The sequence below is a fragment of the Megascapheus bottae genome, chromosome 4, assembly GCF_031878675.1.
Source record: "Megascapheus bottae isolate mThoBot1 chromosome 4, mThoBot2.hap1, whole genome shotgun sequence".
In the NCBI taxonomy this organism is placed as follows: Eukaryota; Metazoa; Chordata; class Mammalia; order Rodentia; family Geomyidae; genus Megascapheus; species Megascapheus bottae.
The window spans coordinates 44,010,487-44,153,867 of NC_143512.1; the positions used below are offsets into that span (position 1 = coordinate 44,010,487).

Consider the following 143,381-nt stretch of genomic DNA (forward strand, 5'->3'; position numbering starts at 1 on the left):
ATAGCATCAGGTGCCAGTGGACAATGCCTGTAATCCTAGCTACTCGGGAGGTTGAGGATCACAGTTCAAGGCTAGCCCAGGCACAAAAGTCCATGAGACTCTTCTCTCCAATTAATTACCAGAAAACAGAAGTAGCACTGTGGCTCAAGTGATAGAGAACTAGCCTTGAGCTGAAGAGTCCAGGGACAGGGTCCAGGCCCAGAGTTCAAGCTCCACAACTACCACAATAATAATAATAATAATAATAATAATAATAATAATAACAACAACAATAACAGCAATACTAGTGTATTGTTGAGGTGGGAAGGAAGAGGAGAGATTCTCTCCTTTCTGTTCTCTCTGTAATGAAGACTAAGTCCATGTTCCATCTCAAGGAACTCCCTCGGGGCCACCTGAGAAAGACAATGGGCTAGAAGAAAACCAGTCAACATAGCAGTTTTGCTAGCCTTCAGTCATATCAGAGACTGTACTCCTTGTCACTAATGACTTCATATCCAGAAATGACAATACATTTGCCCCCAGGGAAGTCCTTGTTTCCAAGTCCCCTCCCCCAGATTACCTGCATCAGGGAGGCTGTTGGTTTCTGAGGGCCAATCTGTTCAGCAAGTCTCTAAGTTGTCTAAGCCCAAATGCCCGGGCAAGGGCAGTGAGAAGGGCCCCTGAGATTCTGAAATAAATCATTCCCTGAAATGTGGTCCCTAGGTTCCCTCTGTGAACATGTTCATGCCATAATCATCAAAATACCTTGGCCCTGAGGTCGACAGTTAGAAACAGGCACTTAGCACAGGCCATCCAAGCCAGAGGCGAAGGGGGACTTAGCCAAAATGATTCCAGGAAGCCCAGAGCTGTCTCTGAGCTTCCCACACCAACAGTGACTCAGAAAACAGGTCTAAAATGCCAGCCTAGAAAGGAAATATGGACTCTGGGTAATTACATTCACAGCTCAAATACCTTGGGGGGTAATTAATAATCTATAAATGTCCTGAATGAGTGAACATATTGAGTTATTCTATCATTAAAACAGTGGCAGTGTTAATATGGCAGCTCTGTAGGGTTCATTAAATGGACAGAGGGTCAAGTCAGGGTTGGATTTATTTGTTCATTTCTTCCATTTTTTCTTTATTTTGCTCCCATTGTTTATAAATAGAAGTGGTAATTACTGGGTATTTATTCTAGGGAAAAGTAGAAATTACTTGCCTCCAATCATCCTGCCAAGTCTATAAGAGAGCTCTATGGAAGTAAACAATTAACTAGGTGATTTGTTGTGATGTTAAAGTCCTTTGTAAAGTATAAAATCCTGAATATTGGTAAGTTGTTATTTTTCATCTTGCACTATTTATAACTGACCTCAAACTGATTTCAGACCTAAAAATCACTGTAATAGACAGTTCAAAGTAAACACCTAGATTGAGTAAAGTTTTCTATACCTTAGCCTCACCTCTGAAACCTCACATGCTTCCTCATCAGTCAGAAACATCATGAAAATGAGACCACGTTCTGAAAAAAATGGGATGTGAGGTAGATGAATATATAGGTAAATAGAGAAATCTGTAATTGGATAGAAATACAGAAATTAGTGAGGGGGTGAGTAGGTAGGTAGGTACATGTAGGTAGTAGGTGGGTGAATAAATAGGTAGGTAGATAGGTAGGTAGTATGGTAGGTAGCTACATAAGTGAGCAGGTAGGTAGGTAGGGGAGCAGGGAGGGAGGGAGGGAGGGAGGTGGGTAGGTGCACAGGTAGGTAGTTAAGGAGGGACGGAAGGAGGGAGGGAGGGAGGGAAGGAAGGAGGGAGGGAGGGAGAGAGGGAGGTGGGTGGGTAGGTAGGTAGGTAGGTAAGTAGATAGGTGCGTAGGTAGGTAGGTAAGTAGGTAGGTAGGTAGGTGGGTGGGTAGGTAGGTAGGTGGGTAGGTGCACAGGTAGGGAGGGAGGGAGGGAGAGAGGGAGGGAGGAAGGGAGGGAGGAAGGGAGGGAGGGAGGTAGATAGGTAGGTAAGTAGGTAGGTGGGTGGGTAGGTAGGCAGGTGGGTAGGTGCACAGGTAGGGAGGGAGGGAGGGAGGGAGGGAGGGAGCGAGGGAGGGAGGGAGGGAGGGAGGGAGACATATAGGTAAGTAAGTAGGTAGGTAGGTAGGTAGGTAAGTAGGTAGGTAGGTAGGTGGGTGCGTAGGTAGGTAGGTAGGTAGGTAGGTAGGTAGGTAGGTAGGTAGGAAGGTTGATTGGTACACAGGTAGATAGGTAGATAGGTACGTAAGTAGGTAGGTAGGTAGGTAGGTAGGTAGGTAGGTAGGTAGGTAGGTAGGTGGGTTGGTGCACAGGTAGATAGGTAGGTAGGCAGGTAGGTAGTAGGTAGGTAGGTGGGTAGGTGCACAGGTAGGTAGTTAGGTTGGAGGGAGGGAGGGAGGGAGGGAAGGAGGGAGGGAGGGAGATGGGTAGGTGTACAGGTAGGTACACAGGTAGGTAGGTAGTAGGTAGGTGGGTAGGTAGATGGGTAGTTACACAGGTAGTAGGTAGTTGGATAGGTGCATAGGTAGGTAGGTAGGTAGGTAGGTGGGTGGGTAGGTAGGTAGGTAGGTAGTTGGATAGGTGCACAGGTAGGTAGGTAGGTAGGTGGGTGGGTAGGTAGGTAGGTAGTTGGATAGGTGCACAGGTAGTAGGTAGTTGGATAGGTGCACAGGTAGGTAGTTAGGTAGGTAGATAGGTGGGTAGTTAGGTAGGTAAGTGGGTAATGTCCTCCCACCTCCTCCATTCCTCTACATTCAAGCAGGGACCAAGGAATGTCTCTGACCCCAGAGAAAGAGAAATGCATGATTTTCCCCAGGACTGCTCTGTTCTTGTGCTTTTCATCCTCCCTGTTCCTCACTATTCCCCAAATCCTGCTCTATCCTCTCTGTATTAAATCTTTCATCTCTTGACTAACTGTACAGGATACAAATATCTTCTGTGCTCCAACACACTAATAAATGTAGGAATATACCCCCCACCAACTTTCCCTGGGACTCGATTCCATTCTGTTCCTTCTCAATCTTCTGGGTGAGTCCTCCACCTGTCATTATCTGCATTCAGTTACCTTCAGAAGTGGAACTGTAACTCAAGTGGTAGAGCTCTAGCCTTGAACAACAGAAGCTCCAGGACAGTACCTAGGCACTGAGTTCAAGCCCCAGGTTCAGCACCAAAAAGAAGAAAAAGACAAAGACACAGACAAATCAGACTGTGTCTGGATGCATCTGTTAGAGGAGCTATGAAGCCATGTCTCTTATTTCCAGATGGCCATAGTGAAAGCCATCAAAAGGTGCTTCCTCATTTGCAGCAAAGGATTAGAGCAGGGCCAGGCTGAGGACCAATTATCAGGAGACACAGGGCATGAACTCACGGGGAAGTATGAACGAGGCCAGTACAATTACCTCTGATGGAAGGATTTCTAAATAAATATTTCATAAATATTTGAAGCCGAATGTGAAATGAGGGACTGGACTTTATAGTAAGGCACTGTCCCTGTTGCTCTTGATTCACCATCTGAATTCTGGAGTCTGATCCCCCAACCCTGGTCATCAGGGTCTGCAGAACCTGGTCATCTGGGGGGGCCAGGAGTTTGGCCTAGTGGTAGAGTGCTTGCCTAACATGCACAATGACCCGAGTTCGATTCCTCAGTACCATATACATAGAAAAGCCAGAGTGGCGCTGTGACTCAAGTGGTAGAGCTCTAGCCTTGAGAAAGCCCAAGGACAGTGCTCAGGCCCTGAGTTCAAGCCCCAGGACTGGCAAAAAAAAAAAAAAGAATCTGGAGCAGTAGCCTAAGTGACTGCTCAGGATCACTCAGCGACTATAAATGTGTGATGAAAGTCAGAATCATGAACAGCCTTCATCACAGCTGTGCTGGCCCCCAGCTAGACCTGGTCTCTGACCCCACTGGGGTGGGGCTGTCTAGAGGAGGGGCTACAGGTGCAGCTATCACTAGGCCTTTACCTGGTCTGCCTGAATCACAAGATTCTGGCCATGCCTCCTATTTTTCTCACTGTTTCATTCTGGCCAATGGGACACAAGAATTGAGGCCACATCTACACTCCATGCAACACTGATATTCCCCTCGATTGGTTTACACCATGACCAGCAGTTGAGCAAGGTGGAGATGCTGTCTGGTAATAGAGAGGATTGAGGTTTCAAAGACCGGTCACAAGTAGTCATCGTAGGTAGTGATTGTGAGGATAGAGTAAGTTTCAGAAATCCCAGGAATGTGGCTCCCCCACCTTTCCAATCCCAGTGCTGGAATGCCTGAACAAAAAGATGAGAGGCGGGGGAGGGAAACGGGGACAAAATCATGAGAAGGGGTATCAATGTGCAAGAAATAACACACCTGACGAATGTAACTGTAATCCCTCTATACATTATCCTGACAACAAAAATTTTTTTAAGATGAAAAAAGTGATCTACAGGCAAGAAAATACTCCAACAATACCTACAATGGAATTGTCCTGGAGGACCCACAAAAACTGAAGAAAAAGAAGAAAACTAAAAAGGGTAGTATCCCCATAACAAACACTGCTGGGGACTGTAATTCAACTGATTGTGTGATCAAAGACGATGCAGACCCTGAGCCTCTCCCCACATGGGGACCCTGCTAGAGCTGTCCTACATGTCTTACTAACAACAAGGACCTGGAAAGGTGATGCCAACATCTGGTGCTTGCCCTGGACTCCAGCAGAATGCAAAACCATCAGCAGGAAAGTGCAATCAAACAACCGAAACAGGAAAAGAAGTATACGCAGCATTAACAGGGGAAAGAGAATGGGAAAGTGGCCTATGTGGCACAAAGCCATGAAAGCAGAGCTGGAGCTCCACTAGCTACAAAGTCAGATGTTGGTTTCAGGAAAATTTGATTTACAATCTGCCCTGTCCCACATGGAGCAGGTGGCCAATGAAAGAGAGCATGAAGACCTTGCCAGCTGCCTGCAGGCTACACAGCAGCACAGCACAAAGCTAGAGCTGATATTGTCTACAGTCTCCACTATGCAGAATGAGATGAACAAGAACAACCTAGAGCACATGAAAGCCTGAACGATGTGAAGCTGCAGCTCCAGGAAAAGGCCTGAAGCTCTGAAGCCCTGGAGGAAGAAAGCACCAAGCTGCAGAAGAAGCTGGAAGTGCTCCTTTCACAGAAAGCTGACAGAAAGATCAAAATTCATGAGTCACAACAAGCACTAGTAGAGCAGAGAAAGCTGAAGTGCCAGGCCTTTTCCTCAAGAGCCTGATGGGAAAGAGGAAGCAGGACACACAGGTTATCCAAGAAGAAGCTGAAAATCTGCCTCACTGATAACATGCTTGATCTGGTAGACTACCAGTGTGAAGTGGATTACCTCCAGTATCAATGCAGCTAGCTCTCGGAATGCATGATGGCCAGCCGGGCTCAGTAGCTCACACCTGTAAACCTAGCTACTCAGGAGGCTGAGATCTGAAGATTGTGGTTCAAAGCCAGCTCAGACACCCAGACTCCTGTTCGTGGTGACGCCTCAGATCTTTCTCGCCCTGCAAAGATGGAAGTTATGGCAAGTTAGCAGCAAGGTTTTGAAGATGTGCAACATGAAGATAACGTGAAGCCTTGACCATGAAGGGGCTGGAGTGTGGGGGCCCCTGGAGAATCCCACCACAAAGTGTAGTGTCTGCTGCTGCCTGCTATCCAGCCCCACCAAGAGTTTTCAGGCTTGGGCAAAGTAGCCTACCTCCATTTCCTCTACAAGACCGATGCAAATGTTGATAAATAGCTAAAGACCTAGGTTTCTATCCTCTCAAACTTACTTTAAGGCATGGTGTCTAGGAAGCATACTCTCAGACCTAATTGTTGGGTGGGAAGGGATAACTGTAGGCCAGACAGAGCAGAGGCTGCTGAGAAGTAACACAAACTTCAAGGACATCTAACAGCCCATTGGTTGCCAGGGAAGGGGACCAGGTTGGGGTTATCCTAAGGCATAAGTTCTTTACAAAGGATGGTAGGGAGCAATGGCAGAGTTTCACATACTATTTAATGGTAGCAACAATTGTTTTGTGGCATAATTTAGTAACACATTCACCAAATACAGAACAGAACTGTAATCCAAAAAGAAGAATGTGAAAGCAAAAATCTAGAGACTATCATATATCTCAGTGAAATGTACTACAATGATGTAGGCTGGATATTATGTCCTCAATAAAATATTTTAAAATGTTTACAAGGAATAGCAATCCAAACAGATCTCTTTTTGTCCATTATCATTGGCCAGTCTGATAAGTCTTGGCGTAGGAGAAAGTAAAGTACTTACCTTTTAAGAGATACATCAATTCTGTGATTCTACTAGCCTACACTTGCCAAAAGGATGACCTCCCAGTAACTAAAAGTAATCAGGAAGGTTCTAAAATTTGCCCTAAGTTTTATCCTTCATTCAGAAGCAGGAGAGAACAAATGATGCACAGAACAAACGTAAAGGGATTGTGAAAGGAAAAGAGTTATAAAAGGATTTACTTTAGGCTGGGGCCAGGAGTTTGGCGTAATGGTAAGAGTACTTGCCTAGCATACACGAAGACCCGGGTTCGATTCCTCGGTACCACATACATAGAAAAAAGCTGGAAATGGTGAAAAGGCTCAAGGAGCAGAGTGCTCAAGCCCTGAGTTCAAGCCCCACGACTAGCAAAAAAAAAAAAGATTTATTTTAGGAAAACTAAACACAGATGTTCCTTTGGAAGAAGCTGTGTAAAGAAGCAAGTTCAGCTGCCATCAGAAAGAACATCACCCCACTTGTAAGGAAATGGAAATGCTTAGAAAAAATCATATTAACTGAAGTAAGCCAGACTCAAAGGAATATTGGCTCAATGATTTCCCTCATTTGTCATAATCAGTATAAACATTGGACTCTCCTAGCAGAGCTTTACAATAGGGCAAATCCTAGATACATAAGGCCATATAGGATGAGGCTAAATGAAAGGACCTCCAGGATATAGAAACAAAAGCCATATAATGTGTGATTGCTGTTCTTAATGTACTATGTTATTTCTCATCTCTTTTCTGTCCCTTGGTTATCCCATATTGTTACAGTATTTTACCTTGTTATCTGATATATTGTATATATGCTTATTTGGTTATTTGAAATTGGACAGGGAAGGGGGGAAAACAAGATGAGGGGTGGGGGTGGGAGGAGGGAAATGGGGACCAAGATATGAGAAAGGGTATCAATGTTTGTGAAGTAATGCACCTTCTATCTGGTGAATGTAACCCTTCTATTAATTATAATAAAAAAATAAAAAATTAAAACTAAAAAAAGCAAGTTCATGAGCTATTGATGATATACACAGTCAGTCTCAAGCTGAACTTGCAAAAGCTCTTCTTTTAGGGTCTTAAATAAAAGATACAGTCTTCTGAAAAGCCTACCTGCCAGTTAAGGTGGTACACACCCAGAATCCTGGCACCTGGGCAGCAGAAGGATTACCTAAGTCAGTCTGAATTAAACAGCCACATCATGTCCAAAGAAAGTTCAAAAGGAAATAAAAAGGCTGTTAACAAACATATAACTTCCAAAAACTTCACAAGAAAACAATGCCATTTGTTACCTCGGCCTCTGTAGTTATTCTATAGAAACCCTTGGGGTTAAGAGACAGAATTCATGGACTAAATTTATAAATTAAGCAGATACTTCAAAAGTAAATGTGCAGGATGCTGGTGTCTCTCACCTGTAATCCTAGCAATTCAGGAGACTGAAATCTGAGGATCACAGTTTTAAGCCAACCCTGGCAGGAAAGTTTATAAGAGTCTTACCTCCAATAAACCACCACGAATCCAGAAGTGGAGCTGTGGTTCAAATGGTAGAGAGCCAGTCTTGAATGAAAAAGCAAAGGGACAACACCCAAATCTAAAGTTCAGGCCCTAGCACTGGCATACATGCACATGCGGACACACATGAAAAGTCAAGGTAATACTTCATTTGACATTTCTTTACTTTGTTGTCTTTTCCATATTGTTCACAATGAGCCTTGCTCTCTGATTTATCCTTGCCATACTGTATATTTGCTGTTTTGATTGTTATCTTCTACCTAAAGCTGAGTTGGGATTTTCTTCCTGTGGCCTCATTCCCAGCAGCTTATAAATTTAATGAACAAATTACGTTTTATTTATCAACCTCTTCTTTTGCCCAGTAGTGAATTTTTTTGGGTAGGTTGGTAGAGAATGCATAAATATTCCCTTCTTAAATGAGACATAGTAACAAAAAAATCTGTAAGCTTTGAGGGTAGAAATAAGCCAAGATGCTCTCTTCTAAATTACTTCAAAATAAAAACAAATAAATATATTATAGAAAAATAATATTAAGAAAATGTATGTGCTAGTCTCCTAAAAGTAGAATTGATTCCCTGGAGGAGTCCCTTTGGCAGAATCTCATTTATTCTGGTATATAGCTTCTATGCTGGAGAGTTTCCAAAATAGTTACAGTCCCCTTACTCCAACTTATGGAGGGAAAAGTTGATACGTTCATTACTATTTCAAGAGCAGCACTGCATTTACATAGGAGTTAAAGGCTGTCGTTTTAAGCTCTAGATTGACAGAACCCTCCATCCTCAACTCAGCAAAGTTTTCCTGAGGATACAAGAAGGACAGAGTTGGAGTATACAAAAAAATTCAACAGAGGAATAAACCCAATAGTTCCTGACTGTTTCTTGGGTAACTGGAAGGAAGTTCCCTTGTTTTTTGCAATTAATCTTTAAGGATTAAATATACTGTATGAGCATTACTGTGCCAGCTTCCAGAGCACCCAGAGAGGCTGCCTGTATTTGACCAAGTCCATACCATTCTGGACACTAGATTTAAGTGTCCAAATCTATCTCCCTAAGATGCAGCATTTTAATTTTGGATACTTCTGTTGAACTTCCTTTCATCTTCCCATCAAAATCTACTATCAGTTCTTCTACAAATAATTTTTTTCAAGGAGCTATTTAGAGAAACAATGATAAGTACTGAAAGGGCTGCAAGCCAAGAACTTAGAAGTGAGGAGATTTGCTATCTGGATGATTTTGAAGATGAAAAGAAAGCTCTGTCCTTTTGTTCTTTCTTGCCACTTCTTCCTTTTTCATCCTAGATACAGTAGCAGTAGCTATAGGAGAAAGCTCCTGGCATAGAATCTACATTTAAAACCCAGTCCCCAGGAGAAAACAGCCACAACCCATGCATCTTTAAGGAATTAATATCCAAAGCATAACAGGAACACAAATGACAGCAAGAAAATAAATATCCCAATTTCAAATGAGCAGAGGACCTGAACAGCCACTTGTCAAAACAAGACATACAAATGTATGTATATGAAAAAAAAATGTTCAACTCCACCAAGCATCAGGGAGATGTGGAGCAAAACTCTGAAATGAGCCATCATCTCACATTCATTCAAATGGCTAGTATCATAATGTTCAACAAGGAATGTACTCACTACCTTACGTATGTAACTGTCACCCCTCTCTACATCACTTTGACAATAAAATTAAATTTTTAAAAAAAGTGTGGGTAAGCCTGTGTCAAAAAGGAGAGCCTTTGTACACTGTTAGTGGGAATGTGAATTACTGCAACCACTTAAAAAGATAGGATAAAATTTTCTTCCAAAGTTAGATATAGTGGTACTATGTAAAGTAGCTACCATGCTTCTAAGTACAGATTCTAAGAAATGAAATGTGTATGTGAAAGAGATACCATCAATGCAGGTAAGACAGGGAAACAACCTAGGTGCCCATCAGTGAATGAGTGGATAAAATATGATACATATATAGACACAATGAAATTGCATTCCAGCTCTAAAAAGAAGGAAATCCTGTCATCTGTAACAGTGCTGATGAATCCGCAGGATATTTTGTTAAGTAAAAATAAGCCAAGCACAGAAAAATAAATACTCAAGATCTCAGAATCTAAAGACTGGTACAACCAGAGTTGGATGGTAGATGCACTGGGCTGAAGGAAATGGAGTTGGAGAACTGAATGTAGTTGGTAAAGGGAAGAAAGTTTCAGCTACACAGGATGGATTCATTCTGGTTATACAGCATACTGGCTTTAGTTGATAATGTAACACATTTGAAAATTTCTAGGAGAGTAGATTTTTAAATGTTCTTATCACCCCCCAAAAAATGTATGTGAGGTGATAAATTATGATTTAATTATTTTACAGTAGTTATACACATATCAAAACATCACATTGTACCCCATTAATAAATGCAATTTTGTCTGCCAATTACACTTGAACCAAATTTTTTTTACATAAGGAAGCATTTATTTGAGGTTTAACATGAAATTGTACAAATAAAAGTTTGTATAAACAAATCCACATTGAGTCATAACACATAGCAAAGGACAAAGTAAAACAAAGAAAACTAACTGGCAGCTATACACAGTTGGACACAATCGTGTCTTAAACACTAGAAAGTCTTTACAAAATAATCAGATCAACAGAAGACCAATCTTCAATATAGTCCTGTAAGATGGGTTTCGTTAGCATCTCCTGCTTTCTCGAATGTTCTCCTTTAAAATGGCTGGTAATTATTTTGGTGATTTCCCCCACCTCAAGATGCCTTACCATCAAATGTTCTGTTGATCACTGTACTCTGCATATTCCTGTCCATATCCATAATTCCCATAGTTATACCCAGTATAATCATATTCGCCATAGCTACTAGAGGTTTGATCACCACCATAAGGCACTATTGTAATTTCCATATCCTTGATCATAATAGTTATTAAATCCTTGGTTCCAGTTTTGGCCCTGACCTCGGCCACGACCCCTTTTACCACCTCTTCCTCCTTTTTGTTGTTGCTGTTGCTGCCTACTTACTTCCTTGGGTTGTGCAACTTTAATCTCGCACTTCCCAAAACCAATTTGATGATATCTGCTTTCTAATGATTTCTTTACTGGCTCCTCATCTGTATATGTGATAAAAACAGAACCCTCTTATTTGTTTTTGTATCCATGGGAAGTTCAACATTTTCAATCTCTCCAAAAGCTCCAAAATATTCTTTAACTTGTTCTTCAGAAGTATCTGGGCTCAAGCCACCCACAAAAACCTTTTTATGGGGTTCTTTGCCTTTTAAAGCTTTGGCCGTTTTAGGATCTATCAAGTTGCCATCCAGTTTGTATTCTTTCAGTTCCAAAACCTTATCAACACGAGTGGCATCGTTGAAAAGCACAAATTCAAATCCTCTTGATCTTCCAGTGACTGGATCTGTTTTAATTGTGCAGTCTACAACTTCCCCAAATAGAGACAAACACTCTGTCAGATCTTTCTTGCATGTATCCCAGCTCAAGCCTCCAATAAACATTGTATCGTCATCCTGCTGATTCTTGCTGGATCCCTCTGCGAATTCACCTATGTTGCTGTACTCGTTCATGTCCTCCATGGTGAAGGAATGGTTGGCTGGAGGGTGCTGGCACATAGTCCAGGCCGAGGCAGCGGCAGCGGCAGAGCATTGTATGTTAAAATGGCCTTGAACCAAAAATTTTTAAACTTTAAAAGAAATCTATTTCCTGGAATGTAGCTCCGTGGTAGAGTATTTGCCTTGCAGGTAGGAGGTGTTCAGTTTAATTACCAGCATTGCAAAAACAACAACACAGCTAGCTGGAAGTACCCAGTCTTCTGTGGCTAGAGCAGATACTTTCCCTGTAAGACTAGGCTTGTAGCCAGTGTGGGGACTTTTTTCTGAAGACTTAATCCCAAGATTGGCTGTCTTCAGCCCTCTCTATAACACCATGAGCACCACCTACTTTCTCCCACATTTTTATTAGCATCAATTAGTTGAACAGGTGCGGGAGGGCAGTCTGACATGTCCATATATGCTTACAGTGTTCCTTGATCACGCTCTGCCCTTCCATCACTCTCCTTCATCTTTTCTCTTCCTCTTCCCAAAGCACAAGATCCCTAGTTTCATTTTCCCACGGGTACCTAAACCATTTTAACCATACATCTCCTCCTTCACCCCCTATGGTTAATAAGCCAAAGTCTATTTCTGTTGCTTACAACCAAGAACTCTGACACAATGAAACCCAATCCTTTGATAAAGTAGCCCTCCATAGACACCAAATCTGCCAGTGACTTGGTTATAGTTTCCCAGCATTGGTACTGTTGTATTATACAAGCCAATTTTCTCAAACACATGATGTTCCACCATGCACATCTCCTGAGGTTTATTGATGCATGACCCAGTTTATACCACATATTCCACATTTTTAAAAAATGCTTACAAATGCCATAAACACATGTGTGGAGCAGGCATTTGTGGGTATGAATCTGTGTTTGGGGAAGGAGGGGAATGTGTAAGGAGTAGAAATAGGAAATGATTAGAAACTGCCACCAGTGATCTGAGTTCGTTTGGAAACTTTCCAATTTTTTCAAGTCCAGAACTCTGAAATGATACTCCCTAGGACTTACAATTACCAATAATGAATTTCAGGATCAAAGTGGCACAAGGTTTAGGGAAAGACTTTGGAACATCACATATTACATATGCAGTTTTTTCAAGATGGAAAATTGACCAGTAACTAGCTGAGCCATCAGCCTTAACTTGGTTATATTAAAACAACTGGCTTTTAAGGGTGACAGGGATTTAATGAGATTATATGGATATACTATACATGAGATGCATATATATTTTTATCATATTCAATTCTGTCAGACAGAAAACTAGAACCAAGAAATCCCTTGCTTCAATAGGAGTCTAAAAAATCTGAAAAAGAAATACCTCTGAAAGCAATAGGGGTCTAATGTTACCCAGTTGTTGTTCTAGTTGTTCTGCTAGTAAAGAAAAGTGCATAGTTCAAGGCAAAGCAAACTCTAAAATTGCTTTGAAGGAAATGCAAGAAGCAAAGGAAAACTTCTTGAAGGCAGAATGCAAGGAAGGTCAACATTGATGGCCGTTAAGACTGAATTCATTAATCAAATTGATCACACACAGTTCAAAGTCATCCAGACAAAAGAGATTTAATGTGTCTGATGAAACTGACCAGATACTTAATTAAATAGCTGGTGATGGCAGACAAAACAGTCGAAGGAGAAGTATGTGGATGCAGAATATTGTCACGAAGGGAAAGATCCTGAAAGTAGCACAAAGCCAGATGAATTCCAGTAGAAAAAATAACGCAGGCAGAAGGAAGATAGCGGAGAATGGAGCAATCCCTCCTCAAAGGCTGTGAATTGTATCAGGCAAGTGAAGCCTTCTGATTAGCTCCTGGCGGTGCTGCTAATAAGCTAGCATTCTTTGGATTACCTATGATTGCAGCAATTTTCAAAGCATTAGAACGTGCAAAAGACAAGTGAATGATAGCTTCGAGGGGGTGAATGAAGGAAAAGAGTTTATATGCTATTTTTAATGAGAAATGAAGGTGGAAACCAGCCATGGAATGTCACAAAATAAAAAAATTAGATGACAGAAGGAACACCCTGCAGCCCAAAAAAGAAAACATACCTAGGCAGAATAAATGGACTGGGATCCTGGGGAAAAGTCCTCCCCACTCCTTTCCAGTTCTGTTTCAGAACAAACACATTAAAACAGTTAACTCAATTTTTTAAAAATGAAACATGTCACACAGAGGTATTTTCTGATGGTGATGTCTAACTCTGTGAAATCAGGAGGGTTCAGTGGGGCTGGCATCACTTTTCCAGAATCCTTAACAGATTGACATTCTCCTGTGTAAACCTACCAGCTACTACTCAAGCTGCAGATACATACTAAGCACCTACTATGTGCTGGGCACTCAGTACCACAAACAAAAACAAATCCCTGGTTTTGTAGAATGTGTTTGCTTATTTAGAGAGGAGAGAGACAGGTAGATAAATTATCTATGCAAGAGGGCAAATGGCCATAACTGCAATAAAGAAAGAAAGGGCTAGGTCAAGACAATTAGAACTGTTGGGATGTAAGTTATATACATGAATGGGGATGAAGGATCGGAGGCTGAAAGATGACCTTGGATCTTGAGTTTCTTTTCATATTTTGCCCATATTACTGAGGACCGAAGTTCAAGCCCACAAACACAGACCTCAAGCTTTTAGTTTGTTGTGTTGTTGTTGTCGTTGCTATTGCTTTTGTTTTGTGAGAGGGACAAAGGGGTTCTAGAACTTGAACTGAGAACTCCACGCTCTTGCTTAGTCTTTTTTTTTTTTGGCCAGTCCTAAGGCTTGAATTCAGGGCCTGGGCACTGTCCTTAGACAATTTTTTCATATATTTTTATTGTAATTAATAGAAGGGTTACATTATATACATCAGATAGAAGGTACATTACTTCACAAATATTGATCCCTTTCTCAGGTCATGGTCCCCATTACTCCACACAACTTGATTTCCCCCCTACCCTCTCCTATTTCAAATAATCAATTGAGCATACATAAAATATATCAGATAACAAGGTGAAATATTGTAACAATATGAGATAAACAAGGGACAGTAAAAGAGATGAGAGATAACATAGTATGTTAAGGACAACAATCACTCATTATATGGCTTTTGTTTCTTTATCCTGGAGGTCCTTTCATTTAGTGTCATACTATTTGGCCTTATGTATCTAGATTTTGTTCTATTGTGAATCTCTGCTAGGAGAGCCCAAGGTTCATACTGATTATGACAAATGAGAGAGACTATTGGGCCTATGATCCTTTGAGTCTGGCTTACTTCACTTAATATGATTTTTTCTAAGTCTTTCCATTTGCTTACAAATGGGGCGATGTTGTTCTTTCTGACAATAACATAGAATTCCATTGTGTATAAATACCACATCTTGCTGATTCACTCATCAACTGAGGGGTATCTGGGTTGGTTTCATATCTTTGCTATGGTAAATAGTGCTGCAATAAACAACATTGTACTAGTGGATTTAGTATGTCCTTGGTTCTGGACAATTGGGTAAATGCCAAGTAGTAGAATTGCTGGGTCATAGGGGAGCTCTATGTTTAGTCTTTTGAGGCACTGCCATACTACTTTCCATAGTTGTTGAATAAGTTTGCACTCCCACCAACAGTGTAGTAGTGATCCCTCCTGACCACATCCCCTCCAGCATCTGTTGTTATTAGTTTTCCTGATCCTGGCCATTGTAACTGGAGTGAGGTGGAATCTTAGAGTTGTTTTGATTGCATTTCTTTTATGACCAGAGATGTCGTGCATTTCTTCATGTGTCTATAGGCCATTTTAATTTCTTCTTCAGAGAAGACTCTAAGTCTTTGGCCCATCTTTTAATGGGATGGCTGTTTCTTTGGAGATTAGTTTTGGAGTGATTCAATTTTTTTGAGCTGTTGATATGTTTTAGATATGAGGCCTTTGTCTGTTTTATGGTTAGTGAAGATCTTCTCCTACTCTATAGGCTTTCTGGTTAATTTGCTAGCTATGTCCTTTGCCATACAGAAGCTCTGAAGTTTAACGCAGTTCCACTTATCCAGCCTTTCTCTGATTTGTTGTGTTTCTTGGTCCTTATTAAGAAAGTTTCGACCTGTGCCAAGGAGACCTAGAGTATCTCCAATTCCTTCTTGTAAAGTTTTCAGTGTATTGGCTTTTACTTCGAGGTCTTTGACCCATTTGGAGTTAATTCTAGTGCAGGGTGACAAAGAAGGATCCAATTTTAGTTTTCTGCAGGTGCGTAACCAGTTCTGCCAGCACCACTTGTTGAAGAGACTGTCTTTCTTCCATTCTATTTTTTTGTCTTCCTTATCAAAGATTAGGTGGCCATAGGTCTATGGTGTAATATCTGGGTCTTCAGTTCTATTCCATTGGTCTTCAGGCCTGTTCCTGTGCCAGTACCAAGCTGTTTTGGTCACTATATCTCTATAATAGAGTCTAAAGTTTGGTACTGAAATTCCTCCTGTGCTGTTCTTTCTGTTAAGAAGTGTTTTTGCTATACGGGTCTTTTATTGTTGTCCTTGGACAATTTTTGCACAAGGCTAGTGCTCTGCCACTTGAGCCACAGCACCACTTTCGGCTTTTTCTGAGTATAATGGTACCGAAGAACCGAACCCGGGGCTTCATGCATTCTAGGCAAGCACTTTACCACTAGGCTACACTCCCAGTCCCTTGCTTAGCTTTTTTTCACTCAAGGCTGGTACTCTACAATGTAAGCCTCACCTGCACTTCTAGCTTTTGGTTTTTGTTTTTGTTTTGTTTCTTGATTTTTTTCATATATTTTTTATTGTAATTAATAGAAGGGTTATATGATATTTGCCAGATAGATGGTCCATTAATTCCCATACATTGATACCCTTTCACATGTCTTGGTCCCCATTTTGTTCCTTGATTTTTGTTCCTTGCTTGGGGGGGGGGTGCTAGTTAGTTGGAGAGTCTCTTGGCCTTTTCTGCCTGAGATGGCATCAAACCTGATGCTCAGATCTCAGCCTTCTAAGTAGCTAAAATTACATAAATGAGCCACTACTGCCCAGCTTTTAGTTTGTTTTTGAAGCAAAGGTCTCCTGCTTTTTTTTGTAACTTCGATACATATTTGTCTCATTAAGATAAGTCTGTCTCTTTTCAAAGTTATTTCTGTCTCTCTGCGATCTTGGAAAGATTCCTATACCCTTATCTTTTAGCTTATATTTATTCCTGTATACTTATATATAGAACACTGAAAATTCAGTAAGGCTGACATTAGCAAACCCCTTTTTCAGGTGAGGAAATTAACACACAGAAATTCACTTAATCACAGAGCTGGAACTGGAATTCAGGATTCCTGTACCTTCACTCTTTACTCACTCATTAATCCATTCATCGATCCTCTCATCCAGTAATGTTCAAGGATGCTATTTTAATGGCTGTTGCTGTTTAGGCTAGTAAGACACTTGGCTTTATTATTGTGGTTGTGTCTTTCCCATTGGGAATACGCATGCGTCAAACATTACACTACACTCCATAACTATTCACAGTTATTATGTTTCAATTAAAAACAAAGATTACATTCAGTACCTGTCCCCTGAATGGGACATCCTTCCTTCTCATGGCATTTGCCTCCCCTCCCTGAGTGGTCTGCATTTCAGAGTTCTTCACTAGGACCTGAAGCCTAACATGATCCGTCCATAATGCCATGGGGTGGGTGGGGGCAGACTCCCTCTCAATCTCCAACCCATGGAAATAGCCAGAGTATCACCTTCAGAGTAGCCTGGCTACCAGCAACAAAGAGCAACGCTGCTATCTTCAGTAAAGATGAAGTTGATTGAGAGGACATGGGGTAGCATTTGGGAAACCTAGGTTTCAGAATGAACTTGCAGCACGGTAAGTAAGTGCAGGAGGAGAAAAGGCACCTTTATCACCTTTTTTCAGTAGTGATCACAAAGAAAGCAGTGATCAATTGCCTGGACCTAATTTGTTTTATGGTATTTATTACTATCATTTTATTCATATCTGCTTCCTTATTTGCCCATAGCCCAACTTCTCCACTAAAATGCAAGCTCCTGACACCAGGGCCTCAGTTTCATTAACTGCTCTACCTCAGAGCTTGCAAAGGTGCACAGCAGATATTCAATATGTATTCATCAAGTGGAACAATGCACAAATGAAACGGTGCTATTTGTTTAGGGAGAAGAATTTAGAAGCATTTAGAAAATAATGTCATTCCAAACTGAGTGGTACCGACCCCAAGCATTCCCAATGACCAAAGCAGGTTGCTTTACTGATAATTTGGTGATAAGAGAGGGGAAGCTGGCTATCTTCAAAAAGATGATATTCCACAACATGATCCCGGAGCTGGACACTACAGGGCAAGTAGATGATAAGTAAGAAAGAGGAGGAAGAAAGTCCTCTGAGGCAGGGAAACATATAAAACAATGAGATATCCACTCCCAAAGTTCTTCTCTCTCTCTCTGCACTCTCCCTAGCAGTTTGAATTGGGGCCTGTTGGATTTGAAGTAGGTTCAAGACATGTCAACCTTGGACTTGCAACTTGGAACTCAGCCTTGAGATCTAGAATCAGAAGTAAACCACATCAAGGTAATAACCACCATGCCTGCCATCCAAGAAATCTTAGCTCTTCTTAAAACTTAGCTCAAAACCTTACACAGTTGGAGCTTTGGGGCAAAAGGTAGCCCTCAAATTGAAAGAATATATACCTTCAATCTCAAATCCAACTGAGCAGCCATACCAAAAGAGCAAACAGATCCCAGCTGTTCCTCAGATGTGTGCATGCCTAGTCATATTCACACACAGACTTAGAGGACTATCTGGCCCAGGAGTCAGGGGAATAGGTATCCTCCCATCTCCATTTGCCAGAATGTCATTTATACCCACTATAACCATTAAAAGCACCTCCTTGGCTCTCCATCCCAGTATAGATGAGAAAGTATATAATCAATCAACTAATTCCCTGAATTTCTTGAATGCTCCATCCCCTAATGGCCAATTTGCCTAATGCCACCATGTTCTTTAACTGTCTATTTTGGTTGATTGGGTATCGTTTGGCTTTCATAAAACCAACTTAAGAAATGTTCTGAAATTGTCTAACATTTGAGCTAGAAACTTAGGCCTCTTGGTCTTTCTTTCCACTTGTTCCTGTTTCCCCTTCTCTGCCTCTGATTCTATCCCTCATCTGGCAGCAATGGCAGGGAGCTTGGCAGAGGAAATTGAATGTGTTCTCTTATGAATATAGTCTCCTCATGAATACATTGTTTTATGAATTTGTTCAATGAAAATATTCTTTGTATGAATATATTCTTTATAAATAGTGATGTCTTACATATATTCTTAAATGTGAAGAGTTCATATGAATGCATTATCCTTATGAATAATAATAACATAATGAAAAATATATTTCTAACAATTCTCCTTATTCAAGTGCATACCTTCATGAATACATTTTTATTGTAGTCCTCAGGGCTCCTCTCTCTGCCTCTCAATTTCCTCTACTTTTTCTGTCCCATGGGCTCTTGAACCTTACTAGGAAAATAACTGTTTAAAAGTCCTCAAAACAGCATTAGCAAATTCGAATGAAACCCAAAACTACATAGTAGAGATGCTACAAATAAGATTGGTAAATTAGTCCTTCAATGAATTGGGCCATTCAATAAATTTACTTTCAGCAAATTGATTTTCAATTAATTGTCTTTCAGTGAAGTGACTTAACCTAAAGCAGGTCTGTTATTGCCCTACTCATGACCTCAACCCCAACAAAACTCTTTGACAAAAGAGTTTGTTTTCTTTTTTCTGTATATGGGGTACTGAGGAATCAAACCCAGGGTTTCATGCATGCTAGGTAAGCACTCTACCACTCCCCAGCCCTCTCCAACAGTTTTATTAAAACCCAAACTACTGCCTTTGCTTATTACCATCCACTACCCATTTATAGGGTTCATCACATGAGGACCAGGGCCTCATGTATGTGAAAATCACTGTTTTCACCAGTGTTCCTCAGCCCTTCCTTACCCTCTGACATCTAAGTAGATGCCAATAAACATTCAATAGGTCAACAGGGAAGGAAGGAAGGAAAGAAGGAAGGAAGGAAAGAAGGAAGGAAGGAAGGAAGGGAGGGAGGGAGGGAGGGAGGGAGGGAGGGAGGGAGGGAGGGAGTCCCCAGAGATTCTCTAGGTTCATGATCAAAAGAAATGAAGGATAAACCATGTATTTATTCCTACGTTAGTGCTGATACACATCAGCCTACTCAGCCTCCTTTTCCACTGGAAAATAAAGAGAAAATGTGAAGCGAGTTTTCAAGAGGACATGAAAGGAAGGGGAGACATGATTCAAAGGATGAGCAAGCTTTAAACCAATTTTTAATCAGAACAAAGCCGTTTGACCATGTCACATCAGAATGATGCACTGAAGAACATTTTTCCCCAGATGTTGCATCATTGCCTATTTAGCAGACCTCCATGTGAGAGCAGATGGCCTTGACTCGGGATCTCACAAAGACCTAATGGCTCTTCTGCCAGCCCTTGGGCCATCATTTGCATAGGAAGCAGATTCAGCTGGGCTGCCTCTGGTGATTGCCTCTTACCCATGACCTCATTTTCATGCCTCCATTTTCCAACCCTGCCATATGCAATCATAACCTTTTGGGAAATCCTATGTCACAAAACATACAATAAAAACAACTCTTGATTATTTGAAGCACTACTTGAATTATAATTTTTACAGACATGGCTTCTCATTAGAGATTCATTTTGTAATGGGTCTAACATATTGGAAAGAGTGTGATGTGGCTTCTCTTTCACCCATTTAATAACTGAAGTCAAAAGTTTATAGCATTGCATCAGGGCAATTATATAAGAGGAGGCCACTTTTATAGATACACATAATTTTATTGTGGATTCACGCTGTTTATAAATTAGGTTTATAGGCCTCACCTCATCATCTCTAGAGACATTTATAATCATCCAAAGAGAAAGGAGACATTTCACACTGAAAGAAAAACCCCTTTCCCACTTGGAAACAAATCATCCAATCCTGGCAAACTCAAAGGCATTTATGTACACTCAGATGATTCACCTGGGGGAGTAGTGGGCAGGAACAAGGTCTGCATTTTTCTGCTGTTGCCCATCACTGACGCCCAGCCAGCAATGACTTTCCTCCGGAAAGGGCAGGAGACAGTGGGGCTGACGAGTGATACTTCCGATTGTACTTTCTCAAAGGATGGCGTTCAAGGGACCCAGCAGGAGTCTTGGAAAGTCTCAATTTCTTCCTCTTCACTCTCTCAAAATTCCCCCAAACCAAAATCCAACTACCAAGTCTCATCTTTTGGTTGCATTCAAAGACCCAGTGTCCAAGTTACACTCTCCTCCTTTGATGCTAGAATCTTAGGCAGCTAATTTACCAAGGCAGGGGTAGGTGAAATGATCAACATGTGAACAAAATCCCCCTCTTCTAGTGTTGCTGCTCAGGGATGCTGATGCTATGCACAAGACTACAAGATGCTGTTTAGCTAGACTAATTCAAGACCCACAAGAGGATGGTAAATTATATAATATATAAAATTACATATGTATAATATATGTGCGTATATTTTACAGTCCTGGGGCTTGAACACAGGGTCAGGTCACTATCCCTCAGGGTTTTGCTCAAGGCTAGCATGCTACCACTTAAGACATAGTTCCACTTCTGGTTTTTGGTGACTAATTGGAGATGAGTCTTACAAACTTTCTTGTTCCGGCTGGCTTCAAACTATGATCCTCAGATCTCAGCCTTCTGATTAGCTAGTATTACAGACACGAGTCCCTGACACCTGGAAAACTATATATTTTAATGAAAGAATAAAGTAGAAAATATCACCATGTGTTACATATAATAAACTTTTGGCTTCAATTACATGTAGAAGTGTGTATGCACTGAATATTATTAGAAAACATTCAAGTAATACTTAACATTTGCCAGACTTTGACAAGCACACTCAGTCATAGTCTCTAATCTTCACTCTACCGAGGTCATAAAAGGGATAAATCACTTCTTTCCAGTCCTGGGGCTTGAACTCGGGACCTTGAGCTGTCCCTCAGCATTTTTTTTTTTTTGCTCAAGGTTAGCACTCTACCACTTGATCCACAGCACCACTTCAAACTTTTTGGTGGTTAATTGGAGGTAAGAGTCTCATAGTCTTTCCTTTCCTGGCTGGATTCAAACCATGATTCTCTGATAGCAGCTTCCTGAGTAGCTAGGACTGACAGGCATGAGCCTTCTGCACCTGCCTTAGCAAATCACCTGTTAACCACAGCTTACTATGTGAGAGTTTATACTTTTTTAGAGCAAACTTACATTCATGGATTTGGGGCCCTCACAACCTGATGATGATAAAAATGACTCTTGGAGAGGGGAGCATCTCTGTCCTGCATGCCTCTACCCTCTAAACATCCCTCTATTCCCCTCAGTCTCCACTCTGTGCACCATCCTCGAGCTTCTCTGTGCTGTTTTGCTCCTCATCGTTGACTCTTGTACCTTCTTCAGAGGCTTAGTCTAGACACTGACACTGAACTTGGATGTGCTTAGTGCCCTGTGGTGCCCTGGCTTGATGTCCCACCCACCACCCTTCCATCAGTCTGCGCTTAACCAGTGAGCCATTGCAGGAGTGTAAAAGCCCAGCACCCCCACCTCAGAAGAAACCAGGTCCTCCTCCTCCTCTGTACAACACCAAGCCTGTTGAGTGCACCTAGAACTAGACCTTCACTTGCTTCATCACTTTGCCTGTTCTCTTCTTCCACTACCTTGCAGGATTCCTCTGAAGGCTCTTCATTAATACATCCTATCCCCAGAGTCTACTTCTAGAAACCTTACCTAAATTACCTCCCGGTTGCAGGCCTAGGTCTGTGTGAGGACCCTGACCTCACCAAATTCCCTCTCTCTCGTCTCTTCAGCCTACTCTTCCCTTGCAACTAGGTGAGGACATGGTCAGTGCCACACACACATACACACACACATACACATACTGGTCATGATAATAAAAGAAAAGTGGGGGGTAGAAGATGAAGGCCTCAGGCCTGAGTGGTATTCTACAACTCAACTTCCCCTGAGGTCAGTGTCCATTAGTCAGTTATTAATATGGGGGTGGGTTGGGGGGGAATGCTATCTATTTCATTACTATTTCCTCAACAGCACCTTAAGCTAGAAAACAAAGGGAAAGAAAGCAAAAGGATGCAGTATTTCTGGTTCTCTTGACCTACAACCATCATGATAACAGCAGAAATCTCACTTCTAACTTCCTGTAACAGTGCTGCAGCATTACACCTAGGAAAGGACATCTCATATAGCTGAAGAACTAGAAGATACTTTTGAGAACCATCTCATGGTATGCGGACGAAGGCCCTTACGATATTCAGATTTCTGTGACTGTAACAATAGCTACGCTAGAGCAACTTATAAAGACAAATAGTTTTGGCCCACAAATTTGGAGGCCTCAGCCTATGATTGGTTGCCCTGTTGCCTGGGGACTTGTGAGAGTACAGAGGACACAGTGAGCATCAGAGCATCCATGAGGCAGAAAGAGAGGGGGAGGGGAAGGGCTGGAGTCCCACTACCTCCTTCAAGACACTCCACCTGGGACCAAAGTCCCTCTAGTTAAAGTGACCACTGCCTCCCAGTAGCACAATAGGCCTTCTGGGAACATTTCAGATCCACTCTAACAGAATGACAGCTAACACTATGCAATTTCCCAAGGTCACAGCACTGACAATAAAGCCTTTCACTGAATCTGAGGCTCTGGACTTCAATGAGCTGGGTGCTTGCCACTGAAACAGCTTGCAGGGGAAAGGGAGGTGTGGACAGCACAGTTTCTTTCATTGTTGTCCTCCAAAAGCTCACCCCTCAGCATCTCTGGGTATCTGCAAATGCATTTGTGGCAATTGATTAGTTTGAACTGCTTGATCTTTCACCCATTAAGATAAACAGAATGAAATGTAGATTAACTTTCACCATCTGCCCAAAGAAAACCTAATCGATGCAGTGAGTTCGTTAAGGAGCTTCTTAATCAAATGCATAAGTATAGCTAGACCTAGTACAATGTCTTCCAAACAGGAAGCAGGAAGACCATCCTTCTAGTCCACTCATGGGACTGCAAACTCAACTCTGACTATAATGATGCTCAAATTTACTCATAAGGGAGACATATAATGGTTTCAACAGTGAAATATCTTAAATACATGAATGACTATTCTGTGATATAATTGCTATTTCTAAAATATTTTTATTTTGGATTGGCATATATTAATAATACAAGGAAGCTTCATTGTGACAATTCTACAAACACCATGCACCTGAACAACTTCACCCCACAAACCCAGGAGATATTTCCTGTGGCTGCCTGGAGATCTGGCTATGACATGCCAGCCCCACTTACTCCATATTGTATAGAATAGTAGATTTTGACCTTTTTGCCTTTTGCCCTGACTTACTCCACTTTGTAAAAACAATTTGATTCGAATACAAGTGCTAAGGTTGTTTACTTTGTGTAAGTAAACAGCCACCATCTGTGCAGCACAAACTAAGAGACTGATAAATAACTTATTTATGAGAAGAAAAGATTACCAACTGCAAACTTATCAAATTAAATTAGGAATATATAGACACACTGGTATATCAAATCATATCAAAAAATAACCACGCTCATGGGCTTCTTGAGCACACAAGACCCAGAAATGACGCAGGTACCAGTAGCTCACATCTATAATCCTGGCTACTCAGGAGGCTGAGATCTGAGGATCACAGCTCAAACCCAGACCAGGCATGAAAGTCTGAAAGTCCATGAGACTCTTACCTCCAATTAACAGCCAGAAAACCAGAAGTGGCACTATGGTTCAAGTGGTAGGGCACTAGCTTTCAGCTGAAGAGCTCAAGGACAATGCCTAGGCCCAGAGTTCAAGCCTCACAACCAACTAAAAAAAAAAAAAAAGAGTGGGTGGGGGGGAGGGAAATGGGTACCAAGACATGTGAAAGGGTATCAATGTATGTGAATTAATGCACCTTCTATCTGGCAAATATCATGTAACCCTTTTATTAATTACAATAAAAATATAAAAAAGACCCAGAAATAATGCAACCCCCTCATCTGAGACATACTAAAGTAGGGTACCAAGCCACTGGAATACAGTGGTCTCCTCTAAACACATTATGGGACTATTCAGTGCATGTGTCATTGGAGCAACAGGTGAGGGAATCTCTCAATTCTCCCCTCAGGGCTTCAGCTCAGAATGGTCCCCTGTCCCCCTCTACCCCGGCAACCTTGCCTGATGTGACTCAATAAATTACCATCTGTCCAGATCCAGTAAATGTGGTATCAACTCTACATTCAACCTCACTCCACCTCAACAACTCTGTGATAGGGCTCCTTATATGACACCTTATCTGACTCTCAGCAATAACCACCACTTTCTTTGTATCTGTGTCTTCTCTCTGCTCTTGCCTTCAGCACTGCCTCTTTGAACCCCACAATTGCTCCAGCCCCAAGCAATTATAACCTACTTATTATTGTGAAGTGTAATGTATGATCTGAGAGTTGATATTAGTAATTAACACTGCAATAAAGAGCCTGTTTGGGGTAGAGGGAGGGAAAGGGGAACAAAAACATGAGAAGGGGTATCAATGTTTGAAAAGTAATGAACCCACTACCTGATGAATGTAACTGTAACCCCTCTAATACATTACCCCAACAATAAAAAACTAGTTAAATAAATAATAAAAATTTAAAATAAAAAAGAGCCTGTTGGCCAATAGCTCAGAGCTATCAAGTGAAATCAGTAGTACTTGACAAATTAATGCTAATGAAATTGACATTATTTGTAAACTTATTGTTATTCAATAAATTTTGAAATTGTGAAAAGACATAAGCATATCCATTTATATTTGTAACATATCTCACTAATGAAACTGCCTATATAATACTTTCATACTATTAGAGCTTCCAGAAATTTAGAACAATTACATCAATCTCTCTGCCTTAGTGCCAAAGCCTGGATATCAAAATAGGGCTGTTAGGGAAGAGGTTATGGCCAAGAGATAAGGCATTTGCCCAGCAAGTGAAAGATACTGAATTCAAACCCGAGAAATGGCACACATTAAAAAATGTGCAGGCCATGAGCCCCTAAACATGACTTAAGAACCTCTGGACTCAAAGATTTTGACATCTCCAAACACCATCTTCGTGGTGTTATTCCTTATTGTATGAGGAATGTACTTCCACCATGAGAAACCTCTAAGGAAACTTACATAATGACCTGATCTGAGTGGCTTGCAAGTTCTGAAGACCTATAAAAGAAGAGGCCCTGGTTTTGAATTAACCAGGATTTGTTAAGGTGTTTCATGGTTCCCAATCTTTTAGAGAGTCAATCTTTCAGTTCTGTCTTCCTGGGATGCATTCATAAGTCCATGAGGCTAAGTTAAAGAAAAGTTCAAAAGTGTTGCTTCCTGGGTAATATTTATTCTCTCACTATACCTAATCTTTGCAGGCCCTCTCATAAGCATGGAAGCTGGGGCAAAAATAAAGAAGGAAAGTTCTGATACAGTGGAGCTTCCTTTCTAGTTAACAATGAAGAAGGTGATCAATAAGGTAATGATGCAATGCATAAAATCATTTTAAATGCAATAAGCACCATGAAGACAAAATTTTAAAGATGTCAGGAAATAGATGAGGTAATAGGATATGGTCTATGGTTAAGAGACCCAGGAAGCTCTCTCTGATAAAGAAACCTCTGAATACAGATACAAATCACCACCCCCTTTTTTATTGAAGATTCATTCATTGGGCTAAATTTTATTGCTCCCCCAAAGAATCTTTAATTGCCAGAAGCAGAGTGCTTTGCAAACCTACCTTACTAATAGACAAGCAGAGACGGGTCCAGATTCTCCTTATCCCAAGGCTGGCCTCGCTGTGACAGCAGCAGCACAGCAATGTTAGTATCTGGTCCCCATTTATCTAGTAACTGCAGCTAAGAAAGGGGACATGAGAATAGTAGTCATGAGCTTCCAAGGTAAGAATAACCCAAAGGCAGCAACCAACTTATTTGCATTAAGATCAAGATCTATGCTATTAAGTGATCTGACTAAAGTAAATTGAGTGAGAAAAGTAGATCTACTAAAGTAGATGTGTGGAACATGTGGTTCAGTTGTTTGTTTTCAGTTAAAAAAAAACAGGATGAGTATGAGAAAAAAGATAAGCTGTCCTTTGAACTTGTCAGGACCACCTAGAAGCTGCTAAGAGTCCCCTGCCCCGCCTCCTGCAATAGCCAATCCTAGAAGAGACTAGCATGGACTCACTAACACAGGAGCTGGTAAAGGAAGAGAATGTGAGTCTTCTGAGGAGGATGAGCAAAGAGAGATGGTGACGTCTAACTAGAGGTAAGACCAAAGAAACCTTAAGCCACAGGGCATTCTCCTGGCAGAGCTGCCACCGTTTAGTGATTGTGACTGTAGAGAACTTAAATGCCCCTTCACTGCAGGCCTGCCAACTTTAAAAGGCAGGAGACATACCCATGGAAAGGCTGAGGCAAGGCCACCCAGCGGGCAGACCTGTGGAGCCTCTCACCTGTGGCTGGGCCCAGACAGGCTTCTCCAACTGTGCCTGCGTGCTGGAGTAGGACACCGAAGGAGACCCCCAAAGGGCTGAGGTGTGATTCCGTGACAGAGCACTTCCCTCACATGCTCAGGGCTCTGAGTTCCATTCCTAGTACCACAAAAATAAACACATTTTTTAAAATTACTCTCACCCCTACTCTGAGTTCTGATAGAGCAGCTGCTCCTTTGTGGGGAAGTTCTGACGGCTTAGACATGAATATGACCACTGTGGCTGATGCGCCCTGCGGAAAGCTGAGTCTGAAGGCTCTGAAGAACTCCCTGTCCCTGCAGCGTGCTCTGCCCTTCACCTCCACCCTCCTCCTCCACCTCCACTTCCTCCACGGGGAGAAAGCATGTAACTAAGGTCAGATCTTGGAGAAGATAGAATGATGCATAATTTGAAAGCCAATAGCCTGATTTTGAGGACTCCGGGAATCTGAGATGAATTCATCAAACTTTTTTGCTTCTTTTGATTTCCTCCCCATCCTCCCCAAACAAAACAACAGGGACCGATGTTGTCTGCTTGGCATAGGTTTTGGGGTGAGTTTCTCCTTCTCCACTGAGCATGGGCAAAACTCTTCACTTTGGGAGAGAAGAAAAACTGTTTGACCACACCAAAAATCTTTTCATTTGTAATACTTGAAATTTAAATTTATTATTTCGATAGCAGATGTGCTATTTATTTAATATGTATAAGGGAGCCTAAAAATTGGATTTCATTTGTTAATTGCTTTAAGGGGCCTTTTGTGTGTTGTTTTTTACTTCTGTGTATCTGCCTGAATTAATGACCTGAGATACAGCTATGCTACATTTTTAAACAAGGAATGCCTTTGAGAAATTTGTATATTTTTCAGTTGCCAGATCCATTAAACACTTGGATAAAATACACACACACATACATACACACACACACACACACACACAAAGAGAGGGGGGGAGAAAGAGACTTAATTATAAGCTTTAAGTGGAAAAATTGGATAATATGCAAATTATATTTCAATAAAGCTGAGTTTTTGCTTTTTGTGTGTGTCTATGGACCTGTACTCACTCTGCTTTTTTCTCACAGCTGGCGCTGTACCACTAGAGCCATAATTCCAGCTTTTCGCTGTTTAATTGAAGAAAAGTCTCGTGTTTGTTGTTGTTTTTTTTTCTGTCCTAGCTGATTTGAATCATAATCCTTAGATCTCAGCTCCCTGAGTATCTGAGATTGCAGGCATCAGCCACCGGTGCCCAGATGCCATGAAGCTGTTTTAAAAGAAAAAAAAGTACTTATTCTTTCTCCAAGACAGCAAGAGGTAAGGATAATGAACCTGGGTCCACCACCAGCTATCATATTAGAAAGAGAACAAAGCCAGAGACAAGGAAACAACAAGGGAGAATGAGTCATCTGCAATCATCTGAAATATGATATTCTATTTTGCATAAAGTCATTTGCTCTTGAATTTCTCAGTAGCATAAGACAAGTAAAAAAGAAACACTCCCCTCTCTGCTTCAATTCATTTATGCATAGTTTCTGTCATGAAGTCCAGTGACAGCTTTCCAGAAAAGCTGTTCAACTTTGTTTCTCCACTGGCTATGAAGGGGCGTGCCCACTCCCTTAGCCCTCAGTGTCGCTGAGAAGCCACTCGAATAGCCACTTTATTCACAAAAGGTCAAAATTCACAAATTTTAGATTCCTACAGAGATTGAATATGAACTCTTGCCTATTCTCATCTCTCAACTGACTATTTTCAAGTGAGCTATTTCTAGAAAAATGTTAATAACCTTTTGTCCATGAATAGCTTTCCTAGTTTATAGCTTTGCCTGTTTTGCTTTCATACTAGTTTTGAGCTAGATATGTATTTTTATGCATAAATCTTATCAAATGTTTCTTTGCAATGCTATTATCTTTATATTTAGAAATCTTCCACTATCCTGAAATGAGAAAAATATTCTCATGTCTTTTCCTACAGGTTTTTGTGGCTTCATTTGTTTTAATTAAACGTCTTGATCCATTTTTAGATTACAGAAGAGTTTAATATATATATATATATTTGCCCAAAATAGTTCATTAATGGTCCCAATATTCATTAAATAATTATTCTTATCCACAACTTATTTATGGTGGATATTTATATCATATTAAATTCATTAACAGAAAAGAATCTCTTTCCTATAGGAACCCCACTGCACTGCTGGTGGGAATTTAAACTAGTACAACCACTCTGGAAGGCAGTTTGGAGGTTCCTCAAAAACTGAAAATAACCTTCCCTACAACCCAGCCATCATAACCCAGGATATGATAAGGACACCTGCACAGCCATGTTCATGGCTGCACTATTCACAATAGTCAAGCAATGAAAACAACCCAGATGCCATAGTACAGATGAATTGATACAAAAAAATGTGGTACAGCTTATTGCAATCAATTCTCAAATTAAAAAATTTGAATTTATAACAATGGTTAAAAATTGTGGTATACTTTTTGATGAAAACTTTAAAACCCTAAAAAAAGGAATTAAAGCAGAACTGAGGAAATGGAAAAAACCTCCCATGCTCCTGGATTGGAAGAATCAACATTGTGAAAATGACAATCTTGCCAAGGGCTATCTACAAATTCAACGCAATACCCATCAATATCCTAATGGCATTCTTTAAAGAAATAGAAGAGGCAATTCAAAATTTCATATGGAATAATAAAAGACCCTGTATAGCAAAAACACTTCTTAGCAGAAAGAACAGCGCTGGAGGAATTTCAATTCCAAACTTTAGACTCTATTACAGGGCTATAATTCTCAAAACAGCTTGGTACTGGCACAAGAACAGGCCTGAAGACCAATGGAATAGAACTGAGGACCCAGATATTAAACCACAGTCCTATAGCCACCTAATCTTTGACAAGGGAGCCAAAAAAATCGAATGGAAGAAAAACAGCCTCTTCAACAAGTTGTGCTGGCAGAACTGGTTAAGCACCTGCAGAAAACTAAAGTTGGATCCTTCTTTGTCACCCTGCACTAGAATTTACTCCAAATGGATCAAAGACCTGGAGGTAAAAGCTGACACACTGAAAACTTTACAGGAAGGAATAGGAGACACACTAGGCCTCCTTGGCACAGATTGAAACTTTCTTAATAAGGACCAAGAATCACAACAAATCAGAGAAAGGCTGGATAAGTGGGACTGCATTAAACTGCAGAGCTTTTGTATGGCAAAGGACATAGCTAGCAAATTAATTAGGAAGCCTACAGAGTGGGAGAAGATCTTCACCAACCAAACAACAGACAAAGGCCTCATATCTAAAATATATTAACAACTCAAAAAATTGAATCACTCCAAAACTAATCTCCAAAGTAACAACCATCCCATTAAAAAATGGGCCAAAGACTTAAAGAGAGTCTTCTCTGAAGAAGAAATTAAAATGGCCTATCGACACATGAAGAAATGCTCAACATCTCTGGTCATAAAAGAAATGCAAATCAAAACAACTCTAAGAGTCCACCTCACTCCAGTTAGAATGGCCAGGATCAGGAAAACTAATAACAACAGATGCTGGAGGGGATGTGGCCAGGAGGGATCACTACTACACTGTTGGTGGGAGTGCAAACTTATTCAACCACTATGGAAAGCAGTATGGCAGTGCCTCAAAAGGCTAAACATAGAACTCCCCTATGACCCAGCAATTCCACTACTTGGCATTTACCCAACCATCCAGAATCTAGGGCATACTAAATACACTAGCACAACAATGTTCATTGCAGTATTATTCACCATAGCAAAGATATGGAACCAACCTAGATGTCCCTCAGTTGATGAGTGGATCAACAAGTTGTGGTATTTGTACACAATGGAATTCTATGCTGCTGTCAGAAAAAACGACATCGACCCATTTGTTAGGAAATGGAAAGACTTAGAAAAGATCATATTAAGTGAAGTAAGCCAGACTCAAAGGAACTTAGGCTCAATGGTTTCCCTCATTTGTCATAATCAGTAGAAACCTTGGGCTCTACTAGCAGAGATCTGCAATAGAGCAAAACCTTGATACATAAGGCCATATAGTATGAAGCTAATTGAAAGGACCTCCAGGATATTGAAACAAAAGCCATATAACGAATGATTGTTGTCCTTAATGTACTATGTTATCTCTCATCGCCTTTGCTGTCCCTTGGGTATCTCATATTGTTATAGTATCTCACTTTGTTATCTGATATATTGAATTTATTTGTATTTGGTTATTTGAAATTTGATAGGGAAGAGGGGAAAACAAAGTGGGGGGTGGGGAGGAGGGTAATGGGTACCAAGACATGTGAAAGGGTATCAATGTATGTGAATTAATGCACCTTCTATCTGGCAAATATCATGTAACCCTTTTATTAATTACAATAAAAAAACAAAATTGTGGTATATCCCATTATTACAAACTTAATCACAGTGAAATATATTTATCTGCATGATTCATGTCACAATACTTTCCTGATGGGCGTCCAAATTTGCTACTCTCTTCTTAGATGATTTTTATTTTCAGTTAAGATTACCCATTTTCAAGTAAATAAACAAATAAGTGTATATACAATATACCAATGGGCAAGGAAAGAGAAGAGAAATAACATAGTATATTAAGAACAGCAATCACACAAAATAAACCTCTTGTTTCCATAGGGAAGGGAAGGGGGGAAAACAAGATGATTGGAAAGGGGTAGGGGAGGAAATAGGGACAAAAATATGAGAAGGGGTATCAATGTGTGAGAAGTAATGCACCTACTTCCTGGTGAATATAACTGTAACCCCTCTATACATTTATCCCCACAATAAAAAATATTTTTTAATATGGTACATATATACAATGGAATTCTACATAGCCATCAGACAAGATAAAATAATGGCATTTGCTAGGAAGTGAATGAAACTAGAGCAAATAATGCTGAGTGAGATAAGCCAAGACCAAAGGAACAAAAGACACATAGTCTCCTTGATAAGTGGATATTAGATCTAAACAGTACAAGAGCAATGACTCAATACTCAGGTACTCAAGGTCATTGACAGGAACTTAGAGATATAAATATAAGTATATAGACATATAAATATATGATGGGATATATATTCTATAGACATATTGATATATTATATAGATCGATCTGTATCTATGACATACAAAGACTCAGCTTAATTTTAATTTTGTTCTTAAATTTATGTGCCAGTGATTGCATATAGAGATTCTATTCTTGAATACTTGTTTGTTAAGCTTGACATTTGAACTATGATGTAAAAAAACAGTGTTAATAAAATATTTTAATAAAAAAAAGAATCTCTTTCCTGACTGTGCAATTACATAGAACTATCAAACTCGAGTAATTATTCTACTACTTAACCTAACTCTATAATAAAGTCTGGGGGTATTTCCTTTTTTTGCCAATCCTAGGACTTAAACCCTGGGCATGTGTACTGTCCCTTAGCTTTTATGCTCAAGACTAGTACTCTATCACTTGAATCACAGTTCTACTCAACCTTTTTGGTAGTTAATAGGAGATAAGAGTGATCCTCAGATCTCAGCTTCCTGAGTAGTTAGGATTACAAGCATGAGCCCCTGGTGCCCAGCTCAAATGCCTATTTTCAATTAGCATTTATATCCAGTGATGGAACTGCTGACTCTAAGAGTAGTCAGTATTGTGTTTACTTTTTAGGGTTTTTTTTTAAGAGAGTAAGAAAATTCTGACAAAATAATCTCTGTTTGACTACTACAATAGCAGTAAACCCAACCCCTAGATTCCCACTGTAAAAATAAGAGACAATATTTACTTTATATTGTAAATATAGCACAAATAATATAGACATTTCTGAGGACCTACCATACTGTGTTCTACAAAAGCTATACCTTTTAACATCCCCACCAACAGTTCCTGAGGTTCTAGTTTCTTCATATTCTCTCTAAAACTGGTTGCTTTCTAGGTTTTCATAATGGCCATACTTATGGTATGAAGTAGTGTAATAGTACAGTGATCTGTCATTGCAATTCCTTACCAAATATAATATATATGTTATATAATGTATATATTAGGCCATTTTTCCATTTTTTTTCTCCCAGATCAATTTTGTTATGGGGGAATGGGGATGCTTCTTAAAGGGCTTGAACACAAGGCTATGACCTTTCACTTGGGTTATTTTGTTCACATGAGTGCTCCACCACTCAAGCTACAACTCCAGTCCAGCATTTTGCTAGTTAATTATAAATAAGAAACTCTCTAACTTTTCTGCCCAGGCTGGCTTTGAACTGCAATCCACAGTTCTCAGCCTCCTGAGTAGCTAAGATTACAGGTGTAAGCCACAAGCACTCAGCTTTTACTTTTTTCTTTGCCAGTCCTGCACCTGAGCACTATCCTTGGACTTTCTCAAAGCTAGAGCTCTACCACTTGAGCCACAGCACCACTTCCAGCTTTTTTCTATGTATGTGGTACCAAGGAATCGAACCCTGGTCTTTGTGTATGCTAGGCAAGCACTCTACCACTAGGACAAACTCCCGACCCCTTATACATTATTTTTAAGTACCAAAATAATATGCACAAACAATAATTAGAGTTTTATTACTTGAAGAGAATTGACATAATTCATGCCTTTAAGAACATTTAGTATATGCTCATTTCCCTAAGTTTCATGATTTTCTTCATGATGGACAAAACATTGCTTGCTGAGATCATCCTCAGGTACTTGATATTTTGTGCTATTATGAATGGAATAATCAACCTCGTTTTAGAAAATCATTTTGGAAGAAGTGCCACAATCAACAATAATACTCATTTATGAAACGCCTGCTATTTTAAGGCCAATGATAAAGGTCAATAGTGCCCATCTCCTACATGGAAACTGACAGCAAGAGAAAAAGAAAATATTGGTTAAAACTCCATTGGACAGGCTCATTTGTAAAGCCTAGAGCATTTAAATCACTCCTAAGGAAGAAAGTGAAATTGTGGGTAATTTAATGTTTAATCAATGTTTCTTATAGCTATCATTAATTTGAGGTCAAAATTCCTGATGCATGAGTTTTCTTATTTCTTACATGTACCTTACATTTGCTTCCCCTTGTGGATTTATACCCGCTTTATTACTTTATTAATTTACCATCTTAAATTACTACTGAAGTCTATACCTGTATCTTTCCTTTATGATATATCAGTATTTTTTGTGATTTATTTACTGTCAACTCCTCAATACAAAAATAAGCTTTAATTTTTACAATAGCTCCTGAGAAGAAAGATGAGTCACTTTATGACAACTTACTTTAAGATACTCAGCTTGTGGTCTTTTTCTCATTGCATAGAAAAAGATCCTATTGAGCCAGGCATGGTGGCTCACATCTGTAATCCTAGCTACTCAGGAGGCTGCGATCTGAGAATCACCGTTCAAAGCCAACCTTGCCACAAAAGAACCTGAGACTCTTATCTCCAGTTAACCTCTAGAAAATGGGAAGTGGAGCTTGGCTCAAAGGTAGGGCAGTAGACTTAAGCTGAAGAGCTCAGAGACAACCGTCCAGGCCCAGAGTTCAAGCCCCATGACCCACAAAAAAAAAAAGAAAGAAAGAAAGAAAAGAAAAAGACCATATTGTTAAATTTTTCTGCTTGTCAGTGGAAAAAAAATGTCAGCTCTGTCTAAGGTGTTAAGGGTGGGGGGCTATATAATAATGTTCCCCCAAATATATAATTTATGATATGAACACACATAGCACCAAGAAATGTATAGTTATTTCTCTGACCCCTTCCCCCCAAAAATGGCCTAAGATTATCAAAAGAGAACAAAAACACCCCTGATATATCTTCCTCCCAGACATTTTTCTCTCCTTGACAAGGGAAGAATTTGTTAACAAAAGCAAAGCAACTATGGGACAGGGAGTTTGGCCTACTGGTAAGAGTGCTTGCCTAGCATGCACGAAGACCCGGGTTCAATTCCTCAGTACCACATACATAGCAAAAAGCCAGAAGTGGTGCTGAGGCTCAAGTGGTAGAGCTCTAGCCTTGAGAAAGTCCAAGGACAGTGCTCAGGCCCTGAGCTCAAGCCCAGGACTGGCAAAAAAAAAAAAAAAAAAAAAAAAAGCAAAGCAACTACAGTATTTGAACCAGGGTAAGGTTACATCCAACCCTGTTTGGCCTCATTTTCCTCCTACCATCAACACTTAAGGGGCCATGAAAACCATATGGGCTGTGGCTCCTCTCTGTTTAACATTCATACTTTGAGCCAACAACTACACCAAATGGCATTTTTATACCATTGGAAACAAAAAGGAAAGCAGAGGAGAGGAGGGGAGTGGAGGGGAGTGGAGGAGAGGAAGGAAGGAAGGCAGTGCCCATCCTGATGAGCAGCAGATCTCAGTCGTTGTACACCTTCTGGCTCATGCCACCTATTTAACATCCTTATTCTCCTCCCCCACCACTAATACCTCGGTCTCTCCAAGCCTTCATTGATGCACATAAAGAGGCCAGGGGAGGGGCCGGGAGTTTGGCCTAGTGGTAGAGTGCTTGCCTAGCATGCACGAAGACCCGGGTTCAATTCCTCGGTACCATATACATAGAAAAAAGCCAGAAATGGTGCTAAGGCTCAAGTGGTAGAACTCTAGCCTTGAGAAAAGTCCAAGGACAGTGCTCAGGCCCTGAGCTCAAGCCCACGACCGGCAAAAAAAAAAAAAAAAAAGAGGCCAGGGGACAAACAGAAATCACTTAAATATTACGGTGATTCAGAGCATACTCCCATGCTTTGGTTAAATCTGACTATTCAAGCCCATTACATTTGGGTTATACACTGCTGTGATACATTTTTGTTTACTAGATATAATAGGACCAATATTTATTACTCTGAATAAATAGATAATATCATTTATTATTGAGTAGGGGAAGGAAAAAAAAAATCCAAGTCAATCAATGCTTTTGTCATCAGACCCTATCTTTTGTTTCTTTATGTCAGTACTGGTGCCTGAACTCAGGCCTCATGCTTTCACTTGGCTTGGTAGACTAGCATTCTACCACTTGAGCTGTACCTCCACTTGAAGTTTTTTGCTGGTTAATTGGAGATAACATGAACTTTTCTACCCTGGCTAGCTTCCAAATTACAATCTTCACCTGAGTAACTAGGATTACAAGCATAATCCACCAGAGCCCAGATTTTTCCCTTCAAAAAAAATTACCACTAAAATTCTGCCTGTTGAGATTAGAAAGCCAGTCTCAAACTAATGCCACTCAATGAAGTAAACAAGAGAAGAGAGTCATCTACCAGACACAGACTGGTGTTGTCAATTTCCAACCACTGTAGTTAATAGAAAAGCCTGTGTCTCTGCTAAGTTTTGTTCCCGTGTAACCCAAATCCCAAGAGTAACATCATAAAACAAACATAAACTATTGAAAACCATAAACAGTAAAAAGAACAACTTGAAAAAAGAGAAAGAATAGTTTTTATAGAAAGATTAGCAAGTCTAAATACAGCCTAAAGTTGAGTGTCATCCCTAAGCTGTAACCAATGCTTAAAGGCCACATTTTTCTTAACAGACATCTAATATAGTCAAGACCCGGGACCCACGTATCCTGCACTTACTCTGTATTAGTCAGAATATACCACGTTCTGCAGTAATGACAAAGACAACTTTCTGAGCCTGCCAAAAATGGCAGTGCGCCTCCATTTTCACTTTTTTCTGTGATCAAAGCTAATGAATTCTCTGGGCGTCAGTGGCTCATGCCTGTAATCCTAGCTACTCAGAGGCTGAGATAGGAGGCTTGTGCTTCAAAGCCAGCCCAAGCAGGAAAGTCTCTAAAACTCTATTTCCCATTTTTTTTTTCTTATCTCCAACGAACCACCAAAGGCTAGTGGTAGAGCACTAGCCTTGAGCAAAAAATGCTAAGAGACAGCACCCAAGCCGAGTTCAAGCTCCAGAACTTGCACAAACAGAAAAAGAAAAAAGGAGGGGGGATAGATGTTTGATAGAATGTTTACTAAAGTAAGCTGCATTTGTTTTCAGACAAAAGAGAAGTCCTTAGTGTTTGAATCGGGCCAGCTCTTCCTTAGGAGAGAGTGAAAAGTATGACTGGTACTTCCTACCTTTCTAGAACACAACTCTCCCATATGGCAACTAAGAACCCCATGTGGCTACTTCAGTTGTGCTCATGTGACTCAGAGAAAGAATATTTCATTTTATTTATTTTAAGTTTAAATAGTCACACGTGGTCGATGGCTGCACTATTGGGCCAGATTCTGCCTGGGTAGGCAGAATAAAAGCCTTCCAACACTGTCTATGCCCTGATCCCAGGATGTGGAGATGTGTCATGTTATATAGCTAGAGGAATTAAGGTAGCAGATAGAATTCAAGTGCTAATCAACTGACCATAAAACAGGACAGATATCCTGCCTTAACAGTCAGGCTCTGTAATCTCAGAGGCCCCTAAATGGAGTAACAGAGGCAGAAGGGTCTGTGTCCATGTGACACGATGTGATAGACTCAGGCAGCCATTGCTAGCTTGAAGGTGGAAGTAAAGGACACAAGCCAAGGAACTAGCAGCCTTCAGAAACTCAGAAAATGGATTTTCCTCTAGAAACTCCAGAAAGCAACATGGCTCTGCTAGCGCTTTCATTGTAGCCCAGTGGGATCCATTTTGGATTTGTAAATTCCAGGATTATAGGATAATCAAGTTGTGTTATTATAGTTATTAGTTTGATGGTAATTTGTTACAGCAAGAATAAGAAACATTTATGTCATTTTTGCAGAAACTTCTGCTGGGGCAGTGAATGCTAGTCTAGAAGTATCTCAGTATAGCTTTACTACAGTAACTAGATTATCTGCCTTTCTCCTCACCCACTGTGTGATCCCAGCCCCATCAACCCAGAGCCCTTCTGCATCTCACTTCCATGGAAACCTCTAGTCATCTTTCATAGTTCATGCCGGTATCACCTTCTTAAGGAACCTTTTCCTTATATCCCAAGTCAAGTTGAGTATGCCTTCTTTGTTCACTGGTACTCCATGTTTAGCTCTTAACTCAGGTTGAGGACCTAACCCAAAAGTCTAAAACAATCCAAAATAAAAAAATATATATTTGTAAAGTAATACACCTTCTATCTGGTGAATATAATGTAACCCTTCTATTAATTATAATAAAAATACATTTTAAAAATTTGAGCACAGTCAAAACTCAGACTCACTAAGGTCATTATATAGAAATTGCTTCACATAATTTTTAAAAAGTGTATAGATGTGACTTGTTCTTAATGTACTATGTTATTACTCTTCTCTTTTGTTGCCCTTTGGTTAATCTCAGAGCATTACAGATAGAGTAAATACAAATGTATTGTAAATACATTTATTTGATTATTTGAAATAGCAAAGGGAAGGGGGGGGACAAAAATATGAGAAAGGGTATCAATGTGTGAGAAGCAATGCACCTACTACCTGACAAATGTAACTGTAACCCCTCTATACATTAGCCCAACAATAAAAAAAAAATTAAAGTCTATGGAAAACATAAATCAATTCTACATTTAGATATCCCCAAATGTGTTGATATAGATATTTAAATATTCTCAATTCTGAAAATATTCAAAATTCAAGACATTGGCAATCATAACCACATGAGATAGGAGTATTTGCAGCCCAAATCAGGCATACAAATATATCAATATCTTCATTTTACATAAACCAAATCAAACCAAACCTACATTCTACATTCTACATTCTAATGGGCTGATAGAAATCTGCAGAATGTGCTTCACCCCTACAGTGTAAATGAAACATCAAGAATTTCCTCTCTGCATCCATACTCTGCCCAAATGGTGAGTGCCTGGTGAGGTGTCACTACCCATCTTCCATACCAACTTTGGTGTGTTCTGGAATCTGCAGCCAGCCTAAGTGGACATGCTGTTTCACCAGGCATGAAGTCCCAGCACACCTTTCTCCAAGCTTTGTACACCGCTGCCATACCAGGGAGATACCCTGACCCCACCCCCAGGCAGAACCAACCCCTGCCAACCTCCTCCCACTCCCTGCTCCCCCTGAGTTTTCTCTGCACCTTCCTTGTTCAGCGCTGCTTCTCATGTCGAATTTCATGTTGGGGGGGGGGTGGTAGGAAAAAGAGGAACATAAAAGAGTTCAGCTTCTGTTGGTGATGAGTGAACAAGAGCAAGGGATAGGGAAAGAGGCTGTCATTTAACTCTAGATAAAACATCGTGTCTCATCTCCACTAAAAGGATATTGAAGGTATGAAATGAAAATATATCCAAGCAGGAATCACAGCAACTCTGACACCCACACAAGACCAGCCTGATTTAAGGACTTGCTATATTACTTTCATGTGTTTCACACTCTTTTTCATGAAGCAAGTATTCATAGTCAGATGCTCTATGTTAGAAAACTGTGTGTCAATGGTTTGGAGATATTTTTCCATGCAGCTATCAAGTGACGACATGAGACTTCAACCCCCTTTGATCTCTCTCTCTCTCTCTCTCTCTCTCTCTCTCTCTCTCTCTCTCTCTCTCTCTCTCTCTCTCCCTCCCTCCCTCCCTCCCTCCCTCCCTCCTTCCCTTCCCCCAAAATGGGGTCCAACAGCAACATAGAAAAAAGTGACCCAAGAACCCTAGCTCCCCTATAAACTCAGGAAAACTGTTTATTGAATCCCAAATCTCCCCTCTGGTAACTGACCTTGCCCAAAGACTGTTTGATAAAAGGTACATTTTAGGGTTCTTCTCTCTGCCTGCCCTATCCCTGAGTCATAATTGTGGCTTGTGATTAAATCTCAAAATCTGAAGACTGTCCATTGAAATACTCCTTCCCAGTACCATCTTCTAAACTAAAATTAGAGGGATTTGAAATTCACCCCAGGATCAGGGCATCCCAAGAAGTGATTTTAAACAGACAAGGAGCAACCATCTGTAGACACCCACTCTCTACCCCTATGAGTCACCTTTCTACCTTCCTCCCAGCTGACCCACCTTTAAGGGAGTGGTTTTTTATAATTAGAGTTTTAATAGTTAAAGTTAGCTTATACATACAGTGGCCATAACACAAATATAGTAGGTTATTTCCTCTAAGGCCTTTTCTATTTGTACAAGTCTTCCCAACATAACAGTCTGTTTAGTAAGGGTGGACCGAATGCACTTTAACCCTCTGACACTTACCAGTTTGTCTGGATCAAAGTATAGTGCATGTAGAGATTCACCATCTCTACAAATGGAAAAGAAATGAAGGGAGGGAGGGAGGGAAAAGAAGGGAAGGAGAAGAAAAGAGGGGAGGGGAGGGGAAGAGAGGAGGGGAAGAGAGGAGAGGAAGCCAGGCACCAGTGGCTCACACTTGTAATAATAGCTATTCAAGAGGCTGAGATCTAAAGATCTTGGTTCAAAGCCAGTCCAGGCAGGAAAGTCTGTAAGACTCCAATAAACTACTCAGAAAAAAAAAAGTTGGAAGTAGCACTATTGCTCAAGTGGTAGAGCACTACCCTTGAGCAAAAGAATCTCAGGAATAGAGCCCAGGCCCAGAATTCAAGACCCGCAAAAAAGGGGAGGAGGAGGGAGGGAAGGAAAGAAGGAAGAAAGGAAGGAAAAAAGGAAGGAAGGAAGGAAGGAAGGAAAGAGGAAAGGAAGGAAGGAAAGAGGAAAGGAAGGAAGGAAAGAGGAAGGAAAAGAGGGAAGGAAGGGGGGAGGGAGGGAGGGAGGGGAGAGAGGAAAAGAATGGGAGAAAGGGGAAAAGGAAAGATAAAGGGAAGGAAGAAAGAGAGAACTACCAAAAGTCAGCCAGGTGTTTGGCCTAGTGGTAGAGTGCTTGCCTAGCATGCATGAAGACCTGGGTTTGATTCCTCCATACCACATACAGAGAAAAAAGCCAGAAGTGGTGCTGAGGGTCAAGTGGTAGAGCTCTAGCTTTGAGAAAGGCCAAGGACAGTGCTCAGGCCCTAAGCTCAAGCTCGGGACTGGCAAAGAAAAAAAGAACTACCAAAAGTCAATAGAGAAAATATAAAAATATCCTTCAACTTTTATTCTTTTTATTGCATATATATATAATGTATTTATTGGAGATTTTTTGGCATTTCACATTGTTTAATTTTCGTCCACAATGAAAACCAACAGACTATTAGATCATATCCATAGGACCTTATTGGGTTTAGAAAATAATACAACTTATAAAGTAGCTGATAATACTCAATAACCCCTCATGTCAAAACCAAAGATTGCAATTCCATATGAATGCACAAAACCATTAAGGAGGAGTCACTTTCAATTATTAAGAAGCAAAGATCTGTGTTCTTTATAGAAATTAGAGATGGCAGAAAATAACATCAACATTCATAACTGCTACAATTAGGACCAATAAAAAATTTTAATCGCATTAAAATTGGAATGATGATAATAAGAGTAATGAAATTTATGAAGCACCATGTGGCTCCATCTCCTCAGCAAAACCCCTGAATCCATTACACGTAGGGATGAAGCTCTCAGTACTGACTGCTCGCTTTTTCTAGAACACTGGACTAAGGACCTACCTGTGCCAATGGGGAAACAGATGTCCATTGTCAGAATCTACCCCTGTAGCTGTGCCTCACAACACCCTTTTGGTTTCTGCCTGGGTCTGAAGCCTGGGTCTCCTGGGAGGCAAGCAAGCTGAGCCCAGGAAATGCCTGCCTTCCTGTGGTTGCAGTGGATCCTTATTCTGAATAAGGACACTCAAAGGAATAAGAATCTGAGTGGCTTTTGTAGTGAAAGGCCAGATTTCTGTATACTGCACACATCAAGAGCAGCTGCAAATATTTGGTTTTGGTAGGCTTTGTGGGGTAGGAGAGAGGTCAGGGGGGATTGCTTTTGGTTTTGTTGTTGTTTTGTGCTGGTCCTAGAGCTTGAAATCAGAGCCTGGGCACTGTCCCTAAGCTAGTTTTTGCTCAAGACTAGAGTTCTACCACTTGAGCCACAGCTTCACTTCTAGCTATTTGCTGGTCAGTTGAAGATAAGAGTCTCTTGGACTATCTAGTCCATGCTGGCTTTGAAACATGATCCTCAGATTTCAGCCTCTTCAGTAGCTAGATTACAGACATGATCCACCAACACTCAGTTTAAGTATTTGTTTTTAAAGACTTCTGCTGAGACTCAAAGGAACTTAGGCTCAATGGTTTCCCTCATTTGTCATAATCAGTAGAAACCTTGGGCTCTACTAGCAGAGATCTGCAATAAAGCAAAATCTTGATACATAAGGCCATATAGTATGAAGCTAATTGAAAGGACCTCCAGGATATTGAAACAAAAGCCATATAACAAATGATTGTTGTCCTTTATGTACTATGTTATCTCTCATCTCCTTTGCTGTCCCTTGGGTATCTCATATTGTTATAGTATCTCACTTTGTTATCTGATACATTGAATTTATTTGTATTTGGTTATTTGAAATTTGATAGGGAAGGGGGGAAAACCAAGAGGGGTGGGAGGGTGGGGGGGAGGGTAATGGGTACCAAGACATGTGAAAGGGTATCAATGTATGTGAATTAATGCACTTTCTATCTGGCAAATATCATGTAACCCTTTTATTAATTACAATAAAAAATATTAAAAAATAAATAAAGACTTCTTTTTTTTTTTTTTACCAATCCTGGGCTTGAGCTCAGGGCCTGAGCACTGTCCTTGGACTTTCTCAAAGCTAGAGCTCTACCACTTGAGCCTCAGCACCACTTTTGGCTTTTTTGTAGGTATGTGGTACCGAGGAATCGAACCCGGGTCTTCATGCATGCTAGGCAAGCACTTTAACCACTAGGCCAAACTCCTGGCCCTAAATAAAGACTTCTGCTGAAAATCCACTGCATTATATACACTTCTCGTAATCCTAAATTCTAAAATCCAAAATTGAAAATAAATAGTAATATTTTTTGTGGCCTTAAATAAGACCACAAATTATCATAATAGATGTCACAAATCCCCATACCCAAGAAATGTATATACCTCTTGAATCTTTTTATTCAATTTCAGAAGATCACAAACTTGGAAGTGACTCTGTGGCTCAACGTGATAGAGATCTAGCCTTGATCTGAAGATCTCAGGGACAATGCCCAGGCCCAGAGTTCAAGCTCCATGACCAAAAATAATATTAATATTAATATTAATAATAATAATTAAGAAGAAGAAGAAGAATTAAGAAGAAGATCACAAACTTATTAAAGCCCAACTAGACCCTTATTCCAGGTTAAGTAACCTGCTTTACCTTCATTTTCCATTTTCTTAGTACTCTGAATTGACTTAAATTTTACATCACAAATTAAAGAACTAGGCTGGAAACAATGGCATAGTGATAGAATACTTGCCTGGCATGCATGAAGCCCTGGGTTGAATCCTTACTACACATAAACAGAAAAAGGCAGAAGTGGTGCTGTAGCCCAAGTGGTAGAATGCTAGCCTCAAGCAAAAGAAGCTCAGGGACAGTGCCCAGAACCTGAGTTCAAGCCTCGAGACTAGTAAATTTTTTTTAAATTAAGGCACTATATTAATCTATAGAATTGCTTATAAATGTTATGCCTATCAGCTATGTCAAGACAGCTGAACATCTGACCTCTAGACTAGACTAAGGATCACATTTGGTCAAATCCAAAATTGAAGAGAAACAAAATCGCTCCATGGAATTTTCTCTGGCTTGATCATCTAAGTGTTATTCCAATAAAACAGCATTCATCAATAAATGAACTGTGCTGGTATCTTTCCATGATATGAATAGTCTTAAGCAAAATAGACAGTAAAAACATACCCAAAAAACACACACTCCAGGGGTTCCATTTACCCACTAAGAGGGAGCATGAAGACAGTAACTTCCAAAAGCCTGGAGCTGTACCAGAAGCTCTAAAGAAATAAACATATTAAGCTTTGATCAATTTGAGTCGGGTGGCTCATGCCTGCAATCCTCGCAATTCAGGAGGCAGAGATCTAGGGATAGAAGTTCAAAGTCAGCTCAGGCAGGAAGTTAGTGAGACTCATCTCCAATAAACTATCCAAAAGCCAGAAGTGAAGCTGTGGCTCACAAGTCGTAGAGCACTAGCCTTCAGTACTGAGGCTCAGGGATAGTGCAGGCCCTGAGTTCAAGTCCCAGGACTAGCACCAATACACACACACACACACACACATACATATGTGAATATATATATATATATATATATATATATATATGAATAGGCTTTTCTTAACGCACAAAGTCAGTGCATGCCCATCACACACATTTGGGACTTGTCACCTGGAGCTATCTTCACAACCAAAACAAACAACAACAACAAAAAAAACTCGGGAAACCATGAATGTATTACCCCTTCTTCATGAATCTTGGTTTTACAGGTCTTTGAGTAGTCCCATTCTCTCCTCATTCCCTGACATGGATCTAAGTCACTGATGAAGAAGTTGAGATTTAAAGAGGGATGAGATTATGAAGAAGGTAGGATAAAAAGGTAACTATGGTTTTAGCCTGAACCATATCTCAGACCATACTAAAACTATGATTTTTAAAAAAGGAAGGGTAATGGGAAATAAATCAAAACCACAGTGAGATATCATCTCACTCCATCCAGTAAGAATTATTACCATTAAAAAGACAAAAAATAAAAATGGTGGTGAGGATGTGGAAAAAGGGCAGCCATTATGTAATGGTGGTAGAAAAGTAAACTTGTCCTGGCTACTATGCAAAACAATATAGAGGTTCCTCAAAAAAGATCTAGAACTACCAACAAGGCCTCTACTGAGTATTATCAATAGGAAATGAAATCAATATATTGAAGAGATATCTTCACTAATGTGAATAGTGCTGTAATCAATGTAAGTGAAGCTAAGGAATCAGACAAGGTTTCACTGACCTTGGTTGAGAGGATAAAGAATGTATATGTGCAATGGAAAATCATTCAGTCCTAAAAATGAGTAAGATGCTGTCACATGCAATAATAAGGATAGAATTGAATGATATTATAAAGAAAACAAGAGAAGCACAGAAAGATAAATATTACAATGTATGAAGCTAAATGGTCAATACAATATATTTATCATTATTTATTTATATTATATATAAATATGTATTACAGTTATTATTGTTGTAAATATATTATATTGTTTTGTTTTGTTTTTGCCAGTCACAGGGCTTGAATTCAGGGCCTGAGCACTGTCCTTGGGCTTTCTCAGGGCTAGCACTCTACCACTTAAGCCACAGCAACATGTCCAGCTTTTTCTATGTATGTAGTACTGAGGAACCAAACCCTGTTCTTTGTGCATGCTAGGCAAGCATTCTATCACTAGGCCAAATTCCTGGCCCTATTACCATATATTTAAACTAAATGGTTGACCTCAAGAAGCACAGTTACTAAGTGCCAATTTTGAAAAATTGAAGACAAAATATTGAATTTTACATTAAAAAATCAGATTAAGATGAGCAAGAAAAACATGAAAATCATTTATAAACTCCTCATGTAGAAATAACCTTTGTCCATATTTTGGAATATGTATTTTAAAACCCCTTCTTATATATAAATATGTACTTTTGCATATAAACACACTTGGCAAAAAATAGAATCATCATATGCATACTGTTTTAAAAACTGCAGTGAGGCAGGTGAGAATGGTAATAATATGACAGAAATTATCAAGATCCAGAGGGTCATGAGGGAATACTTTTCAAACCTTTATGCCTACAAATTAGAGAATCTAGAAGAAATGGATGAATTTCTAGCCAATATTAACATACCCACACTGAACCAAGAAGACCTAATCCAATTAAACAGACCTATTTCAAGCCCTGAAATAGAAATGGCAATAAGAGACCTTCCATCCAAGAAAAGCCCAGGGCCAGATGGATTCATGGCTGAATTCTATAAGGTCTTCAAAGCAGAGCGCACACCAATACTCCTCAAGCTCTTCAACAAAATTGAAAATGAAGGCGCTTTGCCAAACTCATTCTATGAAGCCACTATAACTCTCATCCCAAAACCAGAGATTCATCAAAGAAAGAGAACTATAGACCCATTTATTTGATGAATATTGATACAAAACTTCTCAACAAAATACTGGCCAAGCGTCTTCAGCAAATCATCAAGAATATTATACACTATGATCAAACAGGATTCATCCCAGGGATGCAAAGCTGGTTCAACATATGCAAATTATATTACTAATTCAACACATCAACAGGAACAAGGAAAATAATCATATGATTATCTCAATAGATGCAGAAAAGGCATTTGACAAGATCCAACACCCCTTTATGCTAAAAGCTCTGGAAAAACTAGGAATCCATGGAACATTCCTCAGTATAATAAAGGCTGTGTATGACAAACCCACAGCTAGCATTATACTTAAAGGTAAAAAGCTAAAGCCATTTCCTCTAAATTAAAGGTGAAAAGCTAAAGCCATTTCCTCTAAAATCAGGAATAAGACAAGGATGCCCACTCTCTCCACTCCTCTTTAACATAGTATTAGAATTCCTAGCCAGAACAATAAAGCAAGAAGCAAGCACAAAGGGGATCCAAATAAGGAAAGAGGAAGTGAAACTTTCCCTCTGTGCAGATGATATGATTCTGTATTTAAAGAACCCTATAGACTCCACTCCCAAGCTGCTTAAGCTGATTCAAAACTTTGGCAAGGTAGCAGCGTATAAAATTAACCCTCAAAAATGAACCACCTTCCTATATGCCAACAATGAGAGGAATGAGGCAACAATCAGGAAAGCAACTCCTTTTGCAATAGCTTCAAAGAAAATAAATAGGAATTAACTAACAATGTAAAAGACCTTTTTGATGAAAACTTTAAAACCCTGAAAAAGGATATTAAAGCAGAACTGAGGAAATGGAAAAACCTCCCTGGATTGGAAGAATCAACATTGTGAAAATGACAATCTTGCCAAGGGCTATCTACAAATTCAACGCAATACCCATCAATATCCCAATGTTGCTCTTTAAAGAAATAGAAGAGGCAACCCAAAATTTCATATGTAATAATAAAAGACCATGAATAGCAAAAACAATTCTTAGCAGAAAGAACAGTGCAGGAGGAATTTCAAAACCAAACTTTAGACTCTATTACAGAGCTATAGTGACCAAATCAGCTTGGTACTGGCACAAGAATAGGCCTGAAGACCAATGGAATAGAACTGAGGACCCAGATATTAAACCACAGACCTATGGCCACCTAATCTTTGACAAGGGAGCCAAAAAAATCGAATGGAAGAAAGACTCTTCAACAAGTGGTGCTGGCAGGACTGGTTAAGCACCTGCAGAAAACAAATTGGATCCTTCTTTGTCACCCTGTACTAGAATTAAGTCCAAATGGATCAAAGACCTTGAGGTAAAAGCCGACACACTGAAAACTTTACAAGAAGGAATTGGAGATACACTAGGCCTCCTTGGCACAGGTCAAACTTTCTTAATATGGACCAAGAAACACAACAAATCAGAGAAAGGCTGTAAAAGTAAGACTACATTAAACTTCAGAGCTTCTATATGGCAAAGGACATAGCTAGCAACTTAACCAGAAAGCCTACAGAGTAGGAGAAGATCTTCACTAACCATACAACAAAGGCCTCATATCTAAAATATATCAACAGCTCAAAAAATTGAATCACCCCAAAACTAATCTCCAAAGGAACAACCATCCCATTAAAAGATGGGCCAAAGACTTAAAGAGAGTCTTCTCTGAAGAAGAAATAAAAATGGCCTATAGAGGGCTGGGAGTTTGGCCTAGTGGTAGAGTGCTTGCCTAGCATGCACAAAGATCAGAGTTCAATTCCTCGGTACCACATACATAGAAAAAAGCCGGAAGTGGTGCTGAGGCTCAAGTGGTAGAGCTCTAGCCTTGAGAAAGTCCAAGGACAGTGCTCAGGCCCTGAGCTCAAGCCAATGACTGGCAAAAAAAAAATGGCCTATAGACACATGAAGAAATGCTTGACATCTCTGGCCATAAAAGAAATGCAAATCAAACCAACTGTAAGATTCCGCCTCACTTCAATTAAAATGGCCATGATCAAGAAATCTAATAACAACAGATGCTGGAGGGGATGTGGACAGCAGGGATCACTACTACACTCTTGGTGAAAGTGAAAACTCATTCAACCACTATGAAAAGCAGTATGGCAGTTCCACAAAAGACTAAACATAGAGTTCCCCTCTGACCCAGCAATTCCACTACTTGGCATTTACCCAATCGTCCTGAAACAAGGACAGACTAAATCCACTAGCACAATGATGTTCATTGCAGCACTATTCACCATAGCAAAGATATGGAACCAACCCAGATACCCCTCAGTGGATGAGTGGATCAACAAGATGTGGTATTTATACACAATGGAATTCTATGCTGCTGTCAGAAAGAACGACATCGCCTCATTTGTAAGGAAATGGAAAGTCTTAGAAAAAAATCATATTAAGTGAAGTAAGCCAGACTCAAAGGAACATAGGCTCAATGGTTTCCCTCATTTGTCATAATCAGTAGAAACCTTGGGCTCTACTAGCAGAGATTTACAATGGAACAAAACCTAGATACATAAAGCCATATAATATGATGCTAAATGAAAGGACCTCCAGGATATAGAAACAAAAGCCATAAAATGTGTGATTGCTGTTCTTAATGTACTATGTTATTTCTCATCTCTTTTGCTGTCCCTTGGTTATCCCATATTGTTACAGTATTTCACCTTGTTATCTGATATATATTTTTGGCTATTTGAAGTCAGATAGGGAAAAGGGGAAAACAAGATGTGGGGGTAGAGGTGGGGGAAGGTAAATGGGGACCAAGACATGAGAAAGTGTATCAATGCTTGTGAAGTAATGCACCCTCTATCAGGTGAATATAATGTAACCCTTCTATTAACTACAAAAAAAATATAGAAAAAATTGCAGTGAGGGTCCAGGCCTAGCTCAGTGGTAAAGCACTTGCCTACCAAATGAGGTAAGGCCCTGGGTTCGATCCTGAGCACTGTTAAAAAAAAAACTTTGTGGATCATTACAGAGACATTTTTATTGACATATATTTCAAATATCATCTCTTAAAACAAGGATCCAGGATTGCACAATTGAATATCATAGATGATGAGATGAATGTACTATCTATAAACAATGCCTACTTGATGGATATATTGCTTTAATGTAAATAATATTGTAATAAATATCATCTTAAAAGTTTTTTGAAAAAAAATTAAAGAAGGAAAGAGAAGAAGAGGGAGGGACAGACGGAGAGAGGGAAGGAGGAAGGCAAGGAGGGAGGGAGGGAGGGAGGGAGGGAGGGAGGGAGGGAGGGAGGGAGGGAGGGAGGGAGGGAGGGAAAGAGCCATCCTCAGGAAAAGCATAGCTACCACCCAGAAGATTCTTTAATGTCCCATCATGCTGATGGCCCCCTTTCCGAAGGCCAGACCTCTAAATCTTTTATGAATGTTGTCTAGGAGTTAAGTTAAAGCAAAGCCACTGTAAAAGAACACAGCGTACACCCATCTAAACCACGGGTCCTTGCCCGGGACCCATCATGAGGACCCACGTAAGGACATAAATAATTTCAAGGCCTCACGCTAAATTCCACCCCATTGAAATATATTTAAAAAGTGCACATACTTTTATAAAGATGGTCCAATTTTTAAAATGAACACACAAAAGAAAATGAAAATGATGCTACATTAAAAAGATCTTGGAATGCCTCCTCTAGGTGCTCAGAGCAGCTATCAAGACTGTCTGTATCCTGGAAACTCCTGGGACCAAATAATAGAAAGTTCTACTCCGTTTTGATACCTGATACCCAGAGATCAGTAGGCTGGGAAACTCTAGTGACTTTTAAGAACAAATATATTCCTGCCTGTACATTTGTTGTAATGGGCCAGGAACTGGCCCGTGCTCCTTTCATTCTCCACTTCTTACCTAAGGTTTCTGTAGCCTCCAGTGAGCCATATGAAAACCTGAGAAGGGGACTGATTACCCCAAGCTAGTGAAAAGGTGACTTGGAAAACAGAAAATGAGATGCATGATTTATCCTTCGTCTTCCACATCCCTACTCACACCTGTCCATAGTCTCAGCCAAAGAGAAGTGATGACCGGGGTCCTCTGTCCAGCCTCATTATTCCTGCACTCTCATTGGCTTAAATGCCATTTCTTTAATCTCCTCTGCCTAAAGAGACATGAAGGCAAGAGGAGATAAAAGGCTAACGAAGTACTCCAATAGCATCACAGAAACAGGGACTGTCTTAATACCCTCATGGTGGTGATGTGTTATAAAATGCAAATTGCAGAAAGGGGACAGTAATTTTTTAATAAATATGTTAATTAGGCAGAGTAAATGCCATACTGCATGAAGTGGGGGAAGAGATCACAGATTGTAAACTCCAGGCACAGCAAATTTCAGAGGGTAAGATGCAGTTAATAAAACTACCTTTATGTTTTAGATTGCTGCTCTTTAGCATAAATACCTAATAACCAATTTACATTAATGTGGTGGGCACAAGTGTAAATTAGCTCCTTTTTGGTTTATATTACAGCAACGCCATCCTAATGCTAAAGTGTTGCACTTGGCAATTTCATTAAGGGAAAGATCTGAGAAGCCGATACAGATGTAGGGCCTGCTTCAAGGGATTTTAATATGGAACCAAAATTACACTGCACATCCTGTTCACCATGTGGGAATTTCCAAAGAGTCCTGCTATCAAAGGCTTTTTCCTATCCATGGCTGTGTCCACAACCAACCCTGAGCTCCTGTGGGTGTTCAAAATGTCCTGTTCGCCAAAAATGCCTCACAACCCTGGGATTGCAACAATATGATCTTGTACACCCATCAGGTGGACTTCTGGTCAACTCTCTTTGCTTGTGCACCATTAGCAGCCCTGATTTAACAGCGAACAAAGAGAGCCTTGTGTCAGGTGGGCTTTCATGGGTCCAGGTGTCTGGAGGACAGAACAGAGAAGGACCTGCAAGGCCTTCTGAGCCTACATTCCCACTAGCCACAAAGATGGAAGGCGAAGCCAACAAATCCTAACAACACACATTTGTGCTGCTTGAAACCAGTGGTAGTTTTCCATTTCTGGCCTCATTCATCTTCGACCTCTCCTGCTCACAGGCTCTTTCTTCTTGGTTTTTTGTTGTTGTTGATTTTTTTGTGTGTTTTGTCAGTCCTGGGATGTGAACTCAGGGCTTGAGCACTGTCCTTGGGCTTTCTCAAAGCTAGAGCTCTACCACCTGAGTCACAGCACCACTTCCAGCTTCTTCTATGTATGTGGTACCAAGGAATCAAACCTTGGTCTTTGTGCATGGTAGGCAAGCACTCTACCCCTAGGCCATGCTCTCAGCCTCACAGGCTCTTTTTTAGTCATGCTGTGCAGGCAACTACAGAATATACCAAAAGTTAATTTTCCTACACTCTTTACTGTGTTACCAGAGGTGCAATACATCATGAAGCAATTTCCAATTATGCCCCCACTTGATCAGGACATGGAGCATTCTTCCCCTTCATGTACATGATTTTAAACATCAAGATTAGAAGCAGGAACACATTGCCAGGTGTAAGACAAGGTCCTGTTACAAAGAACATCAACTGGTCCTTCCTTCAGTTAGATTCTTTAGTGCAGAAGCTGCCCTCAAGCCTTCAACCTGTGGAATACCTCTTAAAAGAGGCTCTGCAGCTTCAGTAAATACAGTACAAGTTGTCAGGAAAGTTTTACTCTGCATTGAGCTTCTTTTTTTAAGTGCAGAATAACTGCACTTAATAACGGCACTAGTGGCTGGCATCTGTAATCCTAGCTATTCAGGAGACTGAAATCTGAAGAAGGAGGTTCGAAGTCAATCCAGGCAGGAAAGCCCAAAACAACTTTATCTCCAATTAAACACCACCGCCACCAACAACAAAAAAAAAGAAGAAAGAAAAGAAAAAGAAGAAGCTGAAAGTGGAGCTGTGGTTCAAGTGGTAGAGTGTTAGCCTAGAGAGAGAGAAAAAAAAACCTGAGGGACAATGCCAAGGCCCTGAGCACCCATCCCAGGACTGGCACCAGTAAATGAATTAATTAATTAATTGTACAGTCTAAGGTTTATATGTATTTTCAAAATTCATAGGATCATCTGCTTAGAGATGAATAAAACTTCAGTGTTTCTTCCTTTACTGGTTTTTCAATTGACAACTAAAAATTTATATATCTTTCTGGTATAAATCATGATGTTTTGATATATGCATATTTTGTGAAAAAGCTAACTCAAGTTAATTAATACATATTTTTGTCTCACATACTTATTTTTTGTGACAAGAATATTGACAATCTCCTCTAAGCAATTTTCAAATATACAATACTTGTTGCTAATTATAGTCAAAACCATGTACAATGGATCTAACTTCTGGTAGACCTCCTGAGACTTTGTGTCTTGGACCAATTTTTCCCCTGTCCTCCCAACCCCTCCCTTTTGGAACTACAATTTACTTTGAGTCTGATTTTTTTAAGTGAAATCACATAATATCTATCTTTCTCTGCCTGATTTGTTTTGCTTAGTACAGCAATACAAGTTTCACTGTGTGTGTGTATGTGTGTGTGTGTGTGTGTGTGTGTGTGTAATAAATGTTCTTTATCCATCCATTCTTGATGGATTCTTATGTTAATACCATGCACTGGCACTATTTTTCCTCAGGTAAATATGTCAGTGGGCATAGACATACTGATTTCACATCCCTGAACAGAGAGTCAGGAATGGGATTGCTGGATCATAGAACAGTTCTTTTGATTTTTTGAGAAGTCTCCCACTGTATTTGTCTACATTCCTACTTATGTTGTTCAAGGATTCTCTTTCCTCCACATACTAGCTAACACATGTTATTTGTCATCTTTTTTATAATAGCCATTCTAGTCTCACATAATAATCATCTCACATTCTAATAGGTATTTTTAATGCTGAGCATTTTTTAATCTACCTGGTAGCAATTGGTATATCTTATTTTGAGAACAACTTTTATTCTTGGATGCTTAGCCCATTACAGTTGTGGATTTGCCTCATTTTAGTGAGCTTGGTGGGTCTTTTGTTCAACTTTTGGTTGTTTGTGTTTGTTTATTTTAATAAACTGAGTTTGAATTTGGAGGCTGATAACAAACAGCCCTTCATATCTATTAATTTTCTTGCTACATGTCTATACACATAATCATAATAATAACAATAACAAATATATTTGTGGGGGTTATTTTGAAGTTAAATAGATGATGCATTTCTAATTAACAACCACAATAACAACTATTTTAGGCAGTAATCATCAATGATGCTAAACTTAGTATGTTAAAGTTGGATGTGAAATAAGATATAATAGTCTCAAAAAAAATGTCCCCACAAAAAACTGGAAGGCTACCCACCAAGGAAATGGTGGGTGGTTCATCCGGTGAGCAAACAAGTCTAGAGGGAAGGTTAGATGAGGTCTCAAAAAATAGAGTTAAAGTTTAGAAGGCAGAGAAGGAAAAGGGAAGGGAATGAATGTGCCATTACAATGTGGAAAGAAAGAAACCTACTCTAGTTTCATAGATGAGGCTCTTGTAACATGAACAGATTAATAATAAAAGAACATATGGACAGGCACTGGTAGATTGTGCCTATAATCCTAGCTACTTGGGAGGCTGAGATCTGAGAACTGCAGTTCAAACCCAGCTCAAACAGGAAAGTCCATAACTTTTACTTCCAATTAACCACTCAAAGAGGAAAAAGAAGCCAGAGATGGTGCAGTGGTAGAGTACTAGCCTTGAGTAAAAAAGTTCAGGGACAGCACTCAGATACACTTAGTCCATGACTGTCTAGTATAAGTTTTTCTATGAATGGAATCCTTCATAAGGAAATGAAAACCTGAAGAAATGGTAAACCTGTCTATATTTCTGTCCTGGGATTTATGAAGAAATGGCTAGCTTTAGAAAAAAATAATTTGACAAAGGGACAGATATGATCTGATGGCAATGAACTAAAGGAGGACATAGAAGACAAGTGGCGTCCCTGTGTTTGGTAATAACGTTGCTTTCTCGAGATAGACGCAAGGCCCTCCTCATGGAAGAGTCTTCTTCACCAAGAAGTCCTGCTTCAAGGAAGGCCCAAGAACTCTTCCTAGTTATTAAGTGTAGCTTCAGAGGAAGCTCAGAGGAATGTGAGCTGGGTCGTCCTACTTCTGCTAGTCCCTCAAACGCCAATAAGCCTCTTTGAGGCATTCCATTACCAGGGAAGAAAGGATGCATAAAAATCATTTTTATAATCACATGTAATATGACTCAAGCTACAGGTGGAGGCACATTTTGGTTTATCCTCAGATTTCATATACAAGGAGACAAGATGCCTTAAAGTAAAAAAAAAAAAAAAGAGACAGAATATGAAGCAAGAGTAAGTTCACAGAGCTTGAAGTAGAGGTCCTGAGTTCAAACTCTACATCCATTTCTTTACAGAATCACACCTTCTAAAAGAAATCAATATTGATGTCTAAATCAATACAACTCCTAAACTTATCCCTCTCATGTGTGTGCATAATAAAATCACTCTAAAATAAATCCTTTTCATTGTTTAAAAAATAAATTTTAAGGGAAGAGGTATTACCTTGAAATCTCATAATCCTAAACTCAAATCCTAATACATCAATAAATAAATCTTAAACAGATAGCAGTCACATACCAGTGGTTCATAGCTAGAATTCTAGATGCTCAGGAGACTAAGACCAGAGGCCCTCAGCTGGAGTCTCGGGGACTTTTCTTCCTGGGCTGATTTCCATCTCCAAAATAACCAGAAGCATGGTTCAAGAGACCAGCAAGTATGTGGCCCTGAGTTCAAGCCCTCGTACCAGAAAAAAAAGGGAATATCAATACTCGTGTTGGGGAACAATTTAGCAATATCTAGGAATATCATATAACTGAGCAATTTAATTCATTCCTGGAAATATACCCTAGAGAAACACACACACACTTACATCAGGAGATGTGCTAATACCACAGTACAAAAATTAAAGACAGCTGGAGCGGTGGCTCACACTTGTAATCCTAGCTACTCAGGAGGCTCAGACCTGAGGATCAAGGTTCAAAGCCAGCCAGGCACAAAAGGACCTGAGACGCTTCTTTTTTTCATTTTTTACATTATATTCACCGATAAAAGGTGCATAACATCACAAACATTGATACCCTTTCACACGACATGGTCCCTATTTCCCTCCCACCCTCTCCCCACTCATCTTTTTTTTTAAACTTCTTTATTTATTTTTTATAATTTTTATTGTGATTAATAGAAGGGTTACATTATATTCACCAGATAGAAGTTGCATAACTTCACAAATATTGATACCCTTTCTCGTGACATGGTCCCCATTTCCCTCCCACCCTCTCCCCGCTTATCTTGATTTCCCCCCTTCCCTATTAATTTCAAATAACAAATTAAGCACATATAAAATATATCAGATAACAAGGTGAAATATTGTAACAATATGAAATAGCCAAGGGACAGTAAAAGAGATGAGAGATAAGATAGTACATTAAGGACAACAGTCACTCATTATATGGCTTTTGTTTCCTTATCCTGGAGGTCCTTACATTTAGTGTCATACTATTTGGCCTAATGTCTCTAGATTTTGTTCTGTTGTGACTCTCTGCTAGGAGAGCCCAAGGTTTCTACTGATTATGACAAATGAGGGAAACCATTGAGCCTATGTTCCTTTGAGTCTGCCTTACTTCACTTAATATGATTTTTTCTAAGTCTTTCCATTTGCTTACAAATGGGGTGATGTCATTCTTTCTGACAGCAGCATAGAATTCCATTGTGTACAAATACCACAACTTGTTGATCCACTCATCAACTGAGGGGTATCTGGGTTGGTTCCATATCTTTGCTATGGTGAATAGTGCTGCAATGAACATTGTTGTGGTGGTGGATTTAGTATGCCCTTGTTTCTGGATGATTGGGTAAATGCCAAGTAGTGGAATTGCTGGGTCAGAGGGGAGCTCTATGTTTAGCCTTTTGAGGAACTGCCATCCTGCTTTCCATAGTGGTTGAACGAGTTTGCACTTTCACCAACAGTGTAGTAGGGATCCCTGCTGTTCACATCCTCTCCAGCATCTGTTATTATTCGTTTTCCTGATCCTGGCCATTCTAACTGGAGTGAGGTAGAATCTTAGAGTTGTTCTGATTTGCACTTCTTTTATGACCAGAGATGTCGAGCATTTATTCATGTGTCTATAGGCCATTTTTATTTCTTCTTCAGAGAAGACACTCTTTAAGTCTTTGGCCCATCTTTTAATGGGATGGTTTCCTAGCTTGCCTAGCATGCACGAAAACCTGTGTTCGATTCCTCGGCACCATATACATAGAAAAAAGCTGGAAGTGGTGCTGAGGCTCAAGTGGTAGAGTGCTAAGCATTGAGAAAGTCCAAGGCCAGTGCTCAGGCCCTGAGCCCAAGCCCAGGACTGGCCAAAAAAAAAAACAAATTAAAGAACTATAATATATAAGTTGTGATATATTGATTCATATTAAGAAGACCATGTAACTGTGAAAATTAATAAGGTCTATTATAAATATTTACATGCTGAATCTTATAGCACTGAGTGGACAGTCACATGGCTAAAATATATGGACAATAAGATTCCTTAAATACACTGTTAAAAAGCATTACCATATGTTGCATAAAGTAAAAGACTGAGTATAAGAATCAGCCTCAGAAGCCCAGTTGCCTTTCAGGGAGAAATGAGAATGAAGCTTCAACTCTACTGGCTTTGTTCATGGAACGAGAGCATAGAATGTATATGCTTAACATTCCCATCATACGTTATTTTTTGTCACTACTTGGGTTTAAACTCAGAACTTTTGCTTACTCCTCATTGCAACTCTACCACTTGAGCCAGGCCTCTAGCTCATCTTTGTGCTGATTATTTTGGCTGTAGAGCCTCACAACTTTTCTGCCCAGGCTGGTTTTGAACTATGATTCTCCTATCTCACCCTCCTGAGTTGCTAGTATTACAAATGTGAGCTATCAGTGAACAGTTTCATTATACTTTTTTTTTTTGCCAGTCCTGGGCTCAGGGCCTGAGCACTGTGTTTGGACTTTCTCAAAACTAGAACTCCACCAGTTGAGCCTCAGCACCACTTCCAGCTTTTTTTTCTATGTATGTGGTACCGAGGAATCGAACCTGGGTCTTTGTGCATGCCAGACAAGCACTTTACCACTAGACCAAACCCCTGGCCTCATTATATTTTTTGTATTTCTTCATTACCTAATTACCTAATCTTCACACAAAGCTACATATATTCAAATATATGCATAGATGCTTTCTAAAAGGAATCAAAATCCAACTATTGAAAATACTTACCCTTGGAAAATGCCCAGGGATGTGGTATGAAAAGAAGATTCGACCCTCACTATATGAAGATCTGAATTGTATTTGTGAGTTATACCATGGGGGAAAATGCTATTTTGGGAAGAATAACAATTTCACTAACAATGTAGCAAGCAAGCATTGCTTAATGTTGCCAACTTATAGCTTTCACATTAATGATAGTCTAGCACATTGCTGTGTGTATTTAAGCAATTAATGAGCTCAACTCCCTTTCTGAGGAAATGAGATGTTAATTCTGCACAGTGATATGGGTCACAGATGTCATAAACTCAAAGCATGTGCTTTCACTCTGCGTGTAATATTTTTGCTCGTGTTTCATGTATAATGTCCAGTGTTAATATGTAATAAAGTCCCATGGACGTGATCTTATAAGCTTTCTCAGTAATGGAAGAAACTGTCTCAGCATATTATTTTATGATACTCAGTAATAATATTTCTAGCTGAAAAGGAATCCTATTATTATTTCAACTTCAGTTCAAGTCAACAAGTATTGAAGCTAAAATAGAAATGTGTTGGAAGCTAAAGTAAAAAGGTGAATGCAACTCAAGTCCCTGACCTCAAGGGCAGAAGCTTACAGTCTAATCAAGTCCAGTTGGTCTCACTTAATCTTCAAAACTAATCATCAAGATTTATGGGGCTGGCAGCAGATACAAATCTTACCATTATTTACCTTTCTCTCTTCTTTCAACCCATCGGTGAATAGCAAATGCCTTCTTCCCTTAGCACCATTGTTTTCAAGGTGTGAGAAAATATCCATAGCGTGTGAGCAACTCACAAAGAAGATTAAGCAGATGTGCGTGATGATTAGCATTGCAATCAAATAAATCTTACAACCAAGTTGATCTGGCACACATTTGATGATATGCATAATCATTATCGTGCAGCCTGGTAATTAAGGATAATTGGTAAATAATTCATGTAAATTACTGTAATTGATACAGCCCTGCAGTTAAGCCAAGCATTTCTAGGGTCAGCTGAGTGTAGTAAGAAGAAGTTAGTTGGCCAAACTGAAAATCCCCCAGATCTGCTAACACAGAGCAACTTCAGTCTTTTCTTGCTCACTGCCTTGTCTTCCAAGAGGCTCAAGCCGACAGCTATGTGCACTCCAAGGATTCCCAACTCTCTGCTCCCTAGATTTACAGGTGTGTTTGTTCTCTTGGGGTTGCAGTTTTCTCTCACTTATCAAGGATGGAAGAGTCCACAAAGCCAGCTCTGAATCAGGCTTTGGACTAGACGCTTAAAAAATGATAAAGGAAGAGGTCCCCTTTCAAGCAGTGTGCCAAAAGATTTTTTTTTGCCAGTTCTGGGCTTGCACTCAGGGCCTGAGCAATGTCCGTGGACTTTCTCAAGGCTAGAGCTCTACCATTTGAGCCTCAACACCACTTCTGGCTTTTTTTTTCTATGTATGTGGTACCAAGGAATCAAATCTGGGTCTTTAGGCATGCTAGGCAAGCACTCTACCACTAGGCCAAACTCCCAGCCCCCAAAAAATGTTTTTGTTTTTTTTTTTTAAAGCCTGTGGCTTCCTTTCACTACTCCCTTCCCAAAGCCAGACCGATGGGGCTGGGGTCCAGAGACCTCATCAGCACCTGGAAGTACCCCAGAGGCACTCAGGCATTCACCCACCAGATAGTTCTGTGTACTCAGCTCGGTTCCCTGTTGACAAAAAGTTGGAGAACAGTAAGGGCTCCGTGGAGTTCTCACTTATCACTGACAAGCAGCAGAGAACAGGACCCAGGACAGGACAGACAGTCAAAGAGCCCAAATGATGGAGAAGGAACTGAACACACAAGCCCCTTAAAAAGACTCATGGGAGTCACCAAAGGTGATTTCTACCTTCATCTTGCAGCTCAAGGGCCACTTCCTCCCTCAGCGCACTGTACAACAGATATCTTGCTATTATAGTGTTAGCTGACCTGAGGAAGGAACTCAGAAGGCTAGGGTGGACTCAGGGCTTTGGGGACTATCCTGGCACTCAGTTGCTGGTGTGTGTGAGTATCACAGGCTCTGTAAACCTATCTGTATGGGTAAAGCATCTGTGACTCGGGACTGGGTTTAGTGATATACCTGGGAGAGTGCTATGGCTCAGCTCATGGGATTGCTAATGTCAAGGAATGTCTCAGAGCTCTGGAAAAGCAAGAGGGACTTGGGGCAGAGGAAAGTTCCAATAAATTGAGCTTTACAGGACAGAAACAAGTATTAGCCCTGTAGAGAAGACACTGGAACTTGTTCCTCCCAGACTCAGACAGGAAGTTTACATGGAGCTGCTACAGATTTCCTAAAGAGATCTCTCTATACAACTCTTCTGGGCCCTGGGATACATACTTGCTACATGTATTTGCCTGTGGAATCTCTTTATTGTTGATAACTTACTAGCTATTCAAGAAGCTGAGGGTCAAGGTTCAAAACCAGCCCAGGCAGACAAATCTGAGAGATCTTGTTACCTCCAATTAACTAACCAAAAAAAAGTGGTGCTGTGGATCAAATGATAGAGCACCAATCTCAAACAGAAAAATTAAGCAAGAGGGCCGGGAGTTTGGCCTAGTGGTAGAGTGCTTACCTAGCATGCATGGAGACTGGGTTTGAGTTCTCAGTACCACATCCATAGAAAAAAGCTGGAAGTGGTGTTGTAGCTCAAGTGGTAGAGCTCTAATCTTGAGAAAGCCCAAGGACAGTGCTCAGACCCCTGAGCACTTGCAAAAAAAAAAAAAAATTAAGCAAGAGCACAAAGCCGTAAGAATAAGCCTCACTATCAGTACAAAACAAAATAAAACAAAAATGTTCTCACCAACGATAAGTATGGAAAGTAATAAATATGCTAATTAGCTCAATTTAGTCATTCTATATTGTTATATATATCACAAGTGTTATATACCCCATATATATACATATGTATGTATATAATAGGAATATATCAAAATTAAAAATACTTTTTATGATGATACTCAAAGATCTATGGAAGTGAGGGGGTAGCAATAACAAAAACACCTCTAACAAAAAGATGGATTTTCCCTGAGGGGAGCCAGTTACCATTTAGAGGTACTATGTAGTGTGAGTGTTGTTACGGAAAGCCAGACAAGGGATTTGGGGTAGCAAATTCCAGCCCTAACTACAGAAGGAAGAATATCTAATTAAATTTCTGTTTTCCAAGAAGCATTGCAGGGTGTTAGACTATCATTACTAATGACTTCAGATATTATCACTCATTTGTCAGAAATAAATCTTCCTCTGGGCATATAGAAATTGCAAATGGAAAAGAAATTCTAACAGGATGAAGCCTTACTTTATTTTTGTTCAAATGACATCTCAAGCCTGCCTAACATGAGACAGAATAAACATTTCTGACCTAAGAGCTCTAGAGCTTATACTTTTGAAAATTAATTTCTGGCTTCTTGGAATGGCTCATAAGTACAGCAATCTCTTGCCCTTTTCCAGACTCAAATGAAAATAACCCTTCTGTGACTATAGAAGCCCTAATATTATTTTTAATGGGCATGCTCCTCCATTTTTCAGCTTCACTTAACTGCCAGCAGCCTTTCTTCCCCTAACAAGCCACCATTACTCCTCGTTTCCATGTCGGCAGCCATCTGGAATTGAGTGAGTGAGGCAGGCAGATATTGCTCCCGCCCACGGGAGGTTTGTGAAAGGCACAATTGGTATTTTTAGCTTTTAAATCTCTTTATCAGGAGTCTCTCATTATCTAAGTCATCTGTTCGGAAAAAAAAATGTGTAACCACATCAATAATTCTACTGCTTCCCTTGGAACTCAAAATAAGTTGCAAACCCATACATTTTCTTTGGCAGTTGCCACTCCTCAAAGTAGAGAGTCTGAGAAATATCCTCCAGGATTGTCTAGAATGCAATTCAAGTAGTCATTTATTTTCTTTGCACAGAATTTTAGCTGTGATAGGAGGTTTGATTTAATCATGCCTATTGTTTGTTCGTTGAACGATGGCTAGTTTGTTAAGAACCAATCATGTGAGAAGGCATGAGACGGCCATTTAGCAAAGGGGTGTAGAACACTGTGGTCGAGAGTCAAACCAGGTCTGGTGCTATGCAGTCTCCAGTCTAGTAACTGTAGAAGCTAGACAAGTTCCTGAACCTCCCCATATTTTCCTCATCTGTAAAACAGGATGGAAAAGGACCACAGCATTTCACCAAGAAGAAGCAGCCTTTGAGATGATGTATGTTCACTCCATCACATAGAAGCCATACAAACTTATGCCAGGTGCTAGTGACTCCAGTCTGTAATCCTAGCTACTCAGGAGGCTGAGATCTGAGGATCGCAGTTCAAAATCAGCCAAGTCTGTCAGACTCTTTTGTCCAATTAAGCACCAAAAAAGCCAGACTTGTGGATACAGTTCAAGTGGTAAAGTGTTAGCCTTGAACACAAAAGCTCAGGGACAGCACTCAGACCCTGAGTTCAAGCCCTGAGACAAGATCCAAAAAAAATAATATATATATATATATATATACTTACATATCACTTTCATTTCTTTAAAAAAAATCCCACCTCAAGGTTATGGTAGGGACTAAACATATGCTCAGAAAGCACTCAGAAAAATGCCTTGCACATGGTCATAAATGCTACCTGTAGTGCTAATAGGATTAATAATACTGATGGTAGCTACAACAGTATTAATTTTATTCCTAAAGGCACATAATCACACCAAGTTAGTGTGCACATATTTGTAGAAATTACTTGGTTCTTACAAAAATAATAATTTTCACATTTTTACTGGTTCATCTTTCTAGGTTGCCATCAAGAAAATTTTGCATGTATGAAGAAGAAAGGGCAAATGTACATACCTCATAATGAAAACACAGCTTTGCAATCACAGGGTGACTCTCCTTTTCATTCATTGTATTTAGTCCTCTCCTGCTTTTATCTTCCTCAATCCAATCCCTAGTGTATAAAAGTACAGAAACCTTTAGACTTCCTGAAAAGATTTACTGCCCCTTGCAGCAGGATCTATTATTGATCATACAGCAAGCCATACAATATCTGAATCTTTTCAACATTCTTTTTATTGATTTTTTAGGGTGGTCATGGTGCTTGAACTCAAGTCCTGGTACTGTCCTGAGATCTTTTACTCAAGGCTAGTGTTTTACCACTTTGAACCACAGAGCCACTTCCAGTTTTCTGATAGTTAATTGAAGGTAAGAGTCTCACGGGCTTTCCTACCATGGCTAGCTTTAAACCATGATCCTTGGATCTCAACCTCCTGAGTAGCTAGGATTACAGACATGAGCTACCAACCAATACCTTCCTTCTTTAACATTCTTTCATGCAGAGGTTGTCTAGTTGATCCACCAATCTTCCTAATAAACTACATGTATTACATTGTAACAAATTTGTATAGTATATTATATGTATATATACTATATATATACTATATATATTGTATATTATATAAAATTACATGGTATTAAATATAATGTATATATTATTAAATATAATGACACCTGTGTATAATAAATATATATTTGGTAAAAACATTAAAATAGTCAGGCACCAGTGGTTCACACCTGTAATGCTAGCTACTCAGGAGGCTGAGAGCTGAAGATCGTGATTCAAAGCCAGCCCAAGCACAAAAGTCTGGGAAATTCTTATCTCCAGTTAACCACCAGAAAACTGGAGGTGGTGCTGTGGCTCAAGTGGTAGGGCGCTAGCCTTGAGCTGAAGAGCTCAGGGACAGTGCCCAGGCCCAGAGTTCAGGCCCCACAACCAACAACAATAACAAAAAAGTAAACATCTGTTGCTTATGAAACCAGCAGTAGAGAGTAATTTGTGTGCATGTGGGTGTGCAGGTATTGGGGCTTGAACTCAGGACCTAGATGCTGTTCCTTAGCTTTTCCACTCAAGGCTAGTGCTCTATCACTTGAATCACACCTCCACTTCTCACTTTTTGTTGGCTAATTGGAGATAAGATTCTAATAAATGAACAACATCAGGTACATATAATTATATATGCATATATTGATGTATGTACATATATATAAATATTAGCTCTTATTTAATTTAATTTTTATGTGTGATCATAGCCCTACGTTGTACTTATGGATCTGCCCAGATGTAGTGGACTTGTTTTCTTATTTTCACTGTTACATAAAAAGAGTAACAATGCTATTAAATGCTGTAAAAATAAGAACTAGTATCTATTCTGTTTAAGTAGTTTGAAATATCCTTTCAAACGAACTGTTATCTAGAAATATTTTTTTTTTATTTTTTTTTTATTTTTGGCCCCTTTCTCTTTCTGGGCCCGCTCGCTCCGGCCCGGCTAGGCCCCTCTTTCTAGCTCAGGCCCCGCTCGCTCCGGCCCCGCTCGCTCCGGCCCTGCTCGCTCCGGCCCCGCTCGCTCTGGCCCCGCTTGCTTCCGCCCGGCTCGCTCCAGCTTGCTCTTGGCCCCGCTCGCTCCGGCCCGGCCCTGCTCCTGGCTTGCTCTGGCCCCGCTCGCTCCGGCCCGGGTCGCTCCCACACGCTCCTGGCCCCGCTCGCTCCGGCCCTGGCTTGCTCTGGCCCGCTCGCTCCGGCCCGGCCAGCTCTGGCTTGCTCCTGGCTCTGCTCGCTCCGGCCCCTTCTCGCTCTGGCCCCGCTCGCTCCGGCCTCGCTGGCTCTGGCTCGGTTCGCTCCCGCACGCTCCGGTCCTGCTCGCTCTGGCCACCACTCAGTTGGGCTCTGTTCACTTCAGCTCAGCTCGCTTCTTTCGCTCTCTGTCGCCATCGCAGTCTCGTCTCTGCCACTTTTCCGGTTTGGTTGTGTATGTGGGATACCGAGGAATCGAACCCGGGTCTTTGTGCATGCTAGGCAAGCACTTTAACCGCTAGGCCAAACTCCCGGGCCCCTCTAGAAATATTTTATATTGATTCATTTTGTTATTAATGATGTGTAGAGATGTTATTTTTCTAAATTCCTTTAAATATTTCAAAATATTAAATTTTAAAATATCTTTCAAAGTCAAAAAAAAAAAGGATTCTAACAGGCCTTCCTACCCAGGCTAGCTTCCAACTGTACTTCTCAGACCTTAGCCTCCCTGAGTAGTTAGGATTGCAGGTATAAGGCACTGGTGTTCAGCAATTTGTAAACAATGATGCTACTTCAATTTGGCAGACTCTGGTCCTAAAATTTTTTAACTAATTATTCCTGTAATACAGTACTTAGGAAACCAAACAGGAGGATGATGGGATTAAGGGCAGCCTGGGCTAAGCATAGAGTAGTCCCAGGCCAATATCTACTGTATAGCAAAACCCAGCCTCAAAAACACAAAACAAGCTGAGTGTCTGTGGCTCATACCTATAATTCTACTACTCAGGGGGCTGAAATTTAAGGCTCAAGGTTCAAAGCCAGTCCAGGCAGAAAAGTTCAAAAGGCTTTATCTCAAATTAAAAATGTCAAAAGAGCTGGAAGTAGAGCTGTGGCTCAAGTGATATAATCCTAGTCTTAAACACAAAAGCTCAAAGATAGTGCCCAGACTCTGAGTTCAAATACCAGGGGAAATAAATCTAATGAATAAAAAATTAATGAAATAATTTTGTGGCTATAACGAATGATTGTTGTCCTTTATGTACTATGTTATCTCTCATCTCCTTTGCTGTCCCTTGGGTATCTCATATTGTTACAATATCTCACTTTGTTATCTGATATATTGAATTCATTTGTATTTGGTTATTTGAAATTTGATAGGGAAGGGGGGAAAACCAAGACGGGTATGGGAGGGTGAGGGTGAGGGTAATGGGTACCAAGACATGTGAAAGGGTATCAATGTATGTGAATTAATGCACTTTCTATCTGGCAAATATCATGTAACCCTTTTATTAATTACAATAAAAAAGAAAAGAAAAGAAAAAAAAAGAAATAATTGTGTGGCAACAGAGATAAGTGAAAAAAGGCAGAATACACAAAATCATTGAGTTTATTTCTGTATTATTTGTGGGAAAATGGATTGACCTATAGTTCATCCATAAAAGATTATGCTATAAGGTGCTAGCAAAACTTAGCAGTATTATTAAAAGAAATGAGTAGGTATTATATGAACTGAGAAGATCCTTAAGACCTGAGTTAAAAACACAAGTCCTGGGAATATATGCAAAACAAGATGGCATTAAAAACATCTGGAAGTAGCCAGGCACAGTGGCTCACTCCTATAATCCTAGCTATTCAGGATGCTAAGATCTGAGGATCAAGATTCAAAGCCAGCCCAGGCACAAAAGGACCTGAGACTCTTATCTCCAATTAATCTCTAGAAAACAGAAAGTGGGGCTTGGCTCAAGGTTAGGGTGGTAGTCTTGAGCTGAAAAGCTCAGGGACAGTGCCCAGGCCGAGCTCAAGCCCCATGACCCACAGAAAAAGAAAGAAAAAAAAATCTGGAAGTGTATGTCCATGTGTGGGCTTATGAAAGTACAGTCAAAACTCTGAGAGAGAGCTAGACTTAGTGATGCTTGTCTACAATCCCAGCACCCAAGAGGCTGGGCAGGAGGATTAGGAGTTTGGGTGCAGTCTGGGCTACCTAGCAAGATGAAGACTAGCTTCAATCTTTTTTTTTTTTCATTTTAAAATTTCATGTTTTTAATCCATCTTTTTATGTATATAACCTCTATAGAAAAAAGTCCAAGTTATATTTAGAATAGGAAGCTATCAACAATTCTTTTCTGTATCATTACCTTTATTTCTCATCATTTTTGGCACATCCTTGGGATTATGTTTATCCTTATATCTGGGTAGTCTGGTCAAGTTGACAAATAAGATTAAACTTCACACTCATCCTATTCTTTTTTTTTCCCTATTGCCTTCTGAGAACACTTCCTAATAAATCACCTAAATAGAAAACCCAGGAACGGGTGGTTTCAGTCTATAATTACTTAGGAGGCTGAGATCCAAAGATCAGCCCTGACAGAAAAAGTCTACTCCATCTCCAAAATAATCAGCAAAAGGCAGAGCTCAAATCATAGAGCAGCGGCCCTGAGGGAGCAAGCCAAGCAACCATGAGGCCCTGAGTTCAAGCCCAAATACGACCTCCAAGAAGAAAAGTAAATCTCAATAAGAAATGTATTCATTACCTTACTATGTAACTGTAACCACTCTGTACATCACCTTTACAACAAAATTTAATTTAAAAAAGAATTTAAAAAAGAATCTGCATCTTATCTCCACCTTTGTTTCTAAAGAACATAACTTAAGACACCTACTATGTGTCGGCAATATTAAACATGGCAAAAAAAAAAAAGTAGATTAGCACAGGGATTTGTCCTTAGACTAGCATGAACTTTGGAATGAGACCTGCATATATATACATATATATGAGATAGATAGATAGATAGATAGATAGATAGATAGATAGATACTTACTTGTGTCATGTATCAATATCTGTATAGAGTACTCGCTCATAAAAACTGCCTCATAACATTAAGATAGAAGTGAAAACCTGTGTCATTGAAATCCAGTCACCTTGGGGTACCACTGTGACCTAGTAGACTGATATCCTTATAAGCTTCCTGAAATTCCCAAAGGTTTGCATTCCTGTTATCTCTGTCTCTTGCTCCCTGAGTCATCTCATCAAACCAGACCAAAAAAAAAAAAACCTCAGCCCCCTTCCACTAATGAGTTGCAGACTTTATCAAAGTTTGTACAGAAGCCAGGAAAGGATAGACGATGGGCTGAGGGTGTGAAAAATAAAGAGCTTGCATCACAGCATCGCCCAGGGAGTAGCGCAGTGTTCAAATGATCTCTGCTCCTCCTCCACCACCTCGACCTCACTACTCACTGGCCTTGCTGCCTTCTTGCTTCCTCCTTCTTATTTGTTCTCCTCACCCCAGTCTTCTCCCTGTTTTAAAAAAAACAATGTTCTCCTACTGGTCTTATATCCTTCCCTCTCCTCTGTCCCCCACACTCCTATCCTAGACTGTAACATCCAAACCCAAAACATTAAACAGGAAAGGGACCTTCTCTTTAAGCCAGCTCCATTCTCCTTTCTAAAACTTTCCATTAAAATGCAAATTTTATTCCTATAATACTAAATGTATAAATCTCAATAAGGATTCATTTTTATCTTCAATTGACATATAAAGAAATCTCCCTTTAACATAAGATGTTATATTGCTTATCCAGGTCCAAGAGCACAGCTAAAATTTGAACCCAGGACTCCTTAATTCTGAGCCAGCACTCTCAAATGCTGGCCTGCCTTAAAACTTCCCAGCAAGGCCATTTGGTAACACACAAGTCTGTAGCAACAGTCTGTACCATAACCTCAGCCAGCTGTCTCTCAGCTATGCCAGTGCTTTCAAGGGCCCTGGGCATAATAATAGCATGAATTATTCAGCACAAACTATCCATCTCATTATAGAAACAATACAACAACATGCACCACCATCTTCTATGAAGGGTTATTTTCATTTTCATTTGAGAAACCATAGTCTTTTGGTTTTATTTCTTTAGAAAAGTTGTTGGTGCATACAAGCTCCTAGAGGTCCCTCCTGTTTGGGATTGTAGAATGTGATAATGTTTGGCATAATGGAATATGTGATCAGTGAGTAGCTGGTGATGAAGTAAATGAATGACAGTGCTGCAGTAGTGTGCGGCAGATGGGCAGATGGTGAGTTGTGGGAGGTGTGGAGGCCATAGAGCGGGTAGGTATCTATTGTTGAAAGGCTTTTTAATCTCAATTTCATTTGAGCCCAAAGAAGATGGATTCTGTCTTCATTCTTAATAATGATCCCACAGACTCAAACCCATGCCCTTTGCCCCTCTTCTGTGAGAACTAATGTATTCAAAATGGTAAGTATTTGCTTTTGTTGCTTTTGTTTTGTATTGTTTTCAAAGAAATTCCTTAGTCATTGAGTTACTTCAGGCACTAACAAAAAAGGAAGGAATTTTCACATGACAGGGAATTGAAGGCTTCCATAGCGTTGTCTGAAGACTGCTGGCCTTGAAAATACCAAGAAACAGGCACTTGCTCCTACCTTGACAAAGTAAGATCAGGGTCAAAACCAATCCTTTCTACTCTCATCCTCTCTACTTGTCTAGCTTAGGCCATTTGAGCTGCTAAAATAAAAATGCCACATACTGAGTGGTACATAAACAACAGAAATTCATTTCTAACAGTTCTAGAGGCTGGGAAGTTCAAATCAAGATACCTGTAGATTCAGTGTCTAGTGAAGGCCAATTTCCTGGATCAGAGATGGTGGAGGGGAGAAATTCACTCCCTTGAGCCCATTTTATAAAAGTACTACCTACTATGGTTTGAATGAGTCCCCCAAAGATTCTGTGTTGGAAAGGTCATCTCCAGTGAAGCACTGTTGGGAGGTAATAAGAGGTAATTCACTAAGGAGAGCTCCGCCTTCCTTGCAGTTAAGTTACCAGAAAGGAGTGATCTGGTAATGACAGAGTGGGTTTGTTATTAAAAACACATCTGCAGGACACCAGTGACTCAGACCTGTAATCCTAACTACTCAGGAGGCTAAGATCTGAGTGATTCAAAGCCATCCCAGGCAGGAAAAGTCCATGAGACTCTTATCTCTAAGTAACCACCAAAAAGCAGGAAGAAGAGCTGTGACTCAAGCAGTAAAATGCCAGCCTTGAGTACAATAGCTCAGGAACAGTGCCCAGGCCCTGAGTTCAAGCCCCAGGAGTCATATCTGCCTCCTCTTTCTCTCTTTGGCTTGGTTTTTCTTCCCTCCTATTTCTGCCACAAGATGCCATGGAATAGTCCTCTCCTGATGATGACACCTTGTTGTTGAACTTTAGAAGTTTAAGAACTTAGAACTTACTATTCAGCCTTTAGAACTAAGAAATGTGTTTCACAAAAACATGAGAAGGGGTATCAATGTGTGAGAAGTAATACACCTTCTATCTTGCGAATATAACTGTAACCCTTCTATTCATTACAATAAAAAAGAAATGTTTCCTTTATCTATTATCCAGTCTGTGATATTCTACTAAAGAAACTCAAAAGTGAGACAGAGCTGCTTAAGAAGGCTCTGTCTTCATCACCTAATCATTTCCTAAGTATGGGGGAAGATCGTATTAGAAAGACAGAAGGAGCAGTATTAAGTTAGGTAGTCTGGGCTCAAATTTTGGCTTTCTCATTTAATTTCCATGTGACTGTGACACATTATTTTATGTTGCCAAGAATATAAAATGGGAACAAAATTCCTTCTACAGAGAGTTTGAACAATAAATAATGTAGTAAAAACATAAGAAAATAAGAAATAAGTCAAAATAAAACAAAGCTAAAATATACTCGCATATCCACATCGAACTTCTCTTATTCTGACCTGTCTGCTTTAAAGTAATCCAAGCCAAGGTTTCCTCCCATTATCATGAAAAACAGCCAGTAGGTTGTAGCACTGTTACCTGAATATCTAAGAAATCATTTGATTCACCGGGGTGTAATGGCTCACGCCTGCAATCCTAGCTACTCAGGAGGCTAAGATCTGAGGATCAAGGTTCAAAGCCAACCCAGGCACTAAAGGTGGGACTCTAATTAATCACTAGAAAACAGAAAAGTGGGGCTGTGGCTCAAGGGGAAGGTGATATCCTTAAGCTGAAGAGCTCAGGAACAACATCCAGGCCCAGGGATAGGGTGGTAGCCTTGAGCTGAAGAGCTCAGGGACAATGCTCAGGCCCAGAGTTCAAGCCCCATGAGAAAGAAAGAAAGAAAGAAAGAAAGAAAGAAAGAAAGAAAGAAAGAAAGAAAGAAAGAGAAAGAGAGAGAGAAAAAAAAAAGAAAAAATAGAGAGGAAAGAAAAGAAAAGGTAATTATTTGACTCATTATCTGGATCCTTTAGAATATCAGCATGAAGAGGATCCAAGAAAAAATTTAAGGACTACTAATATCCAGTGTCAAAACCAAGAGAAGCCCTTACCTCCTATTTGAAAGCAGAGGAGGAGAAAATAGTTGAGGCAGCGGGGACGGGGGGAGGGTGGAGGAAGGAGGTTCCTGAAAAGTCAGGTGTTCTTTGCAAAATCCAAAACATCAATATGAAATTAAGGAAAGGATGGCCTGGAGTTTGGCCTAGCGGTAGAGTGCTTGCCTAGCATGCACAAAAACCTGGGTTTGATTCCTCAGTATCATATACATAGAAAAAGCTGGAAGTGGTACTGTGGCTCAAGTAGTAGAGCTCTTGCCCTGAGAAAGCCCAAGGACAATGCTCAGGCTCTGCATTTAAACCCCAGGACTGGCAAAAAAAAAAAAATTCAGGATAGGATTCCATTTGTTTGCCCCCATTTGAAAATGAACACCAGACTGAGTATTAGAAAGGGTAGATTTGATCAAAATACATTATATTCATGTATGGAAACATGGTGAAACCCTGTTATATAATTCATTTACAGTAACTTTAAATGTTTCCTTCTTTTAGTATCAGAACCTTTATTATTATATATATATATTATTATCTTTAAGTAATTGGACAAAGGGAATTCAATTCAACAAGTCAATTTATGATTACAATTTATCTTGATCAATGTCGCCCCTTCCAGCATTCTCCCCACAGTCTCACAACTCCACCCACCTTTCCTTACCTACTTCCATTTTACCATTTATCCATTGAGTATTCTCATTGTATCTGCCTATCATTTCTCTATATATCTGTCTGTTTCTGGTTTTCCCTCCATGTTTCAAGTTTCTGGTATTTCTCTCTTTTTCTTTTCTTTTTTCTTTTTGCCAATCCTAGGGCTTGAACTCAGGGCCTAGACACTGTCTGTAAGCTGCTTTGGCTGAAGGCACTTGAGCCACAGCACCAGTCTTCACTTTTTCTGACTTGCTTGCTGAAAGTAAGAGTCTCATGGGCTTTCTTGACTGTGCTGACTTCAAACTGCGATCCTCTAAGTCTAGTTACTCAGGAGGCTAAGATCAGGAGGCTAAGATCTGAGCATCATAGTTTGAAGCCAACCCAGACAGAGAAATCCATGACACTTCTAACTCACCACAAAAAAAAAAGTCAGAAGTAAAACTAGAAGTGTTGTTCAAGTGGTACAGTGACAGCTTTGGGCAAGAAAGCTAAACAAGAGCAAGAGGCCTTGAGTTCAAGCCCCATACTGGCATATGCATGCCTTGAGATGAAAAACTCAGGGACAACGTCCAGGCCCAGGAGTAGGGTGGTAGCTTTGAGCTGAAGAGCTCAGGGACAGTGCCCAGGCCAAGTTCAAGCCCCATGACCCACAAAAAAAAAAAAAGGATGACTTCAAAGTTCAGAGAAACAAAAGACTTTTCCCAAATTCCTTTTTCTCTCAACAAATGTACAAAGACGGAATGCAGATAGAGGTGTCACCTGAAATGCTTGATCCCAGGCTGTCCAAATTGGAGACAGAACAGCCACATTGCCACAGCGTGTATGCCTGATACAGCCATGGGGGCTCTGTTTCTGCCATGATGCAATGAATACAGGACCATGGTTCTCAAACTTGAATGAAGCAGTACCACCTCCAGGACTTATTCAAACATACACCTTTGCCCTCTTCCACTGGTTATATGCCTGTAACAGGTATGCAGGAACCCCAACCCCTTGGCCTCTCTTTCTCTCTTCACTTCCTAGTGGCCATGAGATGAACAAGTCTCCACTACAAACCACGACAATGTACTGTGCTTCCTGCTACAGGCCCAAAGCAACAGAACAAAGTAACCACAGGCTAAAAACCCTCTGTAGCCATGAGCCAAATTGAACCTTCCCTCCTTTTAAGCTCATTTGTTTCGGATATTTATTACCATCACAGGAACCTGACTAATGCTGTGCTCTTCCTGAAGATGAAAAAGGAGTCAGAGAAGAAAATCTGGACTCATTTTATTTCCTCCTTAAATTCAGATTCAATTAACATTTACCGAGTTATGCAAGGCACTGTGTTAATGCTTTCCAACACTTTTAATTCTCATAATGACCTGTGCTATAGCTTTTGTCATCCTCATTTCAAAGAGAAGCAAACGGAGGCCGCAGAGAGATTAAGTAACTTGCCAAGACCACAGACAAATCAGAACTCAAGGTCAGGTTCTGAGACTCAGAGCGTGGCAGACAACCTCAACGGTGCTGTAAATTCCTCCTCTCCATCAGGCAGCCAGAGCAACGATGGGGGAGAAGCAGACATGAAGGGAGTTCTTCACAGGCACATCTGGCTAAGTGGGCTAAGAGAAACCAGTTCCTTCTCTGTACCTCAGCTCTGCCAACTGTGAAACTGAAGACCAAAATAGTTGCCACCCACCCCAACCCCCCCAACTTGTTCCCAAGAATGAGATAAGAGCTCTCAGCTATTATATAAGCAGCAGCTTGCTTTCCAGCCTCTCACTTACTGACTAGTGGAAAAGGCTCCTATCTTGGCTGGAGCTCACCTTTCCCCTTTTAAAATGAGTGCCGGACTGCTGTGTTCTCCCATCTCCTAGCTCCACACCTCCCACTAGCACGATTATTGGCAGGCCAGGAACAAAAAGTTCCAAGAGTGTCCTTCAAATGATGTATGTATTTCAGAGCCTCCGTTTGTTCCTGTACAGTGACTGACGGAAAATTTATCTGACAGCTCAGTTGGACACATTTTGAGGTGTGCTTCAGCTTCTACCTCAATCTGTACCTCCCAGGCCCTGTGGCATATGCTGGAGGCTTTGCCTGCCGAGTAACTGGCAGGCAGCATGTCACACCTATTTTGTAAGCTTAGAAGGACTCATGTCAAGAGCTCCAGCCTCTCTGAATTAAGACTGTCTTGTGGTGCCTAGGTGGTCCAGTCTAATGAACTGAGAGAAATGTTCGACTTCCACTTCTGTCAGTGACAGAACCTTCCGGAGAATACATGAGGGCTCCAGGAGTCAGAGTGAGCAATAACAGATTGATTTTTTTTTTGCTAATTTGTATTTCTTAGCTCTGCTTATAGAAGGGATAGCCAGCCTCCCTCATCTCTCCTTGTGGGTGTTTGTTTATTAACGGAGTAGAGGGAGACCCTGAGATCTGTGCCCTGCCTATGAAATCCTGATTGTAATGGGAACAGTCTCTAGGGAGTAAAATGTCACTGTGGTTATCTAATGATCAAGGACAGCATGCCTGGGGGAGGGAGGGATGGAGGGAGGGGGAGAGAGAGAGAGAGAGAGAGAGAGAGAGAGAGAGAGAGAGAGAGAGAGAGAGAGAGAGAGAGAGAGGGAGAGAGAGAGAAGCTAGGGGCTTTAGCTGTCACCACATACCTTATTCAAACTCTGCTCTTTCTGCCCTACCTGTATCTAATTGATTTGTGAGTTTAGCTAAGTGGTAGAGTTCTTACCTAGCATGCACGAAGACCAGGGTTCAATTCCTCAGTACCACATACATAGAAAAAGCTAGAAGTAGTGCTGGGCTCAAGTGTTAGAGCACTAGCCTTGAAGAAAGCCCAAGGACAGTGCTCAGACCCTGAGTTCAGTCCCAAGGACTCCCCACCGCCCCCCCAAAAAAAATCTCAGAGATAGTTGGAGTGAGAAAGACACTTTGTATCTGCTTACAACAAATCTTTAGAGAGGGAAAAAATCCATTTTATACACAAACTCCCCTTCTTGAATCTTTCCTCCATTCAAATTCCAATTAGCTAAATCTGCAGTACCCTAAACAAAGAGATGAAAACTGTTCCAAAGGCCAGTTCCTGGAAAAGAGATTAGCACGTGAAGAAAAGAAACCAGAATTGATGACAAAAAAAAAAAAAAGAGAAATAGGAAAGAAGGTTGTAAGGTGTGGGGGCTGGGAGGGAGGGTGACCAGTGAGGAGTCCTACAAAGGCAATTTCCCTCATGCAAAAGAACTCCAGTAAATTAATTTACTTTTTATTTCAAGCAATTAATCTAGCTTTTTTTTTTCTTTTTTTGTACCAGTTCTGGGGCTTGAGTTCAAGGCCTGGGCAAGTACCTGAAGAGGTGAAATTGTCCAAAAGAAAAATGTTCATATTACCCAAATTGTGAAATTGTAAACCCTCTGTACATACCTTAATAATAACAATGAAATTATTTTTTCAAAGCTGCTTCTTGGAAGTGAACTTGGCGCACACTCAAGAGCTCCTCCCCTGTGGCTGACTGATCCCACCGCCTCTTGGATGAAAGTTGGGAATCTCAGTCTTGTGACTTTTTTTTCTTAACCTGCAAGTGTTAAACTTTTTGGATTAAGGAGGCTAAATGCTCTTAATCATCTGGTATTTGTCTAGTATCTGAAATGTGCCAGGCTCATAAGTAGAACTTATTTTTTAATCATTCCTTGCAATGTTTGTTCTGCAGAAATAATCAGTCCATTGTTTTCAAGCAGTATGCCATAAGATAGTAAGTGGAGAATCTTTTTTTTTCCAGCTTTAATTTCCATCAAAGCAGGGATGGCAGAGTATCCTGGAGGACTGAGCCATTTTCAAACTGCTCACTACAGTGAATTGCTTTGGCAACTCATTCCATTGGCTTAAACAGGGCACTGAATACCACATAGCTTTCCAGAACCATCTACATCCAGAGCCCATTAAGTACAATCTTACTTAGAAGGTGTTGTTCTAAAATGCATCCATGTGGTAGAGGATGTTTTTCTCTTCCTCTTCCTCTTCCTCCTTTTCCTGTTCCTCCTCCTCCTCCTCTCCTCCTCTTCTTCTTTTCTTTTTCTTCTTCTCCTTCTCCTTCTCTTCTCCTTTCGCTTCTCCTTCCCCTTCCCCTTCCCCTTCCCCTTCCCCTTCCCCTTCTCCTTCTCCTTCTCCTTCTTCTTCTTCGTCTCAAACCCTTGACCCAAAACTCTAATCTTAAGTGATTTGATTTTCCTGACTTGGCCTCCCGGATAACTGGAATTATAGAGGTGCACCTCTGTGCCCTACTTAAAAATGAATTTGTAAACTACTTGAGTGTTATCTGCCTACCAAATGTCAGGTTCACTCAATCCCCACAGGTGGCCCTGGCCCAGCCAGAATCTAATCAAAATAAGATGGCGGAGCTGAACACCAGTGACTCACACCTGTAGGCTTCTCAACTTAGCTACTTAGGGGCCTGAGATCTGATGATCACAGTTCAAAGCCAGCCCAGGCAGGAAAGTCTGTGAAACTTTTATCTCCAGTTCACTAGCAAAAAGCTAGAAGTGTCGATACAGTTCATGTGATAGAGAACCAGCTACCCCTCAACAACAAAGATCAGAGACAGCATCCAGGACCTAAGTTGAAGTCCCAGGACTTGAGCACACACACATGTGCACAGGCACGCACACACACACACACACACATACACACACACACACACCATAGCTGATACTTTTTATGGAAAATTCAGTGTAAATTCTCTCATCACTGTTCTACAAAATGGAGAGGTAAGGATTTCCTTTTTTGATTGCCTACCTGATCCAACCCCAAAAGACATCCCAAGTGTCTTGCCCTGTACTTGGTGAATGAAGAATAAGGCACTAATTCTGACCTCAAGAAGTAGCATCTAGGGGGTTAAAAAGATACATCAACAATAGCTGTGATAAATAAAGATGTGGTAGAACAATACAAAGGCATAGTAGTAGATGAAAAAGGAAAAGAAATATATCAAGAATCTAAAGCTTGGGGCTGGGAGCATGGCATAGGGTGTCTGTCTAGCATGCATGAAGCCCTAGGTTCAATTCCTCAGTACCGTATACACAAAAAAAGCCAGAAGGGATGTGGTAGCTCAAATGGTAGAGCTCTAACCTTGAGAAAGCCTAAGGACAGTGCCCAGGCCCCGAGTTCAAGCCCCAGGACTGGCAAAAAGAAAAGAAAAAAAAAGAACCTAAAGCTTAAATTGGGCACAGATGGCGCATACTTATAATCCTAGCAATTCCAGAGGCTGTAATCTGAGGATCACGTAGTCCAAGCAGGCAAATCTGGGAGATTCTTACTTCCAATTAACAAGCCAAAAAAGCCAAAAATGGAAGTGTGGTTCAAGCACTAGCCTTGAATGAAAGACATCAGAGTTCAAAGTTTGATATTCTACAGACCCTATATCTAAATTGTCTAGGAATACATGCATAGATGGAAACACAATAAAAAAGTTTTAGAGGGGCGGGGAGTTTTGCCTAGTGGTAGAGTGCTTTGCCTAGCATGCACGAAGACCTGGGTTCGATTCCTTGGTACCACATACATAGGAAAAAGCCAGAAGTGGTGCTGAGGCTCAATCGGTAGAGCTCTAGCCTTGAGAAAATCCAAGGACAGTGCTCAGGCCCTGAGCTCAAGCCCAGGACTGGCAAAAAAAAAAAAAGTTTTAGAGGACAGTGCAAGAAAGACAAGTGGTGGCATTTTCCTGATATAGTACCAATTCCCAGCATGACATTCCAGTGTTTTCACCATACAGGCAGTAAACACCCAGCCACGGAAACAACAAAACACTAACAGTGACTGCTGATTTGGTAATAAACCATGTGTTGAAGAACAGAAAGCCTGTGGCCACTCAGAGATGCACCCCAATGCCAAGAAAGCAGAAAGGAAGCCCTGTGCTCACACCTGCCTTAGATTAGTTGAGTTACCAATTCCATGGATGGGAGAAGCAACAATAACTTAGAGGAGGGTGAGAATGCCGGGGAGGGGAGGAAGAAACCAACCGGGAATTGAAAGCAGATGATACAAGGCCCCTGGCTTTCGCAGTCCTGCAAGGAAGAGCAGCAAATAGTTTCTTGCAGAAAAGCCACTATCAGATAGATTTTTTTAATGGTTGCAATAAATTCAAACAAAAACCAACAAAAGGAAAATGTTGGACAATTTGTTGGATAAATATTCAGTAAGGCTGATCCACCTCGCTGAGCTATTGTAAAGCACAGCTCATAAAAATATATACATACTGTCAAGAACAGTGAAAACAGAACTAACCAATCATAAGAACATTTATAATAAGGGAGGAATGAGACCAATTCAATCAAGACCAAAGATATTGAGCAACCAGCATAGAAATGAAGAAAACAGATATGACTGCCTGGAGGTGGTCCAAGCAAACAAGAACCAAAATACTTTTATTTTTGCTCTTAATTTTTAAAAGGAGACAAGTTTACAGGGTGTAATACTATAAATAAATATTGGCCAATGAGCCCTTGCTTTTCCCTGGATACAGCGCCCTTTGGAACAACTTCCTGGACAGAGGGGTAAGGGAGTTGAAGGCTCTTGTGCTTCTCCCAGAGCTCAAGGTCTATGACAGGGAGGCTTTCCTCCCTTGTCTCTGGTGATTTGAGATTGGAGGGAGAAAAACTCCAATGGAAGAATTCCAACGCTGTGGTTCATTTCATTCCTTCCTTGCCTTGCCTTTGCCAAATGCTGACAATTACAAACAAATGTTTTCTTCCCAAATACTTTCTTCCCCATCCTCACGGTGCTCATGTGGGATGCCTGTGTGCATGTGACTCAAAAAGCGCTTTCTAAATCCCCAAGGTGACAGGACTGCCACGTAACGATAATGATTATTTAATGTCATCGTCACAATGGGCTGCCTAGGCAGATGAAATGCTTGCTGGGTCTGAAGCATTCACTCAAGTGAAGTAAATTGAGGCTTTCCAGGGTACCAGATTTCCCGTTGGGGCCCTAAAGAGGGTAATTCATTACCCAGGCATTCTCCAACCCCAACAGTGTGGTCTACCAGCAAGTTCTTCAGTTGTCTAAGCCATCAGGCTTCTCAGCCAAGGTGGGAAGTCCAAGAGAGATAAGAAAATGCTGAGAAGGTCCAGACTCTATTAATACTTTTAGTCATTCAAAAATAGTCCAAAAGGGGTAATCACTGTTATTATAACCCATGTGAAAGCAGCCCATTGTATTTTTCAAGACCCTTTCATCATGTAAATCATCCCATTTGACCCTCTATAACCCCTGGGGTGTGCATAGCAGGTATTTTAGACAGCACTTGGCTATGGAGTTTATGGCTAGGAGTTGGGCATGGAGTTTATGGCCAGAAGATAGACGAGTGAGAGGATGCAGCAGGATGATAGAGAAGGCCCCGACGCAGCAGTATCAAAGGCTTGAGGCTGCAATTGTGGATGTGGCTCTGTGGTTGAATGTGTTTACATTGTGAGAAGCCCTAGCTCCATCCCCATCACTATGGTTAGATAGAAAGCATTTAGGGTCTGTGGCCAGGGGTCATGTAGAGTAAGGGCACGTTTTGGCTCTGGAGGCAGAAATGTGATGAAGCTCAAGGGTATGACAGATAGACTCAATTTTTAAAGATTACTAAGTATTCTGTAAGAGATTTCTGTTTCTAAAGCCAATGTCAAGAAAGACACAAATCTAACAAGTACATAGCAAAACAACAAGTAATCCAAATCATAAATGGGCAAACAAATTGAACATTTTTCACAAATGACTAATAGAAATAGGAAGAAATGTTCAACATCTTTAGCAAATCAGTTCATCTCACTGTAGTCAGAATGGCAATCACCAAGAAAACAGCAATAAATGCTAGGGGAAGGAATGTTTATACACAGTTGATGGGAATGTAAAACTACAGTCACACAAACACTTCGGAAATCAGTATGGAGGTTCCAGAAAAATAAAAATAAACCTTCCTTATAACCTTGCCCCTTTTGGAACATGTATCTGAAGTAGAGAAAATAAATATGCCAGAAAGACACCTGCAAACCCATGTTCACTGCAACACTTTTCACAATAGCCAAACTTTGGAATCAGCTGAGGTACCCAACAAATAATGAATAGATAAAAAGAAGATATGATACATATAGGCCATGGAATAGTGCTTGACCATAAAGAAAAATAAAATTGTGTCATTTGTGGGAAAATGAGTAGAACTGGAGATCATCATGTTGAGTGAAAGAAGCCAAACTCAAGCCACACCTAATAATAATGATGACTGCAATGCATGAATACAGAAGAAAGAGTAATTTGGAGAGATCAGCAGAAATGAGAGAGGAAAACGATACTGAGGGATGAAGAGAATCAAATAATAGGAAAAATAGATGATAGATAGATAGATAGATAGAATGAAATTCACCAAAAGCTTCTTGAAAGTGGGAAGAGGAGTGGTAATGTAGTCGAGAGGGTAAATTTGTTCAAAGTAAACTGTATACATACATGGAATGACCATAATAAAAACCTCCTCATATTATTAATGTATGCTAATGCAAAAATAATTATTTTTTGCCCATTCTGGGCTTCAACTCAAGGCCTGGGCACTGTCCGTGGACAATTTTTGCTCAAGGCTAGCACTCTGCCACTTGAGCCACAGTGCCACTTCTGGCTTTTTCTGTGTATTTGGTTCTGGGTAATTGAACCCAGGGCTTTGTGTGTGGTAGGCCAGCACTCTACCACTAGGCTACACCCCCAGCCCAAAATAATTTCTAAATAGCTGAAAGTTCTCTTATTTGCCAGGTGCTTTCCTAAAAATTGTGAACTAATTTAATCCTTACAACTAATCCATGGAAGATAAATATTCTCTGAACACCCTCTCCCTTGTATGTGTGGGTGGTGGAGCTTGAACTCAGGGCCTGGGCCTGTCCCTGAACACTTTTTATTCAAGGCTAGCATCTTACCACTTTAGCCACAGGTCCAGCTGGACCAAGGTTTGCTATTTTCCAAGATCAATACCAGCATGTAGTAAAGATGAAGAAGGCAAGAAAAGAAATCAACAGGAGGCTCTGGCTCTGGCTAGGAGTAACGTAGCCAGAAGTTTAGGGCAGCAACCACAGAGCATCCAGAAAAGAGTCTGGAAATAAGAGTTTAAGTGAGAGGGCCCTGGGTTCTCTGGATGCCTTGCCTACTCTCTACTGAAGGCTGGGCCCAAAGCTTCTCATCAGACGAAGTGCAGATAGGAGATGGTAACTAGTAATATCCCCCTCTGCCACACAGGAAAGCAGAGTCCCAGAGACAACGTTCACAGAGCTATTGGGAAAAGGTTCCTCTTCTGTAGTAGCAGGAGTTAGCTACAAGGTCTGAAACACTGAAGGGTGGAAGCGTCATGGCAGTCAGCAACATGTTGACCTGAGGGATGATGCTGGGGAAAGCCAGAAACACAAACGAGAGACCAAGAATCACAGCCAAAGCCATGAAAAGGAGGCTTAGGGTAATAAAAAGGAATCCTCCTCTAGTTCTTTGCTAAAATACCTAGGACTAGATACTTCTCTTGAGCATCACCTGCAAAATCACTACCGTGAGCCCAGCGCTCTTGCCTAGAATCCTAGCTATTCAGGAGACTGAGATCTAAGGTTCAAAGTTCAAAGCCAGCCTGAGCAGGAAAGTTTGTGAGACTTAACCACCAAAAAGCTGGAAGTGGAGCTGCAGCTCAAGTAATAAAGCACTAGCCTTGAGCAAAAGAAGCTTAGGGACATTGCCCAGGCCCTGAGTTCAAGCCCCAATCAGGACCAGTATAAAAAAAATTCATCACAGGGATTCTATAAAGATTAAATAATTATAAAAATAAGAAAGATTTGATGAGATAGGTGGGCTCTGGATACAACAGCATAACAGGCAAGAGAAGCATCTGCATTGGAGAAATCCCTTCTTACTCTATCTTCATGAACTCAACCTATGCCATCAGTCAGACTTATGACTGAGAAACACATGGGAAGCCGTTTTTGTGACCTTTGCCTTCTGCACAATTTGCAGAATGTCTCTTCTGACAAGCAGTGGACCTTTTCTGTTCTACCTGAAGATCCCTCTTGGAGGGAAAGTCAAGGGCAGTAACATCCTGCCTTTCCCTTCTTAGCATGGAAGAGTCACATCCAATAAAGTGCCTGATGACTTCAACCTAATTGCCTTCTGTCTGTCTAGAAGATTTGCCCTGCCAAGACCTACCCTTTCATTTCTGAAGTAACTCCAGGCGCTAAAGAATTCCAGGCCCAAGGCGGCATGGTGAGAGTCAAGGGCAAGGTCATTGACAGAATTACCTTCCGTGGTGCCTTCAAAGCTTCATCTTACAAGTCTGGAATTATTCCAAGACATTTCAAAGTTATCAAGAGCCTTGTAGGCTGCCAGATCTAACCCCTAACTCTAACCCCATAACTTCCTTCTAGAGTTGACAGAGGGTTTTGTTGATGGACCTGTGCTACTAGGGGAAGTATATTTCTAGGAAGGAAGTATCACAGAACTCTTCTCTCTCTCTCTCTCTCTCTCTCTCTCTCTCTCTCTCTCTCTCTCTCTCTCTCTCTCTCTCTCTCTCTCTCTCTCTCTCTCTCTCTCCCTCTCTCTCTCTCAGCTTGTCTTTGGCTTAAACTCATTGCCTAGGCTCTGTCCCTGAGCTTCTTTTGTTCAAGGCTAGTGCTCTACCACTTTCAGCTACAATGCTACTTCCAGCTTTTTCCAAGTAGTTTATTAGAGGTAAGAGTCTCATGACCTTTCCAGTCCAGTCTGGTTAAACCATGATCCTCAAATCTCAGACTACTGCATAGCTAGGATTACAGGGTTAAGCCATAGGTGCCTGACTCAGAACTCTTGCATTTGAATACAATAGTACAGAAGACTCTACCATTTGTAATAACATGAATGACCTAGGGGATATAGTGCTAGGTGAAACAAGCCAGAAATAAGATACTGCATGATCTCACACATGGAAATTAAAATCAATTATTAGAAAAGCAGAGAGCAAATCAGTAGTTTCCAGGGGAAGGGGAAATGGGAAGACAGATACAGGAAAAAGTGAGAGTTTGTAGGATTAATAAGTCTAGAAATCTAGGCTTATTATTATTATTATTATTAACAATACATCACTGGAAATTTACTAAAATAGTAGATTTTCAGTACACAGGTGGTTATGTGAAGTGCTGAATATATTCATGAGCTTAGCTATAGTCACTCTGCTACATATATATATATATATATATATACACTGAACATCATAAAGAAGCATCCTACAGAAACCAAATACAGTAACAACAGGGGATTAAACCACAGGGGGGAAAATGAAATAAGAAATAACTTCACATGGTACAATAAAAATCACCACCACCATATCTTGGAGTTTTTTGATTAACATCATCTTATATGGTCATATGTACATAGCTATTGAGCTATCGTCATCCTCTGCTAGGACTCTCCTAGACAAATACCTATTACTACAAATGAGGGAAGTCACAGTGTCTCTGTTTCTTTGGTTCTGGAAGGGAAGAGAAACAAAAAAACAAAACAGTGAGACAAAGGACACAGGGTGAAATAATGCAACAGCAATACTCACAAGACATTATGTTGGAAATGAACTTTACAGCATGGCGGGGGAGGGAAATTGGGGGAGGGAAAGCGGGAGATAAACGAGGGAGGGGTAACTGTTCAACAGGAAATGTACTCCCTACTTACGCATGTAACTGTAACCCCTGTGCACATCACCTTGACAATAAAATTAAATAAGAAAAAGGAAAGATCCTATTGTAAACACCCACTATATAAAGTTACATAGTGGGCCGGGAGTTTGTCCTAGTGGTACAGTGCTTGCCTAGCATGCACGAAGACCCGGGTTCAATTCCTTGGTACCACATACTTAGAAAAAGCCAGAAGTGGTGCTGAGGCTCAAGTGGTAGAGTTCTAGCCTTGAGAAAAATCCAAGGACAGTGCTCAGGCCCTGAGCTCAAGCCCAGGACTGGCAAAAAATAAACAAATAAATAAATAAAATAAAGTTACATAGTGTGTGTGAGTGAGTGTGTGTGTGTGTGTGTGTGTGTGTGTGTGTGTATGAGTGTATGTGTCTGTCTATCTGTCTGTCTATCCTAGGGCTTACATTCAAGGCCTGGTTGCTATCCCCACACTAAGCACTCTAAGCACATGAGCCACAGCTCCACTTCCTGCTTTTTTGATCATTAATTAGAAATAAGAATGCCGCAGACTGGGCCGGGAGTTTGGCCTAGTGGTTAAAGTGCTTGCCTAGCATGTACGAAGACCTGAGTTCAATTCCTTGGTACCACATACATAGAAAAAAGCCGGAAGTGGTGCTGAGGCTCAAGTGGTAGAGCTCTAGCCTTGAGAAAAATCCAAGGACAGTGCTCAGGCCCTGAGCTCAAGCCCAGGACTGGCAAAAAAAAAAAAAAAAAGAATGCCACAGACTTTCCTGCCTGGGCTGTATGGTCAGATCTCAGCCTCCTGAGTAGCGAGGACTGCAGGTGTGAGGCATCAGCACCCCAGTACAGAATGTTTTAAACAAATAATTACAATATAATCCGACTAGGAGCTGCTAAGTAACTTACTCACAATCTCTTCAGTTTCTGTAATCCTCTTGTTCATTTTTGAATTTCCATTTTCTATATTAACATAGTTAGCATGCACACATTCTGCAGTGCTTAACCTTGTGATTAGTCCTGGAATATCCTCTTGCCCATCTCCCTGCCTGCTGGGATGAGGCCAAAGAGTGGCTCACCTCCCACGCAGACACAGTATGGACTGAGGGCACTGGCCACACAGATGCCCTATCCTTGGTGCCTTCTACTTGCCAAATAAAGACAGGACAGGACTAAAATCTAAAACCAGGCCAGCTGGATCCCAGCTTAGCTGTCTTTGTCCCTTGTCCCATCAACCAGCCAACTTAGCAGCACTGTGTTGCCACAGGCCATTGTAATGAAGGTACTCAAAACTCAAAACCAAAGACCACCTGGTTGCCAAGAGCTGGTAAAAGAGTGAAGAACCCTGGCAGGTTACAACAGCCTGTGGCAAAGGCCCAGGACCTCGAGAGGGCTAAAAATAACACTTCAGAGCTCCATCTTTGCAAGGCGATGTGTGTGCATGGAACCCTGGCCTGGGTTAGGCAAGGCCGGAGTGCTGCAGCTGAGGCAGGAAATAGGCCTCCTGCACTAATTCATCAGGCAGGTTGGCCAGGAAGATGTCACTGAGAACGTCCAGTGGAATATAATATTCTCAGTCCACACAAACTATTCAAACCAAACACAATCATGGCTTGCTCTTCAGTAAGCCTGATCTTTCTGTTGTCTCAGGATATCCCAAGGTACAAGAATAAGGCTTATGTAATGCTTGCTTTAGGTGACAGTCATCATGAGGAGAAGAGGAGAAGAGAGGAGAGGGGAAGAAAAGAGAAGAGAAGAAGAGAGACAGGAGAGACGAGATGAAGCGAGGAGAGAAGAGGGAAGGAGAATTTTCTGGGATATTTCTACCTACAGGCCCCCAAATCAAGTGCTAGATCTAACAACTGGAACCATGTTTTATTCTTTTTATTTTAGGACAAGGATTCCATAGACTGGAAATGGGAGGTGGACCTGGCACAACTAAGACCGCTAAAGCCTCCCTAGTTTCAATGCAAATGACAAGCAATTTTCATAGCACAATCTTAAAATAAACTATTGGAGATGTAAGGACTGCAGGGACCAGGCAAGCCTAGCTGGGCTCTCCCTGGCAGAGTGCTCAGTCCCTGAACTTGCTAACCAATGCTCTGTCCTGCCACACAGTGCCCTTGCCTTCCAAAGTCCCATGGAGACCATACCCCCCATCCTGCCCCAGTCAGCTGTTTCTGTGTCCTGTTCTCTGGGGTCAAGGCACTGTATTTTCCAAGGTAACACCTAGCTAATCTCACACAATCTAATCTGCAAGAGTTAGTGAGTATTATTGAATTAATGTGCTATTACTCTGAGAAAATGCAATTTGTATTCGAGAGGCATATAACCTTAATCAAGTGGGAATTTCCATTACCTTGGCAGACTAGTCAAAGAATTTTGCAAGGGGTGGGAAATTCAAGACCAAATTTTAAGTCGTAAAAACAGCCTTGCCTACTGCTACAGCTGGGAAGGTTTTAAATTTCATGATTTTAACAACAGCTAATCCTGGCTTCTATGTAATCTTTTCAAGCCTCAGCATTGATGTGTGCAGAGGCTTTAGCATAACCATGAGTAAAGCCAGAGTTACACTTCATGAGTAGGAATTGTGTGTGCATGTGTGTGTGTGTGTGTGTGTGTATACACGCACGAGCACGCATGCGTGAGCATGCAGTCGTGTATGCCTGTACTAGGGCTTGAATTCAGGGCCTGGGCACCATTTTCATTCATTTCTTTTTCATTCAAGAGTGGCACACTACCACAAGAGCCACAGCTCCACTTCTGGCATTCTGTTGCTGTTACTTACTGGAGATAAGAATCTTGAAGACTTTCCTGCCACTTGAGTAGCTGGGATTACTGGTATGAGCTACTCATACCCGGCTGGAATGCTGGAAGGAGTAGCATTGATCAATATGCATTGTAGCCATAACCTGACTTATGGAACTGCAATCTCTTTGAACAACTACTTAATAATAAAATAAAATAAAATATAGTAGCAATAATAGTACTACTTTTCAATTATAGAGTACCCATACCTTATATTGATTTCTTTTTACTCTGCTCTGTTTTTGGTAAGCCTAATAAACTAATTCAAAGACATACAAGAACTTAAGAACTAAAATCATTCCCCAGGAAACTTGTTAAATATTACAATTCATTCAGGGTCCACCTGACCCTTACAGAATCAGAGAAATAGACTCTCAGGTGAACCCCTCCCACAGTAGCACAGCAAGCCCTCCCTGTAATTCTGAGACACTCAAATTTGAGCACCTAGAAACTGTAAGCTACCAAGAGAGATTCTCAAAGTCAGGAGCTGAGATCTGCTGAAACGCTTAATATCTTTCTCTTGAATAATTTCAGCTAGAAACTCACACGTAACCTTATTGTAACTCTAGAGAGATTTGAACAAACATTATTGGCACATTCTTGACAAGTGTATGAACACAGTGAGTTAAAATGAAGTAATCCATGCCAAAAACAATTTTTTCCTCAAATCTTGTAATATAGTCTGTTAAGACTCCGTTTCAAAGCAGTATGAGTTTAGAAGCCATGTGATGTGTTTGTGAGCTTGAAAAGAACAGAAGAGGTTATCTGACTTGGCTGTGTCTAATCTCCTATTCCTCTGCACCCTGCTTGGTATAAAATCACACAGAACACTGTTAAATACAACTATGGGGTTTGGTTGACTAGCACCTGAATGGATGGGCTCACCTTTTCTCTTCTGTCTGTGCTGCTTCTTTCTTAACCCAAAATTAGACATAGAGGTCAGCTCTGCCCTGGGGAATGCCTACCGAGCAGGACCATCCACTCCTCCCCCAGGAGGACAAAAAGAGACCAATGTCACATGCCCCATACACTGTCAGGGATGATGCCAGGCTGCCAAACAGGCCACTTTTAAAAAGGCAGATTCTAACACATGTTTCCTTTGTGTCCTCCATATCTTAAGAGCTCAGTAGCCTGGATGTGCCTTTTTGTGTGTGTGGGTGGGTTTTTTTGCCAGTCCTGGGCTTGAGCTCAGGGCCTGACCACTGTTCTTGGACTTTCTCAAGGCCAGAGCTCTACCACTTGAGCCTCAGCACCACTTCCGGCTTTTTTCTATGTATGTGGTACCGAGGAATCGAACCCGGGTCTTCATGCATGCTAGGCAAGCACTTTAACCACTAGGCCAAACTCCCGGCCAGCCGGATGTGCCTTTTATTTAAAAAAAAAAAAAAAAAAGATGGGAAATTGTGGCTATTATATCCAAAGGTGAGAAGAAGGGAATGAGTACCTGGCCTGGGCCAGTGATCTTGATCTTTTCCAAAGCAGAGTTAAGTCTTTGGGATGAGGAGAGTATTGCTGTGGGCTGGTGATTCAATTCCAGCTATGTCTATCCTCTCCTCCTCCTCCTCTTCCTCCTTCTCCTTCTTCATTTGTGATATTGAAGTCTGAACTCAAGACTTCCTGTTTGCTAGGCAAGCACTCTACCACTGAAGCCTGCACCTTCCTGAGCCTTGGTCTCCTGAATGGTGGTGTTTGGAAAAGGCAGGCCAGGAAGAATATCCCAGATGACAGTGCAGATCAGTAGGTCACAGCAGCTCAGCCACTCTGTCTACAAAGATGCTAAGTTAACATCAGCTCTTTTTCTCATCCCCTCTGACGTGAGGACGTGGATTTTACCTACCTGGTGAGAGCCTGGCCTCAAAAAGCAGTCACTTGGAATTATTTATAGGAAAAGGGTTATCAACTCAGAGTTCATGCTCTTTAACAGATCTCACAAACATATCCCAAGGAATATAATCTACTATAACTTTGATTTGCACGTATGGTTTCTGATCTTGAAGCACAAGGCAGGGTAGAGATTCCTCCCAATCTAAAAACAGGGGAAAGTCCTTAATCCCCAAGTCTGGTTCAGATCCCAGGTCATCCCCTACAACCTCTGGGGAATGCTAAATTCTCTGCCTTCCTACAGGTCCACACACACGAACGCAGTAACTAGCTAATGCCTAGACATTCAAGGCAATTACACATCAACAAACCACAGAGCAGAGAAACACTACTGCACACAGGGCTTTGGCATTCAGTTTAAAAAATCTTTCCCAGAGGCATTTTTATTTTTCCCAAAAGGAGAGCGCCCTCTACTGACAAGTTGACATTGCTGAGAGAGGGCCTGATCCTGGAATGTAAAGTGGCCGTTTCGACAGGCTGTTTTCTACTACCAAATAGAAACGGTGGAGAACAGTACGAATTAATGAAGGTTAGTGGTATAAACCCAAACACCACAAGGTGCTCTCTCTGAATACATTTTACTAATGTATTCACATATTCATAAGTCAAGCTAGGGAATCAACCTGAGTGCCCATTGAGAATAAAGAAAATGTGGTGTATATACTCACAGCCATAAGGCAGTTGACAGATACACAGTGGCTCACATCTGCAATCCAGGTCACTTTAGGAGGCTAAGATGAGGAGGCTCACTATTCAAGGCCAACCTGGCTATAGATATACCACCCCTTCTGGACCAATAGCTGAGACCTGGAGGATTATGATTCCATACCAGCCCAGGCTGAAAAGTCTGTGAGCCCCATTTCAACAGATAAAGCTGGGTACAATGGTGTGGGTCCACCAACCAATTGTGATGGGAAATGGAAAACAGGCAGGCCACAGCCAACCATGCATGCAAGACCCTATCTCAAACATGAGTGCACAGAAGGCTAGAGGCCTGGCTCAGCAGTAGAGTGTCTGCCTAACAAGTATGAGGCCCTGAGTTGAAACCCCAGTTCTGAAAAAGAAAAAGTAATTTGCAGGATAAAGGATGGAACTAGAGATGTTAAGTAAAACAAGACAGACTCAAAAGCAAATGTCACTTTTTTTTGGAGGGGGGGTGTCATGGGGCTTGAAATCTGGCTCTTGGCACTGTCCCTGAGCTCTTCAGCTCAAGGCTAGCACTCTACCCACTTGAGCCACAGCACTGCTTCCAGTTTTCTGGTCGTTAATTGGAGATAAATCTCATGGGCTTTCATGCCTAGGCTAGCTTTGAACTTTGATCCTCACTCAGATCTCAGCCTCCTGCGTAGCTAGGATTACAGATGTAAGCCACCAGCACCTGGCGCAAATACCCTTCTTATATGCAGAATCTAGGTCTAAAAATTCAAAACAAAATATAAAAATATGAATGTAAATGAAGACTGACTGGGGGAAATAGCTTCAGTGGGGGAGAAAAGAGGAGGTGAAGGGGTAAATATGACCCAAGTAGATTATGTGCTTAAATGAAGATAGAATAATGAAATGTTTAAGTAATGTGTAAAAATAAATAAATTTATTTACTCTTTTAAAAACAGTAGAGACAGGAGAGAGGCTCTTCTCCCTCTCCTCCTTCATGTGTGGGGCTAAGCTCAAAGTCTAAGCTCTAAAAAGATTGCAAAAGATCAAAATATTCATTGAGAGAAGACACTGACTCATCCAAGCAATAAAAGACTCTCAACTTTTAAAAAGTGAGAAGTTCTTTCCATATTAGTGGAGAAAGACTTCTATATCTTTATGATTTTTAAAAATCTAGCCAATCATCAATGGCTCTTGCCTGTTATCCTAGCTACACAGGAGGATGAGATCTAAAAGACCAAGATTCAAAGCCAGCCCAAGCAGTGAAGTATATGAGACACTTATCTCCAATTAACCATGAAAAAGCCAGAAGTAGAGCTGTGGCTTATGTGGTAAGAGTGGTAACCTTGAGCAATAAAAGCTCAAGGGACAGTGACCAGACTCTCAGCTCATTATTATATATTATATACTATGTATTATCTATATCATAATATAATAAATTATAACACTATATATTATATGTGTACATATATTCATATTGCAATATATGTTCATATGTGCAATATATGTGTATAAATATATATTCGGGAATACTAGCTAAAAGTTTAAAGGAGGCTTCCAAATATACAAGTTCCTTTGACTAAACAAACGCACAGGTCCTCACACACTTGTACATACACACACGCATGCACCATGGTCACACACAATAATGGCTTCCTTTTGGTGACAGCCCCAGGAACTGGTTCTATATACACTTCACCTGGAGATTCCTAGTCATTCTCGGGCTTCTTCTAAGGGCTTTCTCCACTAAAACATGCCTTCCCCAAGTCACTTACTCCTTCTAATATTGCTTTCACTCCAAACCATTTTTATTCAAGGTACTACAACAAAGGTTTGGTTTTTTATTTCCACAAGACCTTAAAAACAATTTCACCTGGACACCTATACCCAGTTTAGGCTTCAGATCTTTTTTTTGCCAGTCTTGGGGCTTAAACTCAGGGCCTGGGCTCTGTCCCCAAGTCTTTCTGTGCTCAAGACTAATGCTCTACCTCTTGAGCCATGGAATCATTTTCAGCTTTTTCTGCTTCTATGATACTGAGCAATCCATCCCAGGGTTTCATGCAAGCTAGAAAGCCACTCTACCATTAAGCCACATTCACAGCCCTCATACACTTTGTTGGATATATGCTCAATGGTAGTATGGCTGAGTCACAGGGAAAGCCTACTTTTAGTCTTTTGAGGAACTTCCACACTAATTTCCACTACTTTACATTCCCATCAACACTGAGATGTCTCCCCCACATACTTTCAGAACTTTTTTTATTTGATGACTGACATTCTGAGAGATGGAATTTTATTGTAATTTTGATTCCTTTATAACTAAGATGTTGAATGTTTCTTTATGTACCTATTAGCCATTTGTACTTGCAAAGACAATTCAGTTTACTTTCCTGTTTATTTTTTTTTTTTTTTTGCCAGTCCTGGGCTTGAGCTCAGGGCCTGAGCACTGTCCTTGGACTTTCTCAAGGCTAGAGCTCTACCACTGGAGCCTCAGCACCACTTCCGGCTTTTTTTCTATGTATGTGGTACCGAGGAATCGAACCCGGGTCTTCATGCATACTAGGCAAGCACTTTAACCACTAGGCCAAACTCCCGGCCCGACTTTCCTGTTTATTAACTGGACTATTGGTTGTCTTGACATGTAATGGTTTAGCTTTTTTAATATTCTTGTTATTCATTCTTTATAGAATAACTACAGAATTTTCTCATTCTGTGGGTTGTCTCTTGATTCTGGTAATGGTGTCTTTCTCTGTGCAGAAACTTTTAAACTTGATAGAATTGTATTGATCAGTTTTTGTTCTTACTTTCTGGGCAATTGCAGTCCCATTCAGAAAATAATACCTCCGTCTGTAGCTTACAAAGTGTTCTCTGTATTTTCCTGTAGTAGACAATGTTTCAGACCTTATTTTGATATATTTGGAGTTGATTTCTGAACAGTGTGAGAGATAGGGGTCAAGCTTCAGTCTCCTAGAAGTAAAAAACTAGTTTTGCCAGCACCATCTGAAGAAAGAAGCGAGAGTGGGAGGAAAAGAAAGAGAGGGATGGGAGAGAGAGGGAGCAGGCAAGAAGGCAGGCAAGGAGAAGGAGTGAGGGAAGACAGGAAAAGAAGAGAGGGAAAAGAAAGAGGGAAGGGGGGAAAGGAAAGGAAAGATTGGTTTAGAGGAAGAATCAATTATGCCCAGAAATTTGAGACCAGCCTGGACAAAATGGCAAGACCCTATCTTAAAGAAAGAGGAGGAAGAGGAGGAGAAATGGCTTCTAAATGAAAAACAATGTCATTAAATTATTTACTAAAATGATTCTTCAACCTTTATAAAGTTTTCATCACCAAGACTATAGAGCAAACAATATCCTGCAAACTAATTGGGGGACTTTTAGTGGAATTTATATTATAAAACTGTACATTTTTCTTTTCTTTTGAAAAATTAAGCCTGTACTTATCTTATATTAGGTGCCTTATTGCAAAATGACTTTCCATGAATAATTCAAAAGAAAAGAAACCCATCTACATCAATAACCTAAATAGTTCCGCTTCTGGAGGGGCGGGGGTAGAGAATGTGGCCTAGACTCAATGTGCTAGCCCAGAGCTCCTCTTGCTCTGCCCGCCACGTGGGATGACCAGAGCGGGGTGTCTGTCTCCCACAGAAGGTCCTCCTACAGGCCTCAACCTTGGCTGGACTGAGCCCACCGCCACACCGGCACAGCTGTGGGGTCAGCACCCGAAGAACCACACCAAGCAGCTATTACACAGGCAGTAGGGGAGTCAGGAGACTCCATTCTGTGACCCCCTCCGTGGAGAGGGGTCTTCCATCACATTCCACCCTAGGGGGCAGCAGGAAGGGCTGTAAGTATGTTTTCACTCTACACAGGCCCATTCAGCATCCACCTCCACACCCACTCAGTGCCCCATTCCAGCCTCCTCTGCCCTTTGCTTTCAACCTGCAGGATTTAACGACTGCTTTTCCTGCCTGCATTTCATCTCCTTTCCACACAGTTCAGTAATGGGCATGCGAAGGGCAGTGGTCTCAGCTCCACTAGCCAAGAGCACCAACCTCAACTATATGGTAAGGCTTTAGCCATCCAGAATCCTTTGCAGCAAAGTCCACGTTCTAGCTGATCACAGTTCCTTTTATAGAGGCCCATTATTTATAAGCATGTAGATGCATTTTAGGAGCATTCATATGTAGTAATTGTGCAAAGATGCTCCATTGTGGTGTACTTTACTCAATTTTCCCTCTATTATTCTTTCTTCTTCCCTTGTTCCCCTTTTTTAAGTTGTTTTACAGGCTTCATTATCCTATTTTCATACATGAATGTGAAGTACTTTTATTGTATTCACTTACTTCTCTCTCTCCATTTACCCTCCTACTGGCTCCTACCCCCAAAAAACACTTCCCCCTACTATTTTACCCTTACATTACATTTTTCTTTTAGGTCTAAATTCCACATAAGAAAATATACGATAAATTTGTCTTCCATGGTCCATCTTATTTTGCTTAACATGACAGTTTCCAGTTCCTTCCATTTTCCTGCAAATGACCTGACTGTGTGTGTGGGGGGGGGGAGGTCATGGGGCTTGAACTAGGCCTGGGAGCTGTCCCTGAGCTCTTCCCTTGAGCCAAGCCCCACTTCCCCGTTTTCTAGAGGTTAATTAGAGATAAGAGTCTCAGGTCCTTTTGTGCTCAGGCTGGCTTTGAACTTTGATCCTCAGATCTCAACCTCCTGAGTCACTAATATTACAAGCTTGAGCTACCATGCCCAGCTGCGTTGTTGTTTTTTTTTGCCAGTCCTGGGCTTGAGCTTAGGGCCTGAGCACTGTCCTTGGACTTTTCTCAAGCTAGAGCTCTACCACTTGAGCCTCAGCACCACTTCCGGCTTTTTTCTATATGTGGTACCAAGGAATAGAACCCGGGTCTTCAGGCATGCTAGGGCAAGCACTTTAACCACTAGGCCAAACTCCCGGCCCCTGTGTTCTTTTTTAATAGCTGAATAATACTCTGTTCTGTATATAAACCAGATGTTGGTGGACACCTAGACTGGTTATACAGTTCATCTATTGTGAACAGTGCTGCTATAAACATGGGTATACAAATATCTCTTTGTATACTGACATACAGCTGCCTTTTGGACTAAAAGAATACATAGCAAAATAGGTGACAAGACTCTGGATGATTTTTCTTCCAGCTTTGCTTATCTGCATTTTCTAACATTTCCCAAAATGACTATAGGACAGTATGTGAAATCAATTGTTTCAGTCTGCAAAATAATATGACTGGAAGAAATGTTTCCATGGCTTTGTCAGTTACTGTAAACCTTACTAACAGCTTAAGAGACCTTCTTCCTGATACCAAGTGCTGGTGGTGGGGCAGCTCAGTAGCAGAGGGCCTGCCTACCATGGATAAGGTACTGAGTTTCATCCCAGTACTTAGAACAAGAAGGGAAAAATAATGTGTGTATTAAATCCAAGGACAGAGACAGAGGGGCCGATAGTCTACATCAGGGAAATTCCAGATGTTATGGTGCAGAACTGCTGGGATGGAGCGCAGAGAGGTGCTAACAGAGATGATTTACCATGTACAACCTGTAGTTCAAGTACATCCGTGGGAGAAAGGAGACATGAAGCCAAGAAAGAGCAAAGAGGGTAAGTTGGAAGTTTATGTATACGAGTGTTGATCTGTCTCTCCCCTGCCCCACTCAGAGCTCCATTAGCCAGAAACACTTCAGAAAGAAGAGACTCCAGATTCACTCTAGGGAAAGAATGAAAAGGAGTGATTCATAACTTGAGAACAAAAGGCCCCGTACAGTGTCAAGGTCAAGGCTCAGGACAGAATTTGCAGAAATTAACTGATGGTATCCCATTCACCAAATAGAGTTCAAATCCATTTTTTTCTCAATTCCTTAGAATACCTACAAACCCTTAAGGAAATCAGAAGGCTCTGAAGGCCTGTTAAACTTATAAACATGTGAGGGTCTCCAAGTGAATGGCTCTCCTGCACAGTGATGAAAGGTGAAGGCCAGCCCTCAACGAGCTCTCCCAAAGCCTTGCATGGCTTCCAATTACCTCTCAGTGTCTCCTTCTTAACATGACCTGGCAATCTAGGGTCACTAGACAGCTGAGAAAGCACCTAAAATGAAAAGGAAGCACTTGGGCTAGGTAGGAATGTGGCTTAGTGGTAGAGTGCTCGCCTAGCATGCACAAAGCCCTGGGTTCCATTCCTCAGTACCACATAAAATAGAAAAAGCCAGAAGTGGTGCTCAAGTGGTAAAGCTCGAACCTTGAGCAGGGTTCAGAGGGACAGAGCCCAGGCTTTTGAGTTCAAGGCCCAGGACTGGGCGAGAGAGAGAGAGAGAGAGAGAGAGAAGAGAGAGAGAGAGATATGAGAGAGAGAGAGAGAGAGAGAGAGAGGAGAGAGAGAGAGAGAGAGAGAGAGAGAGAAGGAGGGAGGGAGGGAGAGAGAGAAGGAGGGAGGGAGGGAGAGAGAGAAGGAGGGAGGGAAAGGAGGGAGAAAAGAAAGAGGAAAACACTTAGAACATGAAACAACCGAGAAGAAATCAGGACCATGTTGGGGGCAGGCTTTTTTGTTATTGCCCATTATACAATCATGAGGATGTTGTGTGATAAAATAAGAACAGGAAAGGCCAGGAGTTTGGCCTAGTGGTAAAGTGCTTGCCTAGCATGCACGAAGACCTGGGTTTGATTCCTCGGTACCACATACATAGAAAAAAGCCCGAAGTTGTTCTGTGGGTCAAGTGGAAGAGCTCTATCCTTGAGAAAGCCCAAGCACAGTGCTCAGGTCCTGAGTTCAAGCCAGAACTGGCAAATAAATAAATAAATAAAAATAAACAAAACTAAAACCAATAAAAAGTATAAATGATAAAGTCAAAATGGGAATGTGACTCAGTGGTAGAGTACTTGCCTAGCATGCATGAAGCCCTGGGTTCAATTTCTCAGTATCACATAAACAGTAAAAGCCAGAAGTGGTACTGTGGTTCTAGTGATAGAGTGTTAGCCCTTGAGCAGAAAATAGGGATAGTGCACAGTCCCTGAGTTCAAGGGAAAATAGGAACCAAAAACCTAAAAACAAGAAGAGGGAAAATATGAGCGGAAACACAGTGGCAGCTAAGACTTCTCAAGTGTTTACCTAGGACTAATCTAAATATTTTACACATATCCATGCATTTAATCTTTGATGTAGTTGTATGGGACAGAAACTATTTTTTATTGTCATGCATTCCCTGAACATGTGAGAAAACTGAGGTGTGAAAAAATGAATGTCCAAGGTCAGAAGACCTGGTACATGAAGGCCACAATGAAGATTTGATCCAAGATAGTCCAGCCCTCAGCCACTATGCTCCACAGACAGAGGAAGCATGAATAGACTGTCTTGCTCTCCACATTAGTAACAAGGAAAGGAAGATTTGGGAAACATAATTGCAATGCTATCAAAGAGAAAATGATGGCTTCCTTGCATGAGAAGCTCTTCCTTGCATGAGAGAGATGGAGACAGAGACCGAAAGAGAGAGAATCATAACCGCCACTAAAAAAAGAATGTAACTTTTTTTTTTCCAGTGCCAGACATTATATGCAGCTGCCACTGTGTTTCCTCTCATATTTCCCCTCTTGTTTTTAGGCTTTTAGTTCTTGACTTTATCGTCAGACTTCTTGAATTTCAGCCATAAATTCAGCTGCAGAACAATAGGATATCAAAAGCCAGGACCCTCACATAGATAGGAGCGTTACTACAAAGAATGGACACTGTTCAGCAAAACAGAAAGCTGGAAAGTGAAGCACAGGCACAGATAACAGGCCCACTGAAACTGAGGCCAGTGACTGCCTGTTCCTGTATGATGAGTCCTACAGGGACAGGTTTACAGGGAGGGGAAAAAAGACAAACGTATTAAGGTAGTAATCAATAAGTAAAATAACATTTATTGATTTTTTTGTCAAGATAGAGCAATAAACTCAGGCTTTTGTTTAGGATCCCAATGTAGACTAAAACATGAACCCAAAAAAAATAATAAAACATGAACAGAAGAAATAAGTAAGTGGGCATGGTGACTCATGTCTGTAATCCCTAGCTACTCAGGAGGCTCAGATCTGAGGATCAAAGTTCAAAGCCAGCCTGAGTACAAAAGGACCTGAGACTCTTATCTCCAATTAACCTCTAAAAATGGGAAGTGGGGCTTGGCTCAAGAGTAGGGTGGTAGTCTTGAGATAAAGAGCTCAGGGATAAAGCCCAGGCCAAGTTCAAGCCCCATGACCCACAGAAAGAAAGAAAGAAGAAAGAAAGAAAGAAAGAAAGAAAGAAAGAAAGAGAAAGAAAGAAAGAAAGAAAGAAAGAAAAGAAAGAAAGAAAGAAAGGAAGGAAGGAAGGAAGGAAGGAAGGAAGGAAGGAAGGAAGGAAGGAAGAAAGAGCACTGAGGCTCTGAGCCAGGGACTCGTGGCTCATATTTGTAATCCTAGTTACCCAGGAGGCTGAGATCTGATTGCAGTTCAAAGCCAATCCCAGGCAGAAAAAGGCTGTGAGACTCCAGTTAACCATCTAAAAACCAGAACTCAAGCTGTGACTCAAAGTAGTAGAGCACTAGCCTTGAGCAAAAAGGATCAAAGACAGTACCTCAGACCCTGAGTTCAAGTCCCACAACAAACAAAAAAGTGCACTAAACAAAACAGTTGACTTCTACCTAAAGCACAGATGTGTGTCTGAACTTTTTTTCTCATTATCTCCCTAATGAAAAGATATAATGTAAAGGTATCCTGATAAGAAAAATGAAGTACTAAAGGATAAGATTTTTAATCAAATGAGAAGCAGGTTTATTATTTCATCAGTTTGGGAGATGAAGTTATGTACATGTTCTACAGATTTCCTTTTAGTCAACCAAAGACTAAGGTAGAATCATAAATTCACTCTGGAAAATTAATTTCATGGAACAGCCTAACAAAGACATTAAATTAGAAATGCTGAGCAGGAGAGAGAAAAAGAGAAGTATAACCTCCACTAAAAAGAATGTATATTCTTTACAGTGCTAGAGATTATATTTGGGGAAAGAATACAAAATTTTGCAATAAAAATAAGGAAAAGGCCTAAGGGTATAGAGCTCAGTGGTACAACATATCTTAGCTACACCCCAAATCCAAATCGTGGCTTCTGAAATTCCCTCAATAAAAGGAGCCAAGACTTCTTGGGAAAGTACCTATTTTCAAGGCTGGAAAGGAAAAGCCCAGAATACTGAGCTAGTCTAAATTTTAAGAGGTTCTCAAAAAAAAAAAAAAAAAAAGACTGAGAGAGCCAACTAACTGTCTCCCAACAAATGCTGCTGGGAGAGCTGAGTATCTTCTCGCATCATGAGTTAACACAAAGTTAATTCAAAGTGGATCAAAGACCACCGTGTATGCGCTAAACCTATATCTCTCAGAAGAAAACAAAGACATAGCTTCCTGACATGACTTTGGGTTGTTCAATGGATTTTAGGTATGACACCAAAAACATCTCAACAAAAGAAAAGAAAAATCATGCTGGGCGTGGTGGCTCACACCTGTAATCCTAGCTACTCAAAAGGTTAAGATCTGAAGATCCAGGTTCAGAGACAGCCTGGGCACTAAAAAAAACGTGAGACTCTTATTACCAATTAACTACTAGAAAAGGAGTAGTGGTGCTGTGACTCCAGGGGTAGAATGGTAGACTTGAGCTGAAGGGCTCAGGGACAACATCCAGGCCCAAAGTTCAAGCCCCATGACCCACAAAAAAAAAAGAAAAATCAATAGATTGAATATCATCAAAATAAGAAACGCTAATCCTTTCTACTCAGGAGGCTGAGGTCTGAGGATTGTAGTTCAAAGCCAGACTGGGAAAATAGGGAAGTCTATAAGACTCTTCTCCAATTAAGTTCTAGGAAACCAGAAGTGGTGCTGTGGCTCAAAGCGGTAGTGCTCTAGCCTTAAGCATAAAGAACTCAGATATAGTGCCCAGGCCCTGAGATCAAGCCCCACAACCAACTCCCCCCAAAAAGATTGATCTTTTGAGGGGTGTGGCTTATGGGGTAGAGCACCTGTCCAGTGAATGTAAGTCTCTAAATTCATACCCCAGTACTACCAAAAACAGAATGAGGAGGACAGAAAAGATTATCTTTCAAAATGAAAATAACCCCTTCAGAACAGACCAGAACAAAATCTTTGCAAGCCATGTGCCACGTGTCTAATAGGGATCTAATGTTCTGAGTATCTAAAGAACTGCCACTCTACAACAAAAAGACAAATGACTCAACTGAAAATGAGTCAAATATTTATTCCTTCAAAGAACGTATAGAAATAGCTGGAAAGCACATGAAAAGATGTTCAACAAAATAAACAATGGTCAACATAAGTTTAGACAGGAAAGAAATATAGTCCCAACATACCCACAAAACATTTATTGTTCATGAAAGGATAAGAAACAGCTTCCTAATGGAAAAATGTAGAGGCTATCACTTTATCAAAGTGATCAAAGTTAACACATCCCATAATGGGATCACCTATTACCAAACTCTGTAATTGATTAGAACTTGGCCAAATACTTCTTTAGACCTCTGGTGCTGGTCTGAGAAAGCAAAGAGCAGATTGCATCTAATTTCTGCTTCCGTTCTAAATTTCTACTATTCTAGTACTTATTAAACTCATCTAAATATATGTCATCATGTTCAGAACTTGGCAGGGGGGAGGTAGAAGCTTTTCTTTCCCTTAAAGCAGTTGAGGTTCTTATGTAAGCAAACCGGGTATAAAGTGCTCAGAATGACATAACTAGTAAAACTTTTCAACATGGACTCATTTCCTAGGGACTACTGGGAAAAGTAAAACAACTGAGAATTGTTAAAGCAGTGCTAATCAGTCCTTTCAAGGAAATATCTGAGTTCAAATTAGCCAAGGAAACTGATTATATGAGTGCATATATAAAAAGATTATTTGAAAGGATTTGGTTTGGTTTGGTTTTTTATCCCCATAAGAAAGTTGAACTAGGAAGTGGTGCTGTGGCTCAAATGGAAGAGTGCTAGCCTTGAGCTGAAGAGCTCAGGGGCAACACCCCGGCCCAGAATTCAAGCCCCACAAGAGACAAAATTTTTAAAAAATAATTTTTAAGAAAGTTGAACAATACCACTCCAACCAGTGATCACTATTGCCTCTGAGTGTGGAAAGGCTCCAGTGTTTGGGGCAAAGCACTCGCACATTCCAGTCACTACAGCATCTCTTCTACTTGGCTGAAAGTCGCTGCTTTCTAGATGGCAAGATTAATGTCATTTTGTTAAGCAGGCGAGAATGGCTCTGTAAAATAACAAGCCCTCCTCTCAGAGCAATTCAAATGATCAGCAACCTCATAAATAAATGCAGTTGTATCAATATTCACCTGGCAAACGACCAAAAAATGAAGTCTAAACTGATCTCATTCTAATATCTGGCTTTAGCTATCAGCTTTTACGCAAACAGAAACACATTCATTGGTTCATTAACAATCTTTGAAGGTTGGAAAAGTCAGTTCACTGTAAGTTTACTCAATTTTTATTATCTAGTCCACATGCAGAACAAAATGGAGAAATTCAAACTGTCAGAGCTACTCATGTTTCTGATACAAAATATGGGTTACTAGTCCTAGGGCTTGAACTCAGGGCCTGGGCACTGCCCTTGAGATTTCTCAAAGTTAGTGCTCTACCGCTTGAGCACCACTTCTGGCTTTTTTCTGTGTGAAATCAAATCCAGGGCTTTGTGCATGCTAGGCAAGCACTCTACCACTAGGCCACACTCCCAGCCCCATTTTTTAATTATTCTTTTCTATATTAAATTTATATAAACTAATTTTAGTGGCCTTGACCCATTTGCAACTCTTTTCTCATCGCCTCTTTCCAGTCAGTTACAAAACCTGCCAACTCTTGCAAATATTTCTAAAATCCAGCCCTCCATGTCCACAGCCACAAGTTTAGGCTAGGTGTGTATTGCATCATCCTTGACTCAGCACCGCAGGAATTTACCTAGACAATCCTCTATGGCTTAGCAGGTCCTTCAGTGTCCATTCATCCATCTCATGTAACAATTTCTCCATCTTCATGTCTGGCCCAAATCTCTCAAAAGATTTGTTTTTAGCCCTATTCACAGGAAAGGGGCAAGGCTTAAGGTACAGCTCTTCCTTCGGTCCCCCCAACCCAGTCTTTGACACGACGTTGAGACACACAGTCATAGCTCACCTGCCTTTCTTACCATCCAGCCCACATCATCCCACATTTTACCCTCCCATTAGGAATGATCCTGTGGAATTACTTGTTGAAAACTCCAATAACCCACACCAGACACTGATGGCTCACTCCTGTAATTCACACTACTCAGGAGACTGAGATCTTAAAATTGTGATTCAAAGCCAGTCCAGGCAGGAAAGTCTGTAAGACTTAGCTCCATTTCGCCACCAGAAAAAGAAAAAGAAAAAAATCCCAAAGTAGAGCTGTGGCCCAAGTGGTTAAGCACAAAAGCTCAGGGACAGTGCCTAGACCCAGAACTGGCACGCACGTGCACACACACACACACACACACACACACTACTCTAATAATCTATATCTTCAATTTTCAATTTTTCCCCAAATAAAAACTCCTAGGTCTCATTTGTGGGCACCCCTTCTCTGGTAGCCCTCTAAAAGATGGGACTCCTCTAGAACTCAACTTCAGTATTTTTTCCTTTCTATCTTCATTCCATCCCTAAACACCCACATCTATCCCTATGTATCTTTATTCTGACACCTCCAAAATTTGTATTTGTAGCCTCTCTCTCTTTCTAGAGCTCTAGAATCAAACACACAACCAGACATTCAGAATCTTTCCAAACACAACATATCCAAAGACTTTTCCATCTCAGTTTTACAAACATCACCATCCACCTGATTATTCAAGTCATAAACTTTGAGCTTGCTGGGTGCTGGTGGCTCACACCTATAATACTGGCTACTCAGGAGGCTGAAATCTGAGGACCATGGTTCAAAGTCAGGCTGGGCAGGAGTGTCTGTGAGACTCTTATCTCCAGTGAACCACCAGAAAATAGGAAGTAGAAGTGGTTCTGCAGCTCAAAGTGGTAGTGCTAGCCTTGAGAAAAGAAAAAAAAAGAACTCAGGGCCAGCACCCAGACCCTGAGTTCAAGCCCCATAACTGCCAACAACAACACCAACAGAAAATCAACTTTGGATTTGCCCTGTATTCTTCTAATCATTTATATCTTCCAATATCCACTTGCAAAATCTCTCTTTCCTTTTCTCTCTCTCCCTCTCATTCTCTCTTTTCTTTCTTTTACTCCCTCTTTGCCCACTCTCTCTGAACTATAACCTAAATTCTACCTTTGTAACTTTCTCTGGTGCTACCACCCTATGCTAACATTTCTCACCTGGATTATTGCAAATGGCTCCTACCTTGAGGATAAGGGCCTATCATCTATCACGCATTCATTCATTCAGAACACCATGCCTATATCAAACAAGCAAGCCAATGTGGCATGACATACTTTTAATAAAACCCTATTGGTATGGGAAAGGACTACTTTGGTTCTTCTTTTCCTGGATCTCTCCTCGCGCTCGCTCGCTCTCTCTCTCTCTCTCTCTCTCTCTCTCTCTCTCTCTCTCTCTCTCTCTCTCTCTCTCTCTCTCTCTCTCTCTCCCTCCCTCCTCCCTCCTTCTCTCCCTCCCTCCCTCCCTCCCTCCCTCTCTCTCTTTTTCTATGAACATCTCCCTCATTCTCTTTCCAACTTCTTTTCCTTTTTGCCCCTTTATCTCTCTTCTTCCTCCTCATTCCCTTGCTGACTAACTAGACATATGTAGTAGAAAAATACTTAGAGTTAGATGTAACTGACAAAAATCAGTTCATATTTCTAGCCCTCAGCAGCCTCATCTATTAAATTAAGAGGCCATCCAGTATAAGTTCTTTAAGTTCTAGAAATCTATTCAAGTATTTATTGAGTTGATTGTTGTTTTCCTTATTCTATTTCCCTGAGGGAAGAAAGCAGATTTGGGTTTTTTGGTTTTGGGGGGGGTTGGCAAAGTCTTTAATTGATCCTTTTCTATTGGGAGTCAGTAAAAAAAATGCACCTCTGCTTTAAGACAGGGTGAGTATTCAATTGTTATTTTGGTCTTTAAGCCTTTCTTAAGAAAAACAGCTCCCAAGAAGAGGCCAATAGGCTACTTACTGTGAAAAGTATCATTTATTAGAGATTGTGTTCCAGATTCTGTATTAAGGCCCTTTGTTTCCTTTAATAATTTAAGATAAATCTACATAAGGTAGAAATTATATTATCACTCGTATTTTACAGAAGAGGATATTAAGATGCAAAGATCCTGAAATACCTAGAGTAACACGGATAATAGATGCATGCTAATCAATGAAATAAATTCTGACCCAGATCTGTCTGACATGAAAGCCCAGGCAAGCAATGCAAGATTATACTATAGCATTCATCTCTTAAAACACTGGACCCCTGAAGGCTTTGTGGTCTCCATTCCCTGCCCCTTAGACTGATGAAACAGAGGTTCCAGTGTCCCAAAGACCACATACTGCCTGGCTTGATACAGTCAACTACACTACAAGGGCTTGGGGGAGAGGAGAAGTGTGCACCGTGTGTTGGTCCTAGGGCCTGACTCAGGACCTGCGTGCTGTCCCTGAGCTTTTTTTGCTCAAATCTCTTTCACTTGCTCTACCACTTGAGCTACAGCTCCATTTCCAGCTTTTGTGGTGCTTAATTGGAAATAAGAGTCTCACAGATTTTCCTGCCTAGGCTGGCTTTGAACTGCAATCCTCAGATCTCAGCCTCCAAAGTAGCTAAGATTATAGGTATGGGCTACTACAAGGGTTCTGAGAGGAGAGACACAATGTCTTATGGAATCTGGTGGCAGCCACATAGGCACTGGATAAAGCCCTTGACTGAGAAGGCAGGGGAAATCATCTTGGATAGTTCAGGCTTTCTAGTGCAAACCCTGTGGATACAGAGTATAAGGTCAGGATGTAGAAAGATTATGGCCAAGATGGAAGACTTATGGTTATGCTTAAACTTTCCAAAAACATTCCATTTCCAAAATCTCCTTACTATTTGCAGAAAACTGCGAGTGCTATTGAGAGAGCACTAATATCCCTAGAGGATTGCTGTAGAAAATGGCTGAAATTTCAGTTTAATTAAGACTCTAGATATTTAAGTGAAAGAGCAGGTCAGCACATTTATGAAAGAATTTCACTTTTTTTAATGCTTCTAAAAATCTTCGGGAAAACTTACTTTGTATCACTGCAGCCTAGACAATAGCAGTGTAGAGTCACCTCGGGGGAAGTTTTTGTACCTGTGGAATTAAGGAGTTTCTTGGCCAACAGGATCAACTGGCAGAATCCCTGGAACTCTATACCACATTTCTCATAGAGAAGTATCTTTGGATAGCTAGAAGCCCCTCACTGAAGGATGAGATTACTGATGTGCCTGGATGTCTTCCTCAGACAGTGAGTGATTCACTGCTGACTGGTTCGCTGCTGACTTTTTTAAAAAGAGAGGATTGTGTGACAGTGTGTATGACTATTCAGATGGTCTTAATTCATTCCTGACGCTGGATTCCTGAAGATTCTTAAATGGTGTTACAAGGACAGAAAGATCTAGAGAAAACCCTTTGGATGTTCTTCACCTAGAGAACAGGAATCCTAGTAAGAAAAGTGAAGAAAGCTGGGCGCAGTGACTCACGCCTGTAATCCTTGCTACTCAAGAGGCTGAGATCTGAGGAGTGCGGTTCAAAGCCAGCCCGGGCACTAAAGTCCCTGAGACTCTTATCTCCAATTAACCACTAGAAAACAGGAAGTGGTGCTGTGGTTCAAGGGGTAGGATGGTAGCTGAAGAGCTCAGGGACAATACTCAGGCCCAGAGTTCAAGTACCAGGAATAACAAAAAAAGAAAAGACAAGCAAGGGAAAAATATGTGCACAATGCAAGACTGTGAAAACAGTACATGAACTCCTGAGGCCAGGGATCCTCAAAATAAAAGGCAATATTGGAGCCAGGCACTCACTGGTAGCTCATGCCTGTAACTCTACCTACTCATGAGGCTGAGATCTGAGGATCAAGGTTCAAAGCCAGGCTTGTCAGAGCAATCCATGAGACACTTATCTTCAACTAACCAGCAAAAAGTGGGAAGTAGAAATGTGGATCAAGTAGTGGAGCACTGGCCTTGAGCAAAAAAAAAAAAAGCCATGCAAAAGTAAAAAAAATCAGAATTAGCAATATATATAATAGGTATTTGAGGAATTAAAAGTCTTCAGGGAGATGTGCATCAACCAAGACCAAGCCAAAGACAGGGAGGGTTTGGAAAAATGGAGGAAGAAGGCTTAGAATCCTCTGTCTAGAAAGTGCTCAAGGCACTTTCTCATCACCCTTACCTTGGATGTTCTCCAAGTGACTCCTCAAACTTAGTGTGTGGTCCAGAGAAAGACAGAAATACTGCCAATAGCCATAATATATCTACAGATGCATTTCTTCCTTTCCTTTTACTTCCTTAGTCATGTTCTTTCCAGTCCATCTAAATGGTGCACCAATTAAGTCTACTTCTGAGTTTCTGGTTTATTCTATTGAGTTTCTGATTTATTCTATTTAGTTAACAGCTGTGGTGTTAAAAGATTTCAACAAAAAAAAAATAATAGCAATGACACAGACATTAAATCCAGGTAAACAGTCATAAGCTTTTATTTCTCTTTACTCAAGAAAGATATTACTGACTGTTCACCAGAAGAATATTAAATACTTTATCCATCCCACAGAAATCTCTTTTTTCTTCCCTCTTTTCAAAATGAACTTTCACGTTCCAATTGTCTTGAAAGTATATTGAGACATGACATTCTAAGCAATCACCAAGAAGTGGAAAGGAGGGCAAATGGCTATAATTAACTCTGTTTGTATACCAAATAGACCTATATTTCACAATAAATATTCCAACAGGAAAATCGCTGAAAGAGGGCCAATTATGTTGAGAGGTTTTTCTATATGGCATTTGTCAAAAGAAAAAAAATGCTGCACTTTCTATTTGAAAAAAATGTATTTCCTGGAATAATGCAAGATTATACACTTATCAAAGAGAAAAAATGAACAGTTGTCTTGAAATAAAATGATAAAGCATATTTCTTTTCAGTCGTAGAATTCTGCCATTGGATGAACATCCCCTCATAAAAACACAGAGGCACACACAAAAGGGTGCAAATCGTATCTGCTTAAATCCTGAACCAGCACTGTCACTGAGAGAACACAAGGAAACAGAAATCTCACCTACACATGGGCCTGCTATAGAAAACGTCCATTTTGCTCCTAACCTCACCACTCAAAATATAATTACCATTTGCAGCTGAAATCTTTCTTGCCTTTACGATTCTTACCTCAACTGTGGCGCACTCATTTATTCTTCCTCCACAACTTGTCACATAACTGTTCATCTGAGTTTGTAGGAGGAGAAGAGAAATTTTTTTTCAGCATTCCTCTTTGTTCTTGTATCCATTTTGCCCCTGAAGTCTCATGGTTACAAATATGGCTTTCCATCTAATTTAACAGAAGATTTTTACCTACATTTTGTGATGCTAGCTACAACTTCTGTCATCAGGTCCTTTGTGACCCCTTGAAGTAGAACTGATTTGAAGTGGGGAGGAGGGGGGAAATCAGTCCTTTGATCAAGACATTCCTGAAGAGCTCAGTACACACACTCAGGAATAGGGCTGGTATCCGAGGGCACTGCCAGCATCTGTTCTGAAAGATGGTAGCTTCTTTTCTGAGCACTCAATGCCCAGGCCATCTCAGCTGTGAAATATCTTACTACTTTGAGTATTTACCAAAGAAAATCTTTATCAAGTTCGGCTATCCAATCCTTTAAAATTATATTCCCAGGGACTGAATGCTCATACGTACGATCCTAGCTGCCCCAGAGGCTGAGCTCTGAGGATTGCCGTTCAAAGCCAACCCAGGTAGACCAATCCTTGAGATTCTTATTTACAATCAAACTGGCACTCTGCTCATAACCAAGCAGACTCTTTCATGTCTCCCCACAAAGTGCTCCCAGGGAGAATCCAGAAACTAGACTGCCTCCTGAGTGTGTCTTTCTCTGTCTTTATCACAAGTCATTTGTCTGTGGCATTTTATCCTGTTGATCTCTTTCTCCTTCAGGAAACTCTCTTCGCAAGCCCTCTGTGATATTATCTATTGCAGTTTCTTATGTCTCTCTTCAAGCAAATTGCTGTTCCCTTTCTCCAGGAGACTCCAAGATTGTTGCCTGTCTATCCCCTCACGCAGGGTCATCATATCCACCACTCGCTCCATATCTATAGCGCAAAGCTGTACATTTATTGAAAAACTAAACTTTTCATTCAAGTCTGATTTCCAGCCCAATTTCCTGTTTAGCCATCATTCCACCAACCATCCAGTCTCACAAACCTAGCAATTATGCTGGATGTCTGCTTCACCACAAATCCTCATGTTTGCCAGCTTGATAAATAATTCCAGTCTGTTTTCTCTTCTTAGTAGGTCCTACATCTCTCATATCTATTCTCTCTCCTCTGCCACAACCTCAGTTCAAACCCAAATATTTTCCCCCTGTTTCTCCATCAGCTTCTAACTGGCCACACTGTTTTCCCCAGATTCCCTCTACAGGTACCAGAATATTTCAGAAATGACACTACATACAAATACATACAAGCATGCACACACACGTGCTTATGCACACACACGTGCTTATGCACACACACATACATACACAGACACAAATACACAAATCTAAAACTTTCTCTCACAAATGTTTATGACCCTCTGTACATTCTATTATCATATCTCCTATAGCATATTCTAATGTGTTGGGTTATTTTTCTCCCCAGCTGAACTATCACTCTGTTGAGAACAGCCTCCTGGCTTTGTGAGCCCGGTGTATATCATGTCTAATGTAGCAGTGCTCAGTGATCATATGTTAAATGGATTATTTGAAAAAACAGTAGTGATACTAACTGAGAAGAAATCAAACAGGGAGCTTAAAACGGGCCCTAGAAAAAAGGTCTCAGTAACCAGGTATTCCTAACTTCCATTGGATCACTCATTCATCCTGTTTTGAAAATCTGATGAAAAATTAAGAAATTTCTCCACGGGAGGCAGGGACTTCATCTACACACACAAGACAAAATTTTACATGGATTTTCAGGGGGGTTCTTTACTGACACCTTAACTCCAACATGTCACAGAAAAATAGATTGACTGTATTAGAGTTATGTGTGACTAGAAATGTGACTGTAACAGAAAGAAAAATGAAATTTTTACTGTACTACACATTATACAAAACAACTTCAATGAATATCAGATTCATTAAAGTATAAAATAAAATTCAAAACATCAATGTTAATAAAGTCTTTAATAAAAATAAATAAAGTAAAATTCACCTATAAAGTAGCAGGGAAAATTATATTTTATAATCTATGAATAAATATAATACTACTAATCTACAAAGGAAAGGGCTAACAGATTGGACAACTTCTCTACAACATAAAGCAGCATGAATTAAGAAAAATGACAAAAGTGTATGCAGTATGTGAAATACATTAAGACCAAATTACTTATATAGAGGAAGTACATAGAGTGACTCTAAATCAATAAAAAAAGTTGTAATAGAAAATAAATAAGAATAGATATTCATTCAAGAACAAATGTCCAATTAGTAGAGGAAAATGTGTTCCATATTTACTAATCAAGGAAATATAAATTAAAACAACTAGATCATTCTTCTTAATACCCCAGATTGGCTAAAATTAGCAAGATTGATGTCATAGCTGCCAAGAATATGGGTAAAATAGATGCCCTCATCAACTGATGATGAAAAGGGAAATGTGTATTATCTTAAGTGGCCATTTGGCAGCACCTGTCAATACTTTAAATGTACATACTGTTCTACCCAGAAATTCCACAGGTAAGCCTCTGATGAGAATAACAATTATGATTACATCTGTGCACAAAGAAGCCTCAGTAAGGATATTTACTGCAGCATCATTTATAGTCAAAAAAGTTAAAGTCTACATAAAGGAGGAAATACTACAATACAATTTTAAAGAATGCAGTTGATCTACTGGCACTTAGACATGTTGCCAGATACCACTGTATGGACAATATCAGTCCTTTTTGCTTTTTAAAAAATCCTATACACTTGGAAACACACTTAAATTTAGGTCTGTGCTCAAAGACATGGCCAAATAGCATTTATCTCAGAGGAGGGGATAGAATCCAGGAGGGATGAGAAGTTGAGATGTTTACTTTTTATTCTATATTATTTGATCCTGTTTGAATATTTTGTAACCAGGTTAAATGGGAAGATTTTTAAAGGGAAGCATCCCACCATATTGCCCAGTTCTTTCATTCATCATAGTCTATGGAATTTCTTCAAATTTTGCCAAATTTCTTTCATTTGTTTTTGCCAGTCCCGGGGTTTGAACTCAGGGCCTGAGCACTGTTCTTGGACTTTCTCAAGGCTAGAGCTCTACCACTTGTGCCACAGCCCCGCTTCTGGTTTTTTCTATGTATGTGGTACCAAGGAATTGAACCTGGGTCTTCGTGCATGTTAGGCAAGCACTCTACCACTAAGCCATGCTCCCGGCCCTGCCAAACTTCTTTTTGCTGACAAAACCACAGAAGGGCTCGCTCTTGGTCTACACCAGAACCTATGGGCCTGGGCCATCACCAACTTTGCTTCTAGGGGTGGTGGGCTGTATCACACACCAGTTGCATTTCCTGAAAAAAAAAATTCTGGGTTCTGATCATGCTGGGTATTTTGTTGTTGTCATTGTTTTTGTTGTTGTTTCCTTTGAAGATTTTTCAGAAGCAACTGCAATTCTGTATAAGTGGATAATATTCAACGGCAGGTCTATATTCAGTTATAAATTAAATGGCATTCCTTCGGTACTTAGAATGTTGGATATGAAATATACAAGTTTATGAGACCATTCTCATAACCAAATGGGAAACAGAAATGATAAAGGAAGCCACATTCATTCTGCTACAACTCACTAGGGTAATCTCCCATTAATCCCCTGCATCACAGCAATTAGCCATTCATTTCACCCTGGATTTGCTCTAGATAATCAAGTTTTAATACATAGGAATTCCTTCTCTTAGATTCTCTACTGCTAGGTTGTATTTATGGCACTTCCATTTATTGTTCTATTTATACTGCTGCCTCCTAATAAATTCAAATGTATAATATATATTTTAAATATATATAATATATGCATGGATATATGTATGATATATTTAACTATATGCATGTATACAGGTATGTGTATGTATATATATATATATATTTGTTTAATTCTTCCATTAGCCACCAAGCTAAGTGTTTCTGATCTGTTTTAATCAGCCAGACAGTGCCAAATATTATCAGTTTCTACTAATAAAAAATACAATTCAAATTTTTATCATTTTCAAAATTCTAAATACATTTCACATAAACAAAAAAATTACAATTTTTTCCTTAATGTACTATGTTATCTCTCATCTCTTTTGCTGTCCCTTGGGTATCTCATATTGTTACAGTATTTCACCTGGATATCTGATATATTGTATATATGCATATTTGGTTATTTGAAATCAGATAGGGAAGGGGGGAAAACAAGATGAGGGGTGGAGGGGGAGGGAAATGGGGACCAAGACATGAGAAAGGGTATCAATGTATGTGAAGTAATGTATCTTCAATCTGGTGAATATAATGTAACCCATCTATTAATTACAGTAAAAAGTACATAAAAAATTACAATTTTTATTGGGAGAGGGTCCTCTCACAGCATTTAGGATTCTATCAACATTAGGATGCCCAGAATAAAGAAACAACAGCTTAGGATTTAGAAAGGCCTGGATTCCAGAAATTCATAGCAAAATTAACCTGAAAATAAACCCAGATTCCCTTTTCCCTTTCTCAGATCCAGAAATCTTCACCCATGTCTGGCTGGAGCATGTTCCCATGAAATCCCTCAAGAAAGCCTGCAGACTCAAGTTGGTCTTCACCTCACTGCTTACCACATTGCCGTAGTGAGGGCTGGTGACAAGAGCTGGTGATGTAAGTTGGTACCAAAGGCAAAGCCAGACTTGCAACTCGTTTCACTTTCATTTCCTCTGGGCCCGGGTTCTGTCAGAGAACAATGGAGAAAGGCCTACATGCAATCAGAGAGCACTTTTCTCCATGGACAATTTGCTTTCCTAGTCTAGCTTCCTAAACACAGCTAAACCATAGCCTACCAAAAGACACCGATGAAGAAGATAGGCACTGTGGACCATCTCTCGTTCTCCAGGGTACTCAACCTCCAGAATGACTGACATGAATCAGCTTTATGCTTGCCTTATTTAAATTGGCTAGCCTCCTCAGTATATGTTATTATAAGTAATGTGCCCACACGCCACAGATTTTAATGCATCCTAGAAAGGAAATTACTGCCAATGGTAAGTTATGTGGCATTCCTGACCAAATTAGTTGATTATTCATCTCAACACCAACAAAGTCAGCCTGTATTGGACCATGAAGGAAAGGGAGAAGTATCCAGAAATCACATAGATATTTTATAATTAACACTTGGGAAATAACTATTTGGAATTCATTCCTGCAGGGCTAAATTGAAAAAAAAAAAAAAAAAAAAAAAAAAGGTCTGCAGAGGTCATGCAATCTAAGCTTCTGCCTCAGCCTGCTGCATACTCCAGGGATCCATTAGTGTAGTCCAACAGAAAGGAAAAGTTACACACACCAAGAAAATATGTGCCTTGCTGCACATTTGACAGCTACATTTTTTCCTAGGGTTACTCCACTGGAAGTAGAACAAGATGTTAAGAATAATTTAGGAAAAGTTAGGTCCTATGAAAGTTAACTAAGACACAAATACATAAAGCAGAAAACAAGATAGACGAGCCTCAGTGAGCTCCAGTCACCTCTCACCTGGCTGACACAAGGTGACTCAGCCAGCTCATTTCAACACATCAGTTGGCAGATGAAAACAATAGGAGTTCAGAATTAATTCCCTATTTCTAAACTTTTAGTTGTTCTTAATCCACATTCCCTAGATGGCTTAATTGTTTATAGGCTGAAACTATGATCTAGCATAACACTGGGTTAATTACACCCGTGTGGTTGCCAAGGACAGAAAGAAATTCAGATAAACTACCTCAAGCAGTAAGGGCTCACTGTTCAGATTGACACAGCAATGTGTGTGGCTTCTCCTTTCTCTGCTCTTCTTGTACTCCCACCGTCCCTGTGGCCCTCAGTCCAGCTGGCTGATCCTCTCCATATATCTCAAATTCCAGAAAAAGTCTTAAACTTACTCCCTTAGGTAACTGCCAGTCCATTGACTTCACTCCCATTGGTCAGAGCCATTCCTGCAAGGTATTCTCCAGCCTGCGAATTGGATGCCCTGATGTCAAGTGACTGACTCTGGTCCAATCAATGGGTGCCCATTGTACAAACCCCAGTGGAGGTCAGCTTCTTGTGGCAAGGGGTCATGAAACAAAGCAGTGCTCAGGCCCTGAGTTCAAGCCCCAGGACCAGAAAAAAAAAGAAAAAGAAAAACATCAAAGCTCTGCTGGAATAATTAAGTCATATCAGAGGGTCCCAGGACCCTCTGTCTCTTGGTGCTTCTGGCTGTCATGAGGTGAACAGCTCTGTTCCTCTACACACTCTTATCAACATGATATACTGCCTCATCACAGGCCCAAAAACAAAGGACCAAGCCAACCATGCACTAAAACTGTGAATGAAAATAAATCTTTTTGTCAAGTGCTAATGGTTGACACCTATAATCCTAGCTGCTCAAGAAGCTGAGATCTGATGATCACAATTCAAAGCCAGACTAGACAGAAAAGGGTGTGACAGTCTTATCTCCAAAGAACCAGAAAACACGCCAAAAGTAGATCTGTGACTCAAGTAGTAGAACATCAGTCTTAAGTGAAAAAGCCAAGAGAGAACACAAGGCCCTGAGTTCAAGGCCCAGTACTGGCACAAAAATAAGTAAATAAAATCCTTTCTATTTTTCAGTCATTCTCTTGGCTACTTTTCATAGGATTAAACAGTCTGCATGGTGGGTATCTCTGATATATGTCTGTGTCTCACTGCCACCAAATGCTGAAGTAGAAATAAGCCATAATTTGGGAGGCAAGAGTCCTTCTGTGAGCAGGACCAGCTTCATGGACTCACCATCTGTATAGTTTCAAGGCATCCCTGCACTTAGAAGGGTCCATACTTGATTCAGTGCTCTTCTGTGTCCATCTTGAAACTCTTCATCATTTTTTAGCAGGGCCCCATGTTTTCATGTTTGTACAGGGACTCACAAATTATGCAGCTGCTCCTGCACAGGACTGGTTTATTATATTATAAAAAGTGAAAAGAATTTTATCAAATCAAGTAATTTCAGATCCAGGCATTCTTCTGAAATTCTCTGTCCAAATATTCATTTGACAAATAAAAAACTGAGGTCAAAGAGAGGATAATTGGCTTAATCGAGGTGAAGACTGGCAATGTTGATTAGAACAGATTCTTACTATTGCAAGTCCAGACTTCTCATTTCTCCATGTAATAGGCTTCCCCTGATACTGCCTGACACTGGTCTGTTTTGCCAGAGTATTTAGTAAAGTACTTAGAAATCTCACAAAATGAAAACTAATACAAAAACACAAATCAATCGTTTTTGTTCAGCTCTACACCTTATTTCTTTACCTACGACCTCCTCAAAACAAATTCCACTGACAGTTCTCAGAATCTACAACAAAAACTAGGTGGAGGAATGTAAACCAATAGAATCTCTAAGGAAGATCAGATGTTAATAAAATGCTAATCCTAGATAGAGTTGCACAAATAAATAGACAAATAGACATGTCAAACTCTTTGTTTTGATATTACTTATTACATTAAAAGATTGGAAGCAACTGAACATCCATCCACAGAAGCCTGTTTTTTTACAAGTCCTATGTTCGTGCATATGGGGAAGGGGAGAGAGGTGAAACAGTCTGTTATATTGTTTCATGAGGCAGCAAGATGATAAAGAGAATATGGAGGCATCTACTGGCATGGGAAAGGATATATACCCATACACTCTGGGTATTATATTTGTACATGCACATAATTTGTCAAAAAGAGCCCCAGGACTGGCAAAATAATAATAATAATAATAATAAAGTTAGGTGCTGGTGGCTTGTCACTATAATCCTAGTTACACAAGAGGCTAAAATCTGGGGATCTCAGTTCCAAGCCAGCCTCCAGTGAAATCTAAGATATTCTTATCTCTATCCAGCAAAATCTCACAGTGTTACATCTACCATGAGCCAAAAAGGCAGAACAACTGAAAATCCTGAGTTCAAGCCCCAGTACTGAGGAGCTAATTAAGCAAGTACCTGAAAGAGGGGCCTCAGGATATTGCAGTCCTAGAGCATACCTACAGCAGTACACAATATATCACTGGTATCATTTTTCAGTAAAGCCATTGCTGTGACCTGTATATTAAATACAACTTATATACAAAAGAAGTTAAATGTGTCAAATTGAAAAGGGGAAGCAGTTTTATTCCCTTCTCATCCTATTGGGCACAAACAGAAAATTTTGAAAAGCTTTCAAAAACTGCATAATCCTTTGTTTATTTGGTTAACGGCACAGCTGTGTGACACAGTGGAGGAAATGAGAATTGTTCCCAACTCTTCCTACAGAACATTTTCCTCAGGTTAGGGACGGAAGCGCAGTCCTGACAATGGCCTTGCCTCCCTTGGGAAACAAAGGACAAGGAAGGCCTGTCCCGACATATCCTCCTATTCACCCCTTTCCCTGTGTTCCCTATCCCACACAACAGCTCAAAGAACAAATTCCTTGACACCCTTCTCCTAGGTAGATAGTATCTACTTTGACCAACAGAGTATGGCCCAATTGGTGCTAGGCCAAGTCCAGGCCTAGGTGCTTGGTAGGTTTTGGTTTTTTTGTTTGTTTGGTTGGTTTTTTTTTTTTTTTTTTTGGTCGGTTGTGGGGTTTGAACTCAAAAAACCTGAGCACTGTTCCTGAGCTTTTTCACTCAGGCTAGTAGCACTCTACCACTTTGAGCCACACTTTCACTTCCAGTTTCTAGTAGTTAATTGGAGATAACGGTCTCATGGGCTGGGAGCAGCGGCTCACGTCTGTAATCCTAGCTACTCAGGAGACTGAGATCTGAAGATCGAGGTTCAATGCCAGGCCGGGCACTAAAGACTGTGAGATCCTCATCTCCAATTAACCACTAGAAAACTGGAATTGGTGCTGTGGCTCAAGGGGTAGGGCAGTAGCCTTGAGCTGAAGAGCTCAGGGACAGCACCCAGCCCCAGAGTTCAAGCCCCACGACTGACCAAATAAAAAAAGAAAAAAGTCTCATGGGCTTTCCTACCAACCTACGGTGTCTGTAGTCAATGCCATGGGAAGCAAAAGAAATCACCTAACCAAGCACTGCTCAGACTTCTAACCCAGTTATATCCCATTGTGGGATACCACCACGTTTTAGGATGGTATTCTATACAATAATACAAAACCAGGTTATCATGCTATCAAATATTAAACACTGATACCTTCGAAACTTTCATACTCAAAAAATCAGTCTTTCCTAAATTACCTTCAAATAATGATAGAGCTATCTCTTCTGGACAACGTGGCTACTGGAAAGAAAGGTTCATTTAAAGACAACAGAAGAATTTCTCTGTCTCACAGTAGCATGATGAATCTGAACTGATCAGCCCTTAACTCCCACCCTTGCCTCTGCAGGGATCCTGGTGAGGATCCTCGAATTTGCCAGCCCTTTGGGAGGGGGTCACCAAAAGGCCTACTATCCGCCCCAGCTGTTCCAGTACTCCACCAACATCCATCTGATCATGGAGCTCACAGGTCCTTACTCTAGGGTAAGAGCCGGACCTTCTAGTTTAGTCCTGTTCCTCTTGGAGAGAAACAGGGAAGGAAAGCTAAGTCTTGGAAAGAGAGACTCCTGGATTAACTTCAGCCCACAACGACTGGCATTCGCCGCCCACTCCAGCCCATGTGCCTGTTCTCACCACCCACAAGGTTGCCAAGGCCTGAGGGAGGTGGCACCTGCAGGAATCATAATTAGAGATTTAGCTCTCAGAGAACAAATTCTTCCTTCCAACATGCAAATCTAGTGTTCGACTTCCAAACATCGAACTAACTTTCCAACACATCGTCAGACACTCGTGAGATAGGAGAGCAAGAGGCTAGCTCTTCTGAATTATAGACATGGCCCTGGAGTTCAGAAAAAGATATTTCCGAGAGGAAGCAAGATGGCGCCGAAACAATAGAGACCCAGCCTAGCTCTCTCCCACAAACAGAAAAAGGTATTTCCCGGGTTGAAGCAAGAATAGAAACCCACAATAAAGGAGGGTGAAAAAGTCAGCAAGCGTGGCTCAGCAAAATCTAGGTTGTACCAAAGCAACCTGGGCAGAGAAGCTACAAGGGAGGCAAAGCAGAGCTGCAAACAGGCCTTTAGTCACCACCACCACCACACCCCCATTTCAAAGGAATACATTCCCATTCAATTTCTTAAGGGAGTAAATTCCAATTCAGTTTCACCACTGTCTAACATAAAGACATGATCACTCAATTTTGGGGGGCTGGGGGAGAGATCAATCTGTCATAGGGCTTCTACTTAGGGCCTGCACACTGTCCCTGAGCTCTTTTTGCCCAGGGCTAATGTTCTACTATTTTGAGCCACAGCCCAACTTCCAGTTTTGAGTAGTTAACTGGAGATAAGAATCTCACAGAGCCTTTTCTTCCTGGGCTGGCTTCGAACCACAATCCTCAGATCTCAGCCTCCTGAGTAGCTAGGATTATGGGCGTGAGCCACCAGCATCCAGCTTGATCACTCCAATAATATAACTCCATGAGTGGATATTATTAAGGACTGGGGTTTAATTTGAGAGGATGCTTCCTCAAATGTTAAAAGGAAGAAGGGCTGGGATTTTCCTCAATGAGGTAATTTTTTCAATCCCTCACTTTAAGTGAAATTATTAAAGGCAAAACTATCTCCATCATTGTTCTTGGATCAGATCTACAGAGCAAGAGCCAAGCAAGAGGCAGAGGAGGGAAGACAGAAGGGCAAGAGCCACCCCAGTTACCTGTCTGGTTGCTTAGACTGGTCCAATTTCACTAAGAATCACAAAAACCTCTTCAGTCCTTCTGCTTTGTCAACCTGACCTTTTTCAATTTCTTTTTCCTTTCCCCATTACCCTAAGGGAGTAATCTAGCCATCCTGGCTTTCTTTGCATGCAAAATGTAACAGTTCTTTTTTTCTTCTTTCAGATAAAGGCAGGCTTAAGGAGGAGAAAGGGAAGAGGGGGGAAAAAAGTGCCTGGCTTCTTCAAATTAGCTCTGAAATAAAAGTCACTGCCAGATGTTATATAAAAGGTGACGTAATCCTAAAGTACTTCATTACATATGCAGCTCAGCTCTTCAGCCCAGGAGGAGTTTATTACATTTTGTCGATTCCATTTTCTGTACCCACATCATTTTTACATAATTTTTCCTGCCTGACAGACATCTTCACATTTTCACAGCAACCCATCAAGATAGCATTACCACAGCACAGGGAACCGGGTTAGCAGTTTACAAATAACAGTGCTAATCAGTCAGATTTGTCCCCAAGATACAAATCAAGGATAAATGGTCTATCCATGCATGTTGAGAACTATATCTATTTTAGAATAATGGTGAAGAAAACTGAACACCGTCTCCACTGATACTATGTTTTTTATGAACATGCACCAAATCTAATCTACAAATAGGAAAATGGGGGAAGTGCTGGTCTAAACTTATTCTTGCGATTCTCTTCATTTTCCTAATAAATTCTTGGCTCAGAGTGAAATAGCCATTGCAAATGCATTAAGATCGAACTCGCTGCCTTCTCAGATTGGCACGACATTTAGAAGCAAACACACCATATGTACTAATGAAATATCTAGCTACTGAGATGCCTAAGTGCAAACACTGCGAGACACTTCCTCCCACTTGCCAGTTGCTGAGCATCTTTCCCCATTTCCTGGGTACTTACACCGCCACTGCCCCCTCCTGCTGGAAGGCAGAAGTGCAGGCTGGTCCCTTCCTAAAGCGATAAAGGAAATAGATGAAGGAATGCCTTCTCCTATGTATGTGTCCCCCATACCTGCATATATGTATGACCTTGTCACACAGACATACTTCCTGGTACAAATTTGGTAACAAGCAGTAAAATAACCATGATTATTACACTTTTGACAATTCATCCATGTGTAAACCATGCTCACTTTCCTTTCCTGAAAAGGTCTGTATTTCTAGAGGAAGAGGAGGAGGGTGAGGGGGGAGGAGGAGGAGGAGAAGGAGGAGTAGGAGGAGAGAAGGAGGAGGAAGAAGAAGAAGTCCTCCTCATCTTCAGTTTATTCCCACATGTATATTAATTTCCTGAGGCTTCCAGAGTAGCACAAATCGAGTGGCTTGAGACTACAGAATGTGTTGTCTCACCACCATTCTGTGGAATGCCAAAAATCAAGGTATCAGCAAGGCTCTTCCCTAGTGATTTGTGTGTGCTGCAGGTCCCGGCCATTCCACGTTTTGTGGAAACACTGCTGTAATGATTGTCATATGACTTTGTCCCTGTGTCTTGTCTTCACATGGCATTCTTTTCTCTGGGTCTCCTCTATTCTGTCTTTTTTTTTCTCCGAACATCCCACTAGCCACCCCTTACTAGTGTTTGAACTCAGGTCCCAAGTTTGCTAAACAGGTACTCTTACAACTTGAGCCATCTTCCTACCATCTTTCTACCTTCAGCTATCTTCTCTTCTTATAAAAATAGCTGCATCTTGGATTAAGGGCCAACTTTACTGCCTTGTGACATTATCTTAATTTATGTCTCACATTCGTAAAACCCAATTTCCAATAAAGTCATAATCTCTCCTTCCAGGGTTAACATATTGGGGAAGGGAAGGGTTAGGAGACATAATTTATCACACAAAATTTATCTTCATTAACTTTTACCTAACTCTGCCCAATTACCTAAATCTCCTCTGAGTATATTCAAAACTAAGTTTCTCTCCACTTTCACCTTCTACGTCACTGTACTCGCAAATGAACTTTCCCTTTATAATTGGCTGCAGCTACAGGCCACAAGTTCAAACAGAAAAACAGGACATGTTTTTTTCTCAACAGTCTCATTGGCCTATGGTATCATGTGTCCATCTCAAGCCAATCCTAAGAGCAAGAGGCCACTATGTGCACGCAGATGCAGGTCTAGGTCCCAGGCTCTACCCCTTAAGCTAGGTATGGAGGCAACTTCACTTCATTGGACACCCTGAACATGAGAATGAGGTGAATCCATAAAAAGGCACATGGATGCTGGACCCCAAAACTAAATTGCAGTTCCAGAGCACTTTAAGAAAGGTTATTTGCTCTAAGACTAGAAAATAGATTTGGTCTCTGTCAATGAATTTCATGACAATCTTCTCACTCCTGGGAGGTTAAGAAGGAAAAGAAAACTAATTCGAAATATATTCAAACCTACATTTTATAGGAACTGATATGGTAATATCAAATATTATCAAATATTTGGGGAAATGCATGTCACCTTAATTCATATTCTAGAATATTTCAGGAGAAATCAGTGTCCCAAATATAATTTTTTCCCCTCATCTTGGGAAAGAAATCCCCTCTGGCCAGATCCCCATAATTCCACATTAGAATGGTGCAGAAAATTGTTTTTTTTTAAATCTGACCAGACAGACTGTAACCATCCTACTGGAGAAAATATTCTCCTGCTGAGATGCCACAAGAAGTTTTCCTCAAGTGGGTTTTTGAACTGCATGCAAGTTGTCCCACATCATGTAACCCCGTCTGCAAGGAGTCTGAGAAATGATTTTCCCCTCCTAGGGGTGTGGAAACAGAGAAGTTTTGGGTTCCTCTGTATCAGTACATCTATTGTTCTTTCTGCATTTGCTCTAATTTTTTTATGCTTCTGAACTACATATCACAAACTTCAGCAGTCACCTGATTCATAAGAACTAATAACCCAACCATTGTTCCTGAACAGAGAGCCTCCATAAGGCAACACAAAGGCCTAAAGACATAAAACTCAAGACAACAAAACCACACTCATCCACACTGTTAGGGGGAAGAAGGAGAGGATGATGAGGATTCCCTGAGAAAGTCCTCATCTGAAGAAGAAGCTGGACCATGGGCCAGCAGTCTCACCCAGGCACCTCACTGGGCCTCAATCTCCTGAGCAGAATGACCCAACACATATGTTCTAAATACTGTTCCTGATTCTTCCATCACAGCTGGAAAAGGAGTGTTGTCCATTTAGTTAACACAGCTGTGATGGAAACCCACCTGGGAGAGCCAGCACCTGTGTAGAGATGCCAGTCGGCAGCTTATTATTGGAGCTGGTTTTAAATACTGTCCTTGCCAATAAGTCCTCTGTGGCATTCTGACAGCAGAGGGAGGATTCCAGTGGGATGGGGAAGCTAAGTGTTGGATACAAAGCTGCCAAACCATCAAGCCCAAGGGAGACAGTCTAAGAAGCACCCTGCCTAAACATGGAGCATTTATAATGACACATCCTGACATCCTGTTCCCAAAAGCCATCACCTCACCTCCTAAGGGATTTTAATGGCTTTAAAAACAATGAGCTCCTTATTCCAGGCAATAGGAGCAAAGAGCCAATTTTCCAGACCTACCACCTCAACCAAATGTGCCAAAGAAACAAAGAAATCAGCTTTTTGTGTCTTACTCTTCCATTTGCCATCACCCTGTGTGTGAGCTCCAGAGATTTGATAGTGCAATCTGTATTGAGAAATCCCGGCCAACAGTGATTTCTCAACCCAAAGACATTCAGATCACTTACAGAGGTCCAGGCATCAGTGGCTCACACATATAATCCTAGCGACTCAGGAGACTGAATTCTGAGGATAATGATTCAAAGCCAGCCGAAGGCAGGAAAGTTCTCAAGACTAGTATCACCAAAATTTGGCTGGAAAGTGGAGCTGTGACTTATGGTAGAAAGCTAGCCTGAAAAAGCTCAAGGACAGTACCCAGTCCTTGAGTTCAAGCCCCAGTATCAGTTCTTTAAAAAAAAATACCTATAGCTTTTTTTTAAAAATATACATGAATATCATATCCCCTTTCTTTCTTTTTTTGCCAATTCTGGGCCTTGAACTCAGGGCCTGAGCACTATACTTGGGTTTTCTCAAGGCTAGAGCTCTCCCACTTAAGCCACAGCACCCCTTCTGACTTTCTTCTATGTATATGGTACCGAGGAATTGAACCTGGGTCTTCATGCATGCTAAGCAAGCACTCTACCACTAGGCCAAACTCCCAGCCCTAAATCCCCTTTAAAATGTTTAATTGATCTGATGGGAAAATGAGGCCTCAAGTCTCCCAGACTATTGAAGTATGAACCACAGTAAGCCCATAAGTCAGTATTTCAGATTCTGAGGAACCATACACAAATCTATCTTAAATTCCACTGGAGCCACAGATCCATTTCTGGATTTTTTTAATGGTTAATTGGAGATAAGAGTCATATAAACTTTCTTTCCCCAGGTGAATTTGAACAATGATCCTCAGTCCTCAGTCACCTGAGTAGATAGGTTTACAGGCATGAGCTGCTAGCACCTGGCATTGTAGTGGGTTTTTTTCTTCTGAAGTAAATTACCTGTCTTCTGTGATCATCAGTTTTAACTTTTTGAACTATACCAATAGTCCTTACTACTATGTAGCACCTATTTAGCCCCGTACACCAAGCCAACAAGCTCAGCTGTAGTTATTTCTATAACACCCAGGACTCCCCAACCAAAGGAGCACAATTTTCCCAATTTAACAAATAAGAGACTCCATAGCTAGGAAATATTAGAGCTGAGATTCAAATCCCAGTCTTCTGACTCCAAAAACAACAACTCTTTCACAATGTTCCATTGCCCACAGAAAATGTTAGAAGGTTAGAAACTGTGCCCAAACAATAAAAGTAAGCATTGGTATAGCAAAGAACAGAGTCACTCTGATGTTCTCTCCTACATAAACCACAGAAGACATTCCTACATCTCACCTTCCCACTCACAAACACATCAGAGAAGTCACTAAGGCATTCAAAGAAAACACTTTCTGAGCCTGGCACTGGTGGCTCTTACCTGTAACCCAGCTACTCTGGAAGCTGAGATCTGAGAGTCACAATTGGAAGCCAGCCTGGAAGAAAAGTCATGAGACTGTTATCCCCCATTAACCACCAAAAAGCTGAAAGTGGAACTGTGACTCAAGTGATAGAGCACTAGCCTTGAGCACAAAAGCTCAAAGACGGTGGCTCAGGGCTTGAATTCAAGCCCCACAACCAGCACACACAAGAAGAAAGAAATAAAGGGAGGAGGGGAGGGAGGGACGAAGGGAGGGAAGAAGGGAAAGAAATAAGTTAATACTTTCTGGTTAATCTGTGGGGCATTTAACAAGATCATTTCTAAACTGTTGTACAACCAGGTCTTACAGATACTTGTTCCTTGTGACTGGTAGAAGATCCAAGAGACAAATGACATGTTTAGGTAAAGGACACAAAATGCTTTCTGACAAGGCAGTCTATGTTCTTAAGCAGGACAAGTTTCTTGAGAGAGAAAAGAGACAGTAGGGAATCCCACAACAGTGCTAGAGATAATTACCTCACTCAAAGCACTGGAACACACCCATTCCTTACCCTCATAAAGCTTCCAGTGTAAAGGTGAGAAGGCTAGGATTCATGAAATAAATAATCCCACAAATATAATTGTGAAAAAAAAAAGATAGAAAGGAAGTACCTTGGGGTTGTGTGACAGCATGAAACAACGGGATACATGACGTAAGTAGGGACAAGGAGGACTCACGTAGGCTTAAGAATATCCTTCTTGAGGAATTTGTATGCCCCCAGTAAGAAAAGACTGTCCCCAAGTTAGCTGAAGATATATTCTGGATTGGTGACAGATAGATATAACTTGCTTTCCAACTTGTCTTCAAAGCCACCGTCCAAGTTACAAGATAACTGATTAAGGTGTTAACACCTTCTGATTCTCCTAGCTGTCTTTTCTTCCAAGGTTGGAAACTGGTTTTCTTAGTAGGGCAAGAACTTGGACTTTAAGTCAGGGCCTCGGTGCTGTCCTTTTGTCTCTTTAGCTCAAGGCTGGTGCTCTATCACGTAGTCACAACTCCACTTCCAGCGTTTTCATGATTAACTGGAAATAAATCTTACCGACTTTCCTTCCTGAGCTAGTCTTAAGCCATGATCCTCAGATCTCAGCCTCTTGAGCAGCTGGGATTACAGGCATGAGCTACCAGCACCCGGTAGAGTTTAGACCTAACAGCATGAGGACTAGACCCAATTCTCTGCCTTTTCTGGCTCCCCCTATCCCGCTCCTCCTCACTGTCCACATCTAGCCTCACCACTACATACGTATAGTTTAACAATAATTCTCCTCTATCTTCAAAAATAAGGAAATGGGGATTCTTGCTAGCTCTTTTGGAACAAAGGAAGTTTCCTAAGCTCTCCACAAGCAAGTGAATTAACTCCATGACCAATGTTTGGTCAGCTATACTCCCAGCGCTCTTATCTAAACCCAGAAGAAAACCACACTACCATCCACAAGCCCTCACTCACTTGTAGCTATACAAAAGTTGGAGAAGTATCACCACTGAATATTTAGATCCTTGTAGAATTGGTCCAGACTTAAAAAGAAGAGCTGTTCCTCTCTACTCAGCTGTTAGGAGGCAGCGGCCGCCTCACCACGCCTTCCAGAGGCAAGAAAGGCTATTATCTACCGTGTGGATTTAGTGAAGCAAAGAGAAGTTTGATTTCTTTGTAGATAAAAGAGATGATGTAAATGAGAATTTTATCTTGCATGGAGGAGTGACAAAGTAGGAGAATGAATCCTACTTGATTACAATCTTCCATCATTCTGATTTTATAATTACTGAATGGAATCAATCAGCTTTCAATTGTTACCTTGGTGAAAGATTAAAACATCATTACTTGTCCTACATATTTCACACTTTAGCAAATTTTAATAAACCAAATGCATGAGAAATGGTTATATTATCTTTCATGATATTGGGATGCTAATGGCATTTCTATTGATTTTAATTCACATTTGTTGGCCAAAACGAGTCAGATTCCAGCGAAGCATGGAATCCTATAATCAACACTAACAAATGAAGACTAGTGAACACTGAAATGGCCCAAATGAAATCATTAATCAGAAATATCATAAAATGATTGCCAAAAACTAGGGCAGTCTTATTTTCCTAATGAACATCTTTTATGCTATATTGGTTCATCTGTAACTTTTGCACACTAGGGAATTTCTCTGTTTAAAAAAAAAAAATGTTGGTCATGGGGCTTGAACTCTGGGCCTGGATGCTGTCCCTGAGTTTTCACCTCAAGTCTACAACCCTACCCCTTGAGCCACAGTGCCACTTCCAGTTTTCTAGTGGTTAGTGGTTAATTGGAAATAAGAGTCTCACGGACTTTAGTGCCCAGGCTGGCTTTGAACCTCAATCCTCAGATCTCAGTCTCCTGAGTAGCTAGGATTACAGGCTTGAGCCACTGAGCCTGGCTAAAAAAAAAAAAAAAATTTGGCTAATTTTTTGGCCCAGTCCTCTCATCTGAGGTACACTCATAGTAGCTACTTTTCAAAGTTTTCCTTTCAGGATGAAACATGACCATTTTCAGCATACTTCAATCAGACTGCATTTCCAATGTAAAACCAGTATTAAGAAGAGTTGGTCTTTATTCTCCCAAATTCTTTGTTTTAATGTTCTCCAATATTTATTCTTCTTTCTGGCTAACATTAGACCATATTTTCTCTGTTCTGGAAGGGTCTGCTATCTAGAGTTCAGATTGGCAGGAGGTATATACTGAGTGTGGGTAAAGAGACAATAAGAGCAGGTTGTTAAATGCTCTTACAAAGTGAATTTCTCTCTGGCTCTCTCTCTCTCACATAAACACACACACACACACACACACAGACCATCCTAAACTGACCTATAAAAACTATGATAAATATCCTCTGTGTGATTCAATTTCTTGTAAGAGGTAGAAGGGCAGTGTTTTGCTTCAAGGATGTAAAAGATAAAATATAGTTGGCTTTGGAAACTTGTAAGACTAGTAAGCCCAGCTTTATAAGAGCAGGGCTGTGCTGAGTGTTTCAAGAAGGGCAGTGTGGGGCTGAGCTGAGTGTGCAAGTGTCTAGGAAGGTGGGAAGATGGGTGATAGAAAGGTGGAAACCAGAGTCCCAGCAACATCATTCAGGTTTTGAATTAAAACTAATCCTCAAAAATCCTTCTTTAGGGGCTGGGAGTTTGGCCTAGTGGTTAAAGTGCTTGCCTAGCATGCACGAAGACCCGGGTTCAATTCCTCGGTACCATATACATAGAAAAAAGCCAGAAGTAGTGCTGAGGCTCAAGTGGTAGAGCTCTAGCCTTGAGAAAGTCCAAGGACAGTGCTCAGGCCCTGAGCTCAAGCCCAGGACTGGCAAAAAAAAAAAATCCTTCTTTATTTCAGATTGATTGAATTTCTTTTTCATTTGGGTTTCAGAAAAACCTAATGACACCAGTTCTACACTATTTTTCAGTTCTAGTTCAACTCATCTGCCACTCTGTTAATCAAATTTGTATTGCCCCACATCTTCCTTTAAGGTTATTTAAGCTTTTACCACACACTGGTGACTCACGCTTGCCTTCCTAGCCACTCAAGAGGCTGAAATCTGAGGACTTCAGTTCTAAGGCAAGCCAGAGCAGATAAATCCAGGAAACTTTTGTTTTGTTTTGTTTGCTGGTCCTGGGGCTTGAACTCAAGGCCTGGGCTCTATCCCTGAGCCTCTCTATGCTCAAGACTAGTGCTCTACACTTAAGCCATAGCCCCACTTCTGGCTATTTCTGTTTATGTAGTACTGAGGAATCAAACCCAGGGCTTCATGAATGCAAGGCAAGACTCTACCACTAAAACATATTTTCAGCAACCCCCCCAAACTCTTATCTACAATTAAAAGCAAAAAACTTCAAGTGGAAGAGAGATTTAAGCAGTACAGTGCCAGCCTTGAATGAAAAAGCCAAGCAAGAACGCAAGCCTCTGAGTTCAAGCCTAAGTGCCAGCACACATAGAAAAAGGGGTTATTTGAACTTTTAAAACAATGTAATCTTGAGATTTTTTTAACTATTAAAATATAAGGCACCCCTTGTGTCTGGTTTGAGAAGAAAATCATATGAGCCATTGTTTGGCTTGATCACCATGATGACGATAGAGAAGTTATTGCTTATAGAGTGCTCACTATAGACTAGGTGTTCTGGCCGGGAGTTTGGCCTAGTGGTAGAGTGCTTGCCTAGCATGCACGAAGACCCGGGTTCAATTCCTCAGTACCACATACATAGAAAAAAGCTAGAAGTGGTGCTGAGGCTCAAGTGGTAGAGCTCTAGCCTTGAGAAAATCCAGGGACAGTGTTCAGGCCCTGAGCCCAAGCCCAGGACTGGCAAAAAAAAAAAAAAAGAAGTTAGACTAGGTGTTCTGTTAACTGCCTTACTTGCCTTAATGCACTTCAGTCAGGTGAAGCAGATTCTACTAGACATGAGGGAACTGAAGGCAAGAAAAGTCATTTGTCCAAGGTCATAAGGTAAGTGAAACCAACCATTAGGTCATTCTGTCAGTGATCATACAATAAGCCATTAGTATATTCAGAGCTGGTGTCCTATCAATTCCTAGCCACCCTTTTTAATCTATATTAAAGAAAAGAGCCTGGTGTGGTGGCTCACATCTATAATCCTACTCAGGAGGCTGAGCTCTTAGGATCACAGTTCAAAGCCAGCCTGGGCACTAAGTCCATGAGACTCTTATCTTCAATTAACCACCAGAAAATGGGAAGTGGCGCAGTGGCTCAAGAGGTAAGGTGATAGACTAGAGCTGAAGAGCTCAGGGACAGCACCCAGGCCAGAGTTTAAGCCCCACAACTGAAAAAAGAAAAAGAAGGGGGAAAAAAGACAGAAAGAAAAAAAACATATAATTATGTCAGATATACTCATGAGTATATCAATCCATAAGTTACAAAAGCAAGTTGAGAACAATCACAAAAACATCAACAGTTCTGCCTTAAGGAACTTGGATGGGTTTTAATTTTCAAAATTAGCCTCAACTAGAAGGGATCGCTACTACACTGTTGGTGGGAGTGTAAACTTGTTCAACCACTCTGAAAAGCAGTGTGGTGGTTCCTCAAAACATTAAACCTAGAGTTCCCCTATGACCCAGCAATCCCACTCCTTCACATTTACCCAAATGTCCAGAAACACTAAACCTATCAGCACAACCATGTTCATTGAAGCATTATTTACCATAGCTAAGATATGGAACCAACACAGATGTCCCTCAGTTGTCGGGGTCCTTCGTCCCCAGTCCCTCTTGAGGAGGGATGGGAAAAGCACACCCCAACCAGTCCAAGCCGCGAGAGGAGACGGCCCACTGTCCTCCCGCACTCAGCCTTGCTTCTCCGGAGCACGAACAGAAACGCCACACAGCTTCCTCAAGGCAGGAATCTCTCTCTCTCTCTCTAAAACTCCCCTCCTTATATTGGGTGCGGGAGCCTATCAGCACAACAGGTGGGCAGGATAAAGAGGTCCACTTGTTTACCCCTACTACAGGTCTCAGCAGAAAGTTATTAGAATGGCATTACTTGGCCCCCAACACCTCAGTAGATGAATGGATCAAGAAAAATGTGGCATTTATACACAATGGAATTCTATGCTGCCATCAGAAAGAATGACACTGTCCCATTTGCAAGGAAATGGAAAGATCTGGAAAAGAATCCTATTAAGTGAAGTAAGCCAGACCCAAAGGAACCATAGGCTCCATGGTTTTCTTCATTTGCAACAATTAGAATGCGTCTAGGATTTTCCTAGCAGAGAAGCGCAATAACTCAAAAGCTATGTACATACGGCTAGAAAGGATGACGCTAAGAGAAATGAACTCCAGGATAGGGAAACAAAGGAGTTTTATCCTTGTGGTTATTGTTTTTTAATGTACTATGTGAACTTATTTCTTTATTCTTTTTTTCCTCTTTTTCTTTACCTTTTTTTCTCTCCCCTATGGTTTGTCCTCTGTTGCTGCTGTATCTGTCTGTCTTCTTATTTTACCATGTATCAGCTTGCAAGAGCTACATAGCAAAAGACCACAACAAAGTGCTTAAATACTGGAACAAATTACCAGTTCAGGAGAACAGAAATCCAAGGGCTTAGCAAGGTTGGTGCCCTCTGAGGACTGTGAGGAAGAAACTGTTCCGTGCCTTTCTCACCTCGTGATTTGCCAAAATTCCTTGGCTAGTCAACACATTATACCAATCTCTGCCTTAAGGACCACATAGAATTTCGCTGGGTGCATTCCCTTTGCTACGAGGACCCAAGTCACTTAATCATTTTAACTTGATATCTCTATATAAAAACCCTGTCTCTAAATCAGATTCCAGACTGAGGTACTCAGTGTTAAAGAATTCATTCTATAAAAACTGTATACTTGGCTGGGAGTGTGGCCTAGTGGTAGACTGCTTGCCTAGCATACACGATGGCCTGGGTTCAATTCCTCAGGACACAGAAAATTCTGGAAGTGGTGCAGTGGCTCAAGTGGTTAGAGCACTAGTCTTAAGGAAGCCCCAGGACAATGGCTCCAGACCCTGAGTTCAAACCCCAGGACTGGCAAAAAAAAAAAAAAACTGTATACATGGGACTGGGAATGTGGATTAGTGGTAGAGTGCTTGCCTAGCATGCATGACACCCTGGGTTCAATTCCTCAGGACCACATGCATAGAAAAGATGGTTCTGTGGTTCAAATGGTAGAATGTGAGCCTTGAGCAAAAGAAGCTCAGGGACAGTGCCCAGGCCCTGAGTTCAAGCCTCAGGACTGGGAAAAAAATTGTACACATATATGGACATGCAAAATGAAATCTCCTTGTACACATACTTACACAATACAATTCTGTTTGTGCTGATTTAAAAAATGTAAAATAAAAGGCCTCACTCCATGAATTGAGGTGGGATTGTAATTCACCCTAAAATATCAGTGAAGGTCTGTGGGCTCAGTAAGTAGTGAGGTCATTTAGGGAGAGCAGGACATAAATCCAGTAGATGATGATAACGTTCTCCATGTGTAGAGAGAAATGTGCAAAACACATCTTTTGAAATCCCAGACTAAGCAACTCTGGCTGAATCACTATGTGAATCTCAAGTTCAGCCTAGATCCATAAATCCTAGAAGAAAAATCCAAGCCAATTTTGGGGTTTCTGACAAGTTCCAAGGGCTGAATGGATCAGACAGAATTTCTCTCGGTATTTAGGTTTATTGAGTCTAACTTGAAACTTAATGCAAATTCATGGAACACAAACTCCTTACAAATTGAATAGAAGCAAATGCAAGGTCCCCAGAGCCATCTGCAATGCACATGCTGAATGCTCAGGTTCTCAAATCTCAGTAACATGGTGGGGCAGGACAGGGAGGAACAGGCTGGTAAGGCCCCACCACCACCCCACCATCTCTGAAACACAGTACATTTGCATCTCATTGGATGAGACTTTTTCAAATAATGTAGCACACAAAGTAAGAATACTAAAAATCTCATTTTGTGAGCACATTTTAAGACACTAGAAATTTTCCTTACGTAAAACTTTGTCAAAACTTGTCAAACTCACCAGGTGCCAATAGCTCATATCCGTAATTGAGCTACTCAGGAGTCTGAGATCTGAGGATCATGGTTAGAAGCCAGCCTGGGTAGGAAAGTGAGACTCTTATTTCCAATTAACTACCAAAAAAAAAAAAGCCAGAGGTTAGAGCCATGGCTCAAGCTGTGGTAGAGTGCTAGCCTGGAGCAAAACAAAGCTCAGGAGAAGCACACAGGACCAGAATTCAAGTCCCAGGAATGGCACAAAGAAAAAAAAAAGTTGTAAAATATCAAGGCAGACAAGACAGGAGGCTGAAGACTATACTTAATGAAGTCTTTACTAAATTTTCATTAAGGGCAATCTGCATACTCCAGTAAATGTGTAAGAATAAAAAATCAAACTAGTGATGGAGGCATGGTCCAAGAGGTAGAATACTTTCCTAGCATACATGAGGCCATGGATTCAATCCCCAACACATGCCTCATTATATGTGTTTAAGACCCTGCATTAAATCCTTGGTACCAAAAAAGGAAGGGAAGCAGGAGAATCAAGTAATCTGAGTCACCATCATCAGTACCAGCATCTTGGTCAAATGTTGTGCTGTCGTAACGAAACTTACGTTGACATGGGTACCTACTACCTGTTAGAATAGGAGAATGAGGCCGGGTGCCTGTGGTTTACACCTATAATCCTAGATACTCAGGAGGCATACACACACACACACACACACACACACACACACACACACACACACACACACACGAGAGAGAGAGAGAGAGAGAGAGAGAGAGAGAGAGAGAGAGAGAGAGAGAGAGAGAGAGAGAGAGAGAGAGAGAGAGAAACAGAACTCTGTACAAGGAAACCAGGAAGGAAGGCAAGGTAGCAACACAGAGGCGTAACATCAGGCTCCCCCTACTACAGTGGCCTGGCAGGCAGGACACCAGGAGATGTTCCAGTTAGGCAGACTCCCCTAAAACTGAACGTGTTCATTTTGAATAGGACCAGCAGCCAGGATGCAGGAGCCCTTTATACATGGCCACCACCACGTATTTCTGATATTTAGGATATTTGTAGGTCAACAAAGGAGATGGATCAAGGCCAGTCTGTTAAGAATTCCTCCAGCAAAATTTTGACAATGTTCAAGTCTCATTCAAAGGAAAGCCTCCTTTCTAAATCCACCAACCTCTGCTAACTATTTTCTTATCTGTCGCTCCTTAACAAGGCTCCAATTGAAGCAGCAGCTCCTGGGACTTCCCTTGACTTCTTTCCCAGTTTTATTTCCTGGCTAAGATTCAAAAGACTTGGTTCTAGCATTGACTTAAATATCTTTAATTGTATCGTCCTGTTAACTTCTTGCCGTCCATCTGTTTTTACACCTGTCCGCATACTTAGATAAAATGCCTCTCTTTTCACCTGCAGAGAATATTTCTATCCAATTCCCTCCGGGAATTCTCCTGATACATCATTATCACCAACCAGGCTAATCAGAATAAACTATGTACTAGGGAGACACCTGGGAGGGGTTGACAGGAGACACCTGAACTCACAGAACATTCACAGAACATCTCCTTCTGGAGAACATCACTTTTGAGGCAGATCAAAAGCCAACACTAGTCCTGGACCTTTCAGTCGTATAAATCAAAACACAGAGAAGCGGAGACAGAGAGATACACATTGCCTACACAAGTTTGAAATTTCTGCATTCATACCACACCTTTCTTGGAAATGTGTTGTTCACCAGTAGAATGAGGCTAACACTTGATTCCAAGCTTCAGTGAGGTCGACTCTGAAAAGTATACAGACTATTCAAATACGAAGTGTTGTTGGTGCTTAATTTCTCTTTTTACTTCCTGCTGGGGTTCTCTGCATGCTAAAGTTAAAGCAAAAATTCTAGCTATTTGGGAAGTTGATGTCTGAGGAAGTTGATGTCAACGCCTTGGCAGGAAAGTCTATGAGACTCCTACTTCCAATTCATCACCAAAAAGCCAGAACTAAGCCAGGCATAGTGGCTCACGCCTGTAATCCTAGCTACTCAGGAGGCTGAGATCTGAGGATCAAGGTTCAAAGGCAGCCCGGGCACAAAAGAACCCGAGGCTCTTATCTCCAATTAACCTCTAGAAAACAGGAAGTGGGGCTTGGCTCAAGGGTAGGGTGGTAGTCTTGAGCTGAAGAGCTCAGGGACAGTGTCCAGACCTAGTTCATGCACATAATCCACAAAAAAAAAAAAAAGAAAGAACTAGAGAGGTGTGGATCAAGTAGTTGGGCAAGAGCCAGAAGCAAAAGAAAGCTGAGTGTATTAGCCCTAATACTAGCTTATACATGGATACACACACACACACACACACACACACACACACACACACACTTTTAAAGCATAAAGCATAATATACCAAAAGAATATTTCCATTACCTGATACTCCTGCTCTGCATTAGGGACTTCTGATCCCATCTGTTTTAAGGAATTTTTTATAAAATAGAATTCTTTGAAACCAAATCAGCAAACTTCTATTTCGATGAACCATTTGTTCTCTCGGCCACAAAAATAGCTTCTGCAAATAAATCCTATGTTAAAAATGGTATTTGTGAAAACATGTTATGTGTGATATACACAAACATGCTTTGGAAATAAAATTGCCTTGTAACTTTGCTGTTGATTTTTTTTTCATTCTCATTACCACTAATTGAAATTGTACTCTTCCTGGCTTCTTGATCTTGAGACTTTGCTCAAAAAAAGGCTCAGCCATGTGAAGAGCCAACATGGAAAGCTCTTTGATCTTTACTCAAACAGCAGATTTTCTTTTCAATAATCAACTGCTCATTTTATTTCCAAAGTTCTCTTTTACCTGTTTCTGTTTCTCCCTTCCTTTCATGACTTCTCAATCTAGATTTGAAATTTGTTTGATTAACTCTATTGCAATATTTATTCCTTTCTCAATACCTTTATAGGAATTTATCTGTTGCCTGTGAACAATAAAAAGCAAAGAAATGGGTTTGGAGGTTGCATTCTTTAAAACTGACAGAGCCAGGTGTGGTAGAACATATCTGTCACCCAACATGCAGAAGGCTAAGACAGGAGGATCGCAAGTTCCAGGCCAGCCTAGAATACACAGCAAGACCTTGTCCTAAAAATCCAATGACAACTTTTTTGCCAGTACTGGGGCTTGAACTCGGGGCCTAGGCACTGTTCTTGGGCTTTCTCAAGGCTAGCACTCTACCACTAGAGTCAGAGCACCACTCTGGCTTTTTCTGTGTATGAGGTACTGAGGAATCAAACCTAGGGCTTTGTGCATGCTAGGTGAGCGCTCTACTACTGGGCCATGCTCCCAGTCCCTCTAATGACAGTTTTAAAGGTTGACATCAGAGCCTGACATTGATGACTCATACCTGGAATCCTATCCACCCAGAAAGCTGAGATCTGAAGGTAGTAGTTCAAATCTAGCCCAGAGAAAGAAAGTCCATGAGACTTTTATCTCCAATTATCCACCAAAAAGCTGCTAGAAACAGAGCAAAATACTAGCATTTAACAAGAGTTCAAGGACACTGCCCAGTGTTCAAGCCCCAAGACCAAGACCAACACACACACACACACACACACCACATACACAGAGTTGGTGTCCAAAGCAATTGTTAGGAAGATCAAGTTTCATGCCAGCCTGGGCTGCAAAGCCAGGGTCAGTTTCAAACACACAAAAGGACTCTTCTTCTCCAGAACCAAGAGTTACACAAAACACTCTCCTCCAGGCACACCATTTTTAGGGGGCTCCTCCACTTGGTAAATAGATACAACCCAGCAAATCCTCCTCTGGTATCACCAGGGAAGCATGTGGGAGCCAGACAGCAGCTCTACCTGATAAAGGCATTGTGTTTGCTAGCATTGAAATGAGCCCTTCAAGACCAGAATCAATTACAATATTCCTTCATTAGACTCTGGTGGTACACACGTGAATCTACAGCAAATAAGCCATTAGGAAATAAGCTATGCCCCTTTCTTCCTAATACAAAATTATGATATCTTAAATTAGGTCAAGAAAAACAAATACATTGTGTGGATCGATTCATGAATGTTTCTTTTTTTTCTTTCTTTCTTTCTTTCTTTCTTTCTTTTTTTTGTTTCATCCCACCTTGCCAGTGTGCTGTCCTTGTAATTCATTCTCTAGCTCCAGTGGACGTCTCACTCCTTAGACTGGCAGATGCAACAGCAAAAAAGATGATGTCATCCTGTAGCCAAATTGCTCTATTATTCCAGAACCGTGTGCACTCTCATTCATTTATCGTTGCTGACATTGCTCCACGGGAAGGTTTTTCAGGGCAGATGTGAGCTCCCTTAGCAACAAAAGTACCAGAGAGTGGCACATCCATTTTAAAAATCCCAAGAGATAGCATTCAGTAAATCTTGACTTTTTATAAATGGATTATAAATAAAGGAGCTATCAAATGCGGTCCTGAGGTGTATTCTGATTAAAAACCCTGAAGAATCTGAGAAACAGCCCCCCAAATTTTATTCTCATTATGAAAATACCTTCTTCATTTCAAGGCATGCTTTTAATTCACAAAAATGTTATGCAAATTAAAGGTGTCTGTTTTGTTAATATATGCCTATATGGTAAGAATTGACTATCTTTCATGATCATCTGATAAGAAATTGGGGCAAAAATTAGTATAAGATCATTATGCAAGTTCCACCCGAAGTGTGACTGTGCTAAAGCAGCTTCAAAATTAAATGCAGACATTAGAGAGACAAGAAAGGGATATTAGCAATCAGGAAAATGATATAAAACAGAAAAGGCAATCCAGACACTGAAACTGAAAAGAAGCCACAGAAAAAAAAAATCAAGTTCATGTACGGAAGATGTTTCCTTACATTTGCTGTTTCTCTTTTTGTCTTCCCTGGTTCTTTGGAACAGTGAGTAACTTGGAAGTATATTTTTTTTGTATGAGTGCCAACCCTGGGGCCTGAGGGTAGTTGCTGAGCTTTTGTGCTCAATGATAACACTATACCACTTGTGCAACAGCTACACTTCAGGCTTTTTGGGTAGTTAATTGGAGGTAAGAGTCGTGAATTTTGCTGCCTGGGCTGGCTTCAAACCGTGGTCCTCCTATCTCAGCCTCTTAAGTTTACAGGTGTGAGCTACCAGTGCCTGGCAATTTTTAAATCTTTTTTAGAATGCCATCCATACACATATTAAAACTATAAAAGGATATTCAAAAATAAGAGCCAAGCCTGGCATGGTGGCTCACGCCTGTGATCCTAGCTACTCAGGAGGCTGAGATCTGAGGACCTCAGTTTAAAGCCAGCCAGGGCACTAAAGAATATGTGACTCTTATCTCCAATTAACCACTAGAAAACTGGAAGTGGTGCTGTGACTAAAGGGGTAGGGCAGTAGCCTTAAGCTGAAGAGCTCAGGGACAGCGCCTAGGCCCTGGGGTAGGGTGGTAGCCTACCCCAAGACAGCACCCAGGCCCCAAAATCCAAGCCCCATGACCCACAAAAGAATAATAATAAGAGCCAAAAAATAATAATAACAAGAGCCAGGGGCTGCGAATTTGACTTAGTGGTAGAGTGTTTGCCTGGCATACACAATGACTTGGGTTGGATTCCTCAGTACCACACACATAGAAAAAGCTGGAAGTGGTGCTGTGGCTCAAATGGTAGAGCTCTAGCCTTGAGAAAGCCCAAGGACAGTGCTCAGGCCCTGACTTCAAGCCCCAGGACAGGCAATAATAATAATAGCCAGGCACCAGTGACTCACATACGCAATCCTAGTTACTAAGAGGATGAGATCTGAGGATCACATTTCAAAGCCAACCCAAGCAGAAAAGTCCCAGAAAATATCTCCAATGAACCAGTACCAATGCTACGTTGGAGGCATGGCTCAAGTGGTAGAGTAACCTTGAGAAAAAAGCTAAGCAAGAGTGTAAGACCCTAAGTTTAAGTCCTGGCACAACCAACCTAGAGTCTACTTCTCCCTACCCCACACTTCCAAGGAAAGCACAGTTGCCACTTCGTTGTCCTCATCTTTCTTTCATGTATACCACAGATCCTTGACTATCTGGTGAAGCCAATGGATCCCCACTTCTCTCTAAGGTTGAAGCTATGTCAACTGAAATGCAAAATGTTGCGAAAGAAATCAGTTATATTGGAATATAGTTTTATCCTCAAATCCCACAAGAGGTCTGCGCCTTCAGGGTAAGGACTAAAGGGCTTTATTCTTTGGGTTCCCTGCTGTGCAAGCACACACATGTACACTTAGGCCCTATTCCACAGATGCCAACATGCCTTCTGTAGTGAGTGCTGCTGTAGCTCCATCCAGACCCCAGAAGCCAGTGCCCCCTCCTGTCCCATCCCCTGTCCCATCCCCCATCCCACCCCCAGCTGCTCTGAGTATGTCTAATGGCACCTTACTGTTCACACTTGCCCTTTTCTACAGAACGTTCTCCATACTGTGGCACTCTGGAGCCCACCCCAGAGGAGCAGTTATTCTGCTCTGCAATTCACACATCAGCCTTCCCCATAGGATCAGGCTTACTAGGCCATCAAGAGCACTTCTGGGCTTAGCTCTTCCCTCTTCCCATCCATTCTCCTGGGAATAACGCCTCTCCTGACACAAGAATCCCAGTCTCAAAATGGATAGACCTGGGGAGGGAAATGGGGACAAAAACATGAAAAGGAGTATCAGTGTGTGAAGTAATGTACCCTCTATCTGGTGAATATAACTGTAACCCTTCTGTTAATTACAATTTTAAAAGAAAAAAAAATGGGGAGACCTGAAAAAACTCACATCAAGTGTCATATGTAAAGCTCAGAAACATAAAGGGCACAGGCTGGGAGTTTGGCCTAGTGGTAGAGTGCTTGCATAGCATACACGAAGACCCAGGTTCGATTCCTCAGTATCTCATGCATAGAAAAAGCCAGAAGTGATGCTGTGGCTCAAGTAGTACAGCACTAGCTTTGAGAAAGTCTAAGGACAGAGATCAGGTCCTGACTTCAAGCCCAGGACTGGCAAAGAAGAAGAAGAAGGAGGAGGAGGAGGAAGAGGAGGAGGAGGAAAGACAAAAACGCAAAAAGGGCACATGGAACTAAAGTTTTCTTTCTCTTGAAAGAAAAAGTTGGTTCTAAATTATAAAAATATTTGAAAGCATAAACAAGACCGTATGCATATATACATTTAAAAAATGACTGAAGTATGGTAAACACAGGGAGTCATTCCAATGGTATAATGCCTTTGAACAACTAATTTATAGTTTAACAAAATGAATATCAGAAAGCTGGAAGATGTTTTAGCAGAGTGAGGAGAGGTCAAAGGACAGGGGGGGTGGACATCTGAATGGAGAGAGGAAGGGCGGATCAGTTCAGTCATAATATTCAGTGCCCATAGGGGAAAATGGAAGCAAGGAACTTGAGGAGATGGGTGGGTTGGGCGGGATGGGAGGGGTGACATTGACCAAGAGCCACTTTACCCATAAACTGTCCTGTTGAATTAAAATGACTTTGTACAATGACTTAAAGATAATTTAAGTTTGGGTATACTCTAAAAAAAAAAAGACAGATAATTTAAAAGAATTTTTTTTTTCCAGTCCTGGGCTTGAGCTCAGGGTTTAAGCACTGTCCTTGGACTTTCTCAAGGCTAGAGCTCTACCACTTGAGCCTCAGCACCACTTCCAGCTTTTTTCTTTGTATGTGGTACCAAGAATCAAACCCAGGTCTTCGTGCATGCTAGGCAAGCACTCTGCCACTAGGCCAAACTCCTGGTCCTAAAAGAATTTTTTTAATTAAAAAGAAAAAAGAATTCCTGTCTCCATCTTTGCCTTCAGAGATCTCAACCTAAGATGAGTACTTGCCGTCTCTTACCTTGATGCTTCCATGTATTGATTTCTGGAAAAGGACTCCTTATTTGTATGTGTGGATCGGTTATATTCATTTAACAGCCACATACACTTCAATTAAACGGTTTTACCATAACTAATGGAGCCCATTTCCAGCACAGTCATTTCTAATAGTTGCTCTCTAGAAACTTAAAAATCTAATTTTCACACATTTAAATGCAATAACTGCCTTACCACATTTTAAGTATCTAGTTAGTTGCCAGGGAGTCTTTTTTCAATCTCAGGAGCTACAATGCTTTAAGACCTTCAATCTTTTGGAAAACAGATGTGTTCTCGAAGCCATTTCTCTTTAGATTTGACAAACTATACAGAATCAGCCGTATACCATCTTTACAATCCCAGCCTTAGAACATCAGGTCTATGCTTAGTGCCCTTCTAAACTGAAAGAAAAGGCCTGTGAATGTTTGACGTGGGCCTCAGCACATTCAGCCTCATCATATGCCTCCACGCAACACCTCTGGGTCCAATGAAATTTTACTTAGGAGTGCTCAGGCCCTGAGCTCAAGCCCAGGACTGGCAAAAAATAAAATAAAATTCAGATACATGACAATAAAAAAAAAAGAAATTTTACTTAGGAAAAAAAATAACAGGGCCAAGAGTGTGGCCTAGTGGTAGAGTGGTCGCTTAACATGCACAAAAGCCCGGATTCGATTCCTCAGTACCACATACATAGAAAAAACAGTCGTGCTAAAGCCCAAGGACAGTGCTTAGGTCCTGAGTTCAAGTCCCAGGACAGGCAAAAAAATAAAAATAACAAGTAGAAATTGGTCTGCAGGCTACAGCTGGCCTGCCCCTACCATGTACTCTAACCCACATAGATAACACATATGCTGTCTTCATCACAGCAATATAAGAACACAACCATCTTCATGTCATTACAAGAGATCCAGAACACTAAACAATAACACCTCCATTCAATGGAACATCCATAGCCACTGGAAGGAAAGAGGCCGTTCTGTGTGCACTGATAAGGGATAATAACCAAAACATGTTCTTTTTTTTTTTCTTTTTGCCTGTTCTAGGGCTTGAACTCGGGGACTAGGCACTGATGCTGAGCTTCTTTTGTTCGATAGGACTGGGAATGTGGCCTAGTGGTAGAATGCTTGCCTTGCATGCATGAAGCACTGGGTTCAATTCCTCAGTACCACAAAAATAGAAAAAACTGGAAGTGGCGCTGTGGTTCAAGTGGTAAAGTGCTAGCCTTGAGTGAAAGAAGTTCAGGGACAGTGCTCAGACCCTGAGTTCAAGGCCCGGGACTGGCAAAAAAAAAAAAAAATTTAAAGAATCACACACACACACACAATGGTAACTCTGCGTCCATTTTTAACTATAAACACATTGCATATTGCATGCACATGTACATACTGACTTCTGTTTACCTGCCTATATCTCAAGGATACACATGAGGCTGAGGAAGGAAACTGGAGGCCCGGGGAACAGAAGCAAGGCTATTTCTTGCTTTTTTTTTTATTACTGGCTGACCTTCATACTATGAACTTTATTCCTGAACTTTATACCATGTACTTTAGCAGTACATCATGAACAAATACAACTTAAAATGTATATCCTCTTGCGGCAGTGTTTTCGATCACCAAGAATAGTGGAAAAATAAAGCGAGACTCAGGAGTTCAGCTATTTCCAAAATCCCCTCTCATGGCCAGCAGCCATAAGGAGCCCATTAGGAGATTCAAGGCAGCAATCTGGAAGCCCAGATACAAGGATTGGGCTCTGGCTCCAACTCTGCTCTTCCGAGCCAGCTAACTCTTCTCTGATCACTCCTTTCCTCTTCTGTAAAATAAGGACAATAGGCCAGGAATGTGGCCTAACAGTAGAATGCCTGCCTAGCATGGATTCAATTCCTTGGTATCACACACACAGAAAAAGCCAGAAGTGGTGCTGTGGGCTCAAGTGGTAGAGTGGTAAAGCGCTAGCCTTAAGAAAGTTCAGGCCCTGAGTTCAAGCCCCAGGCAAAATTCATAATCATAATTATAATAATAGAAATAGGACTTTTGAGCTATGAACTACAGCATAATATGGCTACTATTGGCAAATCTTTTTTGCTGCCAAGTCTCTCTTGATCTTTAAAAATCATAAAGTTAGAAAAAAATGGCCTTTCAACTCAAAGGTAAATGATTCTAGGGTGTTTTGTTTTGTTTTTGTGCCAGTCCTGGGGCTTGAACTCAGGGCCTGGGTGCTATTCCTGAGTTTTTGTGCTCAAGGCTATACTTTACCACTTGACTCACGTAGAATCATCAATTTCTCCAGTAAATAAAAATCTGGTTGGCAATAAAAAAATAAAATGAGGGCCGGGAGTTTGGCCTAGTGGTACACTGCTTACCTAGCATGCACGAAGACCAGGGTTCAATTCCTCGGTACCACATACATAGAAAAAAGCTGGAAGTGGTGCTGTGGCTCAAATGATAGAGTTCTAGCCTTGAGAAAAGTCCAAGGACAATGCTCAAGCCCTGAGTCAAGCCCCAAAACTGGCAAAAAAAAAAAAAAAAAAGAATGAAAAATAAATAAAATGAAAAGGGGGGATGGAAATGGGGACAAAAACATGAGAAGGGATATCACTGTGTGAGAAGTAATGCACCCACTACCTGACAAATGTAACTATAACCCCTCTATACATTACCCTGACAATAAAAAATATTTTTTAATCTGGTTGGGCTTATTTCATAAGAGTAACTTCCAAGTCCAAAAAAGAAAAAAAAGAGAGATTCTGTACATCACCTTTATAAAAGGAATAAAAAAAATTAAGAGGAGAGATACTTATACTTAGAGATCCAGTGCCACCTGGGGGTCAGAAAGAGATGCCTAACTACAAGAACATCAGTTCTTCTTGCCCTACACAGATGACCTTGTAGCTGCCAATCAGGCAACTTTTTTAAATATACATCAAAAATTGCACCCAGTAAGGAAAAGTAATTAGGAAATATCACTCAAAGGAAGCTACCTTAGGAGAGTCAAATAACAGACTCATGATGACTGGCAGGACACAGGAGGGTCAAGTTTGAGGAGTTGCTTACAGAGATACCCCAGCCTGTATTCCAGGAGCATCATGTGAACAGTTTCAAGAATTACTGATGAATAAAAGGGGTACAGCATTCCCCATCTTCCTTTGAGAACTGAGATCAGGTCACTGTTGAACCAAAAAAATGGAAGAGTTAAACTGACAGGAAGTAATAAACATGGTGAGTTATTCAATGGAAAATGTGAACTCCACTGTGAAAAAAAAGCCAGCTGAATGAGAGTATACATGCATGATAAGAGGTGCAACAGCTGAACATTGGTGGCTCACACCAGTTATCCTATCTGTAGTAACCTATCAGGATTAGCTGTCTAATTCTGGTTTTGTAAAATATTTAAACAGCTTTACCACCTGAGTATGGTGTTTTCCTTGTGACCACCTGCCTGTGGTGCTCTCCTTTAAAGGCTCAACCCCGTGGAAGATCGGGGCTGCTCTCTGTCAGCCCAAAGGTGGAGAGAAGCCTCTGCGCTGCAATTAAAACTACTCAGTTCACTGAGTGTTGTGACTCGATTCCTCAGGGTTTCGGGAACCCCAAAATGGCTGGGATATTTCACTATCTACTCAGGAAGCTGAGAGCTGAGGATCATGGTTTCAAGCTAACCCAGGCAGGATATACCATCACCATTTGCTCTGGTGTTTAAGACGGGGTCTTGCTTCTATTTTTCCCAGACTGACCTCAAACTGCAATTTTTCTGGTCTGCCTGCCAGATAGCTGGAGCTACACACAGGCACCACCATGGATAGCCCTGTCAAATTTTTTTTTTATTTTTTTGCCAGTCCTGGGCTTAAGCTCAGGGCCTGAGCACTGTCCTTGGACTTTCTCAAGGCTAGAGCTCTACCACTTGAGCCTCAGCACCACTTCCAGCTTTTTTCTATGTATGTGGTACCGAGGAATCGAACCCGGGTCTTCATGCATGCTAGGCAAGCACTTTAACCACTAGGCCAAACTCCTGGCCCCCCCTCTCAAATTTTTAAAAATTAAAAATGGATTCATTTATATCTTTGATTTTTTTCCTATTATTTGTCCCCAAATATTCTACTCAACTCCAAAATTGTTCAAGAAGATTGTTTCCTGTGATCCGTTCAAACTCGGAACACACGCACTTCTCCGCAGAGTTTGAAAGCAAGCAGAGTTTGCCAGCAAGGTCCTCTACCCCAAAACACAAAGAACAAAAACAGATGATATACACAAAGTAGGAAGTTTTATTTTTAATTCCAAAAGGGCACATAAATTAAGGGGTACCATAAGAGTTGGATGCAGTGTGGAAGGGAGAAGAACTCTTGCTGGAGAGGCAGTAATATAGGTTGGGTCACCTAAACAAGGGTAATGACATCCTGAGGCACGCAGTGCTCTATAGTGGCCCCATGCAAAGGTTTCAGGGAATGGATGCTCTGGCCCCTGCCCTCCTCTCCCTCCCACACACAGCCTTCAGAGTGCACAGGTGCCCTGGATGCCTCTGTGGAAGACAGCCTTCTGGGGCAGATACTGGTATGGAAAAAGCTGGAGAACAGATGAGAGTGGGGAGGATTGAATCCAACCAACACCCCAGCCAGCCAAGGCTCTATCCCACATGTAACAAAGCTATTAAGAACAGTAAGACATGTCTTTCTTCCTGAATATAATTTCAAACCAAGAGTTGCTGGGCCAAGAGCTCTACTCTCCAAAGCATAGACTACAATACTCCAACCCAATAAAAAGCCAGTTAACAAAGATCAGAACTGTGGATTAACTCTCAATTCCTTGTAAACCTCAGTGCTCTACTATAAACTTTTTAATGTTAAGGGTGACTCCAAGGGCTTTTCGAAATTATACAAGAATAAAGAGAACAAGGAGAGTGAATGGCTGACCACAGCAGCAGATCTATGGTCCCTGATGCACTGCCTCTCTATCTGCTGCCTTTCATCTCTGCCAAGGAGAGAAATCATGGGATAAAAGACAGATGAGATGCCTAACAATCCAAACTGATAGACACACTCAATTATAAGAAAGCACTTGCTTCCATATATTGGGGCAAACCATCTGACCATGCCAAATGACATCCTTCCCTACTCCTTATAAGGTGTTTAAGAGAAAAGGAGTGGCTCTTGTCATTTCAAAGACAAGAATGAGCACAATTCTCAAGCTCTGAAGTATCACCTTAAACACAGAAAGATGCTGGGTGCTGGTAGCTCTTGCCTATAACCCTAGCCACTCAGAAGACTGAGATGCGAGAATGCAAGTTAGAAGCCAATTCAGGCCAAAAAATCCTTGAGACTCCATCTCCAATTAGGCAGGAAATAAAGCAGGCAAGCAGGGCTGAATATGTGGCTAAGTGTACCCATGGCTGGCTTGCTTATATATTTCTTTGACAACTGGGACAGGGAAACCAATCTACAAGTGGCAGAGTGAAAAGCCATGGGCAATAACAATAAGTCAGACTTAATTTAAAAAGTAATTGATGGGGCCGGGAGTTTGGCCTAGTGGTTAAAGTGCTTGCCCAGCATGCATGAAGACCCCGGTTCGATTTCTCGGTACCACATACATAGAAAAAAGCCGGAAATGGTGCTGAGGCTCAAGTGGTAGAGCTCTAGCCTTGAGAAAGTCCAAGGACAGTGCTCAGGCCCTGAGCTCAAGCCCAGGACTGGCAAAAAAAAAAAAAGTAATTGAAATGAATATAAAGGCTCTATACTTAGACTTTTTATGCATACAGTCTTAGAAAAACATGACTAAGCCAGACGCGGTGGCTCACACCTATAATCCTAGCTACTCAGGAGGCTGAGATCTGAGGATCAAGGTTCAAAGCCAGCCCTGGCACACAAGGACCTGAGACTCTTATCTTCAATTAACCTCTAGAAAACAGGAAGTGGTGCTTGGCTCAAGGGTAAGGCAGTAGCCTTGAGCTGAAGAGCTTAGGGACAATGCCCAGATCCAGGGATAGGGTGGTGGCCTTGAGCTGGAGGTCAAGGACAGCATCACACACACACACACACACACACACACACACACACACACACACACACACACACAATGAAAGAAAGAAAGAAAGAAAGAAAGAAAGAAAGAAAGAAAGAAAGAAAGCAGCTTTTCTATGTATGTGGTTTCACATACATAGACTGGTAGCCTTGAGCTGAAGAGCTCAGGGACAGGGCCCAGGCCCAAAGTCCAAGCCCCATGACAAAAAAAAAAAGTAGAGGGGGGTAAGGCATGACTCAAGTGGTGAAACCTTGAATTCAAACCCCAGTGCCACAGAAAGAAAGGAAGAAAGATAGAGGAGTGGAAAGGGGGGTAATTACAAAGGAGAAAGGAAGGAAAAGGAATGAAAAAGGAAAGGGTAGGGAAAGGAAGAGAAGCAGGAAGGAGGGAAGGAAGGAAGGAAGAAGGGAGGGAGGGAGGGGGAAAAAGAAAGAAGGTGAGCATAAAAGAGTGAAAAAGAAAGAAGAGAGAGAGGGAGAACGGGGCGGGGGAGAGAGAGGGAGAGGGAGAGAGAACATTAGTTCCAGCATTCTAACATGCAAGCCAAGTGTACTAGTCTAGGGTACAACTGTGTGCTGGTTGACCTTGAGGACGAGTGACAGTGTCTCTAATGTAATTCACACACTTGTCATATGTGTACGACCTATCTCACACTAGGATAAGTAATAAGCTTCTCCCATGGGTAAGAGAAATGCCCAAGAAGGTATGAAAAAAAGCCATGGACCAATTAGTAGTTCATGCCTGTATCCTTACTACTCAGAAGGCTGATATCTGAGGATCAAGGTTCAAAGCCAGCTTATGCAGGAAAATCCATGAGACTCTTACCTCCATTTAACTACCAAAAGTCAGAAGTGGAGTTATATGACTCAAGTGGTAGAGCACCAGCCTTGCACAATAAAGGTAAGTGACCGTGCCTAACCCAAGCTCCAATACTAGCACCAATAAATAAGTCAAATCCAAAATTAACTATTTCCTCTTAACATCAGATGGCAGAAACTAGGAAGCAGTTACAAACCAGCTTTGTCCCCAGTCATTTTATGCTGCCAGCCAGTTCTTTCCTTAGAATCTTGTCAGGGCATGCACTGTGAATTTATGGTGTGTTC

At 40.9% G+C, this 143,381-nt stretch overlaps 1 long non-coding RNA gene and 1 pseudogene across 1 annotated transcript; both read right to left on the bottom strand.

Annotated features, from left to right (window-relative positions):
* Nucleotides 1–10,510: 10,510 nt before the first annotated feature.
* LOC150064350 (heterogeneous nuclear ribonucleoprotein D-like pseudogene) lies at nt 10,511–11,534 on the bottom strand (annotated as a pseudogene).
* A 14,742-nt stretch (nt 11,535–26,276) lies between these two features.
* On the bottom strand, nt 26,277–115,960 carry LOC150064351 (uncharacterized). The gene is made up of 3 exons (XR_016535154.1): nt 115,862–115,960; nt 62,041–62,137; nt 26,277–26,341 (listed from the first exon to the last, which is right to left on the bottom strand). It is a non-coding gene; the product is annotated as an uncharacterized LOC150064351 (long non-coding RNA).
* Nucleotides 115,961–143,381: the final 27,421 nt, after the last annotated feature.